At 40.6% G+C, this 144,179-nt stretch overlaps 2 long non-coding RNA genes across 7 annotated transcripts; both read right to left on the reverse strand.

Annotated features, from left to right (window-relative positions):
* Window positions 1-33,806: 33,806 nt before the first annotated feature.
* On the reverse strand, window positions 33,807-95,811 carry LOC140650225 (uncharacterized). Of its 6 annotated transcripts, XR_012041894.1 has the most exons (6): window positions 95,378-95,811; window positions 95,135-95,275; window positions 37,528-37,775; window positions 36,422-36,720; window positions 35,401-35,478; window positions 33,807-34,901 (listed from the first exon to the last, which is right to left on the reverse strand). It is a non-coding gene; the product is annotated as an uncharacterized lncRNA (long non-coding RNA). The 6 variants fall into 6 exon arrangements; XR_012041895.1 differs by lacking the exons at window positions 33,807-34,901; window positions 35,401-35,478; window positions 36,422-36,720; window positions 37,528-37,775 and adding exons at window positions 77,256-77,584; window positions 81,162-81,216; window positions 86,435-86,550; XR_012041892.1 differs by lacking the exons at window positions 33,807-34,901; window positions 35,401-35,478 and having other exon boundaries at window positions 35,682-36,720.
* A 5,480-nt stretch (window positions 95,812-101,291) lies between these two features.
* Window positions 101,292-110,436, reverse strand: LOC140650226 (uncharacterized). Its single transcript, XR_012041898.1, has 4 exons — window positions 110,312-110,436; window positions 107,070-107,226; window positions 102,450-102,517; window positions 101,292-101,430 (listed from the first exon to the last, which is right to left on the reverse strand). It is a non-coding gene; the product is annotated as an uncharacterized lncRNA (long non-coding RNA).
* Between the last annotated feature and the right edge of the window lie 33,743 nt (window positions 110,437-144,179).

Genomic DNA, 144,179 nt, shown 5'->3' on the forward strand with positions numbered 1-144,179 from the left:
AGGTGGAAGGGATGGCAGCCCTCAGTTTGCAGAGGGAGAAGTGAGATGCATCACCATGCCTGGAAGTATTGAAAAGACATGTAGACATGGCACTTAGGGACATGGTTTAGTGGTGGACTTGGCAGTGTTAGGTCAACAATTAGACTGTAGGGTCTTTTCCAACCTAAACGATCCTGTGATGGAGGGAAGGAGGGAGGGAGCAACTTAGCGGCATTTCCCCAGGAGTGCACCCTGCAGCCAGCAAGGTGCCCAGCAGCTCAGGCCCTGCCCCGGGGCCAGGCAGGCAGCCAGGCACTGGTGGGGGACAGATTTGAAGCCAGGTTAAATTATTCTGCAAGGCGATGAAGCAGTACTCTGCCTGCCTGCAACGGGAGGGACTGGCCGTCCCACACCGGTGGGGAAACGCAAAGCAACCCCAATAGGTGTTAATGGTTTCAGCCGAGGGGATGCTTAATGGGAGCTACTTAGCTTTGCTGCCAATAAACAAAGATAGCTCTGCTCTGGTGTGACTTTGTGTACTTGTTAATTGGAGGCTTAATGGTGTCCTTAAGGCAGAAGCCTTGTCTTTGGGCTTTTCTGGGGGGAGGAATATCCGTAGGGAATCTAGGGAGGTTTGTTGTTTGAGTGTTTTTAATCTGAACAAACAGTTGCTTTGTTGTTAGGCGAGTCCCAGAGGGAATATCGAGACAGCAAGGGAGGATGGATCAGAGCCAGCCACTGAGGAAAGTAACGTACCTCACGCCTAAGGAGTGGGCAGTTCACCGGCAGAAAGGTTCCCGAAGCTGTACTTTTAATCCAGCCCACAGCCTCAGCGTAAGTGCTGAAAGGTAAGCAGGTGTTCAGACCCGTTTGAGGTCATCAGTTTTTCCATAGTCAGAATTGCCTTATGCCTTGCACAGAGTAGGGACTAACATTCTCTAGTCGCCTGTGCTAGCAGAGGCGAGGGTCCTAGGTCTGGTACCGTCTAGTAACTGCCATGCCAACTATACCTATTCAGAAGCAAAAGAGCTAAAGGCAAGACCATCAATATTTTAAAACATCTAACATGAATAATGTTGCTTCCACATCAAGAAGTCCCATTTCCAGAAACTACTGCTAACTGTTGGTTTGAATTGGAGAATTCGTTTGACTGACATTAGGCTGCTCAGGACAAGCAGGTGCCTGCCATTATTATTCATATCCAGGCTTATGAGATATGAAATACATAAATGTGAATAATTCTGTGCAAACCCCTTAGAAATAAAACACATGTATTAGCCAACAGCATGTTTTAATAATTGGAGGACAGCAGCCAAGGCATAGCATAGTGGTATTCAGAATGTATCACAACCTCTTTTTCTTTCCCTTTTTCCTAACTCTCTCTTCCTCTCTCATTTCTGTTGCTGTTATCTTGCCTTTCAGGAGGGAAGGGAAGCGTTTCTAAGCCTCTAATCTTTGGTGCCTGAGGAAAGCTCATCTCCAGCTTCCGAACTGTGCTTCACCTTCCCCAGGTGGGAATGAGGATTCCTATGAAAGGCAGCAAAATCAGATCAGAGGGAGCACACGACAGGCCCATTCTGCAGGTTTGTGCGACTCCTCTTTCAGAGGCTTCTCAGAACCAGGCCAGAAAAAAAGCCAAAGGATTAAAAAAACATTGAATCAGTCTTAAAAATTCAGGACATTGGCCTAAAAAAAAAATCAGTGTCTCTAAAAAACAAACCAAAGCAACAACCCCTTCTAATTCTTTCATTTGCCTTCTGGTTTCTGAACAATTTGTATTCACATAGCATATTTAAGCTTTGCTCCTTAAGGACTAGATGCACTGAAAAATAATAAGAAGAAACAAAAACAACCCTAAGAGGGATTCTTATGTAATTACACATGTCCAGGAACTAAAAAACAGGACAAAATATGGGTTCCCTAATAAAATCCTAAGCTGGCAGTAACCAGCTCACCCTTCGTTTGGTCACCTTTCAGTGTGGTTTTTGTTTATGTGATAAGCAGAGCCTTCTCCTGGCATTGGCATTAAAATCCATATTCTCCGATATAACATTCAATGATATCTCAAAATATATATGCCTTCTTCCATACATCTAATAGTGTTTCATAGAGTGTCTTTCAGATCAGCAAAATAGTCTCAAACTTGGTTATTTTCAGTCTGCTAACTGCATCCTTCACAGGGGGGTAGTTACAATTCAGACCATCTCTTCTTCTCTCAGTGGGTTTAGCCCAAGATCCAGTTGTCCCCTACACATTCAGCTTTTCACCTGTTTCCCCTACCTGCCCCACACCACCTGCATTGCCCAGAGTCCCTGCCAGCAGCACTTGTTCATCAGCCAGCTCCTTCATCCCACAGGCATGGTCCTGCACCCGCTATGTCCAAGAGCTAGGATTTGACTCACAGACCTGGATCGCAACCCTGCCAAATCCTTGGGAATTTTGCTGTAGATGTCAGGGGGTATTGGACTGTAAATAGCATGTAATTGTGTGAAAAAAGAAGAACATCAGCATCATTTACTTTTTATGTGGACTAATGGACAGCATATTGGCACGTCAACGGGAGAAAGCAGAGTTCTTTCCCTTCTGTTGCAAAGTCAGAAGAAAATCGTATCATCTCTGCATGCCTGTCTATGCCCTTCCAGGTTTTTTATTTATCATCTTGTATTGCAAGCTTCCTTAGGGTACAGGCTACCTCACTATCTGCCTTTACTAGGTTAGCACACTGGGAAATCATTTGGGGTCAGACTTCTGCACACTGCTCCATAATGCAATACAAGTAACCAGAATTAAAAAACTCAACTACAAACACCTCTTTTCCTCAGATTCCTGGTTGGGAGAAGCTCAGCGATAAGGAGACCTGCACTGTGAACTGCAGAAAGTTCAAACAGCAAGAGCCTGATGCAAAGCCTTATTTACTGCAGTTCTAATCTACTTCTAATCCACCTTGCTCTAAACACCACTGCACAGCATAACACAGAGCCTTCAGATAACAAACAGTTACAAAACCACATTGATTTCTGAGCAACATAAGCTGCCAAAAACGCATTCAGCCTCTGTGGAAAAGACCTTCACCTCTGGATAGAGCCCATCGGTGCACACCCTGTTAGCAATTGCCAGCTCTTAGAAAATTACTTTCATCTGGCTGCAGAAAACGCATATGTAAAAGCGAGCCTGGCAGCCCTTCTCAGAGCTTTATTCACTGCAGCTTAAATGAGATAACCATCCATCATTCCATGGTGCACACCAGTCCTGGATCTTGATTACACACAGCATCTGCCATGCATGAGAGGGGCTTTGGGTAGCCTAGCCCTGTCACTATCTTTTTACTAACTTTCAGGCAAATACTCGTACTTGGCATTTCCTTCCTCTGTCCTATGGGTAGAGATGGGGAGGGGTTTCCAGTCTCCCTTACTATTCTCATTGGTACCTAAGAGGTTTTATTATTTCTTTTTTTCTTATAGGATGGTGCACAGTGAACGGCTCCTCAAAGTGTTCAGTTGTTGCTTACCTAGGTATTATTCTCACTCATTAACACAAACCTCAAAGGCTGAAATTTGGTTCTTATCAGCACACAGAAGTAAATATAATGAAAGTAGAGTAGTAGGAAAAAAAGAAGAAACTTTTGTTACAGCATTACTGTCATGAATAGTTGCTTAACAGTATATGCCCTTCATGCATGCAGCATCTAGGTAGCCCCTTGAAGAGATGCCCACAGTGGCTGCCCTACCACCTGCCTCTTGTTCCCGAGACGCCTCCGGCTCTCTGCATGTGGTATGCGTTACTGCTCTGCATCTCGGTGCCAGTTCTAACTGGACATGGGTTTTCCTTAACCAAACAATTCGGCAGCTGTCTCTGATGCTTCCCTCAGGCTCTGCTCAGCACCACCGGTGACAAAGAGCACTCAGGGACAGAGCTGCAGCGCTGGCCCAACAAACCTCAAGCCGTTAGCTGTCTCTTGCTCACAGAGGCTGGTGTCTTTTAGGTAGTGTCAGACCTCGTTTGTTGAAGCTGGGGGGCTCAGACAAGCCCCCAAAAATATAACTTTTCTGATAGGTAAGTAATGACAGCAAGGAGAACTAGGTTCAGTAGATCCAAGTTTCTTCTTGACAAAGTCAGTAATCTGCCCTTTACCAAGCAGCTTAAAACACACTTTCATGCCATGAACAGGCAGAACTTCACACTTGCTAAAACATCAGACTTCAAACTTATGTATAATGTTATCAGTGCAATACCACCTTTGCTCAATGAAGCAACGTTTTTACATAAGTCAAAGCAATAAATGCTCAACTACTGTTTGTCATTTATTAATTTCCTAATTCACTTGGAAAGGAGTGGTAAGATCAAATAACACAGGGTAAACGTTCAGGATAGCTGCAAGAAGTCTGAGTTCTGAAAAACTGTTCACACCAGTGTCACGAGTATTGCAGGAGAAATTATTGAAATTTGTCCAAGTTGCTTAAAACAGAACAGGCTCAATAAACACACAAAAAAATTATCTTGCAGCCATCAGGGTTTATGCTCTTCCTCACTGTCCTGATGCAGATGGAGAAAACTTACTAGCCCATGATGGTCACCAGAAGATGTTTCATTCTCCTGAACATCTATCTTACCAGTATGAGTAGCTATGAAGGGTGCCCTGGTACCCTTTGGCTTCCCCTTGGAACACTACATCAAGGGATCGTGCATGTTCCTGTATCCCAAATTTACAGAGAGCCACCCTGAAAGAATGGGAAGTCTTTTCCATTCATCTTAATGTAGTTTGTAGGTTACCGATAAATACAGATGAACAACTTATAATACAACCAAATACAGATATTTCTGCTTCAACACTTGTAGAAGCAGATGAACAGATGTGAAAAAAATACTATGCGTGACTAAGGAGTATTTAGATTTATATATAGGTTTCTCTTGCCCCGCCTTTCCAAGTTGGAAAATTAACAGACATTTCACATTTTGCTGTCTAGGGAGTTAGTTTTTGAGCAACCCTTTGTTCCTAGGAAAGTAATCCATCTTAAATAACCCTATATTCATGAATGACTATCCTTCATAATATTTTTTCTAGCCCTGGAAAATATTAACATTTGTGCGTTCTTCCACACCATCCCATCCAAAGATTTCTTCACCTGTGCTCTGTCAGGAAAGAGTTTTGACCTTCCATTCACTAATTCATTGGCTGCTATGTTCATTTGCTATAACTAAGTGCAATTTTCACCTGTCCAGAGAATAAACGGATTCTAGTAATAAGTATTTGACTAAGCCATTTGGCAGATGAGTCCATGGAGGAACTGCTTGTGGTGGGTAATGGTCTAATCCTGGAATGAGGTTTCTCTTCATGTTATGGACTTTACACCCCCTGCCATTTTATACCTTCTTAATCATACTTTAATCTCATAATCAGACACAATGATAACTAATCCCTCTGGAGTGATAACAGGTTTACAGCTCACTCTGAATGATATCATAGTGGAAAGGAACTAGGGACTAATCTTCAACATCCCATCTTGCATTAACAGGGAGAAGGGCACATGTGCACATAGAGTCATTTCCAGTCTTTGTTCCCATTGCTGTCACTGAGTAGTAACATCAATCTCTAAAGAGAGAAGGTAGTAATCACTGAAGGTACATGAGAATTAAGCCCAGCATGAACTGGGGCTTAAGGGTTCAGATCCAATTTAAAACTAATGCAGGTGTTCAAGGCACAGCTATAGGTGGAGATCACATGGAATGGTATCAGTCCGCTCTAATATTAGCATGCAGGATGAGCCAGGCTGTTGCTTGACAATTTACAGCTTATGTGTTACACAAGCCTAATCCTGCACTGTGGGCCAACATGGAAAGGGTCATGGAAAGGTAGGGTAACACCCTACCTTTAGGGTGTTACCATAGTCAATGGATTAGGGAACAAAAAAAAAAAATGAACTTTCCTGGCAATGCTCAGACCCTTTAAAAAAAACAAAAACAAAAACAGCTTCCCAGATTTCCCTTTGATCATAATTTTGTTTGCTTTATATGTTTTTGAAGGCTCTCTGATGTGACAAACTCCTATTCTGCTGCTTGCATCCAGATACAGTTTTGTGATGAAAAGCTTTGTTCTCCTCCAATATTGGAAGATTTGTGATTGTTAGTCTACTTTGTTATTCAACTCTGCATGAAGTTATCAGACCTTATTCTTTACTGGCTTCCACTGATGTACATCAGGAATCTTTCCAAAGATATGACACACTAATATCGAAGTAAGTGAAAGGAGGTCCAGACCTTGCATGCTTCCTAGAAGCTACTTCAAGATGAGGGGACTTTGTTCTTTATTTTGTTGTGATTGTCTTTCTGCAATGAATCTAAAAAAAGCTTAAGTTTTCTAGGCAATTTTAGCTGGCACGCAGCCACTACTCTACAGGGAGCTGGGGAGTGGGTAGGCAAGGTATTGTGTCACTGCTGCAGATAAAACAGTAAGATCATACTTTATATTGTTAGCTCTAAGATTTGACCAGTTTTAACGTACCAGTGATTCAAAATGTCTTACATACTGGCATTGCTCACAGTAATGCTAACTCATTCCTGTCGAAGCATACAAAGCAGATGACTGGAAGTGATTAAAGTCTTCATCTGCCCTCCAGCCCCAGTGGTGTCATTCAGGCAAGAGGTTCTGAGCCCTTTCAAGCCCACCACACATTCCCCAAATTGGAGATTTTTGAGGAATAAACTCATTTTTAGCACAAAGCCACTGGATGCCAAGAACTGCCATTGTGCAAATGACATGCTCCAAGACGCGTTTTACTATTCAGATCTCAAATCCCCCATTTCCTGTTGACTCTCATTGCTTAAGCTAATATCATTCAGCCTACTCTTTCAACTGGGTAGAAGGGCTTAGTCAAACCCCACTGCAGTCAGAGGAACACAGTGCACATGTGTAACAGAGTAGAAATTGTTGGCTCGGAGCATATTCATTTGTTGTGTGTAACTCAGTAATAAAAAACAAATGCAGAGACTTCATTTTATATATAATAAAAATACTGCAATATTTTATGTGTCTCATTTTAGCAGCCTGTTTTTAAATAACAACCTTATTTTTTTTCCAATTGCAAATCTCTGAACAGAGGAGCAAAACATTAAAGTATTTTTAGTTTATGGGCTAAGCGTCCAGCCCAGCAGTTTGCTAGTAATATATGTATGCTGATAATAACCACAACTAGCAGGGGATGCAATGCAGCCTCAGTTATTTCTTTCTGCTCTGCAAGAACATACTCCTCCTGTTAAAAATGTAGATGTCAGCCAGGATTGCTAACTGCATCGGTTCACACTTCCCTGAAGAGAAGCAAAACAGTAGATTGTTCTTTGAAATACCACAAAGCCTTTCTGAACACCACAGCTCAACTGCTCAGGGAACTGAGGGAACAGCACTGAAATTAATTTTTCTTCTTAAGATAGTTGTTTTTAATCAATAAGCAGGGTACTGTTGGAAACTTGTCATTTTGAAATAGGTACACTTCTCTGAGCACGTAAGGTTGTTGGTCTTTCTCCAGGGAATGCCAGTGACACCGAGGGACCTCCTGAGCTTAAACAGATCATTGAATAGAGTTTAAAGATATCTAAGTGGAAATCACTTTGCACATAAACACATCCCTCCTTTCCCGAACATTTGCTTTTATCTCCTGAGAGTACACCAGTCTCTGCAGAGCATGGTGTGGGTCCGACCCACAGCCAGCTGATGGGGACAGGAGTCACTCCCGGACTGCTCCAGGCAGAGGCCACACGTGGGGCTCCTCGAGGCGCGGGCAGGAACACCCAGCACCACAGGTGGTCAGGTAAAAGGTTCTGTTTTGCTTTAGGTAAGATACTAAGGGTGCTGCGCAATGAATCCACCATGAGCGAAGTACCACTAGAGATCTCAGAGCTGCCAAAAAATGCAGAAAATTCTGTGTTAATTACGATGTGTCAGAGCAGCATTGTTATACTATCAAACCAAATTTGCAGTTTCCACAGACTCTCCAACTCATCTTGTTATCATTCTGGTAAAATCTGTAGTGAAAGACAATAGCTTTCCTGGAAGCAGATGGGCTTAACACCTTCAAAAATGGATCTGTCAGCAGGGCCAGACACCAGCTCTCCCTAGTTTACTCCCAAATCACATAACCAGTGTTGACACAACAATACTTTTTTTCCCCCTCCAGTTGCTGTATTTCGATTAGGATGTGTTTTAGGATTCCATGACCATTGGAAAGAAATAACCACCATCCTCAAAAACATGTACCACAATCCCTACAGAGGCTGAACTGGGAGGACTGGAACCAAGTGGCCCTTTTTGTTTTCCCCAGCCAGAGGGTTTGGAGTGCGCAGGATGTATTATTTCCCTCCAGTCCTCAGAGGTGAAGACAAATTAGCCTTTGCTTCTGACAAATTGGCTTCTTGTTTTCAATAACAAAGTCTCCTAATTGAAAAAGTAAACCCCAATTTGAAAATCCCTTGTGTTTTCACACTTTGCTTTTATCTTATTTGTGCTTCTTCACTTCATCATCTTTGAAAGGCATTTATGGGAAATGAGACAGCCCCAATGTCTCCCATTAAAATAATGATAATCATCACTGATAGGCATGATTTTACAGGTGGGGACAGACAAATGTATTCAGAATCAGACAGAAAACAGTTTTTACCACCAGCCTGACTCTTTCCCCTAGCATGTACTTTCAGTAGCAATTAAGTTGTCCTGTTTGTACAGAGCGGACTGTCCTGGAATAAAATACTGGTCAAAGTGGGAAAACATTGCTGAATCTCTCACCAGGAAAGTACTGTGCTACTGTTATTTTCCCCCACTTAAGTGTCAAAACCAGCGGAGCCACATGCTACACAGTGGAGCGTAGCTGGAAAGCCCTGCTGGGCTCAGCAGTCCCAGGGCTCGCTCTGCCTTTTCCTTCTCCTCCCAGTACGATGCCAGCAAGCCAGCTCCCAACTTCTGATTGTTGCTTCAAGAAAAGGGTCTGAGAGGGCTCTGCTGAAGCTCGCTTTGTCAATAAATGTCCGAGAAGTGCTCCGGGATCCATGGCTTAAGCGACTATCTGGAAGATGGTACAAACCAACTCACTCCTCTTCCAAAAGAGAGGAGCAAGAGAAGGGTGCGCTCTCCCCAGTGATTTGCTTGGCATGGGGAGATAGGGTGCTCCTCCGGAGAGGAGCAATGTCACATCTTCCCTTCCCATTTTCTTTGGGCCCTGGAAAGCGCTCACTGACAAGGTGGTTGTGCTGCCCTGAGAAACACTGAACAAAGGAGCCAATTAGCCCCAATTCACGGTTAAGCTTGAAGCCAACCCACAGCAGCACTTCTCAGAGCAAATTTCCTCGCTGGTGGCTTTATTTTGTTACCATTTTTACTGCCATCTAATTGAAGCCACTGATGGCTAATTGCTTCATTTATCATCAAGTTTACAGGCCACACACTGCAAAACTAATTAGAGACCAGACATTGTGTTTCAGCCTCCCTTTGAAATATTGCTGGCATTTACATGTAATTCCAATTCATTATGTTTCAAAGAAGCTGACAGAGTGGGAATGAGAAGATTATTTCTAAAAAACAGCACTGAGATTAGGCAGGCCCAGATTGCGCTGTAACACAGCTATTTTAAGCTTATTGGGAAAGGGGGTGGAGGAGAATTAGCAGTTCCCCCCCCAGTTTCTGACACTACCAAGCACAAACCCAAAACCCACATAATGAATCTTGTATAAATGCTAGCAGTGAGCTCTGCTCTGCATGCACAGTTCCCAACCGTACCGATTTTCACAGGGAAGTGGTGAATTTTGCACTTGAGGTGAGAAATACTGCCCTAAGGATTTAAATCTGACAAGTGCCAAGGTCTTGTGAAGGTTCCTCTGTTTGGCGTGGAAAGAGGGGAAGGCAGACCTCGGCATTCGCCACGCATTGATTTGACAATAAATCACCTGAAGCCTGCAGACATTTGGCAGACCTGCAAAGAATTGTTATTTTAACTGAAATCTGATAGATTTTCTACTTCTAAGGCATTTTCAGATAAATGCCTCCGATTTGGAGCCAGCTTCGCTCTTGCCTTGCACAGATTTCCCCACTAACTTCACTGGGGCTACTCTTTGGACTGAGGTACACAGGACCTGGCTTTGAGCAAGAATAAAGCTTATTCTCTTTCCTGCTTGTTGTTTGGTATTCTCCTGTTGCAACTATTCCTCTTCCTTCCCCTTTTTAGGTCCCCTACATCCTGATGGGCTCATTTTTCCCTAAATAAACTTAAAGCACAGAAGCAAAATGCATTTGTTGCCTGGGAAACATGCAATTCAGTATACAAGATGGCCATCCTAAGAGAGCCATAGACCTCCAAGGAAGTTTTTATATCAATAATTGTAACCAACCAGAAGTACCAGGTTAGTATAACATTCCCTGCTACTTGCTTGTTACTTTTCAAAATGTTTGATGAGTTTCTCATTATAGCCCATGATTTATTTTGGTTTTACGTAGAGTCTCAGTCTTCATTTCAGAAGTGTTTTACTATAATAGTGAGAGAATTTGACAGAGTTCAGAAGGGAGTAGAAATCGCTGGCTGAGGATTACTGGTAAACTCCTTGTTGTATCATCACTCCGTCTCATTAGCTCCCCTTTTTCACTTTGATCCAGTGACTGTTTTCTGTAACACACTGCTCCTTTGAAACAGTCCTATCTCCTCAGGCCTTCTAAATGCCACTAAATATATTGCAATAGCATGTAATATCCTGCTTCTGGCACCAATAGTACACTATTGACAACAAACCCTCTCTCTCCCAGGAAAATATTCACACCACTGTTTTCCTTTAAGAAGTACTTGGAGGGGTGTCCCCCTTGGGGACACTTGACTGGGTGTGCTCCAAGAAACACTCCGTCACCTCAGACTATGGGGTTATTTTCCAGTTAAGTTATGATGGTTCCTAAAGATCCCAGCAATGATCATTTTGCTTCTTGTCAGATAAGGAACTATTATTAGCAGGGCAATAATACTATCTGTCTTCTCAGATATGTATCTAGGGCCATGCATTAAGTTCAGTCATGCATCAGCCTACTGTAACACAAACTCTGGGAGTATCTTATGCGACACATCATGGAAGTAAACTGTGTATCAATACATCATTACATTTATCAAGGATTTCTTCCAGCTGGTTCACAGTGCTTGCTAATGAAAGCAGAGCCAGAAAGGGACTACATCCACCACTAAGAGTCAACCACAACCTCTCAGACAACAGCACCAAAAAAAATAAATGCAGAGAGCCTTGTGCTTGTAGTAGAGAATCTTGCAATAATCAAAGTAAGAAGTCAGGGTGATTGTACCAAGAACCTAGTCCCAAAATAACGGTTACAATGGGTTTAAAAGTTGATCTTGGTCTGCGATTAAAGGATGATATGTAAGGACTCATCCTGGTTGAATGGGGAGTTTTCTGAACTGGGAACAGGAGATCCTCAAATGGTTTACAGGGCTGCCTCCAGCTTTCTTTATCAGTGAGCATCCTTCGCTCTGTCTTTTCTTCAAGTAAGAGCCAACTCTAATCCTTTCTGGATATTTTTTTGTGTGTATTACTGTTGTTGCTATAAGGTCTCAAGAGAGTATCTATCTCAGCTGAAAGCAAGGCTGAGGTGGCATCTACATATAGATTCCAGCACAGCCAAAAAAAAAAATCTTAACTGCTCTGTAGCCCTCACAGATATGCTGTTATCGTGCAGGCAATAACAGCAGCTTTAAAAACAGCATTAGGCATCACCTTGTGGTAGAAAGGCAGTTTTCCCAAACTACCTTGATTTTTGGGACAGTTTCCCAAACTACCTTTTCACCAAGGTTTACAAGCAAGTTTTAAAAGAAAAAAACTGATGGGGTTTATCAACAAAGCAGAGGCCTAACCTTCCCCACTTCCTCCAGCCTGAACCATTTTACTGCTTTAACATTCTTCTCCAGCATCCAAGCTGCATGCCATAATTTGATCGCTCCAGTGACAATAAGAAAAGCAGTCTATGTTGCTGCATAAGAAAAATAAACCAGCAATTAACAAGTTCCTATACGTTTCCTGTTTACATAATACAGCTCTTTTGCAGGGCAAAAGCCTGGAAGAAACTTACAGGCCTGGAAGAGATTTGCAATAAAGGCTATTCAAAATACCCACCGATGCAACTAGACCTGTTATTTCCTCCATGAAGAGTGTAAAAGGATGGATTTAAATGTGGATTTAAATGCTGTCAGGACTGGCTAGAGGTGGCAGCAGGCAGAGCTTTCTATAGGTGACACCTGTGGGAAAGCTGTCCTGCACCACTAGTAGTGAGTAGGAATATTTCCCATCACAAACACTTTATTTAAAAAAGACTATGTGCAAAGTGCATACACTTCAAATGCATTAAAAATGACCTTTTTTTAAAAGAGGATAATAGTGAAGGGAGGTGTTGATTGGCTGCTGCTTATTTTAAGGGGTTTCAAGATAACATACTCCTCTATTGGTCTTGTCACATCTCCAAGATAAAAAGTTGTACTTGATCTTCAGTGAACACTACTACACACATTGCCATTTGGCTTCTATGCTTGAGTACCTAGTCAAACAAACTGAACTGTGCTTGCTGTTATGCAGGACGTTATGTTCTAAGGCCTTCAGTGATAGCCATTATGATTTACAGGTCTCAGGCTTTTTCCCTGTTATTTTTGAAGTCTTAGGCAAACTGCTAGCCACTTGAAAGACTCTTTGTATTGGGTGCTTTCCCCCCTCACCCCAGTCATGTCTTTGACATTTTTAGTTTTCTCTCTGCGCAGAATTTTAAATTGAGAAAGTGAGCTTTCATTTCAAGAGAAGGCATGAACCGCAAGAAGAGCTTAGACAGCTCCCTTCCTCTTTAGGCAGGGCCATAGGAACAGACCATATAGGAGCAGACCATAGTCCAACTGTCTCTGACCATAGGCAGCACCAGCAAGGCACTGGTGTAATAGCTAACTCACTGCATGAAGAGTCAGCTCTAGTCCCATTCCTGCCATTACTTTGCTGGATAACCTTTCCATCACACTGTACCATGATTTCACATTTATTAGGAGCTTAGCATCGCCTGTCTTTTTTGTAACACACTTCAAGAGGAAAAGTCCTGTAGAAAATTCAGGTACGATCGTTTTGCTACAATTGCATTAGCAGAAGATTAAGAATCCTACTGCTGGAAATGTAGTTAGTGCTAATATTCCTGGCTTGTCTTGTTTTGATTCCAGATAGTTCCAGTCATGAACAAAGTTTGACATCATTCCATAAAATTTAACTACATAGCAGAATAGCTGCTATGTTGTTTTGTGTTTTCCATTTTTATTCCTAAACTATTAGCTCAAGAACCAGAAAGTCATAAAACCACCCAAAATTCAAAAGAGCTACAATATTTCATTCTGATCCTCACTTGAAGATCAACTGAGCCATGCAAAAAGGTTTGGAATAGTCAACCTATTTTTAGAAGTTGAAAACCAAACTGCTGGGGTAAAATTCAATGCGTACATGTCATGCAGGAGAACGGCGCAAGTTCTGGTCAAAAAGACAGAAGCCCATGCTTGAAAACGTGCTTTAAAACTTCCCTGAACTTGGCCTAATTGAGAGACATTTAATCTAAACTGACAGGCTGTTCCCCACTGATTTCAGTGGGAGTTGGGTCAGAGGCCCCATGTACCGCAGGCTCCAGCTCCCGGTACAGCTACAGGGTCCCACAGAGTTAGGGTTGGCCTCGGGTGTGTCTGCTCCAGAACCATAACTTCATGCATCCACGTTAAATTCCCCTTTTCATCCATTTAATCTTTAAGCTTCAGTTTTTCATTAAATTCTTAAGCTTTAGTTTTCAGATACATACTCATGGACTGCCAGATCTAGACAAAGAAGCTGCAAGCCTGAGGACAGTTACTATGTTCAGCATCCAAACTTTTCCAAAGAGATAACTTCATGTGGTTACACAATAGTAAGTCCAGTGACTTCAGCATTGTTATTTATCTTTCCAAAGATCTTTTATTCCGCTAGTTGTTTGTTATATTTAATATACATTAAGCCAGCAGTTTCTCCTCTTGCAGTTTGCTTGGGACTGTTATTAACAAAGGTTTAACATATACAAAATTATTCCTCAGATGTCCACGCCAAGTTTGCAGACTGTGCATTAAGAAGTTTAAGTAAACCACTGGCAAGAAAAGGCTGGATAAATTAAAAATGTGAAAAATATTAGCTTCCTATATTTGAGTTCCAAAAAAGGTGGAACAGATTTCATTCACATTTCCCAGGACGCTACTGAAGAGAATGGTTTCAAATCAAAATGATTGCTTAATCTTAGCTGTAGAGTTATGACATGAAAAAGCTATAATCATCAAATTAAAGCGGTAAAATTTAGGAAAAGTGTGGGTTGAACCGTCCTAGGATATATGGTCAGTCCTATGATGTGAAGTGGGATATGGAAAAGGAATAACGTAATAAAAACATACATTTTTAGTATCTTTCATCCACAAGAATTTCAAAATGCTTCCCAGACTAAACATGAAAGTCCAGATTCTGATTTCCTCTCCCCTGGTGTAAATCCAAAGTGATTTGACTGAAGTTATTAGAGTCGACTCTTCATTTACAAAATTGAAATTGAGATCAGAGGTTTGGCCCTATTGTAGGCGTACAGTAATGGGTTTCATTTGTGCACTGGTCTCATTCAAACAGCTATAATTTGAAGCAAATTTGTTTTCCAGCATTGGGAGAACTAGAACTGATAAATCTGGCACTCAAATATATACAGCAAGAAAGAAGAAAAAGCAGTAATGCAGCTTTTTAACATTCATCCAGAGATGTAAAACAGGCAAGTATCCCTGTGAGTATAAAATATTATTGCTTTAATTCAGATCAGTAAAAAGCCTCTCCAAGAAAACACTGAAGTAAAAGAATGGGAGGAGGCAGAAAGAAGGAATATATTAAAGCACATGAATTTAAACTACAAAGATGCTCTCTGTCCAGTGCACTCAAGAACTCTTTTTTTGACAAGAAAATAAGCTTTGTGGTGCAGCACCCCTCACTCCCAGCCACACCCAGATCCTTTCTGAAATGTATGAAGATCTAGTTCTTAGCTCTACAGTCACTGCCTCTAATTTTATTGTGCTGTGAGAATTAGAAGAGGTCCTTCATGACTATCAACATTTTCCAAGTTGGCTTGGGAAGGCATTGCAGCCGATCTGCAAACTTTTTTTTTTAAAAGCCTAAGCCCTATCCTAAAGTTTTGCTTTCTGGACCTGATTTGACACCTGCTGAAGTTCACTACAGTTTCTCTGGTAATTCCAGTGAGGCTTAGACTGGGGTCTTCTATGACCATAGAGCTGAAGTAGATTTTTTTTTTAGGCTTCTTCATAAGAAGAAAGCTGCTAGACCATTTTTACACACCCTGCAAAAATGCTCTCTCAACCTTTTTTCCAGGGCAAAGACCAAGGGTCAAAGATCTTGCACAGAGAGGAACATCTCTACTTTTGTCTGCTTCTGCACAAAATTGTACCCTTCCTAACCCAACTGTGTGTCAGCAAATAACTTAAAGCTTCCCAGGAGAGTATTTATCTGATCTCAGGTCAGTAAGAGTGGCTTTAGAACTTAAACTGCTGGTATGTAAAGAGCAACAAACCCTGCAGTTTATTTGAGCAGTAGGGTCAGAAAGCAAGCATGAACTTAGAGGAAGAAGTTATAAAAAGTTCCCTTTGAATGATGAACATTAAACTATCTGCTGTTATTTAAATAAACAGGGTTTGCACACAACAATGATCAAGATTGAAAAAGTCCTCTTGTATTTCTGGGCTTCTGATTTCAGACAACCAAGGGTCACCACCAACTCAAGTCACCATCTAGTAAGTGAGTTTGCCAGTTCTTGACCTTCTGCAATCCTTTTTTTTTTAAAAAAAAAAGACGTGGTACTGCCAATTAATGATGCTACCAGTCCAAAGTTCAGTAGCCTAAGATTTAAATCAGTTACGGGCAAAAAGGGGACAGTGGTAACTGACACAAGTCCTTTAGGAGTTTTTCACATCTGACAAAAATCCTCATCTAATTAATATCCAGGGAGCAATTCTCTGGCTGCATTAGTATACAACTAAGCCCTGAAACAAAGACTCTGAATTTAAGAAAAAATAGTGTGATTTATATACAGCCTGTCATGGGGACTGCTAAAATTGAATAAAATTAGTCCTTCATGATGATTTTGTAATGACTAACGTTAAGTAAGATACAGTTTCTTTATACTGACTTAGGGAGGCCCCTTATAGCCTGTCTGTTAAATACATGCTTGCCAACTAAAAACACAGAGAAATACAGAGGAATGAGATTTTTAAGCAAGCCTTTCTCTGTCTGGCCCTGTGTTCTTTCCCATCCAGACCAAATACAGTCCAAGGGTGTATTCTATTTGAAGAAATAAAATTCTTTGTCTGTTCAGCAATAGCCTTACCTCATCACTCAGCATGGCAATGTTTGCTCAAGCAGGGACCAGTGCCTGAGCATCTCTACTCCTCCAAGGAAAGGAGAGGAGACTGATTTTAGCCTCTACCACTCTCTCACCAGGATTTCACCCACCTTGACTCTGCTGCTAGTCTCTACCAGCCCCCAGGACAGGAGGAGCATGCAGCAGCAGAAGAGAAGGAGCAGGAGGCGGCATGGCCGGGCTGTGGCTCTGCTAACCAGCCACAACCCTCTGGCTGCTGCTGGCTCACAGCTTGGCTCCCAGTCCTTCAACCCTGAATGAGGCTAAAAGCAAGTGCTTTCTTGAGCAAGGTACTCTGCAAAAGCAGCCTTTCATTCCTGAGCAAAAAAAACCCCCCACCTGCTGCCACTTGCTGTGTGCAGAAACCCAGGACTTCCCATACGCTCTCCATAAAAATACAGGATTGCAACAAGGAGGAATGTTTGAATTATACAGTTTGGGGTTTTTTTTTTTCTTCTTTTAATGAAATTATTCTGACAAGGCCTAAATATTTCTCAAATCAAAAAGAGATAACACTAGAGACAGGTAGGTTCTGATTTGTAAGGTAAAGCATCTGGAGTTCCCACTGACTTCAATTAGAGCTTCAATTACCCACTCCTCCCTCAAGCCAGAACCTCCCCTTGATGCAGAGCTGGGAACTGCTCTGAGCAGTTTGGAGAATTTTCAGAAGGTATAAAAAAAGTCACTGCTCTCCTGTTCATTTCTGCAACAAATATAACAAGCTGGATTTTTAGTTACAACCATTTTTAAACAGAGCAAAGACCCGAGTGCAAATGGAAGTGTTACAGTCTGGCAGAATGGGATCTGGATAGAGCCATCGCCTGTCCTGCACCTAAAAAGTGCATGCTTTCAGCACATACAAAGGGAAACACGCACCCTGTGCATTTGTTTCCTTCCCTGGCTCAGGTCATCATCACGAGTAACAAAAGTGAACAACAGATTCTAGCACCTCCCTAATGGTCTCCACCTGTCTTTGCTGCACGCAATACAGAAAGGAAAATATTCCCCAGCATCCCCATGGGTAACAGTGTCAAAAAATATCGATGCACTCTCATCATTAAAATCCTTCTATGTATTTCTAGAGTACCTGGGCTATTTGTACAAAATGAACAAAAATTTAGTTGTTATGCCCACTGCCTTTAACTGGGTGTGGGAACAATCTATGGATAAAAGATGTGTTTGGTGCAAGCCCTTATCACCTTGAAGCAGGATCTTAACTTAAAGATGGAAAATCTATTGCAGGTGAATTCAAGAGTGATTTATAAATCCATTTTAAGGGGAATAATTTCTTCACCCTACTCCTCAGCACTGTCCCCCCAAAAAGCATTCTGAAACTCAGACATGTGCATTAGCCCAGTTGAGACTTGTTCTTCAGAAGATCTCTTCTACCAGATTGCATATTCACATTCATTTCAGCACAACTACTTAATTAAAGTACCAGGCAGCACAGCTGCCACTGCTAAGTCCTAAATAAAAACACAGTAAAATTGCTTTTTGGATTATTAGCAGATAATCCAAACCTTCCAGAGGACATCAGTTACTCCTTCTGATACTGCCAACATCAGCTTTCCTCTGCATTTCCCCCGAGTTTCTGTAAAAAAACCCAGATGGGTCTGACCCACCTTTCAGAGCTACTCACCCCTGGATGCAGGAACCTAGTCCAAGTCTTGAGGAGAAGAGAAGCATGGAAAAGGGTAGAGGGCATGTGGGGATCTATATAGCTTGTAAAAGCCTAATGAAAGTTAATTAATTAATTAATTAAGCACTCAGGACTTGAAGGGCTGCCTCTGAAATGACCCAGAGAACTCCGGTCCTTGAACAATCTGGAGCTTTGTCCCCACCTGCAATCAGTTGGTGTTTATTATTATTTTCTCCTTCTAATGTCTGTGGTTTCTCAGCACTGTAACCCAAATAAGATTTTCAACACAGGTTGTTTGCAGATTACTGTGGAAACGAGGGGCTGTGTAGTCTTTTGACCAGAGCAGAGAATCTGGAGTACCCTTTTTTGCATTTATAGCCCCATACTGGGAGGTCTTCAGGGAAATCAGTGAAGCTGCCTGTGTCTAATTTACCCTTCATAACACTACTATCTGCCTGTGGCAAGTCCTACTTCGTATTTGAAAAGCGTTTGAGACAGCCAAATACAGGAAGTACTAGAACTACAAAAATAACTTAGTCAATAGTGTATCAAACCAAACGCTGAGTACTCTTTGGCATAAGAACCAGGAATATATTTTCCATGATACACTAAAGACCTGAAGCTGAAATCTAGTGCATCAAGTCAGGAAAATGGTCTTAAAGTGGGATGTTAGCTATACCAAGCAGATGTTTTTACAACTGGCTGTACGGAAAAGCTGAGATGTACCCTATCAGTATGGAGATTTGCATTGTCCATTTATCAATACATTCCCTTACTCATGCTACAGTCTCATTCACGTGGGAATTTCCATTGCTTTTACAGTGCATGGGTCATATCGATTTCCTTGACAAAGTAGGTTTTTGGTGTCTGGTGAGTTGATCTTCAGGAACCAAACACAGTTTTTGTGAGGAGAGAGAAAGGAAGATATTTCTATGGGAGGTTATTACAGAACTGGTGAGGTTAACACCACCTATATGCCAGTTTTGCACCTCTCAGCCAGGGTTTGGTGTATTTACTCCAGCAGCCGTGGAGTGCTTACTCCAGCACCGCAGACCGCAACTGCCCAGCGAACGGGAGGAGGCGGCGCAGAAATCCAGCAGCAGGACTGTGGAAGCATCGCTTGCTCATGGCTGTTTCTGGAAGACATCCCGGTGAGGTTTTCTCGTTCAGCGCTGTTCTAGCTCCGAAGGGACCGCAATGCTTCTTATGCGCACGCAAATATTGCACGTTTTCCCACATGCCAAATGGTGTTGGATTTGCCCAGAGCAACGGCTAAGGAGGCCTAAATATTTGGCCAGAGCTTTGCCACGGTCTTTCCTCTCATGCCAGACTTGCTATTAACGTTTTCTTCATTTTGGAAATGACTCAGCGAAAGGAGGGAAGAGTGCCACTCCGTACCTCAGGCTCACAAGTAATTAAAACATTTTGTGTGTCATTGGCAAAGGACCCGTCAATGTTTTCTTCTTCAACATAAATCCCGCCCTGTGAAAGCCTACTGCTCCCCCTCGCCTTCCCTGTCCTCTGTTTTTCTCCCGACAAAACCAGTGACATGACAGTTCTTAAATAAATCAGCCCCCGGTCGTGCTTTATGATGTCATGGTGAGCGCAGGCCTGACCCTTAGTAATCAGCATCTCGGCACACCGGGAAGCTTCCTGCTTTAACCGCTCTCGCAGCCAAGCAAACTTGCCTACACTGCAGAAATGATGTGAATTACCTCACCTCTGTGTATCGTAATAACCCTTACCACACATTATGCCAAATGTTCAGCACTGAGCTGCAAGGAGCCAAAATGCAGGCAAAAACCCAATAATGTCTAAACCAGAGTTCAAGTGAAGCTGGGTCCATGCCAGGCTGCGGAGATCGTTCTTCACGTCGGCCTCAGATCTGACTCGTGTGCATATGAACTAACGAAAGGGGCAGGGAATAAAACAGCATTTGAGTTATTCTCACAGAGCAGGTACTTAATAATATCCACATTTCCAGCATTTGAACGTTATACTTTTATTAAGCAAAAAACCACTCCCACCAAATATCCCTCAGTTGCAGTAAAGGCTGTGAGCATGATTTTATTTCAGCCTGTGAACAAAGCCATATGGATTTCATCTGAGGGATTTGGGGGTTTTGATTCTTATAAAAGTCATGATGTCAAACAAAACTTCAGATCAGTCCCAAAACATATGCAGTGTGACAGCCGACAATGGAAACTACACAATGACATTCTTCGGCCCAGCAACATCTTCAGGCTCAGCAAGGAATCGAGCACAAATGTGGATGGGCTTCAGCTTTCCAAATCCAAACGAAAGGCGGCATCTGACACTTGAGTTATGCCATCCCACAGCTGGGGATGCATTTCGACAAACACGTTTCTCATGGCCACGAGCCATTCTCAAACTTCTTAGAAGATTCACTATTCTGAAGAAACCGCAGTCCCATGCCCCTCGCCACGCAGCCGTTCCTACTTTTGAATATCCCTCCATTCATCTCCTCAACTGTAACCTGCAATATGCACTTTATAATGCCCATGGGTTTTGCGCGGTGCACAGCCCAAAGCACAGCAATGTTAGCGGGGATGTTCCTCGGAGGGCTTGGGCTCGAAATCAGTGAGCATCTCTACCGCTTTCCAGTTACTTCCTTGACTTTAATCCAGAAGGAAAAGAGGCCTACCCCAAAAATACATGGCAGATTCTCCAAAAAACAGGTCTCAAGGGTCTAAGAGAAATGTCTCTTAAGCTGTGGCTACAGCCGGTGGGAGGGTAACTGGTAAAGCAAAATACAACATCAAAAGCACTTTTAAATGTAGCAAAATAACTACCTATTTTTGCATCTTGTGAGAAGTTGCTTAGAAACACAGCAACACATTTAGGGTTATTTTGCATTCAAAACAAAATTCAGGATATGAAACAAGATCTAGGTTTATTGGCTATGTGCTTTCCTATTCAGCCCAGCCAAAAAGACAAAAAAAGGCCTGTTTCCTTTTAATGCCAAAAAAATTACTAAAACATTTATAACAGCTGGTCATACTACTGAACAAACCACTCAGTTAATCAGCTAACTACCGTATGTTTGAAAGAGACAACGCAAGTTTCCATTCCTAATAAAGTGCAAAATATTGATTAGTTCCGGGACAACACATGAATAAATTACTTGTGTTCATAATTAGGCTTTGCAGTGTCCAGAACTTCTACGTACTTTTCACACATCATTTATCAATATTCTTTCTTTCATTTCTCTTTGCTTTTACCCTAGGATTTTTAGAATGGTGGCCAAAATAAACAGAATATTTCCTTATAGTTCCCTCTCTCACTTCCTGCTTATGAAAGAATTTTCACTCATGGCCTCTTGCACTTCTTGGAATCAAATTTCTTCCAGAAATCTGCAGCACTGTTTTCCCCAGCAGCTAGAATGCAGCATTTTAATTATGAGTATTATTACAATCTCCCTTTCACTCCCCCAGCCCACATTCCTCCTTCTCTGTCCTAATGGCTGGTCCCTCCCAAACCAGCTGTTAGAGGCAAACCTACAAATTTACCGCTTGCTTCCTTAGTATAATGCCCTCTCAACACTGCTTTATGAGTGCTGGTCTCTCAAAAAATAGAAGAAAAAAAACGAAAAGCCTCTGAAATTTGTGACATACCTCTTCCGTGTGGTCTATTTTTAGGCACACTTTATAGGTTGTGAAAGGCTTAATCTATGCCCATACACCGGAGCACCACAGCTTGCGGCAGTGGCTTCCCCCAACCCAGCTAACAAATACGAGGGCTCAGGGATCTCTGCGCTCACTGCGGGCTTAGCCGGGCTGCAGCATCCCACGCTGCAGCCACCAGCGAAGGCCATGTGGGCGACACAATGCGCATGGGTCCTCTAGACACAGATTATGTCCCTGATGCCTACAGTAAACAGGCAATTCTATAACTGATTTCCAGATCTGCTTATAGGAGTTGAAAGAGATTTCATGGTCAAGTGCGAGTTTCCCAAACGATGAAAAAGTTCAAAGGACTGGGGAGGGGGAATTCCTTACGAGGACAACGGAGCTCTGCTTCCAGAGGCATTGCAAACTAAGCTGCTGAAACCATCTGAGAACTGTCTGCAGATTGAACTTCTTGCCAAGGAAGGACTCAGATAACACTGTCTATATGAGAAAACATTCCAGGCAATATCCCATCACATTTTAAGTTAAAACCATAGATTCTATTTTTTGATACTGCTGACAACAGATGTATTTTAGCTAACAGAACCGTCCAGGATGGAACTGAAGGAGACCACAGGCATAATGTTTACTTTAATTTCTAGTAATGCATAGGAACAAATCTCTCTCTTGTGATTATTTGATTGCCTGGACTTTCTTTCCATAGTATGAGCATGCGTGTGAGCTGATATGTATATGCACATATACATATAAAAATAAATATATATATGCCTTTGGAGCAGACCATTCCAAAACAAATCTGAGGATGACGGTAACACAGTACTCACTCTCAGCTGCACTCCATGAAAGGCTCGTAAGAGTTGAATACAGGATTTTTTTCATCTGACACTTTGCAAGTAAAACACGTAAATTCAATTCCTTAGGAAGACTCTACAGAGCTGGAACTAACAAGGTGAATGCATTCAGTCATGCAAAGGTTTTTCTTAACCTGCTGCTTCTTTTTTAGCGTTATTTTCCTATTCATCATATTCTTCACAAGAATCTCACAGTCCCCATAACTTAAAAGCTTGAGGTTAGATAGAGGAAGGGTGATAAAAATATTGGGTGCCTTGCACAGGAAAGTTACATGAAACTTGCACCAAATATGAAAAAATAAAGTGATTTCTGATAGTGCAGAGATTAATATAGGTATATGCTTCTCAGAATAATGTCTTGACCAAACCTCTTCAGCATCCTTTACTTCAGCAGTTAGAATGTGCCATTTCATGTGCATTTTAACAGAAACATTTTCACAAACTAATAATCCTAGCACCTAGTATTATTTTTAGAGTATTACAGTACTGCATTAGTGTAACAGACAGGACAGAGCCAGAAGAAAGCAAAGTACGTATATTTAATACTGTTTGAATTCAGGTGTTTGAATTTTCCAGTGTCTAAACACTGTAAAAAAAAAAAAAAAAGAGTTAAAATGTCCTTTAGCTTTGAAGGAATTCTAGTTGCATTTCATCTTCTGCGTGCTCACAAAGAAAATTATTTTCTGTAGAGATCTGTAGAACATGTATCTTGGCCCAGTAGCAGAAGTTGGCTTAATAAATAAATTGAATTGAATGCATAGGAAGCAGAGAAGCAGAGATACTTTATAAACACATAAATCATCCAGCCAAACAAGAAAAATGGAGTTATGATCCATCACAAACCTTAGATAAGCAAATTCAGAGTAGCAAGTACAAACTGTGTATGTGCTGTTCCCAGATCAAATATGTTTGCAAACCTCACAAACTCGAGAATTACAAATGTCAAAAGTAGGATTATAAAGAAACTGTTCAAGAGCCAAGAAAAAGCGCTCATTGAATAAACAGTTCGCAGTGATTATTATGACCAGCTTTAGCCCAAGACATCCTTTAGGATGGTGATTGTCCTTTCAAGAGAGAGCAAGGTTGCTAGAAGATTTTGTCAGATTGCCTGATATTGTTGAACACTTTTAAGCATAAACACTTTTTAAGCTTTTAAACACATGAACACATTTTAAGCATAAAATCCCTTCTTGGACTTTGGGAAAAAAAAAAGAAAAAATGTCAAGTTAAATACAGCTTGGGAATAATTGCTCCAAAGCTTCACTTACTTATGTTGCTCACTTAAAGAAGGGCTTGTATACCTGATAGCTTATCCTTTTTCCCATCTACACACGAGCCATTTCAAGGGTTACCAGTCCTGTGTGCTCAGCCCATCACAGAGCTACAACAGGCTACTACTGCTTTAAGGGCAGTGATGGCGAGAAAGAAGCTCAGCATTTTAAAAGTCTAGAAAGGTTTTCTGTGAGCAACTGTCCTTCAAGGTTTCAGTTTGAGTCACTTTGTTTCATGATGAAACAACTTCAGCCCAGAGAGCCAAAACACTATCCAGCCTGGACAAGTAAATCCAGGTCACCTAAGAAAATCTTGAAGCAATCTTGAACAAAGACCATATATCTCTAAGTAAAATTGAAGAACAAATAGGAATTATGAAGATGAGATTAATATCTCTGACGGTGAAAAGTAATGAAATTGGCCATACCTGACTGCTACATGATCAAACCCAGCCCTTGTGTTCTACCTGTACAACTGACCGATGGCTGAGTCTTAAAAAGAAGGCAACCCACTCCTCCTCGCACCGGCTGCACTAGGAGAGGCACCCACTGATAGCAAGGGTGACGTGCGTCACTTCCCTTTTGATTTGCTGATGCAGAGAAATCCATTTTCGGATTCTGAAACTAATTTTCATATGAAATAAAGGAAAACCTGTATTGGAGATTTCATAGCTGTGTGATGCAAATCACAAACCCCTAGCTTGATTGGATTAGATTTTATTTTCTCCTGGAGTAATTTCTCCAACACTGTTTTAGCAAGGCTGATAAAATCAGTAGCTACTTCTTCACCATATGTAGATACATTGCTGAATTAAGGAAGACAATTTGTTTTTTAAAGGTGGTGGCACTAGATATTCTCATTATCTTCCATAATTTTACACGACCATAAATTCCCATCCCTCGTCTTTTCATTTTGTTGCTTTTCACCAGTATTACAGTCATCTATTGTACACTGCTTTCTCTTCCTAGTGGTTGATCTTGCAAATGCTTTCTCATACAAGGAATTCCATCACTGACTTCAATGGGAGTCCTCTTATAAATAAGGTTTTTTAGTATTGGGCCCTAAGCTGTACATTTTTTGAAGCAGGAAATCCTCTTTATCTGCTTTGTAGAAGATGATATATAATAGCCCCAAGGGAGACAACTCACAAGAAGTAGATGGCTTAACAAAACTTGCATCTGGCATACACATACAATTAGGTTTCTTTAGACTCCATGGTTTTTTCCAGTTTTTCCAGGGAAGGGAGGAGGAATGAAGCTTCAGGGGTGGGAAAGTTATAAATGACATTCCATGAAAAATACTTCTTAAAGTAGATTTTTTTTCCCTCTGGATTTCTTTCCCTCATCAGTAAGTGGCTGGTTTTTAGACATATTTCTTTAACACTATGACCATACTGAAGCATTCCTTTTTTTTTTTTTTAATGGTATAACATAAATAGCCTCAACGTAGAAAGCCTGAGGACAGGCTCTACAAATGATTTCTTGACCTCCTCCTGCATCCCCAGACAGCATGAAAGATGTCTTCCGAGTGCGCCTGCCATGCCACCAGCACTGCCACCCCACACGAGCCAAAAGCCCAAGGTCTCTTTGCAACTGCCAACACCGAAAATGTACAAACACGTGGTTAACGATCTTAGCAGAGACTCGATTCTGGGGCCTCGTGTGTCAACTGTTTTCACATTTACCATCTTCTTTGCAATGACAAGGTTATAAACTTAAGGGGGGAGGTTGTTATTTTTTTAATGAAAGCTTCTTTTTTTTTTTTTTTTGAGTAGCCAAACTCGGGCTCTTGGGAGAGACAGTAAGGCTCAGGTCATTGCACATCTCTAAATTACACAGAGGTGGGCTAACATAGTGCAGTTGGGGTCCTTACTGTGCTGCAGTGCTTCACCGTGCTGGGGTACCCGTCACAGCTCTGCCATGTGCCCCAGAAAAAGAGGGAAGGAATGAGAGGCAGCCACGCGAGCCCTCTCCCGGTGCTCTTGTGGTGTGTGCAGCATAGCCAAACCCGGAACTGCTCCGCCGATGGGGTAATTTGTCCTGTTTTATTCAATTAAGCTTATTTGCATATCTGAGGTTAATCTTTTTTCCTGTTATTCTAGCAGCAAATGCACACCAAGAGACACGCTGATACACTGAGTGGAAAATCATATGTTTGTGTATGCCCATCACTGAAGTCAATCACAATAAAAGATATGACAAATTATGTGATTCGTTCTCCAAATTGAATCCTGTGATGTTTATGCAGAGCATGAGGATACTTATGCCTTTAATGCAACAAGCCTGCTTTCTATTTACATAGATGAGTGAAACATTGCCCTGGTATTACACAGAGTAAAGTGTGCAAATTCTAAACCCTTCCATAGTCCCTGGATATAAAAGTGCATTCATATGTTTGTGTTTAACATGAACAAATTTATGATCTGATGTGGATTCCTCTGAGTACAGATGTATTCCAACTATTTGCTGAGTCCTAATTTTGAAGGAACAAATGTGAGTGCTTTGGGGGGGAAAAAGAGTTATTTTCTACTTATTTTAAGGGTTTTCAGTGCAGTGCAGGCTCTTTTTTTTATGAGGGGGTGGGTTGGGCCTTGTCTGTGACAGTTTAAAGGATACAGGTAGTGATATTACACTGTGATACCGTTTAAAGGATACAGGTAGTGATATTAGAACTAGCATATTAGTAGAAAGTCAAGACTGGGAAAGTAAATCAAATGCCTCCAGATCTATTTGTTCATTTTTGTAACTGCAGATAGTCCAGGTTTTATGAGCACTGCAAATAGAAACATACACTGAAAGGTCATCTTTTGCTGTTGACACTGCCAACAGTTGCGTAAAGTAATCTGCATAAATCCACAGCATTACCCTCAAAATCACTTCAGACAAAAATGGCATGTTTTGTGATTAGGGCTTCTGTAGGAAGGCAGCGAGGGAGAAACAAAAAGTGATGGCAGCTCTTGCATGTAGCCATGCATCTGTCTGGTGAAGAGTTTCCCATACCTTGAGGAATCCCTCTGGATATTAATTCAGCTCTTGTTCTCAGTTGCATATAGATGCCCACTGCCCAAAGAAGTTGTGAACCCAGCAGGGATTATGCCTCGCTGTGCTCGCGGTCCCTTTACCCAGGTTGTTTCCCTTGATGTTGCGTACAGGGAGACAAGGGGCACCCCGGCTTTCCCAGTGCCTAGTTAAGTCAATCCTAAAGCCTTTCTGTGCTGATAGTGTGACTTAGAGGGCTCACTGCAGATCCCAGCGCATACATTTCAGAATGCCGGCTGTGGTTCAGGTTAGAGATAACTACATTAGAATAGGATATATTTTAGGCTCAGGATCAAAGTTTACATTTGAGGCCAAATCAAGGGAAAAGTCTGATGTTTCAGTAATCATGAGAAAGGTCCTAATCATACTGATATGCTCTCAGTTTCCACAGTGCTGGTAATCTCACAGATCAATCTGATTTTCCTGAAACTTTTGCCATCTTGAAAAGTGGGAAATGGAGAAGGGCAGCTATTTGTGTAGTTTTAAATCTGCTCTGGAACAAGACCCATTGGAGCACAATTGAAAAAAAAATCTAAATCCAAACACTTCTTTAAATATAATGGGGATTGCATTCCTGGTTTTTATTTTGTCCTATTTCTCACGCATACAAATACATATTTTTCAATAATCAGTCATCTGCATCAAACTTACATGTCCCAGTGTTGTTTCCTTTGATGTAGTTGGCCAAATTCCGACTGATTTCAGTTGGAGGAGGGTCAGAACTAATGTGCATTACCAAAAACATGCAAGCCCGTATTCTGGCTGGCAGTTATTTAAAGAGCTATAGAGCTTTTAACAATTCAAAGCATATAACCTGTCTTTGATATGACTTTCTTTACCTGCATGTCAGAAAGAAAATGTACTACTTATCGCAGGTCTTCCTGAAATATCCTTTTGATGTCAATATTCTGTCTGCTGTTTAACAGTTGTGTCCTTTCCTTGGGAGACCTTCTTCTGTGTGCAAGCCAGCACCTTCTTCCTAAAGTCTCCTCTTGGAAGCAAACACCTCAAGTCAACTAACTGAAGCAGACCTAATTGAATTTTTTGCTGTCCCTGATTATTGTCCTTACTGAAATCAGAAGATAAGCTAGTTTCAGAGAGCCAGATTATGAGCAGTAATTGTGGATTTTGTGATCTAGGAAAGGAAGGTCAAATGCTGCTTTCAACAAAGTCAAGGTGGTTTTTTTTGCAGGTGGAGCAATAGAGGGCTAAGATCATTTGATGAAGCCATGAGTGCCCTTGCCACCAGGCCTTTGAAGCTCAGAAAAGGAGGAGTCCAGCACTGCTACTGAGGGACAGCACTATAGCAGCAGGTGTGTGAACCAGATTCAGTTCAACCAAACACATCGTGCAGCAAACAGTCCTAAAGACGTGCATTTCTTTGTTTGCCAGAGGTAGAAGCCCAGAACAGCTGCAAACCACTGACCCTCTTGGTCAATTAAAAATGAAACTGCCGGACATTGCTTTAATGGTGACCAAGAGGAAGGGCCACTAGGACGTTGCTGTGGCAGTGAAAGGTGGCTGAGAGTCTGGTAACTGCCCTGTAGAGAATGTAAAATTAACTAACAGTTAAAATCAAGGTGAATGCAGGCTAGGAAAGTCCAGAAAAGCAGCTACCTGGAGGCAATGGTGAGTTTTGCTAGGGGTTTTTAGGCTGTGTGCCTAATTCCCATGGAAAGTAATGAGAGAGTAGCCAGAGTATAGGTGTGCATTTATTTTTTACAAAGAAAAGAGTTTGATCCCTGTTTAAAGGCCAAACTCACATCATCTGGAAGACAAGGCTCTTATTTTTAGAGGTAACATACTTTATGTTTCTGGCAGCAGATCCAAGGTAAGAATTTTTCAATCTCCTTTGTGTTTCAGCTTTTTAACTTCAATTCACTTTGCTACTCTCAGAACACAGCATTTATACGTACCACAAAATCTCAAATTACCTACAGCTTTGATACATATGTTACCAGATAAATCACCGCAAATACATATATATATTTGTGTACTACTCTTCCCTAAGGAAATAAGCCCGTGCAATCATACACTTTATCACCTTCTAACTTTTGAAATCTTTCCCAAATGTCAGCCACATTTGACGAAGGATTACATGTCACAGAGATAACTAAGTTCCTAGAAATACAGTGATAATCAGTAGCTGGGTCAGTTCAATAGCCCAAACAGGAGGGCAGGCCAAGTGTTGCAATTAAACCCTCTGTGTAGCAGTAGGCATCTGGCCAAAGAGCATGCGTGAACTAACTGGACAGTCGGGGTACAAGTAGCTCCTAATAGTTGTGACATGTATCTTCCTCACTAAGTGTCAGGAGCTTTTACAGTGCAAGAAATTCAATGGACAGAAGGATATAAATCTGAAGGCAACCATGCCTCACTTGATCTGCTGCTTACAGAGCAACTTGCTCAGGAAGTGTTAACTGCTTCTCGCTGGAGCTTGGTAGTGCATGGGAGAATTGACTTTAATTATGCATATTCCTTTGTCACAGTTCTGTCTGTGCCATATCACATGCCATAGAAAGCAATTTGATACATGCAAGAAAGAAGTATAGTGTTCTACCAAATTTGCATTCCGTTTCATAAATGACAGACCTTTTCTTTGAACAGTAAGCCATTTAATGCCTGGTTTGAAGGAAGAACAAAACTCTAAGGTATCATGTTCTCCATAAAATACCCTGTCCGTAGGTGCATTTTTTTAAAAACTGAATTCAGAAAATAATTAAAACAGATAATCACCTTCCCTGATCCTTCAGGTTTATGTCAAAGGTCAACAGTGTGAACCTGTAATGGGTTTGACCCTAATTAATTAGCCAAGGTAGAGCACTTATGTACCAGCATAAATTATATACATACTTAAAGAAGACCAATAGCAAATCCTCATGAAGTCACCTTATCTTTGATTTCCCATGGAAAGACACCTAAACGCCCCTTTCCGGTTAACACAACAAAATGATAGTTCTAGACCTTGTCCTGAAATTTACAGCAGCAATATTTATTAACCAGGTAACTTTTCCGAACTGTTACTGAAAGATGAAATAGAAAAAATCTTTTCATTCGTGACTTTTTTTAAGATGTAAGAAGGTGGATTTAAGAACCTGTCTACATTTTATTGCACTGCAAACTATACAGCCATGACAAGCAGCACAGAGGGATTATTACTGGGTCCTCAAGTTTCCCTAAAGAACTGGAAAAAGTAATTGCAACAAAATTGGTGTATTTGTCCACAGAATAATATTATATGAGCTTTTCAGTGAGAATGTGGAAAAGAAAAGGAGCATTTCTAAGGTCAGGCATAACATTAAGGAAGCAAGACATTCTGTTGGGAAACGTGTGGAAAGCTTCATCTTAACTTCACCTGGAGCCAGTTTTGGCTAAAGGAAAATTTATAAGGCACCATTAAAATTCCCCTTTTCAAGCTTCCAGCATGTTGTCTTCCTCGAAAAATAAGTTTTCCAAAGTATGATATATACATGTAGTAATGAATAAACCTAATTATACTAATAACTGTTTAACTGATCTTCCACAACACACATTTGTATAGATTATAGAGTTTTCCCCAAGAATTTGCAGACATGAATCTTTCCTCAAGTTATCCTTGAGAAGTTCTTTGTAACAGAAATCATTAGCCTGTATTCAGCCCACAGCCCTTGACCTTCAAGGTGCTGTCCATCTTTCCAGCCTACATTATGGTCACATAGTGGGTTGCGCAAGCAGAAGACATTTCCTGGTTATTTCAGCTGGATTCTGGTGTTTCAACTGTTAGGCAATCAGTTAAAAGCAATGCTTTGTACATTTGTAGAGAGAAATGCAAATCATTTTGCACAGTGAAATTCAGAACAGAGTGAGAAAGTGCAAATATCATTAGCCCTATGTTTTCCTGTATCGGGACTTCAGTTTTTAACACAAAGAAAGTAAACTCATTTTCAAACTCTCTGCAGAATAATGCAAAACTCATTGTAGTTAGCATTTCTCCTTTCAGTGACTCTGCTGGGCTTGGACCTGCCTTTTTTCTTTGTTGTGATTATAAAACAGAATGTCTGTCTTTCTTACTTTCAGTTTCTTGAAGAGTTAAAGGAAGCTGATTTATGGTGCATAAATAGCCTAATATTATTGTAACATGTATTTGGTTGCTCATGAGCGTTCTGTAGCTGTGTAGATTATACAGTGTAATAAGTGAAAGAAGAACAGTGTATCCTATTTTGAAAGGGAGTGTTTGTAGTTTTTGTTGGACAAAACCAACTTTCACATATCTCGTAGAGGGGAATATGCTAAATCTACCTGATCCAGTGCATTATGCAAATACAGTAAACCTTTGAAGATTTCAGGCAATTCACCCAGTTTTTCCTAACCTTCCTTTATGAGGATACAGCATCCTTGGACTCTGAAACCACTTCTACAAGGCACAGTGTATTAAACTTTTTAAAGATTATTTGTGGAAAAATGGTTTCTTTGTCATTCAAGATGTGTTTTTAGGCCTATAATTTCCTTCAAGTGAGCACAATTCCGCTAACAGCAGTATATTATTTTGACAGTAAGTCAGTTGGCATAAGACTTCATTGTGTATGCCTTTTGTTTATATAATCCTTCCTAACAGTAACAAGGTGTTTACTGTTCAGCAAACACATTTTATTTTAACTGCCAACAGTAAAACTGTCTGATAAAGTTTGATTTAGCTAAAGAAAGCAAGTTCTCATTTAGCCCAAATAAATCCATGGTGCTATAGACAGCTGTTTGGAGTACATAATCCCCCAAGCTCTTATAGCGAGGCAACTCTTGCTATTGAATGAGCGAGAGAGAGCAGGCTCAGCTGTTCAGGATGTGCTCCATTACAACTGTAATCTATAGCATCGTACTGCCATATTGTGAAAGCATTACTCACATTCAGTGGCAGTGAAGCAAATACTCCTCTGACAGATGCTCTGCAGACTGACAGCTGACACCCTAAGCTGAGCTCTATAGATTTTTCACTAAACACGTCCTGCAGCCGGGATCGATGTGGCCTGGCTGTCTGGTTCTCCCCGCTCTCCTGCAAAGAGATCAACATCTAATACCGTTTCTGCGAGATTCTCAGGGAGTTAACTGTCTCCAAGTGGAAAAAGTTCAGATTTCAGAGAAACAATGAACACAGACACTTCTCAAAATAAGAGCATTTTGCTGCTTGAGAGAAAGAAGAATTAGTAAGCCTAAAGGCATTTTTCTTCCATTTTATGGCTGACTTTATCCTGGAGAAATTTGCCAAAGAAATGTGATTTTTAAGGCTGATATTATAAAAACCTTTGAGAGCAGCAGGGGAGAAATAACTGATCTGTCACATGGAGTCCAAAAAAGTTGTTTGTAGCAAATGCAAAGCAAAAAAGACTCCAATGTTTGCTTCCTGCCAAAATCAGAATATGCAGCGAGAGTACGTATACAGGCCGAGGTCAGGATGTGCATAGTAAGCCAATGCTGCACTTCCATTTTAAAGAAAAAGCTGTAGAACAAGTCATTTTACTGTAACGACTATAGCAATCTTCTAACCTTAACCTCAAAGCACCAGTAAAGTAGTTTACCTCCTTCTTTCCCCCTTTTTTCTTTTATAGGACTACTTCATTAACACTGCTCCTGCTCGTACTGAAGTCACTAGCAGAACTCCTGTAATTTCACTGAGAACAGAAGCTGGCCCATAAAGCGGTTGTGGTTTGGAAAATGCTTTCAGGAATGATAATTAGTTCAAAGCTGAAAAGCAGTCACCTACCTACAGTGAACATAAGGAACAAGCACAGAAAAGAACACAAGCTGGTTTTGAAGTGTATCAAGGGATGTTTAAGTATAATTTCTGTACTGGAATTTAGGGACAATTGGGTTGGGTTTTGTTCTCTGTTATTATTTGTGCCATCTTCAAACAGTCTAGATGCCAAGATTATAATCTTACATTAGATCTGGAAGTTCCTGGAAGGGCAACTAGCTCTGCTTCTGATTTTCATCCCTCCACAGTGCATGTTACATGAAAAGATAAACAGATGTGTATGCCTTCTTACAGAAGGATTACCAGAGTAGGGTTAATTGCAAAGAACTGAAATTCCTCCTTCTGACTGAGCAGCTTCATGTTTTGAAAGCACATCTTGTGGCCACTTTTTGACTTTCAGTGTGTTGATTCACTCCTTGTTTGGTTGGACTTTGACTTTAAACTCACATTGCATTAGAGTTTTGTAAATGTATATGTAAAAGGTAAATGATTATGTGATTATGTGATAACTGAATGAAGGCTACTCATTAAAGACACTGAGAATGGAATAACTGGCAACGGTGTTGCAAGAGAGGGAGGCAAATAGGCAAGTGTGTTTATAATTTGAGTGGGAAACTAAGTAAAGTCACTGAAAATATTTAGGATCATCTGTTAAATTTATTTTCTCTCTGGTTTCCACAAACCACTGTTCTGTTCTAACTCTTGAGCGCACCATGATGTGCAGGAGAGCAGACTCTCTGTGTCTTTGCCTAGTCACACCAGAAATTCCAGTTATCCCTATAATACCAGTCCTGATAACAATGAAAATGCCATTAAAAAACACTCACCCTCAGCAATATTTGCTAAAAAATGTAAAATGGTTTTCTTCACTTACAGCAGCTTTGCTGATGTAATTGAATTTGTATTGAACATCTAGCACATATAGCACAGTGTAACCTACCTGTTTGGACACTTGTGCCAGAACTGGGCCAGCAAAGTCCTCGGTGCATGTCAGCTTAACTGATGCCACGCTTGAATACATGGTGCATCTAATTTATAAACAAGGAAGATCTTGTACAGGAACACACTGCTGTTACATAAGTGTATGCCATTATTTAATCAATAAAACCATACATTAAACACTGCACACTCAGAAGAGGAAGGATTTAAAGATAATTACCAAATCATTGCACTCATCAAAAAATCAATAAACATTAACACAACATAGTCAATGGATTAGAGACATCTTTGTCAGAAAGGCATGCCTTTGTTTCACATAAACTAATATAGCTCTAGTTAGGGAAAACCATTAAATTGCACTGCTTTGTACAAGAAGCTATCCAAATCTCATCAGTGTAGATAGCTGAAAGCAAAAGATGGTGCAACGCCAAAGAAAAACCTGCCAAAGAGCAAATTTGGCCTTCAAGGGCATATAAGATGCAGATGGCCCATAATCAGATTGCCCAAGCCATGTATCTCATCACAAAATCATTCCACCAGTTCAGACCAGGTTCCTTATTTTATCCAGTCCTTTTAGAATCAGAATAAGCAGTTTTTATAGGGTCCTGTTTCCCCTTTAAAGCCCGTAGTCACTGTTACTGGAGAGCAATTACATATTTGATAGTTAGCATCACCTCCAGTGGTGATTCTCCTGCCGACACTGATGCTAGCACACAAACAAAAAATTCTGGCCGCAAGTGGTTTAATGGCTGCACTTAGGCTGATAACACAGCCTGCTCCAAGTAGAGAAGATGGAACTGTTTAAAGTAAACCTAGTGAGTCTCTAAAATAATTTATGCCTTGAGAAACACTGTGCCCATGAGTCTGTCTAGATACAGGCCCATGTAGGCTGCCTTCTAGGCACAAACACATATGAGGAAAAGTCCAGGGTAAAGTTTTTTCCAGTTCCACAGTAACCTGTAATATGTAACACAGTAACAGTAATATGTTCCAATTTTTAAAGCAGCTTCTAGAGAAGAATTTCAAGGTCTTTCCCAGTGACGATGTCATTTTACAAAGGGTGAAACGAGGATGTTAAGTAACTAACTGCTTAGAGTCAGCTTTGTCCATCCCTTGACCTTAACACAACTGCAGCAAGGGTTCAGGTTGATTTTGGGAAGAAGGCTCTGTGCTCATATCTGCCAGGGCTCCACCAGCATGCAGGCATCTCAGGGGCTTAGTGCCAAGGCCACCACTGGCTCCTGGACTGCAGCCCCCAGGGCTCCCTGCTGAAGGAGAGCAGCAGACCGTGTACGGCACGCTGACCATCAGGGGTTGCTGTATGGTCCTGGAGTGCTCCACTTTGCCTGGAAAAGCAAGCACAGAGCAGCACAGAGGAGCAAGGAACTCATACTCTGTGCTGAGACTCAACATCTTCCTTCCAGGAAGCACTGGAGAGACAGAGACACAAATTGTCAACAGATTGCCAGTCCATATTCTCCCCTGACCCCTCCAACAGAGCAGAGAGTTTGATGGAGGATGTCCCAGCATACTGCCTCTTTTTTCCCCAGTGTAGCAGGAAGCCAGCAAGAGAACTGGGAAAGGGAGAAACGGCCAGCAGCAGCAGCAGTGACACGGGGACCCAGTATCAACACACTGGTTATGAAACAAAGCACTTTAGGATGCACATATGCACCAATCAACCCAAACACAAATGAACTTCTCAACAATGTTGTTCCTGAGGCTTGCAGCCACTGAGAGCCACAAATAAGCCAGTAAAAGTCATCAGCTTCCTACTGGACACAAGGACTTAAATGTTAATGGGGCTATTGCTCTAAGCATCCTGAATACTCGGGTCAGACTGACCTTGGCCAGGCACGACGTTGTATGTTCCTGTCTTTCTGCAGATCTTGCAGAAAACATTCACACATGGATGCAGCATGTCTGCAGCAAAAACAAGAAAACCCTCAGCTCGCTAATGTTTTCAAGCATACAAAAGAAGTAAGGCTAAAATGGAACCTTATGTCTGAAAGGCTGGCACCAGCCTTTAGGAAAACTTAGATACTACTTCAATTCTACTTTGGGGGCTGAAAAAGACTTCGACTGATGTTGTGTAGTAGGGTGATTTTTATTCTGCTGTAGTGAAATACACAATCATTAGTACCTGAGAATAGAAAAGTATATTTCTGAATACCTCATTTGAGGATTATTTTTCTCATAGACTTTGGTAATTACCAAGAAAGAGGGACTCCCCTCATGCTTTGAAATTTCTTAGAAGAATCTTTATAGCCTTCTTTATAACCACATACCTCTACCATTATATTACAGCAAATTTCATTGAAAGCTGTTAAGAAGAAGTTACATAGACTAAATACAGCCTACCGAAATAGTGGGGAAAAAAATAACAGGAAAGATAGCATACATGACTATAAAATAATTTAACTTTTAGAGAGGAATCTGGGCATATCTGCTTTATGTGTGCACTGCAAACACTATATTAACTGTGGCAGTAGAAGTACATCAAACAAGAACCAGATACATCACAGAATTCTTTACTGTTCAGATTTTATATTAAATCTTGCAATGGGCTTTATATTATTGTTGTTTCAAAATCTCAGTGAGTTTTCTGGTCCTTGTCTTCAAGATTGTGCACATGTGATTAACAGCAGTACATATTCAGGGAACATGGAAATACGACTCAGTTTTGCAGTACTTTCAGGTCCGGCCTTCAGCTTCCAGCTCCAGATAATATAACTTTAATACATACTCATTATCATTATTAGATGCAGCATCTATTGATTCTTTGAAAAAGGTTAGAAGTGGAAGAGACCTGCCACGCCAAACACCGAGACAAGGTTGAGATGGACAATATTTCACAATGAAGTACCTTTAAACAATTTGACATCGTGGGGTGGTTTCTTCAGTTCCTTCAGGAAATGATTTCGTCACCCAGAAGAGCAAAGCACAGGGAAATTTTCACCTGGCACTTCACATAGGTTTTCATTGTCCAAATTGTGCTGTTTCATCTGTATGGAGTTGCCAGCCAATAGCCCCTCTTTCATGCACGTTAGGACTGCAGCAGGGAAGATTGGTAAAATGACAGCCAAGCGCGTTCTGCTTATTCTGTTGCTAGTGCTTCAGCTGTGTAGCTTCCAGTGTGAACTTAACATGTACTCTCTTGGGGACCTGTAGTTGGTACAAGAAAATAAATGTTATTGCACATCAAAAGCTACTGTACTTGTATTTTATATCTCTTGCATATACATGCAGATGTGGAGTCATAAACCCAATTAGACCAAAGAGGGCATATGCACATCCTTAGAGAGAGAAAGCTCAGTCCTGACAGTGTTATACGTTTTGGCTACAACTGTGTATGTTTATACAGGCTTGTGCATGTGTGTTCTGTCATCATATGGTATCACTGCATTCAGGACAGCTGAAGCTATAAGCTTATCCTTTCTGCATATTTATGTGACAGAAATGTGGAAGCTCTCCTCTGATTAAAGAGAAGTTTCACAATACTCTTCATTTCTCTCCCACCCAGAGAGAAATGTTTTCTGCATGTCACGATCAGGACTTCAACATTTACAACTGGATCATCTCTCCCTCTTTCTAGACTGGGATTTCTGAGCCCCTATTTGGAGCACAGTGCATGCACCCAGTTCTCCTGTATGTGGCCAGAAAGGATGAGCTTACAATCTTTCCTGAGCTTGTATGCACTCCCCTCAGAAGTCCTGTGTACCTGAGAACAGAAAGTCTTTGCAGTTTTCTAGGGCCTTTTTTACCCCTTTTTCCAGAAGCTGTTGGTCTAAACCTGCTCTTCGCTTACACTCTGCACTGGAACAATAGCAGGGAGAACAGAATCTGCTCTTGTGTCTTGTTTTGTATAATGCTAACATTTGCATTGAAAAGATAAATGCTCAGGCACACAAGCCTACTTGTAGATTCTCCTACAAGTAGAAGAAAAAACCTAAAACTTTCAGATGAAATCACCTCAGAAACCGCGGGAAGTCTTGTCGCTGCTCCCCCTGGGACCACCTCTCCGTCTGTTGTACCTGGTGCAAAGTGCCCCTCTTCGCATTGGCACAACATAGGAGAGCTCAGTATGCCTTTTTTTCTCTCTCTCTCTTTTTTTTTTTTTTTTTAAAGTAATGAGAACAGCACCAAAATGGAACTGGGCCAAATTCTCTGCAGTTGAAGAAAGAGGTCAACTGTGTAGACTTCAGGGTACAGCTTTGCATCTGTAATGGTAAAAAATGTGGCTGAATGTTTTCCTGATCTCATTTTTTAAACGTGTTTATTTGATTTTATTTTCCCAGCAAATTTATGCAAGTATGATTTATATGTAATAATCCCCATATTTTTTTAATTACCTTGCCATAAAACCTGAATAACTCCCCCTACTTTGATCTCCGACACATTCTGGAGAATACTGCAGCAGGCATGCCTAAATCAGTTAAGCCATGCACAGAGCTGTTCCTGGAGGGAAGCTTTCCCACATCAGAAGATTGTGTAATAAAACTTAACACAGCTCATTAATTTTCTCTCTTAACCAATGCATCTGACAAGAAGTGACTTTGAAAACCTAAAGGAATGACACAACTCTTATGCTTTGCGTGAAACATCTGTTTCCAGCTCCTTTGCTATTAAATTGACATCTTTTTATTTGAAAAGTTCCTTTTATTTCCCAACTTCCTGCAATTGGTAATGTATATATCCCAAAGAGCTTAAATTCACAGCTTTTAAAACTTGATTAACTAAATGCTGGGTTATTCCTGTCCCAGAGGAAAAATGCCTCTCTCACACAGACAGATTAAGTGGTACAACTACACTTTTTAATCAATTATTAAGAATTTGTTTATTCAAGCAATGTCAGACTTCATAAAGCATCAAAACAGACTTCATATCCCCAAATAATGTAAACACCAGTGTGATTGCACATGAAAAATATTAGCATTCTCAGATCTGGAAAATCGATAGAATGCGAGCACGTCGTACTCGCTCTCGTCCGTGAAGCCCACAGACAATATCATGTTTCCAACTGTGAAAGCTAGTCACAAAAGCAGAAGTCTTGCATGAGGAGTTAAGGTGATTTTCAGCAGAAGCAAAACACCTTCATTACCATGATTTTTCCTTTAAACTCGCATCACTTATCCCCATATTCATATTATATTGCTCCCTTTGATTTGCAGTTCCTGGTATATTGAGGAAGAGAAGACAAAAAAGCCCTGGCAAGCTTTTTCCAGACCATCTCGTGTTACGTGCAGACAGCAAGCAGGGCTAAATTCTGGAAGCTGATTCGATTCTACTCGGAAGAACAAGATGAATGTATTTAATTGCATGTTGAGTTTGTATAGAAGTTAAGTATTGTTTTGGTAACTCTGGTAAACCAGCTACACCCTACCAACTAATGCAATTTTAAGACCTTTGAACTTGTTCATACATCCCTGCACCTTCAAAAAAACTTTAATCTTCAGTGTAGTTTAGCATTAAGGGAGACATCTCCAGGTGTGAGAGATTAGAACTCACAAGTAGGGCCACAAAACGGATAAGGCTTCATTTAAAAAAAAATAATATTTGTGTAATTTTCTTATGCACAGAGTTAGCAAGGAGCATGGAGAATTTAAGAAATTAAAGATTCTCAGCAAGTGTTTATTAACATAACCTAGCAAAACAGGTTGTTCCGATTTTGTTTGTTAAGAAGTTAGTCAAATGTATTCTGTGAATCTTTTTCTTGTGAAGGAAGGCTTAGTAGCGGGAAACTGTAATAAAATGGGATTCTCGATCTTTAATTGTAGACAATTTGGGGAAAACCAGGTTCATTTTTTATATTAGTGCTTCCTTTTAGTATCTTGATTGCTTTGAAAAGATGCATTTTTTCAAAATGATCCAAAGATTGTCAGCAAAGACCCAGTCCTGGAAGTCATTGACTCTTCAGAAATTATTTTAAAGAAAGAAGATTAATTGGGCAGCACCCTGAAATCACACCTGCCTCAGTGGAACTATTTAAGTATATAAAGTCCACGCAGGAGCCTTTGCTGGACGGGGATCTAAAACAGAAGTAACTGGGGAATAGCTTGATTATCAAGAGGGAGCTTTCCCTCCTTTTTCCTAGGCTATGTCATCGGCTTTGCATGGCGTGCGAATCTGAGCCCAACGCTCAGCTGCTGACTGTGAGCCTGGAGGTTGCTCGCTTTCTCGGTCCAGTTTTAGGGGAAGAATGTGAAGTTTTGCCAGATCTATTCTTAACCCCTGTCAGTCCCAAGTGTGGGTCATTTTCTTACACACACCATGTAGATGAACTGTACTCGAAGGAGTGTGTTAGCACATCTTTTAAACTACCTTTACACTGTGTTATAAGTGGTGCCCACTATCAAACAAAGCATGAAGCATTGTACCAGACTAGCAATTAATGCTTTTGTTTTACAGCCCCAGTTAAATAAAATGCTCAACAGAAAGACAAAAAGAAGGGGAGGAAAAATATGTCCCTTCTAACATTGCCAAGCTATGCAGTAAGTGGGAAAATAAGGCAGTATGTCTCCAAGATGAACATAGTTTGTGTAATTTATAGGATCGGGGAACAGAGCAAACAGAGTGAGCCAGAGATTTTTGACACGTGTGGGGAGGAATGCACTCCTTAACCCATGCAGTTTGTTTATTTTGGGGAACAAGAAGATGGCTGAAAGGTACATTATAACATGAATCAACCCTAATATTTGCATTTTGGTACCAGCTTAGTCCATCACTGGCACTTTTTAAAGCATGGCTTAAACAGACATGCAGGAATATACTTGCATCTGGCAGGGAGTGGACCACCTGCTTCCTCCCAGCCCTCTTTGCTGTGGTTCTGATATTTGTCTCACCAGAGCTCAGTGCATTTTCATTTCCATTTATTCTCCCATAACAGCCTTGCTAATCCCACATGTTTCATACCAAAATCTCAACAGGGTGGGACTCGGAGATGACTCACCGGAGGACCTGTTGAAGAGCAGGTCTGGGCTGCCCTGCAGCCAAATCCCAGGGTGGCCAGGTCGTATCAGCATTAGCAGCTGTAACAGCTAGCTGCCCTACTTGCTGTGTCCCACAGAAGGGCTTCAGATTGCCCAGAAGTCTCCATGCTAGCCAAACACACGACAGAGACCCGCTTTGGGAGTCCCATCTTCACTGCTTGAACACTTCAAGCATGTTACAGATCGGCCACCCTTGCCCCATGAAGTAAGTGATTGACATCGCCGTATTATCAGTGCAGAAAGAAATAACTTACCCATGTTCACACAGGAAGACTATGGCCAAACTGGTAATAAGATCCAGATTTGCTGCCTCCCACTCTGCTGTACCACAGAAACGTGACATATTTCCACAAGCTGTGCCTTAGAAGGCAGGGGAAAGAGACAGGGAAAAGTCATAAAGGAAAAAAATCACCGAGTAGTGTATGGCAATACAAATATCTCTTCTGAGGCAGTGGTTTAGTGTTTGCAAGTATTAGGGAAAATAAAGGAACTGTCCAAACTTTCCAGGAACAATTTCCCTTTAGGGGGTCTGAGGAAAGAGGTTCATAAGGCAAAGAATGAAAGCTTTCATCTGGGTTATTTTTCCTACTGTATACAAAAGAAGATAGAAATTGCAATTCAGAGAACTAGTGGAGGGGAGAAGGAAGTACAGACAAGCAGAATCATGTTTAATAAAAGGGTTTATAGTCATTCCTAGCAGGATCCTATCCAGCTGGCACATCATGTTCCTATCACAAGCTGCACTCAGTGAATTAGAGGGTGTGTTATTGCTCCAGCAATATCACCTGCAGACCTATTTAACCTCACTGTAGGGACAGCATTCTTTTCCTACTACATCGAGGCTACCAGAAAGCATTGTGCCATGATTAAACTTAGTTTCACATATCCAGCTGCTACCTAAGCTTCCATCCTGAACTGGGCCCAGCCTGGTCTTTCATAACACAAGAAAGCAGAATTATCAAAATAAATACTGGTTGACATCAGTGATGCTGAGGACAGTAAAGAGGAGAGAAGTGTTGAAACTGGCACCACGCAGAAAGCCAGCCTAAAATTTATGTACCACCTTTTTTCCCCCCACTAATATACCGCAAGTAACTCACTGTAGTGTGTAGAACTGGGTATGAGCCTTGTGCAGAGGGCTAAGAGAAAAGAAAGTGCTGCCCCAGTCTCTTTCATACCGCGTCTTCACATTTCTCTCACCATTAACCATTTTCTTTCTCTCACATTTCATCATTTTTCTCCTCCACTAGAGCAGAAATTCAAAATTCAATAGTGTTTCTATTAGTGTATTTTTAAACCCCCACAGTAGAAAACTTCCAGCATTATTCATAAAGCCTTACTTTATTGAGCCTTTGGATTTCATTTTTATCTGAGATACAAAAAACCAGCACAGTCAAAGATTCGGACACAAAGAAACTATGGATGATAAAATGCACAAATTACATGACTTATGAAAAACCACATTTCTATACAATGTGACTATACAGAATGAGTTCAATTGACAGTTCAGGAATTATGATACAAGGCAGGCATATGCAAATTATGAGTCACTCCTCACTGGATGTCAGGAAGCATAATTAGTTCCAGCACAAAGTTGTCCAACAGGTCTGAGCTTATTGGAGAAATAACTTTATTAGAGGGCATCATGCATGACTTAGGCAAGTAACTGCGTTTACAAATGAAGCGAGACTGGCTTTGAGATCCACACGAAGGGAAAGGTTTGAAAAATTGCCAATAATATGTCCAGATGATGCCAAGTTATTCCTGAATCTATATATCTGCCAAATCAGTTGCATATACTGCATATCAGCTCGGTGATACAGGAAGAGAGGCAGTAAAGCTGTGCCTAAGTTGTGGGTGCCATTGGAATTTTGCAGCTGTGCTTGAGCTGTAATTGGAAACAGCACTGCCATGAACCACCTAGCCCTGGAAATGAAAAGGGAGACGATCTCTGAGGTCGTCTGTGCCATCCCCTTACAGTTCTGGGTTGTTTTCCTATGAGGGCCTTTGAACCTTCTGGTGTGATGTGGAGCTTCCCAGCATGTGGCGCTGCCTCTTTTGCAGGAGCGGAGTCACCTCTCCGTAGCCCGTGCGGGGCCTTCCACGTTGACTTTGAAAGGCACCATGGAGGTGCGAGGTCCCTTAGGCTCAGGGTCTGAGGATGCACAGCACTGAAATATCAAATTCCAGTTTATGATCAGGTAGACAAAACTAACTGCATTCTACTGTGTCATAAATGGTTTATTTCCTACATGTTTAAGCAAATGCAAAGTTAACTTCTCTTGATATCATAGAACTGTTACAACTGTGAGTTCCTATCTAGGCTCACATTACAAGTACAACATGACCAACAACTATTAATAAACATCTTAAGCTGCTCCAAACAAACAGCTCTTGATTCTTTTATAGGACTAAATGATATAAATTAACAGGAAGATGCAAGAAGCAATGCTCATTAAATGTTTTTAATGTGTTTGCTTTGCACTGAAGCACAGCAGCTTGTAAAACTGTTTTTGCAATTTTTGTGGTAACACAAGCCAGGAAGCATTTTAGTGCAGCTAATTCTCTTAGATTGGTTAGAAAAGCACCATCATTTGAACTTTTCTACTGACCCTTTCTGTTAAGGAAAGTAGTAGTATATCTATGTCCTTGTTGAATATGAATGGAGTAAAGAAAAAGAATTGATATTGATATAGCTATTAAAATATCCATGGTCAGCTAAATTTTGTTTTCCATCTGGTGTTTTCATTTGCACCTATGAAAAGTGAACACACAAAAAATGCTACCATTTTGATTAGGTGTTTTTTCACAGCCACAAAGTGCAGAAGTGTAGGACTCTGCTAGGCAACGAGGAGCTAAGCTAACTCTACAGACATTAGAGCTATCATTTCTCCTTGGAAATGTTGTCACACTTAAGTTCTCTTCCACGCTGATTCTGAAATATTTGGCAAATCACATAACCATCTCCGCACTTGGTTTCCCCATTTATAAACTAGGGATAATATTTTCCAGCTTCAAATGTCACAAAACGATATTTTCTGGAAGGAAGTCTATCGTTTGTTTTAGCTTTCAAACCTCTACTCAATGAAACAAACTCTACAGCTTATTAGAGGCATTAGTATAATTACCCCCTTCTGGCAGGAAGTCTGTGCATTTGCTTACAAGCACAGAACATTCCCACCAGCATAACAGTTAAACTGGGTTTAGTTTAGATGGGGCATCTCTTTTTTTTTGGGGGGTAATCTCTTTTTTTTTTTGGTATATTATAGAAGATTCACCTTAGTAGCAACAAAATCATAGAAAAGCTGTTTTGAATTCACTCATCCTTTTCTACTGGCATTTACACCCATACTTCCAGCTGCAGGTATAGCTGAGTGTGAAGACTTGGGAAAGCCAAAGATGGATGGGATTTGAGGAAGTAATGAAGCCAGCAAAGGGAAAACAAGCTAAAGAAAGAAGTGACCAGGACTAGCAACCACAGAGGACAAAATACTAAATTATAAAAATGATATTTAAATAGAACTAAAGTTCAGCATCCTGAAATCTGACAGGAGCAGAAGACTTTGCTTTTACTGTCTTGTTCAGCAATGTCACTAGACCTCCTTGCCAGATATAGTCCATTCATGAAACAATATCCTTTGCCCACAGAGACCTGCAGTTCAGGTTGGGTTAAAACCCCCAAGGCATTTCGTGCCAAATCCTGTTTCCTCAGTCTTCTAAGGTCCATGGCTGGAAAGCTCCCTTACTCCAAGCAGACAAAAAATCTTTCCCCGTGAAGAACAAATGTGAAGAAGTTTCTACAGAATATAAATTTTAATAGATGTACAATAGTAGGAGCTACTGTGAATGCTAAAAAAAAATATCTCTCTTTCAAACATGATCAGAGCTGACACCAATGGGCCTTATGTCTACTAGGTTGTGGCAGAGCTACTAGGATGACAGATAAGGCTGTTGTGGGACTTCTTATGACATTTTTGGAAGCAGAAACTCTGGTCCATCCAAGAAGGGGTTTAACTTGTTCCTTCTTCCAACTGTATTTTGCCAAGCAGGCCCTGCAGTTCTGGCCCTTGCACCCAAACTTTCCCTGTTGGGACACAGGAAAATCCCACCCCACCCAAGATCTTTCCATAGCTGTGTCCTGAGGCATCCCACACACAGACTCCCATTTGTCATCCTCATGTCCTCTCTCATCTTACTGTCACTAGGCAGCAACTTTCTGCTCTTGGTTTTCAGAGCTGCCAAAGCTTTCCTCCTCAGTTTTCTTCCCTCTATTTTAGGGTCTGCTAGGAAACATGAGACATTTCGTACCCAGGATGATGTTAACAATTGCAGACATTGCTTTGCTTCATCATTTTAACAGAAAACAGTGACAGCAGTAAATATGGTGTGACAGCTGTAATGATGAGAATTACCGTCCTGAAAGAGAGCTCTGTAAGGTTTATAAAGCTCACAATTTTTTACAGAAAAACTATTTTGTTCTCTGGGGCATCTTAGGATCACAAGGTAAATTACAACAAGTACTAAAAGAGCATGAGACAAGGTTTGCTGCATCTCTGAGCTTGAGCTCTCTAGCCGACTTTCACTTAAAAGGGATGTTCAGAAACTGGGAACAGTTTACAAAAGGGTTAGAGGAACGGGTGGCTGGCTGGAAAACCTGTCTTTTCCTGAATGACCGTAGAGATTCAAACTTATCCAAGGTAATTTGAATGCTTGACTTGATCATAGTTTATATGCTCATCCATGCCAAAAATATTTCCCATCTTATAAATCATCAGGTCTACTTTAAGCTTGTAGACAGGAATAGGAAAAAGTCCAATGGCTAGAGCAGACAAAATCAGACTAAAAATAATGTGCATTTTTACTAGGGAGGTAAATTAGCACTAAAATAGTCTACTTGAGGACATAATATATTCCCTGTCACTTGAAGACTTAATAGCAAAACCAAATGTCTTTCTAAAAAACTAAGTTTTAGTTGAATTCAGGTCTATAAGTTGATTTGAGAATGGCTGGCAGAAATGGCTAAGAGGTCATCATTAGGATCTGCCCTCTCTCTTGAAATCCAGGAATCTACACAAGAGCTGCAGTCCTGTGGGGATATTTTCACACCTTTAATAGCACTCATCTGCTCATGCAAGCCCTGCCAAATTTAAACTGTCTGGATATAGAAGAAAGCAAACATCATGGATCTCTGCAAGCATCCAAACGCAATGGCAAATGACTTGACCTCATTCACCACAGAATTATAACATGAATAAAGGCAACACAGTTCTGATCTGTTAGTGACCAGCAGCCCACTGAGTGACATCCACCAGTGGTAAAGGTCACACCCGGCATGAGATTTCTACCAAAACCGCCTGCTGAGTGCAGAGGCTCTGTGCACGATGGTTAGGAGCGTGGTGCTGCACAAGAGCAGGGTGACTCCGTATTTCCCACCGGATTACTGAGCTCAGATCACCCACCTGGCACCAGCACCTACTCTCCTGGCCCAAGCATTGCAGACCTGCACCACATAAGCCTAGCAGGGCTGCGCTGATGACAGCTACTCACTGTGGTCTGTGGAGCAAAACTGGCTCATTTTGAAGTAGCTGCTCTTGCCCAGAGAAGCACAACAGTCCAACAGACCCAGCATTAGACCAGCAGTGTTTTGACAGGGAATGCCTCTCAAAAACACAATCCTTGGTTCATTAATATGGATCTGTGCCTTGAGAAAGTCCTGTGGAACATACCTCCTATTGTGTACAGGCTACTTTAGTTTCAGCTTATTTTGAGATTAAAAAAGGAACCATTGACTCTGGGTTGACCCTTTGCAACAAAACAATGCAAAATTTTACTACAAATTGTTGTTACTTGCCAAAAATCAGTAGAGAAGTTCCTTGCTACACAAGATGAAAAAAATGGTACCTCCCCATAATTTCTAACTGCAGACTCCTGTCCTTGCAAGCCCACAAGCCTGTCAATAACTTCATACCTTGTTCAGTTTGATCAGAGGGTTAAAATGTGGACATGTGGGGGATTTTGTCTGGTAAAGCAGACTTTGCTTATCAACATTTTCTGCTTCTATCTTTAGACCTCTTAAGACTAATCAGCAAAAGAAGGTAGGAACCCAGTACAAGACCCAGGTTAGAGTCCAGTAAGACCCAGGATTGTTCAATTCCCCATTTAAAAAAAAAATGCCCAGAATATCTCCCACTGATCACCCATGAATCACAGCATTCTAAAATCTGTTTCTGAAAATGCCTGCTTAGTAAGAAACCCAAAAGCCACACTATTGCTTCACGATGTATGCTTTGCTCATTTATTTTGTACAGTTTACTTCTCATGCATAACACTGCCTAAGGAAATGCACGTTACACTTTGTAAAATATAAATAATTATCTGAGAAGTCACTACTGCACTCTGCTCTAAAGCCTTTAAGAAATTGAAAAGACTGGTATATTTGGGGTCAAATAATATGTTATCACACAAAATTCCCAAATATCTCATGTGCAGGTATTTCACTTGATTTTGGTCCAAATAAAATTGATGGACACTCTGCTGTGTCAAGATTATGACTACTTGATGAATGATTGTTCCAGTGGGTGACTTTATCCCAGAAAGGTGTACTTTTCTTTCTCTCTACCTCAGCAAAATGAATTGGCTGAACTTTTCTGGGCACTTTGTAGTGACATTCTAGAGGTCCTTTGTTGTGACTTTTATAACTAGTCATTTTAACACTGGACTGACACTTAAATGCATGTCCACCTACACTGTATATAAATCAAATAAATAGTATATAATTTGCTTCAGAAACATTGCTGTCTTGAAGATAATAGAATATGATTAGAATTTATCCCCTTTTGGTTCTTTTCCCATTGAAGACTTACAGTTTCACCTGGTAACTCTAACCTGCAAGAACTTTAAAATATTGTGGGTTTTCCGAGTAGGACAGGGCTAAAATGACACTGTTGAGTAAATCAGCCAAAACGTTATTAACTCATGTGCATAGTTCAATCTTTGGAGATTTTTAGGATCATCCAAGACAGGCAACATCCAGGACATTGTTGATTTTAGACCATGATTTGAATATATGAAAATATATTAAATATTTCAGCTGTACAAATCTCTAGAGTAATTAAAATAGAAAAGTTCTGAAACTGCACTATTAAAAATTTAACTAGTCAATAAATCTAAGGATGTGGGGGACTGTCAAAAGACTTTTATTGCTCTTTCTTGCTTTTAACTTAAGGATGATTACAAATATAGATATTTCATTAAAATTTTGGTTAGATCTGAAACCAAAACAACACTGGAGTTCTTGATCTGTAGCTGACTGTTCATTTTTCTCCAAGACATTGCTTAGGAAAAAAGCCTCTTCTTTATTGAAGTTTCATGTTTTACAAGCAAATCTGAGTGTTTTTTAAACTATATTTACAATTTCCTAGCTCTATACACTGTCCTAATGGGAAAATAAACTCTTGATATTATAGTGAGTCAGAGTCTGCTACTTGTTTAATATCTCATTTTAGACTTTCCATAACTAGATAGAAAAGTCAGAAGAAAAATGCAACTTTCATTAAACAAATTGCAAAATAGTCATCCCTGAGAACCCACTGGGGTACGTTTGTAATCAAATAACTTAACTCTCCACATTACTAATGCGTATTTCTGGCTTTCTTACTTTTCTCAAAAGGAAACTGCTCACTACTAAAATATAGCTTTTAATTTGTGGAAGGTAAAAATTTAGTACTTAATAAGCATACTTACCAAAGACTTTTAAAAAATTAATAGAAACCAAATAAATCTTGGCTATTAAAAAAAAAAAAATCTGACACACAGGTTGAGTTATACCAGCCAGCACAAGTACACAGTAAGATTCCAGATGTGCTATTTTCCTGTACACTGACAGCTATCAAACCCACCCCTGCAATAAAAAAGTCCTGAAATGGGTTTTTAATCAGGTCTAGATTTCCATTAGCCCATGAGGACTGATGTATGTGTGTTGTGGTTTTTATTCTTTACAGCACATGCCATTGCTCTTAATATGTGGGGAACACATATTAAGTCTAAACTTTTTTTCAGTAACCTCCTGAAATGGATTTTTTCATATCTAAATTGAAGCCAAATAAAGGTTATTAACAGCTGTATTTTTACAAAGTATTTGAAGGAGGGGTTAAACTCAGGATTGTTCAATTAACATTTCCCAAACATCTCGTAAGACGAGCATGTTTGATGGATGGACAATGTAAAAAAAGGCTCTGAAGCACGAAAAAATGTCAAGGGAATTCAAATAACATGACAAGTTTCAGTACAAATAAAATAAAACCTAATCTTTCCCTTTGAAAAACATTCAGAGGCTGGCTTCGCATTAATTCACATCTTCCTGGAAACTGTTAGATAGCTATCAATTTCTTCTTGTAAACATTGGTACAAGATGTTCTGATTGTTTCCAGGAAAATCCTATTAGTTACAGTTGTATAGAATCAATTTCACATAAAATCATACAGCACAGCTACAGAGAAAAAGAAATCTGTAGGCATCTAGTGTAATGAACAAACCACTGTGGTTTATATCCATTGCAAAACTTTAGCAGAACAATTGGCACCAGTAAAAATATTGCAAATTAAAGATATTAGAAGAAGCTGTTTAGGAAAAAACATTTAACCACAGTTAAAATGCTAACAGAAAAATTTAAATTATTACTATTGTTTGTGTTCTAAAAGGATGTAATTGACCTCAATCACGTAAATAAAATAATCATGCAGACCAATATTCAGAGTCATTAAAAAGCTGATATATTCCTTTACTTTGACTAGATGTCGAGAATTTGACATTTTATACCTTTGCAGTGCAAAGATCATTTGCAATTACTGCCAAAATAATAGCCCACTGTATGAAAAAATGGTCAGTAATGTGAAGTTTATAAACCAGTCTGCCTGCCTTCTTCCCCAGTCTAAATGTAAATACCTAATCCTCCAAAAAGCAAAAACAAAATGTAAAAGAAAAAGCTTACTCAAAATTTCAGTATAAAAGCACTGTATGACTCAATAGCAAAGTTGAAACTGCCCCCAGCAATTTCAATACAGGCTTTATTTTTGGCGTGGCTACAGAGAGATGTGTCTGTTCAGTAACTGTAAAGAGCAGGGTTTCTGTTTTGCCACATTAAATGAGTTATGCTTTTTTTTTCTCCTTTGTCTTTATGGCTGATGCTGGACTGAAGTAACACCGTAGTTTCATCTCCCTTTTCTCATCTATGTCAGTGCTTTGTTTTCACTGCAAGGACCAGCAACCACAGCTAGCAGACCCAGGTACTAAACCAGATTCAAAGTTAAAATAGGGAAATCCCAGTCCTGTTGACATCATTGAGTTTTCCAAGCCTGCCGTTTTCCCTCTTGCCAAAGGCCATGAATATGCTGTGATACTGCACACGCTGCCCTACTTTGCCCATCACATGGCCTGTCCGCACAGCTGGAGAAAAGCTGCTGTGACCAGGTAAATTCAGAGTACCGGACTGGAAGGGCAGAGCATGAGCGGCTCATCCTCCTCCTTTGCCCAGGTGCTGCATACCTGGCACTGTCTCGTGCTATCAAATTTAAGCAGAACTCCAGTTGAGATTAATAAGGTGGTCTGCTTAAAAAGCAAAGCAGGTAGATCCTCACTTTGTGGAAATTATCCTTGGGCTTCCACAGAGCGATGACAATTCACACTAGTTGATAAGCCACCTGAGGAGGACCTTCTTGCTCCTCTTTCTACTTCCAGGCCTGCTGATGGCAAAAGCCCAAGTTCCGTCAGCATCAGAGCCACGATTCTCATACATCATCTCAACTCTGAGAGAGGAAGCTTTACAAGAAACAAAAGACTCAACAGCACCGGCTCAGCTCCATGGCCAGCAGCCCCATCTGGGGTGGCAGATGCCTTTGCCACCACTGATCTGAGCAACCAAAAGCTGTCAGTGCCTGCCTGGTGTCAGTGCCTGGGTCATCACTGCTCAGCACTTCATGCTGAGCCAAGCAAAAGCACAGGACCAGCTACACTGGCCTTGCCTTTGTATGTGGGAGGGTTTGCACCCTGGACATAACGCCTGGAGCCCCACCACGTTGCTAGGATGCTACAGTGAGCCCTCTCCAAGCTCGGAGGAGGCAGGAGTCAATCTCTCATCTCCCTCATGGTCCCACTTGCCACAATCTGGCCAAATTTCTCATCAGAGTACACAGCAGCACTCATATTCATAACATGAGATGGGATTCCTTCAAGTTTTTGTCCACAGCAATGTTGTTGCTTTAGTTTTAGTCAGATGCACAACTGAGTGTTTCTATTAGGCGATGGAATACCATAGAAATACTTATGACATCCATGCTAATACCCAATGAGTTAATGATGATTTACATTTATTAGAGAAAAGAATATCAAAAGGATTATTAATGGTGCTACCACAGAGCTTTGAAAATGGTTGACAGCACAAGCTCAGAAACTGAGGAAGTAGATTTGGAGTATGCAGAGCAGAATAGGTTTTGCTTTTGGTAAATAGCAGCCTGTACAAATACTAAATCAAATAGCCACTTCATTAATCTTTTTGTGATTTTTTTTTTTTTAATTTTAAGGTTTTTCTAATAAAAGTCATATAAGCTAACCTTGAAATACTGGCATTAAAATCCATCAGTTAATCTGTGTGTAGTTCTTACAGAGACTGAGACAACTCCTTTCCATTTTTCTAACATTCCTAGCTATTTCTTTTTGTTTCCTTTGCTTGCAAAACTAAACTGATTATTGTCTTACTTGATTCTGGAGTTTAAATAAGCTAGAACTAACAAAATATTGTTATTTGAACTTGAATTGGAGCTAGACTAAAATTTATAGCATTATCTGAAGGATTATTTTGCTTTGGACAGTAAATTTTTTTAAACAAACAAAAACACAGAGAAATGTGAAAATATCAAACCATTGAAATACAGGCAAGCTGAAGTTCTCCTGGGCATTTTGTAGTGCTTGGCAAATATATGTTAACAGTAAAGATGACTTACAACAAGCATGAACTTCATATGACTCTTCCTTAAGCCTAACATACTATATTGAAAAAAAAAAAATTTCCTTACTAAAGTTAAAGCTCCTCTCTCGTGTCCATCAGAAGATGAGTGACAAGAACCTTGTATAGTTGGCGCAAACTTTCTTGTGGAGCTGAACAACCAGCCTGTTCACAACAACCTCTCCTGGAGCACACATGGATGACTGCAGAAGCCTGCATCCTTCACAGACCTGCATTTTCAATGTTCTTACCTGGTGGGAAGGCTGGTTTTAGACTGTGCCATCTGCAGTGGAAATGGCAGAGAGCTGCCTATTTAGAGTGCTCACAAAAGCTGCATCTCTGGATGTTAGGGCTTCATTACAAACCACAGAATCACAGAATAGATATAGTGGAGGAGCTGTACGGATGTGACCTAGCACATACTAGGTCTATGCTAGGTCACATAGACTCCCAACCCTCCCATGGCCACCAAAAGGAGGCTGGAGAGCCTTATGCTCACATTTTTTTCACAAGAGAACATTAAAAGGGACGCTGGCCTGAGCTTTGCTGCACACTTACTGGACAAGCTGTCTGTGGAGAGAAGAGAAGCATCTCCAGAAACAATGACTCAGCCCATGGGAGATCGGAATCACCACCCCAAGGATGCTCTCTTTCTCTCTCTTCACTGACAATGTGGGAAGGGGAGGATGAGCATAGCTCTCACCTAGGCATCACAGGCAGGTGCATAAAATGACTGTTGCCTCAAATATCCTAAAAGCCAAGGACCTAATGAAACAAACAGACTTGCTCCTGAGAGTGTAACGTGGCCACACCAGCCTCATACTTCAGAGCCCACTGAACTGGATGCTAACTGAGCAAATACAACAGATTGAATAGCCTATGCCACAAGCAAAAACAGGCACAGAGGCATCATTGAGATCAGTACCAGCATGCATTTTTTGGAAGATCAAGAGTCAAAGGATATACACTAAAACCTGAAAAAAAAAAAAAGACCTGTGGCATTTAGTCCCCAACAGTCAGCTGCACTCACACTACCTTTAGAGCAGGACAGAGTAAATCTGTTTAAGCTACCACCTCCTCAGGCATCTCATGATAAACCCCTCTCTAGCTGCTTTGCTTGCCTTCAGCCAGTTGTCTTTTGGTCAATGTAGTAATGGGATGACAAGGCCCTGCCCCTTTGGACTACAGAGTACCTCTCATCAGGTACATGGCTCTTCTGTAAGGTCAGCTCCTTTTCTTCCACATTTACATTTTGAATCTGAACAAACTAATATGTTGCCAGGTAAAAAAGTATAAATAAACAAACACCAAAAATCCCCCAAACCCAACCAAATTACACAAAAAACTCATGCTTTTCCACACTGACACCCAGCAGTACAGACCGAGACCATCAGCTTTTCTCTCCAACAAAGGAGGACTGTGAAGCTACCAGAGGAGAGCTGCTACTTGGAAAGCATTTGCATTTGTAGGATACAGCACCTGAAGTAAATCAAGGAGCACTGTCTCAGCCATCCATTGTGATGGATGTATCTTTCTGAAAATCTTCTCTAGTACTTTGGTATCAAATTTAGTTTCTGACACTCACCTGATTTTTATGCTTTGTTTACAGAAAAGTAGCTGTACTGTTAGTGTGCTGTGCCTGGGAGAGGAAGGGATGCGTGTGTGCACCTGCTTTTATGTTTTGCAAAGAGCTTTGAGATGGAGCTGATTGTGAAGGCACTGTACAAATTGACACACTGTGGTTAAGTCAGAGCAAAAGGAAAACAGGCTGCCTAGATACTGAACTTTCAATTTAAACCACAAAGGTAGACAGCAAGCACTAATTCAAGAACAGGTGGCTTTTTGCTCATAATATTTTATGGCTTTCATTGCTTTACAGTGGAATGAGCTAACCCACAGCTCCCCTCTTGACCTACCCAACATCCTCAAGTTTAGTGAAAAACAGGTGTTTGGTGTCTTGGCTTTCCCTGAGCACTCCCACAATCCAGGGACTCTTCAGCAGTCTAAAAACCTCTTGCTTTCACTTGAAAATGGAAGGCAAATATCGGAGCATGTATCAAGTAACAGGTACACACTCAGCAACTAAAAACTTTACCCACAAAAGTAATACTCGTCTTTTATATGCTGCATAGGTAAAAATGCAATAAAAGGACATTGGTTCAGAAAGTCAGAAAAATCTCATGGAAATGCCTTTAAAATTGGACAGTTGTGATGAGCCTGGGGCTATCAGCAATCATGTACTCAGTAAAAGTGCTGAGTTTCCCCTCTCCTGGTACCAAGCCTCAGCTAAAACCTTACATGAAACCAAACCAAACGTGAAAACTCTGATGCTAATTTGGATGGAAATGTTGCATCTGGCAAGTCCTTGCATTTTGTCTCCCTCAGACGTTGCCTTCTATTGATATAATTAGTATTTATACTCCTTCTTCTAGGAACTTTCTAAGTCTTGCTACAAGACAAAGCCAAACAATAAGAAAAACCCAATTATAATGAAAGGAGTAGTACCTCTAATGCTAAAGCGTTTAAGAAAAATAAAAAAGGGCGGGGGGAAGCAGTAATTTGATACAAAATCCTAACAAGCAGGTCATATCACAGAGCAAGAGTCATACGGAGCGACACTCTTCTTAGTTGCCAGAGTTTCTGTTTTCATGCATGGTGAAAATGTGTGCGGAGAGCACTCGCTTTATACGATTACCTGTTAAACCAATATGAAAAATCTTTTCTGAAAAGTATTTTTTACTTTTCAGAAAAGTAAAAAATGTAATTTTTTTACTTTTCAGAAAAGTCAGTTGTTTGTTATTTAAATAAATGAATAAATAAATAAATAAATCCAAAGATAGATTAATAGACCGCTAGCTAGAGAACTTGTGAAAACTATATACTGCTCACCAAGGCAATTCTGACACTTATGATGCATATTCCATATGGATAAAGTTATACCAATTCAAATTGGTACTTAACAGGAACTAAATAGGAGCTATTCATCTGAAGTGCCTATGGCTTCCACATATGATAAACATGATTGCAGAAAGAGATGCCTACTATTATATGAAACTGGTATTTTGTTTAAAGCATTTTCTTGGACTTAGTGCATTCAGTTCAAAAACAACGTGTGACCTGAGAAAAGGGAAAAACATCTGCCTTCTTGTGTTACATCAGTCCATGGGGGTCTGTAATTTACTTTTTTTTCCAACCTTAAACATTCAAGAATAATGGAAGGGCAAGCCAAGTAATATTAAAAAAACCTCAAACAAAATAAAAGCTGAAAAATGTATATACATAAAACAGATCTGTGAAGCTGAAGTGAAATATTTCAGATTAACTGGCTAGTTGATTAATGAAGCCAGAAGGAAAAAGTCCAGATCAAGTTTAACATTATGCGCATGTGTGCATGCAGGCGTGCGTGTGTGTATATTTCACGGAGTTCAAGTCACTGATATTTATACATTCTGATTTCTCTTGCCCTCATCAGTAGCCTACATCTTGCTTTTAGAATTAATTTATAATTGATTTCTTTTTCTCACAGGAAGGTTCAGAGTGTATGTTTCAGTATTTGATTGGGGCAGGGGGGTAGTTCCAACTGTTTTGCCATGGCATTTAAGTGACAGTTACATGTCATACAGGCAAATGCCTAGGAAAAAAACCCACTGTATTAATTGAAATTCAGTCTGAAAACATTAAAGATCATCAGAATAGCTACAATAACAGTCTCACTAAAGATCAAATATGAGGAATAAGCATAAAGTTGTTGGTTTCAGAAATAACGAGGCTATAACATGCTAGCAGACTAAGGGAACCCACTCCGTAAAATCAAGTCACATAATAAAAACTGACACTTCCATCACCATGCCATAGATAAATGTGTGCACGTATATGTCTGCATTTAGACATTGGTATACATGGGACTGTAAGTTGGGAAACAATGTGAATGACTACACTATGGCGTTTGGGTTTGAAAGGCTATTTTTGGCAGTGTGCATGCATGTATGGCAAGAAATAAGTGAATGGACCAATTTGTGAGAGCCAGAGAAGGAAAACACACAGGGAAATCCATGTCTCAGACTGAGATTCAGAAGAGCTCATGGAATGAGTGGTGCAGGTGTCTCAAAGCTTCTCATGTGCACCAACAGGTTCCCCAGGGAACCTGCAATGGTGAATAAAGACTCGAAATCTTTTTACATTATTTTTTAATATTTTTAGTGTAGACATGCCAAAAGACCTTTGGTTCAAACAATACACAAATGCTTGTGACAAGAGGCAGGAAGAGGAAAAAAGTCTGGAAGGAAAAAAAGAGGGAGAGTACAGGAAAAGAGGTAATTTTTTAAATTTACTAGTAAAAAGTAGGTGCTAGAAAGTCTCATCTTCGCCTTTGGATTAAATATTCATTTTAGGGTCCCTGAAACAACATACGATAGAAGGAGTGGACACACTTTACAGATGAACTCCTGGGGAACCTTCTGAATATAAACCACAGGGCAGAATAGAGATGTCTGTGTGAGTTGTCAGCAAGTATGTAAACAAGGAGTCACGGAAGCTATGCGTGGCTCAGCAAGGTATATCTGACTTTTATGATACATATTCCACAAAAATGAGCTATGGAAAGTCAGATGAACAGTGAGCGTTAAGAAGGGCTTGAAATAATCATGCCAAAATATATGGAGAGGAAAACAGAAATGTGAGGAAACCTGCAATTCCAAAAAGGAGCTGAGAATAAGGATTGCTATCTTGCCTTATCAGATTCAAACGTAAAGGCTTTCTAGATGTTTCTGCAACAGATAATAAACCCACTCTTCTACTTAGAAGCTTTATGAGGCAGAGGAGTACAATGTTAACAGCTTCATTTTCTGGTACCAACCTAATAAAAATGCCTGGCTTTAAAATATGTCCATCTTAAAGTCACAAATCAAGCAGTATCGTATATTTCCTACAAATATTTGTAATTATTATGAAGTAGTACAGGAGCCTTAAGAATGCAAAACAAAAAGAGCTCCTGAAGTAAAGCCTATTGACATTACCTCATACTTCATGGCTACATGCACAACGGTACAATATGCAGCATAACTTCTTGCATGTGTCTAAACTCAAAAGGCCTGATGCGCATAGAGAATAAATAAGGCCAGAAAACTGATGTCTGAGAAAACAAACTGCTAGGTTAAAAGGCTTTCACAGTGCTTTCAAATCAGTCTACCTGGAGACATTTTTCTGTCGTTAAGGGTATATTCAAAAAAAGCTTTTCTGGAGCTGCTGTAGCTGAAGCAAGCACTGCCTACGCACTATTCTTTTCTTTAATGACGTCCTGATCGTTATACAATCTTGACTAATTTCTGCAATTAGAGAGGCTCATTTTCGGAGACTGAGATGCTAACTTTCTTGAATTAGATTTTATGGTTCGGGGCTTTTAATTTGAGATTTAAAAACCATCATAGCTCACAAAACCAAATAAACTGCAGCTAATGAAATTCACAGAAGTGGAGTGCTCACAGAACATTTCTCACTAGCTTTCCTGGATGATTTATTGACAGCTGGTTGTAAAAACAATTTTATTAAAGGTCATAATGTTTGGTTAGGGAAAAAAAAAGTTTAATTTATGGTGTAATTAGCCTTCCTGCAATAGGCATGATGCCAGACCCATCACTTACGAACTTTGGCTTTGAAATAAGCACTTGGTGGTTTTAATTATATCTTTGAGAACGTGTTCAAAGGCAAGACCCCAGTGATGTGGTGTTACTTTCTCTCTATAGCCACTTTAAGGCCATTATAATGGCCACAGTAATAGATTTACTTGTACTGATTGATATGTAGCGATCGTATGGCAGTACCTGAGGAGCACGGTCGGGATATGTACACAGCAGCAGGAGCCGTGCTCCCTGGAGGAAGCCATTTGGGATCTGCTCTGTGTCCAAGCCTGCTCCGAGGAGCCGGGATAGTTTGAGAAGTGCAAGAATGACCAGGCTTTCTAAGTAGCTATAGTTTTTTAAAATATCCTTGAAATGTTATCTCTGCCCTGCCTGTTCTGTGGCAGAAAGCCAGGCAGGAGCCTCGGGTCCCCTACCTGTAGGGGGGTACTGTTGCTCCTCTGGAAAGCAAGGCCTAGCATCAAGATATGACCCACATGCTTTCTTATGTTTGTCCATTTTATTCTTCAGTTCCCAGCTTTATTTTGCCGTTAATTCTTTCTGATTCACAAAATTAAATTTGTGGGGGAAAAAAAGTTATATGGGATTAAGGCAGAGAGCTTGTTGTAGGCCTCCAGTAAACCTGGGCCTTTCCCAGGTGGGGCTAAACTGCCCGGCAAGAGCAGGGCCGGGGATGCTGACTGAGCGCTTACACACAAGGTGTCACTCAGCAATTATCAGCCTGGCCGCCAATTTTTATTTCCACTCCTTTTCACCTTGTTTTGCCCTTACTGTCACGAGCTTTCTAAGGTCATACGTTGTCACGGTAGACAGCTGCAGAGCCCACGAGAGACTGCCAAATCCCTCTTAATTTAGGGAGAGTTCCTGATGTGAACTTCAGACAGATTTAACACCTGTATGTAGAGCCAAAGTCAGGAGAGTCAGCACCGGCTTTTCTTTCACCAAAATCTGGAAGAGGCACTACAAATGTCCCTACAGAGAAACCATCTTGGGAGAGGAGTGCCTGTGAGGATCATTCCAGCGACAGACGTTAGGAGAGCACTGTGAGGCCCAAATCCTGAAGTGCTAAGTTAATCTTTCCATCCTCCAAGTTGTTCCACACGCAGCATACCCTTCACAGCGTATGTTGTCAAGAAATGTTTTAATGAAATGCAAGACATGAAAACCTGCCTAACACTGTAGAAAAATTACAAATCTAACACCTACAAATCTGAGAGCCGTATTTGTTTTTTACCAAGAAGCACTGCGCCAGGTATCACTGCACATCAGCCATTCTGCCCGTCTTTGCTGCTCATAGCCCTTTCAAAAATTGATCAACACATCCAGCCACATCTCTGTCAATTTTAAGTGAGGCAAAACAGAAAGAGAGCTTGAAAAGAAAACAGTTTTGCTGCAGAAACTCTCCCAAGAGGGACTTCAATTATCTCCCAGTGGGAGTCTCAAACTGGGCAAGAAAGGAGTCATGTTAAGCCAGAAAAATCAGAAATGTTAAGATAAACCCAGCATTAATTCCACTTCTTGACTAAAACACTGTTGAAAAGAAAAAAGGCTCACAGCTGTGGGGCACCTGAAATCTAACACAGAGCTGTCTGATCCAATTAACATTTTTCTCATTTGTGACTACATTTGAATTCTCTACGCAAAACATCTCAGAAAGCTTTAACCATCAAATCAACATAAACACTGAAGTATTGCCTAAAATTAGCTAGTGGTGAATACGCACCCATGCAGCTTGAAGGGAGAGTTGCATTGTGTGTGAAGATCCTGTCGCAGGGCTAGAGGCATTTGGCAGTACGAATCAGCAGTGTTCAAGATTTTGTTTTCAAGAAGCCACAATCACGCTGCCAGGTCCTGCCAAACCTGATTCTGGAAGTTTTGGTGGCACTGCCTAGCACTTCCTTGGAGCAAATGCCTCAAGGAGGCCTTAATGTTGGGCGTTAATGAGCGAGATGACTCTCCCAAAAGCTCTGCGGTTACCATTAAGCACGTAAAACTGTGTCTAGACACAGCTGAAGCCAAAGCAAAAGGTAAACACATCCCTTTCTCTCTTTGAAAAGGCTTCCTTGTGTTTTTCCCAGCTCACTGAAGAACCATCATTCTCTTTCTGTTGCTCTATTTTCTAAGACACGTCATCACTTACAAGACATGAGCAGGGCCAGGAAATGTGCAATGGTTCAAGAAAAGTAGTTTCTCCCAGCACCATAGAAAACGTGAGGCTCAGGTTGGGGAAAAGCAGTGAAACAGACAGTTGAGTAACTGCTCATTAAAACTCTACTCTGCCCTTTCTTAGAAAGTCTGTGATCACCAATTAATTCTTTTTATTTTGCTTTTACTAAAATAATGTAATATAGGTTTACAGACTCTCATGAGAACATGAGACAGCCCTTGTAATTTAATCTGAGAAAGACACATACTTCATCAAAAGAGCAGTTGGTTTCAATGATCTACTAAGAGTCCCAAAGGGTTCTTTTTCTAATTTTTGAATACAATTATTAAATATTATCTGGCAGCATTGTGCTTTTTCTGGCTCAGCTTCTTCAAAACAAATGCTTTATAATTAATTTTGTTTCAGTCCAGTTGAATGATCTAGAGTTAATTCCAATATAATTAAATCCTTTCTTTGGAATCCTTCTTGCGCCAAGTCTCCCCCTCTTCCTCCTCAGCCTTCAACTTTCCCCACCACCACCCTCCACACACGGGTCGGTGTAATTTTGTGAGGGCTCAGACTGTTCTTCTCCTACTGATATAAAAGAGATTCCTCAACCTCTTACAGGTTAAAGCCCATAGTGAGCTTAACTCTTTCTTCTATATTGCATCGGTTTCTGTTTTTCAAAGCTAATAGACATGTGAAACGTAGCCTGAAAGATTTATTACAAAATTAAATCAAATGAAATAAACATATACAGCAAATGAAATAAACATATACAGTATACTAAATTTAATTAGGAATCAGCTAATCAAGAAAATGTTATTAATTAAGATATTGCCTAAGGAGCCAAGGGATATCCAGAAGTCATAAATTACACAGACTGCTCCCTAAATCAAATAACACCTCATGTCTGAGATTTCCAAATAAACAGCCACCAGTTCCGGTAAATGCTATGAAAAGTAAATGTCTGTGTTACAGTCTAACTGCCATTCACAGTACTGCAAGCAGCAATCTCAGCAGTTTCACCACAGAGTTTGGTGCAAAGACATCTGCAAGACTGGTACCTCAGGGGCCCATGCTAGACCACGGTATTCAATGTGAAGAAAGTTAAGTCCTTCACTGTGTATTGTTTAATTACTGAGTGCTAAAGCTGCATGCTGAGCACCAGTTGGTGTTTGGTTTTGCATAATGTATTAACATTGCATATTTGTATAATGTATTAACATTAATACCACCAGACTGCACATTTCAGATAAGGCCTATTGCAATTAGAACAGGTAGCGTTAAACGCTCATTAAAGCCCAAAATACAATGCTGAAAGAGGTGGCAACGAAGCCAAAATTTGCAGATTTTTTCCTGTATCAAAATATGTTGCAAATAAACTTCATTTCTACACAAAGAATACCGTTTTCTATCACATATTCATGCTGATTCTGTCACCTTCCCTGTATCTACAGAGCTGGAGAAAACAAGCCCAAAAGTGCACTCGCTATATGAAAACAGGATAGCTATTTTTAACTGCAAACTCTAACACACTAATAAATGTTATACTTGTTCCCAGCTTTAAAGAGTGACTTACAGCGACAAATTTATTGCTAATTGCACAAACAGTTTATTATGCAGGACCATAAGAAATCTTGGGGTCTAAAAGATGTGTACTAAGAAATTATTTAATCTGGCAAATACTGATGAATCAAGCCCTTATTTATCCAGAATTTGTTAAACTCAGAGCTTTATGCCCTGCAGTAATTCTGTAGGTGATTACAAAAACAAATGGGCTTTAGGGCAAAACGTTAGAATTTGGCTAGCTAAAATTAGGCAAGTTAGTGTATACTCAGATTTCCAAGTAGGTTGACGAATTTTTAGATTCGGTGAGTACTTCCAGCTCCCAGCACAGAGACCAACCGCTTTTGACTTCAGTACCCAACCTGTTCACCCTCTGCATTGACATGTTGCCATATTTTCTGACCTACTTGCCCTACCTGGCCTTTCCAACTCAGCCAGCCTTACCTTGTTTGACGCAGCAGAAATAAGCCCTGTTTCTTCCTCCTCTCCTTCATTTCAAAGCTCATTGCTCAACCAGAGACAAAGTTTTCTAGCTTGGCTGTTCCTAGCTAACTCCTTTTTTCCATTTGTGCAAATGTCTGAACTGCATCCAAGCTATTCTGCAGATGCCTGCCTCCCTCCCTGCCTGCTTCCCTACTAACAGCTTCTCAGCATAATTGCCCTTCCGCCAAAGGCCATCTGCACGCGAGCCACTGTTTGCCCTCACCGAATGCTCTCCAGCACATCTGGAGGCTGCCCCTGCCTACACGAGGCTGAGAGCCCGTGTGTGACAGATGAAGGGATGCCCCAGGTCTAACTGTGAGGAATCTAAATAGAACTTCAAAGTCACCCCCAATGCCCAAAGTACTGTGACAACAGATGCTGAGCCCAATTTTAGATTTGACTTGTAAGTGTCAGTTAATTCCCACAGCATAGGTAAGTTTTTTAAGACATAGACTTCATTCCACATCAACAGGCAAGAAGTTTTCAAAGAACAGCTATTTTCAGATCCAGATCTGGGGTGGATTTGTATGTGACCCCGAAGCACAATATCCCGTTTCCCCAGAGCCAAGCATGAAGCCACACCACTGCCGCAGGCTAACACATCTCTTTTAGCTTGGCACCAGTTTTAAACAGTCAACATTTCTAAATTCAGTGTAATCCCATTTCCTGAAAGAGTTTTGCAACTGAAAAGGGGAATTTGTTAGAATTCAGATCCCAGTTTGTGACTGATTGAGAAAATAACTAACAGGTGCCCCATATCCAAGCTCCACTCTCTGCAAGTCTGTTTCTCTTATAAGAAATAGGTGTTTCTACCTAAAGTCCCATCACGGCAATATTCTACCACTGATTTAAGAAAAGGAAAGAAACAATTGTTAAAACAATATTTCAAACGATGAACTGCGGACAGCTGTCTCCCACACTTACCAGGCTGAGTTACAATATTGTTCCCTTTTAAAACAAGCCTTCATTTCAGTGAACCACAGTGAGCCAATTAGCATATAAATCCGCTTTCTACAAAACAGAGAACAAATCTGCAGTTGCCATTGGAAAGGCAATACTGAATATAAATAAGAAAATATCCATAAGGCACACTCTTCCCTAGATACATTCGTGTAACTCCTATTAGTGGTAAAGACTACAAACCCTATTTTCTTAAACTATTTGATCTCAGGAGATCTCAGAAGCAGCCTGGAACATACTTAATGAGCACTTGTACAGGTGGCCTTCAAAGACAAGGTCCATTGGTGCTTATGAATCAGTGGCTGCATGTTTCCTTGTCACTAAGCATGTAAGTGTCAGTCAAATCTATGCCTTAAACTATGAAGCTGAAGTGTTATAAAAATCAATGACATAATCAAACACTTTGAGGAAACCTTTCTTCCTTTACAAAATGGGGACAAATAATGTAAAAATATTTTACTTTAACATCTTGATTTCATCACCATTTAAAATGGGAAATTTCAGTAGAGTTGAACACATTTTAATACCACTGTTAACATTTTTTTTTCTAAATAAAATTCTGAGACTGACGCTTCATTTCAGCTCAGGATGAAGTAAATTTTGACATTTCAGCTACCATTCCTGTTCAAAATTATATCTTTCAACTAGCTCTATCCATTCCTTCTGCTGGATTTAATATTCACTTTGTTTACCAGTAGCAGTTACTCTTAGCTTCAATTCCATGAGCAAAGACAACTTCCGATTACAGTATGTTTACTAAAAGTACCATATTTTGTCTGATTAATTTTTCTTCCCTCTCAAAATATGCTGTGCATCTTTTGTAAATAATCCTTGAATATCTCAGGTCAAATGGTACTACGGCAACAGAGAGTATTATTACTCATGTTTATCAATGGCATGTACATTAAGGAAACGGTCAAACTCACTGTGTTTTACAGTGAACACCTGTGTAGGATTCCATTATCTTACCTTGTATAATGCTGGGTTATGCTCTTTTCTGCAGCCTGTGGCAGTCATCAGCCCTGACCTTGCACGGATCAGAGGGGACCTTCTCCAAAGCCCACTGAAGTCAGCAGGGATATCATTTCGAGAGGCTCAGGCTCTCCTCCTGCCTTGTATTTGTAAATGAGGTTTTTATTATTTGTCTTCCCTCACAGGGGTTAAAGTAACTGACATTTGTTGAGCACATCAAAGTTTACAGTGAAGTATTAATATTTACAGAGCATGTTTTCTTCTTGGTTTGTAGTTGTCATTTTTGGAATTCCTTTTGTTTTTCTGTTTGGCTCTCGTTCTTTGGAAGGACCATCTGCGTAGTCCAAAACTTCCAGTAGAACAAGAGAGAAAACTCACCTTTTTCCTTATCAGTTATTTGTGCTCAATGTCTTTAAGAAACATCTAGAGTATATTTAGATTTGCCAACTGTGAGAAGTAGAAATGAAGCTTCAAGCCAGGTTTTATCCCTTACGAATTTCGTCTGTGTGAAAGCCGCATTAACAACAGTTCCTTCCTGAATGTCTGCTTGCCAGATGGAAATTTATCTTTAAAATCTGTACAGTAGTGTGATATTACTGACATGTTATTTCTGTGCAGTGTGTCTGTGCATTGGTGTTCTCTCGGAAAGGAATAATCAATCCATTTTAAACTCAAAATATAATTGCCCATTAATATCCCCTGATACTGTGAGAACTTTTAATCATGCCTAAACATAAAATAGCTCATACAGAAGTTTGTTTTTTCTTAGTTAATAAAGCAAATAAGCCATTAGGCTGATGCAGTTCACTTACAGAGACTATTGTATTTACACATTTGATTGAAGACACTATTTTAAATTACGCATTTAAAAGAATTTATTCAACTATTTCATTTTAATTAAATCTTACTATATTAAGACTTGCGTAGATTACTTGGTCATCACAAAAATACTTCCAAATATGCAGTATTTCAAAACAAGTAAAAGTTTCAGGAAGAACATATTTTATTTTTCACTTTCACCAAAAGACCTAGTACAATTAATCACAGGTTCCCTGTCAGATTAATCTCTTTCTGACTTACCTTTTCTGGTACCCAGGACTTAATGAGCTCACAAGAACTTTATCCTTTTGTTATCAGTGCACTAACATGAGAGTACCTGCCAGGGTTATTTCTCCCCTGGAATACTCACATCACAAAAACCAGCTCAGTCTCCTTATTCTGCTGACTAAGCCCAGGTAAGAACAAATTTCCTTCTGTTCTGGCTTTGCCACAAGAAAACTGCCATGAGAAACCTGTCCCATCAAGTGGTGCGCTAACAGCGGAGCCAAAAATATTAAAGATTGCCATTAATCTCACTGAATGAACATTATGCAGAACTACAAAATTCACCTCCTGACAAAAGCAGGAGAGAGCCACTAGCCCTCACATTAAGCCCAGCTATTTCTTCATTTGGCCCAGACAGATATTTATAGAATCATAGAGTCATAGAATTGTTTAGGTTGGAAAAGACCTTTAAGATGGTCAAGTCCAACCATTAACCTAGCACTGCCAAGTCCACCCTACACCATGTCCCTAAGCACCACATCTACATGTCTTTTAAGTACCTCCAGGGACGATGACTCAACCACTCCTGTGGGCAGCCTGTTCCAATGCTTGACAACCCTTTTGGTGAAAAATTTTTTCCTAATATCCGACCTAAACCTCCCCTCGTGCAACTTGAGGCCATTTCCTCTTGTCCTATCCCTTGTTACTTGGGAGAAGAGACCGACCCCCACCTCTCTACAACCTCCTTTCAGGTAGTTGTAGAGAGCAAGAAGGTCTCCCCTCAGCCTCCTCTTCTCCAGGCTAAACAACCCCAGTTCCCTCAGCCGCTCCTCCATAAGACTTGTGCTCTAGACCCTTCACCAGCTTCGTTGCCCTTCTCTGGACATGCTCCAGCACTTCCATGTCTTCCTTGTAGTGAGGGGCCCAAAACTGAACACAGTATTCGAGGTGCGGCCTCACCAGTGCTGAGTACAGGGGGACAATCACCTCCCTAGTCCTGCTGGCCACACTATTTCTGATACAAGCCAGGATGCTATTGGCCTTCTTGGCCACCTGGGCACACTGCTGGCTCATATTCAGCCAGCTATTGACCAACACTCCCAGGTCCTTTTCTGCTGGGCAGCTTTCCAGCCACTCTTCCCCAAGCCTGTAGCGTTGCATGGGGTTGTTGTGACCCAAGTGCAGGACCCGGCACTTAGCCTTGTTGAACCTCATACAACTGGCCTCGGCCCATCGATCCAGCCTGTCCAGATCCCTCTGTAGAGCCTTCCTCCCCTCAAGCAGATCAACACTCCTGCACAACTTGGTGTCGTCTGCAAACTTACTGAGGGTGCACTCAATCCCCTCATCCAGATCATTGATAAAGATATTAAACAAGACTGGCCCCAATATTGAGCCCAGGGGAACACCACTTGTGACTGGCCACCAACTGGATTTAACTCCATTCACCACCACTCTTTGGGCCCGGCCATCCAGCATGCTTTTTTACTCAGCAAAGCATATGCCCGTCCAAGCCATGAGCAGCCAGTTTCTCCAGGAGAATGCTGTGGGAAACGGTGTCAAAGGCTTTACTGAAGTCTAGGTAGACAACATCCACAGCCTTTCCCTCATCCACTAAGTGGGTCACCTTGTTGTAGAAGGAGATCAGGTTAGCCAAACAGGACCTGCCTTTCATAAACCCATGCTGACTGGGCCTGATCACCTGCTTGTCCTGTACGTGCCGCGTGATGGCACTCAAGATGATCTGCTCCATAACCTTCCCCGGCACCGAGGTTAGACAGACCCCAGCCTGTAGTTGTCTGGATCCTCCTTCCAGCCCTTCTTGTAGATAGGCGTCACGTTTGCTAACCTCCAGTCAACTGGGACCTCCCTGGTTAGCCAGGACTGCTCATAAAGGATTGAAAGCGGCTTGGTGAGCAGTTCCACCAGCTCCCTCAGTAGCCTCGGGTGGATCCCATCCGGCCTCATAGACTTGTGTGTGTCTAAGTGGTGTAGCAGGTCGCTAACCATTTCCCCTTGGATTATGGGGGCTTCATTCTGCTCCCTGTCCCTGTCTTCCAGCTCAGGGGGCTGGGTACCCAGAGAACAACTGGTCTTACTATTAAAGACTGAGGGAAAGACGGCATTAAGTACCTCAGCCTTTTCCTCATCCTTGGTCACTATGTTTCCCCCCCCCGCGTCCAATAAAGGATGGAGATTCTCCTTAGCCCTCCTTTTGTTACTAACGTATTTATAGAAACCTTTAGTACTCACGTGACGTGATGCCACCTGGCACTAAAGGAGTGGCTTCAAAGGAACCACCTATTACTCATCAAAAGCAGTAGAGACTCAAATATCATCAGCCCTGTAGTTAAACTCTGGCAAAAGCTTGAAACAGTTTAACTAATAAGATAATAAACAATATGAGGTAGCAACAGGGGTTTTGAGAGAGAAAATGTTGTGATTTCCTCTTAGTTGGGTCTCACTGCTGACATAAATCTTCTCTGATGTGCAACCTGAGTTTGTCTGTGTTCAAATAGTACCAAAGTTTCCCCTGGCCTAAAACCTGTCTAATAATCTTCTGTGGTGGTTCAAATTTCTAGCTTAACTAACAAAGAGAGTTTTATTTCATAGCTTCATCTCTGAACCCTGAAGTCTTTACATATATCTTCAGCTGGGGTGAGAAGGAGTAAAAGGAACAGTATTAACAACTATAAATATTTCCCCAGGAAAGAAGAGGAAAGAAAGAAAGGAAAACAGCATTGATTGGAGTAGCTAAAATGCTGATTTCTGACTGTTTATTGTCCCAGTTGTGTCGAAAGTAAGTTTTGCCATGTTCATGCACAGGAACCATCCCAAACTAAGAGGTGGATAAAAAACCCTGTGCTGACTCTACACCTCTTGCTTTTATACTTCTGGGTATATCAGAACAGAGTCTCTGCTACTTATCTACCGCACAGAGGACAGAGAACAGGACCTCAGCACAGAAGAAAAAAAAAACAGAATTGAGAATATGCAAACGTTTCTAAAATCAAGCTGAGAGAATGACAAAATAAACTATGAACGCTAGCGCCTTTGAGGAGTGATTTATGTCTGTGCCGTGACTTCAACATAAAAACTATCTACACAGCTTAAGGGCTAACTATCTACTCTTAGATATCTCGGGAGATCTGCTGTCTCTCTTCCCAGCATAGCTCTTCCCTAATTCAATAAAGCCGTGCTGTCTGGCTGCCCTCTATCAGGATGTGTTGCTGAATATTTTTCCATCCCTCCCCTCTTCTCTGCAAACTAAGCTGTTCCATGGGGTGAAGTGTAGGAAAGCACATGGGCTGAGTCACATTTGAGATGTGTCACTGCAGCAAAAGGAGACGTAAAAGGGGAAATAACATTCTGCAAAGTTCGAGATCAATCCCAAACTTTCCCCAAACAATTTTCCTCTGGCATCATTCTGCACTAGGAAAAATACCATAATCAAGAGAAAGAAGGCTTTCTTGTGAAAGTTAAAAGGGAGAGACTTGTAATAGAAAACAGGTTAGAAATTGAACTACAGAATCATTACTGTACTTCCATAATGCACAAACCACAGCATTCAAGTTTTATCAAAATGTGCATGAGTTTCCCATCATATCCATCAGTAGGCGAGCCTTATGAAAAGCATTTCCCATGTACTTATCAACGCTGCTCTTCTTATTATGCCAATCACAGGCTCTTTGTTTAAAGGGCACAGTAAGCATCTTCCCGATGTTTTATTTTTACTCTTCTAGTGCCCTCCAGATTAATGAGAACTGAGACCCTGCTCCTGCCGCTGTCAGACCTCTCCTTCGTTTTTTGCTGACAGCCAAACCTGCCCTTCCTCCTTTCTATTTGATGTAGAATTTATATCAGCCACATGGGAAAAGGAGGAGCAGCTTCAACCACTGGCTTTAATCTCCATGTGAAAGGCAAGGCAACGACGGGGCAACAAGGAGCATTGAAGTCTTCAGTGTAAATGTTGTTGCTCATTACAAGCTCCCTCTCCAGGGATAAAAAAAAAATCTTCAAAGGGGAATTGCACCAGTCTCACACACGCCAGCATTCCCTCTCACACACACGCGCCTTTCACATCTCATACATGTGGTTTCCACGCAGGAAACAATTACTGTAATTAATAGACCCAAATAACCCCACTGTTCATTTAAAAATGCACTTTAAATTGACAGAGGCATGCAAAAAGTGGCTGGGTGCTTGGGTCTCATTACTCGTGTGGACTAAAAACCGGGTTGTGTATATAGACTGTCAGCTCTATATTTTTCCAGACCTATCACATCAAATTCAACGCCAGCATAAAACAAAATATGCTCAAGATCTGAACGTTCTCCAGGAGGCACTCGGACGCCATTGTTTGTTCCTGCGACACCTAGGAGCTATTTTGTCTAGGCTGAAATAAATGTGACTGACACTGGGAAGAGGGTCTTTTGTGCATCAAGAGGTGGTGCTTAATATTTGCTAGGGACTATAACATATCTCCTACAGAAGATTAGGTTAAGGATTCTCATTTGCCCAGTTGGGAACATTTACATTTGCTTAAAATTATTGTTACTCAAAAAAAAAGCAGCATCATACGCTATAATTTTTACTGTGTTTACATTCTGCCATCTCAGACCTGAGAACATGATTTCCTCTAATTACCTTCAGTAAGAAACATACTATGATCACGTCAGGGAACTGATAACTAATATTTCTATTAGTTAAAATTGCTTTTTTCCTCCCGCTACTTGACTGCAGAGGCTGCTGTATCCCTCACACTTGCAAGATTCATGGCAAACCCCTGTAGGTCTGTTTGCATGTGACTGTGAGATCAGGAGTCTGTAAAGCAGTTGTCTACACATTTGAGAATTTCCTTAGGATGGGACGGTAGCCTTCTGCTGCACTCCACATCCAGGAAAGCAGCAGCAGGAGGGAATAGGTTTATGGAGCAATAACATATGAGCACAGAGCTGCAGCTGTGGAAGCAGTAGGGTTGCCACTGTGAGCAAAGGCTTCGCAGGGCCACCAGTGCTGAGCAGCATCCTCTTCCTACGGACCCTGGCCAACCCTCAGCTCCTCCATGCCCAGGAAAGACAAAGGAAGCAAAATTTGTCTCTGTAGCCATGAGGCTAAATGCCCTCACCCTTGCAGAGAGAGCTCATCGTAGAGGGTCTGGTTTGTGGCGAACCTGAGATACGGTGACGCTTGCGTAGATGGAATAAAACAGCAATCTATTTTTTTCACCTCTTGTTTCTTTTCTTTAATGGTGCTGAGAAAACCCAGGCCATTTCAGCCGGTACAACAGCTTGATGTGTTGTTCAGTTCACATATCTCACATGAATCATCCATTTAATTTTGAACTCTTACTTTAGCTTTTCAAAATAAAGAGTTTGGGGTGGTTTTTTTTTTAAGGCCCCTGGGAAGAATATGTTAGATTTGACTTCTGGTATTTGTCTTTCATATGTTTCAGTGAAATTAGTTAGATCTGGAAAATGTTGCCCTTTACCTGGTAATTCAGGAAACCAAAGAAACTAATACATTTATCAAACGAACAGAAATGGCCCTCTGGATTTCAACAAAGTTTCCTTTTGTTGTATATACTAAATTCCAGTTAATCAATTTTCTACACATCATAATGCTTTAGAACAAAGGGTGAAATGACAATGAAACTTGATTATTATAGCTCTTTGCCTGCAGAAGAGAGAAAAGAAAGTAACATTTTATAGTGTCAATGTACACAGAAATAAATCCAGGAGCTCTTTTTGACAAGAAAGGCCACAGCAGTTCAATTCAGACAGTTCAAGGCTTTTACATCATTCTAGGAGCCATGATCAAGCAACACATTAAAAAAATGTACAATGAAAAAAGAGAACATATGAAGGTGAAAAATTATGTTTTAATTTGCATTGGAGTGAAACGACCTCGTAATAGAGGTTGACAAAAGAATTAAAAACGTGCCTAATAATGCACATATACTCCAGCAGGCATTCCTAAATCTGCCTGTCGTTTATGAGTAGAGAAATGCTTTTTCTCTCTCATTCTCACTTGTAATTTGGACACACATAGTGATATCTGCAGGCAAAACAGCTCACATGTATCTGTCAAAACAGCAGATGGGGAACTAAAAGCCCTGGATATACTCACTCATTAGGGGATCCTTTCAATCTGCCTCTTTGCTGTGGTTGCTGGGTTTCTTCGAGGAGTTTGGGTGTGCTCTCTGGAAGCTAAACACTGTTGCTTTCTGTGGGAGCATGCACTATGTATCCTGGTATAAGAGAACAGCAGCAGCATTGCCAACTCAGTATTTTACTACAAGGCTTAAGTGTTTGGTGTTTTTTTACATCTTCAGCTTCTGGAAGCAAGAGCAGGTTTTTGGTTTTGTCTTTATTGCTTTACAGGAATGTAAATTTTATGCCCTGTGGTAATGAGGAAAACTTGAATATATGACCCAAACACACCTGAAGGCATCAGAAGCAAAACAAATAAAAGGGATTAATTATACAATATCTAACTTCCCAAGAAAACAGTGCTAAACGCATGCTCTCATACAATCTTACTGAATCACTTCTTAACAGCTTTATGGCCCTCTGACCAATTTCACCTATATTTGAAATAAAGCAAGGTTCAACCACAGCTTCATGCAATTATATCAGAGAGCGCCACAGGGTTGCTAAGCCCTGTTGCTCATGGAAGTGCATGTTTTCAAGTCTCATAACTCTGTGTATGTGAAATCTCACAGTGGCGCATGATTTGGCAGTATTTCTGGAACATCAAGTCTCCGAAGATTACAGAGTCACTACCACGGGGGATGAGAAAGGTGGGCAAATGCACATACCAGCAGGGCGTGATGGCCCTGTACCTGGGGAAACACTTGTGTGATGGATTCCACTGCACTGAACACGTTGGAGGGTTGGAAAAGGAGATGAACAGGTTCCTCCAGATTTCCCTGTGTTCCCCCTGGGAAACACAGCATTCTCCCCCACATCAAGTAATCCAGACAGCATGAGCCTCAAAAGTAAAGTTCATCGACCACCACAGCATGCTTGTCCAAAGGTCTGCAAGCACAGCCGAGCTTCATGCTCACTTAGCAGCAGTATAAAACACATACAGGGTATGTACCCGTACAAGCCCAGGCTTCCTGCAGCTCTGTGAGTTTAGCAGGGGGAAACTCAGGCCCCTCCACAGGTGCACAAGCCACTACCATAAGCCACTGCTGGAGGAATATGTAGGAACTGAACCCATGAATTTTCCTCTCCTTCTACAGAATATTCCCACATCACAGTTGAAGTAACAGCTGTGAACAGTTTACAGAATTCAAACGAAGGAAAACGTATTTACTTTGATTTTTGTTTCTGAGCTGTTGATATTTCAATGATAAAGCTGCCATATATAAGTATGTGTAGACATGAACAACCGCAATGCCTCTGCAGACTCATCTATTGGAAAGGAACTGTATCATTTCACTCCTCATAGAAACTTGGATGCAAGTTTCATTTTACTACTAACTCCTGGCAAAGAGCTATATCTTCTTATTTTAGTTCATTGACTTTCCTATGTGATGCAGCACTACCCACACAACTGTTTTCCTTCCAAGGGGAGGTAGGTCCTCAGGAACGTGCCAAGCTCACAGGACAAATCCAGCAGCTCTACAGACTAAAAACCTGTGTGTATTTTTACTTTTGGTTCCTGTGTTTTTCAAGGGACATTGCTGAGAAAATGTATAGGAATTTTCAGGAGGACATCTTCATATACCACAACATACTCATAAATATCTTCGAAAGGAACATTTTCTGCCTTGCTGGGTGAAATACACCTTCTTACCCTCTCCCTTCCTTTTGCACAAAACAGGGGAAAGGGGACACCCTAAACTCCCAATATGACAGAAAGAGTCATATTTCACTAGATCCTTGTAAAACCTTTGGAACACTAAAGGCACTGGAAAAGTGACATGCATTTCCTTTGACCCTACCCTTGGGAGGTCATTCAGCTTAGCATCTGAAAGGACGTACTGCAGTTAGAAAATTCAGTATAAAACTATGGAATGTTCATGAAGGAATAGATGAACATCAGCTCATCTTCAGACATTACTGTTAGCACACTACCAGATCTCTCCTCTCTGGTCTGGAACCACATTCTGGCCTGAAAATAAATTTGCTGAGCAGCCAGGCATAACCTGTCCTAGGCCACTGACCTCCAAAACGAGCTTCAGTACTTCTCCAAAAGGAGAATTTAAAAACAAAACAAAACAAAACAAAACAAAACCAAAAACCCCCACACACACCTCAGAAAAACTCAGACTAGGAGAGAAAGAGGTTGCAGGGGAAGGTCTCCTGCTATGAGTTTAGTATCTGGATAAAAAGTCAGGCTGTTAAGCAACAAGACTCAAGGAAATGAGTTAAGTTCAGAAAAAGGAGACACAAAAGACTTAAGACAAAAAGCTGAACAGCATAGATAATGCTCACTCTACCAAGATAAACAGTTCCAGTGTCTGTATACCGCTGGCTTTTTCAAATGAGTGTCGGGTATGAAAGGAAACAGGAGGCAGAGAATGGGAAGAGAAAGGACACTGGCTCCGAGCACTAAGGAAACACATACACGGGAGAAGAGAGTTGAGCATGAGGGATGAATCTTGCTCCATTTACTCAGGCAACACTATTATTAACATCCCAAACACTTGTCTGAGGAGCAAACTTCTGACCACTTGCATGTCCTCAGAAAGGGTGTCTCACCTCGGCTTGAACAGTTCCTCTGCGCAATGGGGTGGTGTAGGGATGTAAAAGAAGGCAGGGTTCAGGAGAAACGGCCGCCACAAGCAGATGCTCAGAAACCCCATCATAAAATCTGCCTATATGGAGGACTCTATCAGACAGTGGGATCCATTCCCCTGATACGCACTCTGCTTATACCCTGCCCATTATTGAGTCCTGTTCATTTACTTCCCAGGTAAACACTTCCAGTGATGTTTTTCACAGATCTATTCCTAAAGAACTGGCACAACTTCATACAGTAATAAACAAGCACTTCAGTAGCAGTTATATGTTCAATTTGCAATGAAACTAATGAATATGGGCCTATGACAAGACATCAATCTCACCAGCATTGCAGCTCTGACATAAAACAGCAAAAAGCAGTTTCAGCAGCAGGTTGAATTCTTAACAATCAAGAGCTATGGAACAGTACTCCTTATTCAGAAATATGAGCAATGCTTTTTCTCTAAAATATGGGACTGATAACATGAGCTACAGCAGCTAAGAGCAACAGATTTCTTAGAGGATGTATATGTCTGCAGAGTCAAAGAGAGGAAGGAAGAGGTCACAGTACTCAAGCATATGTCAGATCTTCTGATCCACAAGTCAAAGTCTCTTCAGCAGAATGGTGGCATCACAAGAAGAGCTTCTTTTAGGTGTTTCTCCCCGCAGGGCAATGTGGAAGAGTTTATGGAAGCACAAGGGAAGTCATAGACCAGCCATACAATTAGCCACTGTATGGAAAACTATTTACCCACATACTGTAAATATCTGAGACTACTTCTAGCATTCTACGTCATTATGTGGAGGACACCTAATTGTTCCACAAAACTGTGAAAAGATTTCCAACCTAAATTCAGCTGCAGTCAATCTTGTACCTGGAACTGCTATTAAGATAGGCCTTTTGCAGAGCTTCCATCATGGAAAACCTTAACAGCATAGACACAGACAAAAAGCTTTGCCACTCCATTTTCTGCCAGGCTGAAACAAAGCTGCAAGTACTATCTGATTAAGCCTTATAAAAATATGCAAAATCTACACAATGGAGGTTTTGTGCATAAATGAAGTAAAGGGAATGGGTGTTCTTTGGGACCCCTCGAACTTGATGTTTTCTGCTTGAATGGCAGAAAACATGAGTTCTGATAATCAGCCATTTTCTTCTGGGAATTAAGGATATTCAGTATTCAGCAGAATGGAATTGCTGCCACAATTTTTACTATTTAGGAATAGGTTATTAGCTTCTTTAGCATTCTCTAGTTCCACTAAAGACAGCAGAATTAACCAATTTTGTCTGCTCCTACACCTACAACATTCTCTCAGAACCTCTTTTATGCAGAACTGAAGGTCTGGCACTTTAATATGTGGGTATCCCATGTACAATAATGCCGCAGTCCGTATTTCCCACACTCAAATGATGTTATCCTTGAGCTCTCTGGAGCAGGCTGAGATTTTTATCTTATAATTAATATCAGACAGTCTTGTCAACAGAGGCAGGATGTCAGAGAGGCTAGTGATCAACCTGGCCAGAAAGTCTGTAAATCTTTCCATGGCATTCCTGTGAAACTTCCACCCGCACAAAACTGCAGAGGCAGGAAGAGTCTACGGGGTAACTGCAGTAAAAATGAAATCATACTCATTCTTCCATCCAGCATTGCAGAGACATATCATGCTAATTCTTACACATCAGTGCTCAGTTATAATCATTTTGTTTGGCTTGGCAAAATAGCTGGAAAAACAACAGAGAACTATCACTGGGGGAAAGGGAGGACTTAGATCATGTTCCCATGTCATTTTTTCATGATTTCCATTAAAAGTATAAGTCCTGCTAATAAATCGTTAAGACCTATAAAAACTATGCTAAGAAAAATCTACAAGATGGAGAAAGAGAACATAAAACCCTTCCAGCTAAGATGGAACTTACATGTATAAAAACATTAATGTTGCCATTTCTTTGCACTTCTGACCTTTTGCCGCTGAAGTAGTCATGATACTTCCCTATTCTGAAATATATATACATATAAATGCATATATATAAAGGTATACATATAAAGAGAGAGAGAGAGATGTAAAGAATACTCTTGGATTGGATATTAGGAAAAATTTCTTCACCAAAAGGGTTATCAAGCATTGGAACAGGCTGCGCAGGTTAAATACCACCATCCCTGAAGGTATTTAAAAGACGTGTAGATGTGGCACTTAGGGACGTGGTTTAGTGGTGGACTTGGCAGTGTCAGGTTTATGGTTGGACTCAATGATCTTAAAGATCTTTTCCAACCTAAATGATTCTATGATTCGAATGAAAAAGTATTTTGGTACTGGGTGCGAGAGGTCTGAGGAGCATATTATAGGTCTTAAACTGGACAAATAGCAGTGCAATAACATATCCAAATGGTGCTTTTATATATGAGAGGTCCAAGGACTCATATTTCAAAGAAAATGGAAGTTGTCTTTCAGCAAAAATCCCAGGCAGCACCTATTGCTTCATGGGGTTGTGAATCATAGGTGATGCGAAAGCCAATGTTACATGAGAAAATTTCAGTAATATTTATTTTTATCATACTTATCTCAATCCAAATGTGTTATTCTTTGTACTTGGCACAGGAATGTGTGTGGAAGGAGACTGTCCGAGAAAAAAAATCTTGACATTTTCACTGACAAGGCGCACAAAGCATAGAAGGCCCCAGAGAGGTAAAGCAACTGCCTGGGTGCGCAGCAGAACTGCAAGTTCCTTCACGAGGAGTCCAGTGTTCTCTGCATTGAATCATTCAGCTGTCTACGGAAACCAGCCCCTCTGTGGGTAAACTTTGTTAGCATTTCCATCCATCACTGCAGTGTTCTTTGATCAGGACAATGATAAAAGTCTTGGGGGATGGGAGAAAATGTTAAATTTTTTGTAACAATCCTACTAGCCCTAACTCATGTATTCTAGCATGAATAAGGTCTGCATGGTTGGGCCCAAAGCTCTCTTAATTCATGTATACTAACGTTCCCGGTTCCTTAAACTCTTGTTTAAAATGCAATCCAGACTGGCTACCTGACTATTTTACCAACGCTAGTCACAGTTTGAAAAGGTTAACAATCACTGAAAATTAGCATAGCATCAAGAATCAAGTTGTTTAGAGAATCAACTATATCTACATTCTGCTAACAGTAAACACTAATTAACAGTATCTGCTAGCACTAACATAAATCAAAACTGTCTCTTTTCCTCTCCTGGGCACTGCACTGGAAAATATCAGAACAGCAAAAATACTTGGAAAGTTTCTTACTTTTTTAAATTTTATTAATGATAAAATATTGGATGTCAACGTGCAATGCTTTGTGCATTGCATCAGACAGCTCAAACAGTAATTGTGATGAATGAGAGTGGAAGGGCTAAGGTTACAGGCATTTAAGAAGGCTCTGTGGATTGAAAATATTAGGATTGATTAAAGGTCAAATACTTTATGGATTTATCAGTGTTGTATACATTTTCTCATGACACAGAATCACTTACACTACCTACAAAATGAAATAGAAAAGAGCTGCAAATCAGATAATTTTTAAGACTTTAACCCACATACAGGCTTAGCCATTGAGTGTAATTAATGGCACTGAAATGTTTTGATTAGTCAAGCAATAAACTAGCCAACCCCCCACACCCCACCCTCCAATAATTCCTCTAGCTTCACGCAGGTTCATAGGTAACAGTCTCAATTAATGTTTAGTATTTACAAACATACCATCTGGCAAAAGATACTTTTTATAATGTTGTTTAAAATCTGTATTTATTTAAACCAACCAACTTTAGTCAAGAGAGAAACTTTAACTTGATGGTTCACCCCTGCTCTGTCTTCTTTGTTTTCTGGGAAAACAGAGTTTGAGATGGATATCTATATATTATCTTTGATGCAAAGATTTTTCTAGGATCCAGACAAGCAAACGGCTGCCTCCATTTGTTTCACAGTGGATTCGAACTGGCCTTCCTGAAGTCTGTATGTCGATTAGAACAGAGCAGAAGCAGCTCAAAGTGCAGGGATCTGTGGGAAAGGACCTCGGATTTGGAGCTTTTCTTTAAGAAGTTGTGCAAGGCAACTCCTGGTCTCACTAACATCAGGACTGAAGCTTTAGCTCAAACTCCACAACACATCTAAGTATAATACTTACTTTAAGCAAGTGAATCAGGTCGACTTCAGTGGCCCCATTCTTCTGTTTCAGAGCCTGATCGAGTTGCCCTGCAGCCTTTTTCATTGCCTTCGGTGAGCTCTGCGCAATGCAGGTCTATGTCAGTGGCACATCTAGGGGCTTTTTGGTGTCCTCCCAGCGCAGCACTGCAGTGCTACCTACATGTTCAAGTCCTGGCCTGGGATTTGCAATATGCTATCTTTTGAACTTTACTGAAAAAAATTGAAGTAGAAACTTGATAGGAATCTCACCATAGTCTTGCACCTGCTTTTTAGGATAGTCTTTGCTGTGTATATGTCTTATACATTTGCGCAGTTGACAAACACCTGGAGAGACTGAGCAAAGAGAGAGAAAGGAGAGAATTTTCTAAGCCAAAGCTTATCTTTATGTAGGTTATGATTTCCTTCTGTTCTGAAAGGTGCTCATAAAGCTCATCTCTTCCCACCCTACTGACAGTCACATTCACCAAAGAAACCCTTCCCAGTTACCTGAATTTCCCAAAAGATGGCATAAATTGCTGTGTAACTTATCACCTAAGGCTCAGACTGGATAAATAGTCATCAGCTTAATCAAGGGATCCCAGAATAAAGGCCCCTGTGGGACAGGTTACTGGCAGTTACATTGTGTTGTTTCAATAACTAACGGAGCAAATCTTCTTCTCAGTTACCCTGAGGAGTGTGAAATCCAACCCCAAAGGCTTTGCACACAGCAGCATTGAAAGGGCTGTTTGAAGGGGGTGCCTGTCTCTTCACTAGATTGACAGCAGTGAAGAAGAGGCCAAGTGTGTTGCGGACATCCACAGACACCTCTATAAGGGAAGAAAGATATCTTTGCATTTGAACAACTTCAGCATTTTCCCATTCTGTCTCCTGCAAAGAAGCCACTGGTCTTACTGGTTTCCTGAGAGTGTGGACATGCACCTTCCAGTCCACAGCTTTTGGATGCTTGCGTGAGAAACAAGGGTTAAGGCAATAGAACAAAGGCAACCAAGTTTAAATTTTGGCCTCTAGTACGTGCAAATTTGTTGATAATTATGATTCTATTAAATTTGATAGCAACCTCTAGTGGGTGGACATATGAAAACTCAGACGTGTTTCCTCAGCAAGGAAGCTTTAAAGAATAACACCCATTTGGTAGTATAACATTTGATTAAAGTAGGCTCAAATATTCTAACTGTAAAGGTTAAGCACAGACATGTGTGTCACACATGATGCAGCGGGTAAATGATGTAATGTCGATAGACCCGTAACAACAAAAAACATTCCAACACTGCATTTTGGCAGAAAGTTCGATACCATATAAAATACAATTAAATGGCTATAACTTGCACGGCGTGAGAATCAGTGTCCTGTAAAAATAATACAATATTTATTAGAAACTTTCCAAAATATTTAATTGCATTTCAAACAACGACTCTACTTTTAAAATTGCAATTTCTTAAGCAGCTTTGTACTGTACAAGCCCCCTTTTGTAGTTTTATTTTGGCAGGGTAATGTTATAAGCTGCAGGCTGTTTCAAGTGCAATCATTTATCACATCCCTGGCATAAAAAAACCTGCTTTTGCAGCGAAGGAGGTGTAGCATGACTTTGCTTTTCTCTAAAAATGAAATTTAGTTTATGTCACAGGATCCCTGCACCACTGAGTCTCATACAGTGGTCCAGACATTTACAGGTTCATGGGTACCAAGGAAGCTGCAAATTTTTAAGAAAAAAAATAATTATGTGGAGGTATCTAGAAAGTGTGGTAATAAGCAACATAGTTTCACCAAAGACAGATCATCCAGACAAACCTTGTAGCTTCGTTTAGAAAGTAAACCAGTCTCCCAGACAAAGGAAGATCTCATCTGCGTATGCTTCTGTAAACATTCAATACAGGGTCAGAGTGTAAATTATTAGGAAAACTGGGGAAAAAAACCCCAGGATTAACAGGGAACTGGCTAAGAGGAGTTAGCAACTGAGAAGTATTATTGGCTCCATGGGAGGCTACTCATGGAGTTGTTCACAGTTCAGACGGAGCATGTTTGATGTTTTCAACAGTGTCCTTAGCATAAAAACGTGAAACTGTGTGGACAAAATTTGCTGATGACCGTGGTACTGGCAGTACAGAAGTGTCAGAATGGCATGTCAAAAGGCCTTGAGGTCACCCAGTTAACAGAAAGGACGTTAAATTGAATTGTACGAGATGTGACATAATGTATGGAAGGAGAAATGACAAGAACTTCTGATGTAAGCAGTGCATTCAGCTGCCAGAAATAGGTCCTCTTCGGTTGTTTCTATGGACCTATGCCTTCAAACCAATCACATAATGCTATTGAGCTGTCACTGTGATGTAACCATTAAAAAAGCTAAACGGGATGGGCCCAAGGCTTATCCACAAGGTATTTTCTACAGTGAAATGGAAATGCATGGGCATTGCACAAGCTATTGCTGTGATATCTTATTTCAAAACATACTGTTCTTGTCAACAGTACTTAAAGAGCTTGCCAAAGGAGCAGTGGACAAATATCTGGTGGGCATGGCCTGGGAGGAAGAGTGTGTGGCATCCTATGAAATTGCCTCTCGGAAGGTGACAATTAAACGGCTCAACTTCAGGGAGAGATCAGGACTGGTCTGTCTGCTCAGTGCAATGCAGGACAGAGATGAAACTCCTTGCACTGAATAAGGCGGCCTGGTCACTACGCGCAACCTGTCTATGGAAACACCAAGATCCTCAGCTGAAAAACGAAGTCTGCCCGAGTCCTTCTCAGCTGCAAGGCTGTTTCTATTACCAAACCAAACTCATTTAAAACTGAGCTGAGGTAAATAGCTTTGAAGTAATTACCCGTACAGTAATTAATATCTTATTAGACTTCAGTAACCCAAAGAGCAGGTGGATTTTAGCTATCAGTACACTAGAGAGCCAACTTACAAATTTTAACCAAACTTAACCCAAAATGCATGGGGACAGCCCCATAGCAGTTGGGGACAGCATGGGAGAGCCCCTTGACAGTGTGAGTCCATGTCTGGAAATTACAATATTCTTTCTCATGCTCTTTCTCTAAGCAACAAGCAAACCCAAGCTCAGTTTGGTTTTGTGTGAAGCCAAGTTTGAAAATTGCTCTTAATTGCTTTACGTGCATAGCACAGTTAAATGACAAGGAAGACATCCTACTTCACAGTTCACGTGCCAGTTTTACGTATGCTCATAGACATACCAGACTCATATTTAAAGCTCTGTGATAATGTGAGAAAGAAACAGTGACAAAGCCATCTGTGAATGGAAAGGTTTGGGGGTCTGTTGGCTCCTTGCTTTCAGATGAAACCTACAAAACATTCTCATCCCCAGGCATCTACGAATGGTGATACCGAAACCCGTAAAATGGGCATAGTGAGAAATCCACAGTATATGTCCAACACTAGAAAGGAGATATTAGCTAGCACAGAAAAACAAGGAGTTTTATTGTCCTGCTCATATGATATGGAGCATGCTTAATTCATTTATTTATTTTTTTCTAATAGTCTTATCCTTTTATGTTATCACAGCGCTTCAGAAAATCTCAAGGTCTAGGGGGAAGTTTAATGTTTGCTGTTCTGGGATCATTTGAAGCCATGCATTCAAAGAGGACAAAATCACTTTTAAGTCTGCCTGTAGGAAATCTATCTTGGCAACCAGACAACTAGAATTAGTTATTAAAGGCATGTCAAATGAATAAAGACACCTCTGTAAGGAAAACCGCAAAAGCATTTACTTTTTCTAATATGAATAGCGGGCTAATACCAAATCAGCTTTCATTTTCCACTCTCCCTTCACCTCCTAGACCAGAGGTCAGATCCAATAAAGACTAACGCAACTGAAAATCATTTCGTTTTTTTGCATCTATTACATAGCAGATGTATATTAAATAGCACTGCCTGGAAATGAAGCAAACTCACATAATCTGCTGTGGCAATCTCCTCGTGGAACTGGTTCACTGCAAGGCAAAGAAGTCTGTGGTATTATTAAAAGTCAGGAGGCACACCAAAAAGTGGGGGGGTCTCCCCTTCCTGAAAAAAAGACATAGAGCTTTCTCATTCCGTAATGAAAATTAAGACACTGAGACAACTATGTTCAGGATCAGAGTCTACACTTCTTCCTTACATTGGGCAACCCCCTTGGAATCACTTGGTCAACCAGTAAAGACAAAATAAGCATTTCCATGGTAGCCAGAGTCTGGAGGAGTGGGAACAACTCCTGGTTTTACCAAAGATTTCCTATGTGATACCTTCTAAACTCCTTAGATCAAGAGAAGAGACTTGGGGATTTTCATCTTTACCGTGCCTACATCAGAAAGCAGGACCTCTGTGCTGTGTGACTGTTGCATCTGTCCCCACAACTTTACTTGAAAATGTACAATTTATGTACATACACGCTGCTTTAAATCTTCCTTATCAGGATATGGTCAGATTTGACCAAGGTCCAAAGCAAGCGTAAGCTTCTTCTAGACTTTTTTGTTAACTTATGGATAACATCTAATAAGAAAGGAGCCAGAAAACCCATGAGTGGGCAAACGACTCTCCCAGTCTGGTATTTGTTGAAAGAAGCAACTACCGATTGTGGTTTTATCTTGATACAGTTAGTCAGGAATATTTATTTGGACTAAAGTAGCCATAAAAAACAGCTTTAGCTGTAGCTATAAAAAAATAGGTAATTTTTTTTGACATCAGGTAGCATATACAGTTACTAAATTTGTCAGAACTGAGCACTATCAAAGGCCTTCTTTTTAAGAAAAATATACTACTTATACACAAAGTAATTCACCTGCTTAATCAGACACAGGAAAAAAATAAACAAAAACATGGGAAAAGGAAATCTGCTGGATGGAAGAATACTTGTACCACTTATAGAAGTTGCAGGTTAGCTATCAAACACTTGTTTAGAAGACTTTGGAAAAGGAAAAGTTCCAAGTCTTACAAAAAATAAGCACCTTTCAGTTCATGCGATTCAGTAAAACATAGCCCAAAGGAGCTTCTAGCCTGTGGCCTACAAATCAGATAGAAGTTCTCCATACTTGCTAAGTATTAGCTTCTTCTTCTTCACTTCCCAGAGGAGAATTTCTCAACCTTCTTCACTTACTCCTTGCCGAGTCCTAAAGTGCGCTGTCATATACGCTACCATACCACTTGCACTGTCTCAGGAAGAAAACTCTTCATTCATACAACATACCAAGTTAAACACTGGAAAGAGACATCCCTGATTTCTCATAGCATGTGTTGACTTTTCTTCACGTTACACTCACAGCTTAGCTCCGAGGAATTTCTCTGTCACTCAGTCTAGATACAGCTAACAGAATGAATCCAGCTGAAACGCCTATTGAAATTAACTCTTTGGAGCCAGACAAAACCAGAGAGGGCATTCTCTTAGGCCTGCCTCACACCTACCCGTAAACAGCAAGAAAACATCATAAAGTCATCCAGTTTGACTTCCATGCTCTCTAATACAGGCATACCACAGGGCATAGAATTAAACCAGTTGCTCCAGTATTGAAACCATCACATTCTGATTTACCAACAGGTATTCCATATGTCTCCAGTGCCAACTTGAGAAGGTCAAGAAATGGAGAAGCCCCCACTTATTTGGTACTTTGTTAACTCTGATGAACATTTTTGCAGCAATAATCATCAGTCCTGAAGAGGCAGACTGATAACTGCCCAGCCTGTGCCTTCACCTCTGGTTTTGGGTGAAATACCAGAAACACCTCTGGTATTTCCTGGTTATTGATCACGTTACCTTGATGCAAGACCTGAGCTCTAGAGGCTTAACCTCAGTTGTTGTGCACATTCTGGAAAGGCACAAAGTCCCATTTCTGAATCTTAGTGCTTTGATAATATGGTATTCACTGTAGAAAGGATTCAGTACTTATTGCAGCTCCCAGGTTGTCAGCAAGGACGGGATATATTTATGTCCTCTTGGAAGTATATGGAGATACAATTCTGTAGTAATCACCATAGCATATCAAGATAGTAGCCCACTGCTCTTACATAGTCCATCTTTGACTTGGATTTGGGGGAAAATAGCCCAGTACTTCAGCAGGAAATTGTATATTTAGGCTCAAGATGAGTTCCTTCCTAAAATTCCATAGAGGCTGTTTTGTGTCCTGAAATATGAAGACTTAAACCTTCTCTATTGTAAATTTGAATATACTTTTATTCATATGAATCTTCAACATTTTGAAAATCTAGCTCATAAAGCTTTTTACCAGTTTGGACACCTTTGTAGCACACAAATTTCAGATGAGCCATGGGTATGTAAATAACTATTACGTCCTTGGTGACGTTTTTCATGGGCATCATTGCATATTTACTTGCAAAACACAGAGCTGGCCCTGGATATTTCTGAAACACCTTATTATAACAATGAAGATGTTTTTTGCTTTGAAAGTACACAAAAACAAAGTCTGCTGCATGCTGGCAGCCCACAGTGCTATTTTGCTATTTTGACTTCAAAGCAGTCACCTTTCAAAGATTGGTTAGTTGTGCTCACGGGGAGAAAGCTACTTATACTAAGGAAAGAGATACCCCATTTAAGGAAGCCTGAAGTATGTTTATCGAGGGGGAAAATATAATCTAACTTCTCTTGTGAAAATTAGTGAAAGCAGTGCTCTGCTCCGTAACACTGCTCTTTATACAGTGATCTCTTCATGAAATGGCAGTAGTACAAGGCTTCAAAGGAGCAGCTGCAAAAGTATTTTGTTAACACGCTGCTAATCAGACACTTATTTTTTCTGTCAAACTTGATTCACAGCCAATCAGATATATCACATGAAATCAGGCAAGGGAAGAGGGCTCCTATCATTCCCTCCTTCTACTTTCCATAGGGCACAGCCCAAGGAATGGCACTCTCTCATTTCAACAGATTACACCAAACTCGCATGTTATTACAACTCCACCACTGAGCATATGCTTAATTTCCTGTGCATCCGCAACATACGAGGGTCTAACAAGGCTGAGCAATACAGCCTGCAGTATTTTCTCACATACCAAGACAATAAGGAACCACGTAAGTTGTCCAACAGATGTCTGCTGTTAAGATATGTTTTTAATCACAGAAGGACAAATCTAATAAACTGAGAATTTTTATTATGCGTTTCAAGTTGTTGTCTCTGGTGCCTACAATGGCATTGCGTATCTGCTGGGTTTTTACCCCACAGCAGTAAATTAGACAAGAGATAAAAGGAGTAGATCCAGAAGTCACTGCTATTCCCCTCATTAGTATTTAGTGGGTTTAGAAACAGAACAAACTAAAATTCATGTGAAAGAGCATGTATACGTCATATTGGATTAATAAAATTAATTTCCTAGCCTTCTGAATCTCCCTTATTTTCATTGATATGCCTCTCTCTAACAAGTTTAAACATTTTTTTTTTATTACAAGCTGACCTGCTGAAAATGAATCCATGCTTGAATTTTAGACTACTCTGGTTCTAGTTTGTTTGTCAAAATAAAAGTAAATAATACTAGAAGGAAGAATTGTAATTTGTTAGTAGCATTGAAGCAATTTGTTCATAGCATTGTTGACTGAACATGACCCCTCAGAGAAGGCAGTACATGAAGAACTAAAACTTGGCTTTTAGTCATAAATATAAAACTGTATTCTACATCACAATCTGCCAGAGACATGAGTAGGTGAGTACAAAAGTGTATTATTAGGGAAAGAAATTGCAGCATCATGCATCATCAGAGCAATAAAAGACTAGGTAGGTACAAAAGTGTATCATTTGGGAAAGAAATTGTAGCATTATGCATCATCAGAGCAATAAAAGAATGTGTACTCAGTTTTTACTCTATAAGTAAAAGGGAGGGGTTTTTTACCCAGGTTTAATAAAGTGGTCTCTGTACTTTTAGAACTGAAGAATGATTTCTATTATTCTCATCTCAGCTTTCTTCTCATTTTCACTTAAAACATGAACATTTTCTATACAAAAAATACCTGAGTTTTTGTAAACATATACATGGTCATATTTCATACCCACCACCTCTTGCCACCACCACTGGAAAAGACAATCTCTGCTAATCTGTAAGCTGGAAAAGAAGCTGGTAATGGTAACATCAAGCCAGCACTGACACTGATGTGATACCATTTTATATGCAGAGTGTTTTTCTCACATTTTTTAATCACAAATTGTAACTGCAAGAGGGTGTGACTGTTACAAAAGAGATTATTTCTGTTAAAATGTATTTTTAAGTGTTTGAGGCTCTGCACAATCCCCAAGCAAAAGACCAAAAGCAAACAGTAGAGATAAGTGCCACTGACCACAGAAGGCCCATAGAAGCGAAATATCTGCAGATCTGAAAAACTAGTTATAAACAGCCTTGCCTTTGGGTCACACATACTATATTTCAGGAACCGTGATTCCAGTACAGTTTAGCGCACACATTTAACAAAAGTTGGGTCATGCAAACAGTATATATAAAGAAATCATTATACTTTCATCATTTGTAAGTTAGCACTGTAACCAGAATGATGGATTTGTGTACCCATTGCCCTTGTATGGCTGAAAGGAATTCTACCTACTGCTGCTTTATTTTCAGAGTGGTAATTCATTATTGAAATATAAAAGAGCCCTTAATGGTACTAGAGCATCATAAGAATTAAATTTTCCAACGCATGGGTACTCCTAGTCTGGTGAGTTTTTCACAAATGCGCCACAAAGTGACGGGAATTTCCATTAAACAGATTCCATGACGCTACTGGGACTTTCACAAATTTCAAACTTTTCACAGACTACCACAATACTGTGGAATCCTGACAAAAGGCTATGATTTCCAGTGCATGCTATAGTCTCCTTTATATTTTTGTATTTGTGAGGCTTATTCCTAACTGAATATTTCACTTCAGCCCTGGACCGACCAAACAGTTCTACATTTTCATTAAAAAAAAAATCATAAAGCACAGTTACTTTGCATTTCAATTCAGTACTTCCCTGGTAGCGCACCAACACTGGCACTCCTTGATGCTGCAGGGAGAGTGGAGGAAAGATGACTGCTTCAATTCAAACCATGTGAAAGTCTATAGCTGCACTGGTGCCTCTTGTTCTGTTCAACAGCCTGATTTCAGAAGACTGTTTGAAGAAGTAATGCAATCCATTTGCTCAGTTTCTAAATAACGAGAACTGACAGCCCTGCGCCGCAATTGCTGTACATAACACTAGTGCTGAAGCTTTACTCACAGCAACGTATTGTGGGGGAGGTGGCAGTGAACCTTATTTTTAAGTAGTTCGACGCTCTTGAATTCATTGTTTTTCTTTCTTTGTATGTGTTCTTTCCTCGGGAAAATGTTAGTAGCCTGCCAAAACAACAACAGAACATGAACATTATGAGGGCAGACCAACACCGCTGGCAAAGCCGCAACAGCCATGTGTGATATCTGAGACCCACCAGAGCTGTTTTAGCAGGTGATCCAGAGGGGTGACAGCCATGCTTCAGCACCTAGATTACAACACATTGCCTGTTTACATGCTTATATTTTTCTTTCCCATGTTCAGCTTCTCGCACTGTAACACCAAGGGAGCAGATTTAAATTTGAGCAGGAACATTAAACAGAGTTAAAAGAAGGTAAGGACCTGCACCTTAAGATACGTACAGGCACACTGCCCATCTGTTGGGCAGACCCTGAGTTTTTTTGCAAGACCAGCCAGGCACACGCTAGGAGTTAGGGCGAATATACCGGCCACCAGCTAAGAGCAGACCTGGTACCAGTGCACAGCAGTGTAAGAGCAGACCAAAGAGACCCAGGGAAGCTTTTGTGTACAGCTCCTCTTGCTAGCCAGGAAAAACTACAAAAGAAAAAGATTTGTCTCCCTTTCCAGTGGTGACAGAATTTGGTGAACCTCTCTGGCGGTTGCTCCTTAGTATTGTGTATTTGCTCCTGTTACAGGATTTTATTGTGAAAAGATATATTTCCTAACTTGGCAATGTGCTACTTTACAGCCTATACTCACCCAAAGAAGCTTTTTTTAAAGCAGTACTATTATATGAGAAATCACAAATATTGCTATGAAATAATTCTGGGAAAGAATAGTGAATTAATTCTAATGAGAAACTAAAAGTGCTTGAGAGAATTATGTAGTATCATATTCTATCTTTGACATTTGCCATCTATAATAGATTGTACTGCATCTGTCATTTCATTAGACACTGCAAAATACAAAACTGGGACTGTCCTGTCATTTACAATTTGGTTTTCCTGTTCTACTGAACTGCAATATTTCTACCATCTCTATATATTGCTTTAAGATTATGCAAAGTCATATTTATCTGGAAATACTTTTTGTCATCCAAATAATTTAGATAAACTGCAATAACACCAGCAACCCCTAAAAGTTTCTGGAGGACAGTGTCACATGTTGAATACTTCTCACTGTTCAAGAAACGATGCCACTTGTCTGGTTCAATAAGACATTCCTTATCACCCTACAACCCAGGCTTATGGGTTGCCATCTGCCCACCACAACAGTTCATCTGGCACATCACCCTTTACTAGTCACACAAACTAATTGAGTGCTTGGTGGCTGCTCTCCGTTACCATCTTTCCCCTCACCCTGCATGTGACAACGTGCCTCAAGTTTACTGTGGATGTGCCAGACAGCTCTGTTGCCCATGCAGTGAAGTGGTCCTTTGTGATTGAAAGGCAGGTCTGCAAATGGCTGCAGATTGCGGAGTGGAGGTTAGGCACCAGCAACACATCCTACAGATATAGGTACTCCACTTCCAGAATTCATGCAAAAGCAGCTTTGTGCAAACCCATAGGCAAACTGATTTTCCCTCACAAATCCTGTTCCCTTTGAAATTATTGTTTTGATAGGATCAAGGATCTCGTCGATGTGTATAAATACCTGAAGGGAGGATGCAAAGAAGATAGAGCCAAGCTCTTTTCAGTGGTGCCCAGTGACAGGACCAGAGGCCATAGGCTCAAACTGAAACACAGGAGCTTCCCTCCGAACAGCAGCAGTCACTTTTTTACCGTGAGGGTGACTGAGCACTGGCACAGGTTGCCCAGACAGGTTGTGGACTCTCCCTCTCTGGAGATACTCAAAAGCTGTCTGGACATGGTCTTGGGCAACTGGCTCTAGGTGCCCCAGCTTGAGCAGGGGAGTTGGACCAGATGACCTTCAGAGGTCCCTTCCAACCTCAACCATGCTGTGAATCTGTGACCAGAATTTGAAGGAAACTTCCCTCAAACTCCTGTGTAAAGTCCATTCTCAAATCCACCCGAAACACATATAAACTCTGCAAAGAATATGTGTACAATCTGTCAAGAAGACAGTTCTCAGTTTGATGCCCATCTGCCCAGTGATTGCCTAGCTAAACCAAGAGTGAGACAAACTGACTTACTACCTCCCAAAAGTTCTGCTTTTACGAGAGCAAAAGGAAAGGTAGAAACAATTCCCTACTCAAGTCCCTGAAGGTTAGTTCAAGCGCCCAATTCACTAATGATGTTGCAGATAGACATAAATTATCTCTCTCTACTCTCAAATGAATGGAGAGACACAGAGGTTATTCACATTGAGGCTTTGCCTTCATCATGGAGCAAAGGTTTGTGTTTTACCATGGAGCACACACATCAGGTCAGTGAGGTTTTGCTGCTAGAAAAAGCACAAGGAGGAGGCACTATATGGGGCTTACCTAGCTGGCAATAAAAGTTACAATTATGTTGGCTCCATTGGGATTCAATGCAGATAACTAAGATGCAGTGGCTAATAATTATTTGTAGGATATGTATTTTAAATGGTGAGGGGCAAATTTATATGCTGATGCAGCATATAGCATCTAGCTGATGGCTAGATAACAAGATGGTAAAGGCTGCTGTGAAGATAAGCTGAGAATGAACCTTTTGCCAAGCCCTGGCTGTGACATCCCTATAAATTAGTATCATCACCTTTGAGACTTGGTTGGCCTTCTACGACTTTCTGAGCAGGAGGACATCTAGCTACTTCTTCTCCTGTGTCATGTGCTATATGGGAAACAAGTCTGGAATTACTTATACTCACTGGCTCCCCATCAGTCATTCCAATGTTGAAAGACCCAGGTATGCTCTGGTTACTGACACTTTCTGCAAGAAGTCTCACCTTAGCTAGTTATACTAATAAAGTTATTGGTTTCAAAACAGCTGTTTTGAACAATTTAGAGCCAGAATTTGGAAAATAGATTAAATACTATGAATCTCAATCCTACTGTAACTCAGACTAGGGGAACCTCATTACCTCCAGAGTTACTACTAATTGACACTAGCATAAGAGGAGAGACTAGTTTGTATCTTTGGTTTGAAAATGTCTTGCTCATTGGGAAACATCAGAAAGCCGATCTGAAAGACAGAACAATTTTTAAAAATCCAGACTAGTCCCTTGAAAAGATCTGCACACATTTGTCACACTACCACTTCGATGGAGCAATTCAGACATTGCAACGGTAATGTTTTTTGACCTTTTAATCAATTCCATTTTGCAAGTACTCCGTCTGAGAACCACAAAGGGCATTTACGGGACCCATTCTCTGGAGTCAATGGAAACTTTCTGTCAAATAACCATCTGCAGAGACAGATAAAACACATAATGACAGGATATGTTTGTGGAGAATCTGAATGCATTGAAAAAATAAATCTGGACCTGAAAGCAGACGAGTTAGAACAAAGGAACCCAAGAAAGATGTAAGGCAGCAATTAGGGCTAGAAAATTAAAAATACTGAGGAATTTAATCAAACAGGACAGTCTAATCAATGAAAAGCATGCCACATGCTCTCTGGGTAATTGCATCCCTCCCCCTTTTTTTTTTTGTGGTGCTAGTAACAGCCCATATTTAAGATAATTGCACTCCTATAAAACTCAGAAGTCTAGGACTACCATCATTTTCATATTTGTCACATGGGACTTCACGCTCATTCCCCTCAAGTCAACAGCAGCTGTCAGTGATTCAGTGGAAGCAGGAAGGGCAGTGGTGATGGACAAGTAAGTGACAAGTGGACTTCCAGCACAAACAGCTCCATGATCTTTTCTTTTATTGCCTTTCCCTAGAAGAAAGAATTAGCCCGTCTGATGACAGACAACCTGAGTACTTCTCCATGGTGGTGTGTACTCAGACACTATGCAAGTAGGTCTGTGCACCGCTCCCCATCTCAATCTGGTGTAACTATGTCACTCAAAAGTGGTGACTAGACAAGAATTAAGTGTAAATCTTAAAGCCAAGTTGGACAGAAACATGCAAACAAATCCACTCATTCAACAACCACATCAATGATTGTTATTTGCCAGTTCTGTATCTCTAGTGCTTTTATACAGAGAGATGGGTGAAATCCTTTAGAGATGCTTCTGATCTTACATCTGAACCAGTATTTAAAGGTGTGATTTTAAATCAAATTATTTAGCACAATCTAACTAAAACTTAAATGAAAAATAAAAAACTTTATTTGTGTATATACCTACAGTTCCCAGCACTACAACATTTAGGGGAAGACACATCTATGGTTGGTAAACACATCTTACACACTTACCTGTTTTCTCATGTGCCAATAAATTCTGCTAGTTCAAGCACTTCTATAGTGACACAACCGCACCGCACGAGGAGGAGCTAGAGCAGTACAAGAGCGGTATTTTGTGCAGCCTTTAGGATTTTAGGTCCAGTATTTAGAAAGAGTTGTGATTGTTATAAACCCCTGCCACACACATACTCCTGAGTACATTGGGCTAGCCTTCCTGTAAAACAACATCAAAATCTCCATGCCTTTGATCAAACACTCCAACAGACAATCAAGTGCTAATAACAGGGATACTGCTTGGACTTACCATATTTTCCTCGCTAGCAGGCTAATGCCATTTTCCTGATGGGAGATTACAGAGATTTAATTAAAGCTACCATGTTTTAATAATGGACTCATTTAACAGAAAAGCTGCTTTGGAAAAGGACAGTTAGTCTAAATGCCAGTCTGTGTCTGGGACCTTCATAAAGTTCTTTTGTACTAATACTTGTAGCCAAAACGACAATCTAGCCTTTGTTAATAATGTCCCTGCAACAGAAGAGTGGCAGTGAAACTGTAGAAGTTAACTCTTTCATTCTATATTTTGTTATTGATTCCCAATTCAATGCTTCTTTTCTCAGCTATAGTAAAATAACCTTCAGTGAACTCTAAACTGCCTCCACAGAAAGCAGTCTGGACCTGACCGTTGCTTAGCCAAGATTTGAGTAAGCTTCCAAACTGTTTGCAGGACTAATCAAAATAGGCTAGAGAGGGAAAATTGCTATTGGCTATCTTAATTTTAAGCAATACCTCTCTCAAAAACAGTATTATGTCCTGTCATCAATATACTGATAGGTAATCAGAAATTAGTTTGTATAAAAGACTTTTATTCTTGAATAATAAAAGACACTATCATTGGGATACAAATACGCTGAAAGTTAGAATGCTTCAAGAATTTACATCTAGAACTACCTGGAGATTGACATGTATACAAAATAGACTCCAACATCTAGAAACTCTGGACAAACCTTCTATCTCCTACAGGCTTTCTAAAGCCTGCTTGCCCTAGAACAAAGAACATTGTGCAACGCCACTAACTGACATCCAAAAGCAGTTTCAATCTCAGCTTCCTCTCAACCATCAATTGTTTTTACTTCATTGTATCTTCATTTATTAATTTCTCTTCATCTTCTCTTTTCGTTGGTCTCCATTTGTCTTTGGTTTTCCCACCACAAATGGAGAAAATGCATTTTATTTTAAATTCAGTTTTTAAAAGAAAGTTGCTTCTCTCTGCTGTTCATTCTGTTCCATTGTGCAGTTCACATCCTGGTAGTCTGACAATATACTTATTCCCATACACTTCCCTCATCTGGGATTGTGTTTCCACCAAGTCTCCCAAAAGCGCTGTAATATTTACTAGCATACATTTTGGCACACATGAAATGTGTGATTGTATTTATATTCCTGCCTTTTGCATATATACATCTATACAGACCTTGAAAATATTGCAAGTGTTTTTCCTAAGCTTTTTAACAATTTGACCCTATTGGTGTTGCCTGCTTTAAATCCCAGTATGACTCTTTTTCATCCACATCGTTATAAAAACAACACAGAAACCTTAAAACAACCAGATGCAAAACCTCACCAACCAAAAGAATCCTCTACTTAGTTGAAAGAAAAGGCTTGAAAAAAAAAATATATATTCTGAATTACATCTTAACTAACTTTTATTACTGTCCCTATCAGCCGTAAGATAATTTGCTTTGAAAAGAAGCATGGTGATTTAGTCTCTGTGGTATTTATAGGTATTAATACTATTAACAATTCTTTTTGAGAAACTTTTTTTTAAAAAAAACCACATAGTCTTAAGCATGGTCATATTATATGTAGGATTTATGTGAGGAATGCACTAAGAGCAAAATGTGACATTATAATGTCAAGTGTTTAAAAAAAAAAGGCAATTTTAAATTAAAGCTGAAGTTCCATTCTGATGTCTATCTGTTCAGAGTCGTTCTTCCTTAGGTTTCAGAATAGCTGCTTTTCACAGATAGGCAGGTTTAATATCCAGAAACACCTAGAAGAATTGTATGTAAATAGAATCACTATAAATAGAAGCCAATCTGAGTGGATGTTATAAAGGAAATTTTAAAAAGCATGTATTTCATGGCAGCTTTTAAAGCTCCCCCAATCCAAAGAAATTTAGAGACTTGATTCCAAGACACAATAGAAGAAAGACTGCTTTAATGGATAAGCTTAAAGTCAGGCCCTTAACTCATCTCACAGGTTGCTGAACCCTTCTCAGGACTCTGGAGGAGCAGCCAGCCTTCTCACTGGAATAGCAAACACCTGGAGTGGGTCATTGGTTAGGTAAGTCTTTTTAAAATGTGGTCAGAACATAAAATAAAAATCCTGACACATCCTTTTAAAAAACAGTGCTGCCAGTATATAGCCAGTGCTGCCAAATTGTATAATAGATATACATAGAATAGCAGAATAAACCCATTTGGAAAGCGCAGCAAAATGGTATTAAATTGTGCAAAGCAATTAGAACTGAACTTTTGCATTCTCTTCAGATTACTGAACTATGTATGGCTATTCAATTTTTTTCAATTACAACATTGTGCAGAGCTATGTATTTCAAAGTGCTTCTCTAGGAACTAATATATAGTTCAACCAGGGTGGTATCCACAGTGTCACTACCAAGGGCAAATGGATAAAGTTACCAGAGGGAATTATTCTTTTGTGGCAGGTTGATTTAGACTTTTTAAATGACAGCAGCTGAACAATCAACTCTTATTTGTTTCTGTTACTAATAGGGAGGTGTTAGGCAGGTCAGCCTTGTAATACAGATTTTCTGTGAGAAGAAACTGCCAGTCTTGATAACAAAATTACAGCATTGATAATAGTAAATAGAAAGACCGAGCAGCCCCTGGAGGTGTTTGAATCCATCACTGGAAATAATCTATCTGCTCTGTTTGGGGACATTGCTTTAGTCAGCAAAAACATATTTTTTTTACAGTTAATCAACTCTAATGTCACTTTTAAATAAAGACCGAGGTTTGAGAACAGAAACAGGGGCTTTGAAAAACTAAGGGTTGTGTAGCAAATGTATGTGGCATTAAAAATTAGTCCTAATAGCAAGAGATTTGAGGGAAATAACATGTCTCAATTTACATATTTAAAGAGTAACCATAATGTTGTATACAGAGCATGCAATGTAATGCCCTGCCCCTGGGACAGCAAATATCAACAGGCAAAAATAAAATAAAATTAAACTCTCAGTAGGATAATCACAAACAGATCATCAAGATAGCAGTCGCCAGTTCATCAGCAGCTTGGAGTGAAACAGTCACCTTAACTCTAATTGAACTTACCGTAACCTGAAAAGTCACAGTCTCGAAGACTGAGGTTGCTCCGCAGGGGAGTTGAGCCCAGCGCGTGCTGCACACCCTGCGTTGCGGGAGGGAGGCAAGCTGCTCGGCTGTGGTTTGACACGCCGGATTGCTTCCCGCATGGACTGGGCTGCAACTCCCACCGAACACACAGGGGAGGGGGATTCAGGTGATGTTTCTGTGTGGGAGCACTGCGATGCCAGCAGAAGTTCATCAGGTGAAGCCAAGCTCACAGGAAGGCCTGAAAGACCCAGCTCAGCTCTCAGAGTAAGGCTGGATCTCAGAAACCCCCACCCCATGCTAATGAGTTAAACCCAGTTACTCCATTTCTGCAGCCAGTAGAGCCCAAATTTGTCACCGTGACACCACAGTTTGGCTACTTGGTCTATGAGCTCTGAGCAATGCCCCTACCAGGCTTTTTATGAACCCCACCTCCATAGCAAAGGAAGTCTTCTAGAGACAAACCCATTGCTCAGACCACTTCATACCCTGCTGGGAGCGTCCCTGTTACCTGAAAGATGAGTTCAAAGGATTTAGTACATTAAGTCCCCTGTCTTTCCAGTGAGCATGCCCTCTTGATGTGGTTTTGGTCTAGTAAAAGACGCTTTTTCTCCAAATACGATTGCAAATTTTATCCTCATCAACTTTTTTACCCATATATGCTGGGAAACCTTTAGTTGTAAAGCTTGTGTTTCCATTTCATCTGTTATTGACTACAGCCTTTGCTGAAACCCCAGTATGTTATTCCCATCATCACACTGTCTACATCTAAACTAAAAGCATTCCAAGTCCTCTAAAATTGCCCCGCAGATAAACATAACCGAGTTAAACACAGAGCGGTATTTCTCAATCCATATTTTGCTTTGTGTAGAAGATTTGTATCTACTTCAGACTCAGAGGAGGCTCCTACATCACATTTTATGCAGCTACATAGTTTGGCTGAATAGAAGCTCTTGCCTCTGTATTCAGGTTTTGCGTCAGTTATACCCCCAGCCAACAGCTAACAAATTGTTTCCAGATTAATTTACCTGCTGTGCTGGTGTTCAGTGCTCCCCCGAGGAATTCCTCTTGTTTAGTGGCACTTTTATCACTCCCCCTTCCACATGCTGTGCACTCTCCATGAACATTTCCAAGCTTTCTCTGGGTGATGGTACCTCCTCCAGTTCCTACTGCCCCATCCCACCATCTCCAGCTCTCTCCCCCATCCCACCAGGGGGGAGTGAGCGAGCGGCTGCGTGGTGCTTAGTTGCTGGCTGGGGCTAAACCACGACAACCTCCTTCCAAATGCCAGGCATCATCGGGGCTCAAGATTGCCACAAAACAAATGACAGGCTTTGGGCTTCACCTGCCTTGTGATTTGCTGCCTTTTCTTTGTAAGATTTTACACTCACCAAAATATCCATACACGCATCTTTTTTTGTCCAGAAATGTCATGTTGAAGCCTGCCCAGCAAATTCTGAATGCTTCCCTAAGACCTCTCTCAGCTTTTTCTCCTCGGTATCAATGTGGATGCCATTTGCAATAGCTCAGGGCAAAGAAGATTTTGTTAGAGGTCTGCTTCATTCCAGAGAGGAGTTTCTAACTGATCACAAACCAAGTTTACCCATTACACAATAGTGTCCTTTGTGTAACAAAGGACACTATTTGCCACAACCAGACCAGCGGCTAACACGTTCACAGGGAGCACGCTTCGTGCATCAGTCCTTCCCAGCCACAACTAGCAGATGTTCTAACCACCGCGGTGACTAACAGGGTGAGGTCCTTTCCCTTTCTTGCCTTTTGAGTGAGGATAAACATGCCCTGGTCTCACAAGAATAAACCCTACAAGTGAGACATCCTAGTGTTGCGTAATCCTGTCCAGGATTAGTCAGAACCTGGGGAGAGGGAATTATGAAGACTTTTAGTGAAGGAGTGGTGCTTTCCATAGATGTACTTTTGGACTGTGTACACACAATCTATTCAGTCCTATCCCTTTCTTTTTTATTGTTTCAAACAATTTTTTAAATTTTTTAAACAAAATCTCAGTTTGGGGCTTGAAAATACACTGACATTTCAGTGAATCACTTGGGACTCCTAGGCCTTGCCCAGCACTTGCAGGATTACATCAGGCTGGAGATTGAAGGAGTATATTGGGTTAAAGAAGGATATTGTGAAAAACAGTTGTGCTTAAATCGCTGAAAACAGAGAACTACAGGAAACCTGTAGTACTCACATCCATTTTAAGAGCCTGGCCTTACTAGATAGACTTCATTCAGAGGGGCTTTGGAGGTGTGATGGAGAAAGCCAGGCTCAGTTATAAAAAACTGCACAGCAGCAGAGGCTGGATAGGCATGGCCCAGCACGGTGATTCACCATTACCTGTCTGCTGAGCTGTGAAGCGGGAGTGGCATCATTTCTATTTAGTGGTTGTAAATAAACTGGCAAAGGCAAAAGAAAATCAAAGCCAAGGGTGAAAGGGTGGGATAAAAATAATATATAAATAGTGAGAAAGATTGAATACCAGAGATTTTATTGCTTGCTAATGGATTTAACAAACTCAAATATGTGACAGACTAGAGCATCCCTGTTGCTTAAGTGTAAAACCATATACTTTCCAAAAGCTAGGGAAAGCCACTATAGATACATAGCACTATTGTAGTCTTTCCTTGTAAAGCAATTAAATTGCACCATGAAGAAATGTTAACCCTGGAAAAACTAAATTTATACAGAGAACTGGGTGTCAATCTGGGGGTTGAATTTACTGCAGTCTCCTAAAGGGAAGATCTTTGAAACCAAACCCAAACTTTATTTAAGCATTTCTGTCTTGTTAAAGTACTTTACAAGGTGTAACCATATCCAACTGAAGTTCACACACAAATGATGTCATTTGCAGCAACACTTCAAGAAAAAACAAGAAATTGTTTAAGAGGCGTTTTATGATAAGCTGCGTATCAGAAATGCAGATGATAATAATACACTGTAATTCCTGTATGCTTTTCCAAAATCCTCCAGTGTCAGTAAAACACTGAACAAGGTGTGACAGCACAGAGAAGACACCACAAGGCAGGGTCAGGAGTAACTTTTCGGTGCGTTAACTGCTCTCATAACAACTGCCCACGTACTCAGTGTTGTGCATAGCTATGACAGATTTGCCCTTGAGCAGAAATGTAGGGTGGGACCATGTGATGGGACAGTTAGAGGAGAAGAGCTGACAGGCTGTGTGCTGTCACCCTCGGCCAGGCATGCTCACCCTGTGACACATGGTGACCACGGCTACCTTCTGCCATCTATCTGGAGCCACCAGCCTGAGTCACAGGGCAGATCCCTGCAGGAGGGTTGGCCTGTGCTACCTCCGTCCACCACACATGGTGGTAACCTGGGAAACGAACCCAGGGCATCTCCATCCCAGCTAGCCGCATCTTATCTTGTTCCTGTAGTTTTGCTGCGTGGCTGAATTGTTTGGAGGTTTCTGCTTTCAGGTTCCGGTGCTGGGGGAGTCAACTGCTGGAGACTGATGCAGTGTCTGGTTTATAGGCACTGCTAGACAAGTGGCTGCTTTACTGGCTGAAAATACCACAGAAATGAGAAATGTAATTGCACATGAGTTCTAATTAGAAAATCAAGGTATAAAATATTCTCCTGTTAGTCTGGGTGCCAGCAGTTCTGTTTTTCTTTTGATCTGAAGCAGATTTGCAAATCCCAGGAACAATGCAGAGTCATTGTTTGTTCAGATCCTGGTATTGTTCTTCCACTCTGCTCAGCCCGATCATAATCCCATAGACAATGTCCATTCCTCAAATTGGACCACACTTGGTTGCTTGCTCTAATAGGCTTCTACCTGTCTTTTCATAATTTATTTGCCCTCTCTCAAGTTCCCGCCACTGTAACCATTAAATACTCTCATTTCATACTCTGTTGTTCCTCTGACTTTTTAATCTTAAAATAATTTTTCTTTACACCTCATGTTTCTTGAAGAAATGATAGCATATGTTTCATTTAAGGCTGTAGTTTCTGGCCCATGGAGTAATGCTGCTAGTTCACCAGTTTTATAAATTTCTTTTTTGACGCCAGTGCAACGCTTTTCAAAGCCAGTGGTGTTGATTTCTTTGTAGCTCTCTACATATAGCATCTTCTTTTATCTGATAAATGTCTACCCTCTCAATGGAAGCTCCAGCAAAATCACCTTCCTACATATCATTTTTTTCTTACAATTGAACTGGTGCTTCATTTCAGCAGTTTGCCCATTGCTTTTCTCCCAGGATGAAGCCACTTTGTGGCACCTAACGTTTAGTGTAAGTCTAGACCAACTACACCAAATCTCTAATGCATCTGAAGAGCATTATCAAGAGTAACTTGAACACCCATGATGTAATGCCAGCCGCATGACCGAGAAACTCAGCCCTTGATCAGACAAATGCCATGCCTTCCAATACAGTAGTCACCATGAACACATGGTGAATTTTGAAGACATTTGGACGACTAAAATTTCACTCTAAATGATAGAGAATGCTTCCCTCCATAATAAGAACCTTACTTGTTTTGTCAACAAGTCACTCATTGCCCCTACAGTGTTTTTTCCTTTGGAAGAGAGTAAAAGTTACAATGAGAAAGGAGCTGGGATATGTGGACATGACATCAGCAGTCTGACATGGTCAGTAATCAATAGAAACAAAATATCCAAGATGAGAAAATAACAATTATCTCATTTTGATGTTTCATTGTTTTATTCTGCCATCATCTTCCTCCCTTGAGGAGCAGAGCTTGCATTCTCAGAACTTTACATAGAACTATTGTGTTGCCTGTAAATGTGACTTTTTGGAGCTGCTTCAGGTAGGAGAGATTAACGTACAGACACCTTAATGCTGTTCCTTACCATCCCAGATCATAAGATCATCTGATAAGATTGGATTCACCGTTCCTTTTCTTATTTTTCAAATTATACTAGCCCACAGTTTTCCAAAAAAAGATTGACAACATGACATTTGTCTGATGTAGTGTGATCTTTTTAAGTTCTGCAATATGAACACATTCATTGCAGTGAGATCTATTGCTGCAGGGTCTCTTTCAGCATCCCCCCAATAAAGGACTGCTCAAATTACCAGGAGAAAAGTGTAGCAGGCCAGGCCAAGCCAAGCCTTCGAAGCATGGGGAAACATAGCTGTCTGTCTTCCAAGAAATTCCCTGTCTGCAAAGGAAAAGGATCACTGATGCTTCCCAAGAGGGAAGCCTTGCTCCTGCTGCAGTTCCAAGAGTGTGTGAGGGAAAGAATGAGAAGGGGGGCAGGAGAAGCACACAGGATCCATATGCTATAATGTGCTTCAGGCTCCAAATAGCCATAATCTGTCCCTTGATTCCAGTCTCTCAATTCATATCTGTAACTTCCATAAGCAAAAATCTTGAAATATTTTCAGTAAGCTCTTTTGCACATTTGGCTATTAAAATCAGTGACAAAAACATCCAAGTTGCACCAGACGCTTCCTCAACATGCAGTGGACGTTTCTGAAAGGGAGCATCAACTTGCTGTACATTGATTTATAGAATTATTTTCATTAACACTGTGTTTCCACAATGCTGAATACATTTTCTGGCTAGTCTAAATTAAACAGACTTCAAAAATTATGTTGTTACATGCACTGTGCAGAAGAAAGTAACACATTTCTATCTTCTCTGATTCACTACAACAAAACCAAAACCAAACTAGTTAAATACTTTAATAAATGCAACAAGGCATTTAATTCTAAGTAATTCAAAATTTCTACAGTAAAAGGCCTTGCAAATCATCATGTAAGATACTTCAGACCAACATCTACTCAATTATTAGCAACTTGGCTATGGCAAAGGATTATTTGTATACACATGATACAACTAGCTCACAGCCAAATGCCAGCTGAAGAGGGTTTTCTTGATTTGCCTGGCAGGGTTGGGTTTTCTTTTTGTAATGGTAGCTTTCTTTTTATTAATAAAACAGAACTTTCCTGGCAATTCATACTCCTATAATTTATAAGACCGGTAGTCTTAAATGGCTATCTAGGGGTTTAAATAAAAGGTAAATTATCTCTGTGCCACTGAAACAACACAAATTTGTGGTCTGTGCTACAGCTTTATTGATTGGAAACAGTCCCAAAGCTAGAAGAACATGAATTACATTTAATTTTGCTAACTAGAGTTAATAGTCAAGATGTGCTCAAAATAATTAGCTAGATTTAAAATCATTTAGGGCAACAAATTCCAAGCTGTTTGATCCTAGGTTAAACATTAGTCTATGATGTCACACAAGCCAAACCAACCACAATTGTGAAATATTTCACTGTTCTGATTTTTTTTTCTTACCACGACACATTGGCTTCTTTGGAAACTGCAGCACCGAGCGTGATGTTATGTTTCTCAGACTGAGGAAGCGATCTGATTGACTGATGATCATTTTAATGTGGGGTTTTAATCTAGTTAAACCTCAGGGCTCAGCCAGAGCAGATGTTCAGTGTGTTTCTGAACGGACAGCCCTATCTCCTTTCAGCGAAAACATATGCACTTTTATTCCACTCCCAGAATCTCCAAATACAGTATTTTAGGACACACCAACCCAGGTTGCAGCTAGGACATGGCTGCACTCCTAGCAGCAATTAGATACAGTTTTCCTCATCTGGGCTTTCAAAAATCCCAACGCAGGCATTTTGTTATAAACAAACATCTGGTCGTGTCTCAGTAACAAAGAAAGATAAAGTGTTTTTGACAGAACTTTGCCCTCTGGTCAAACTTCGCTTTTCACTAGTGTCTTTCATTTATTCCTTTTTGAAGACTATTTGCACAGCCTCTAACAGGATGTCAATAAGCAGATTCACTGACATGGAGAAAAGTGATCCAATACTCTGAGTATAGTTTTTAGAACAAAGAAGGAAAATTGGGAGCCTGTAACAAACAAAAAATACATAATCAAGTACAACAGATCAAAGCTGATACGATGTAGTGACAAGGGTTTTCTGGCTGCTTTCACTGAGGTTTAAACGTGATTATTTTATCTCGTACCAGACCAAGGAAAGCCATGAACATTATCACAGTGCAGCCAAACTGCCATCCCTCCACACTCTCATCCATGTTCTCTTACCATGAGCATCAGAGGTTTCTTTCCTTGTTAATCCCGGCAAAACAAGTTGGCATTTTGAAGTTCAGAAATAAATCCCATCTTTGCACATTAAACGTTACACATACCTTTTTGTCAGCTGGACTGGTATCTGAGAGGTCTCTGGTGAAGATGGGAGGGGAACCACAGGAGACCCATGACCAGGAGTGCTGCCCTGCCCAGGAAAGTGTTCTTCCACATCTCAGTCCTCACCTTGCACTCTCTTGCCTGAAACAAGAAATGTAAGGTAACCATAATACTGTGATTTGCTAAAGAGTATTCACTGATACAACAACACGGTACATGCTGACATTTTTCTGACACTCCTTCTTTAATATGTAGGCTAGATAGAAGCAACATAAGCAGGGTATCCTTGAAAAGACAGGTGATGTCAAGCATATACCAGTTTCTTCAACAGTGTGAAACAGCAGATGTCAATAGCTGAATCCAATTGGATATTAATTAAGGATGCTATCCTTAAATAGCCCCTGAAAAGCACCTTACAATCCCCATTCTTTCAGACATTAAGAGGAACTGAGGGAATTCATCAATTTGCACCTTCCAGAAGACACCACCAATAATTTCACAGAAGAAAGACCAAAGTAGGAGTTTTATTTTAAGTGAAATTATTGGAGGTTGCAAAGGACTAGGAGGAGTTCTTGGGATACAGAACGTGTTGGGAGGCAGTACTGATACTGTGCTATAGTCTCCTTAAGACATTCTGTATGCAGAGTGGGAGGAGGAGAAGTCCATTTGATGTTAAGTTATTCTTTTTCTTTCAGAGCCTTCATCGCATACCAGCAACTATCCTCTTGGCTCTTGGAAGTGTTTGGAAAAAAAAGAAAGAGAGATGAGGTTAAAGGCACAGAAATTCTGGAGCAATCTGTAGACAGAGCGCAGCTGGAGAAATTGGGGATTGTGTTTTATTCAGTCTACAAGCTTAAAAAAAAAAATACTTTTAAGCACGCGCAAATTTTTCTGCTGAAATTGCCTCACTGGCTGCTTTCTTAACAGCTATCTACAGATGCAGCCAGAAAAAGCAGTCTTTTTAATGCAAATCCATACTCTTCATATCCCCTGTGTTTGAGCTGCACCACCGCATTTTGTTTTCTCTTTAAGAAACAAAGCAAACACTCTGCAGCAGCAGACAGGCTAATGGTAGTAATCAAACCAATCTGTGATACGTAATTCTTGGAAGGTAAATATATTCCTCTTAAAAGAAAAAATGAATTATTTTCTTTGCATACCTTTCTCCCAAGAGAAGGGATAACAAAATTCTTGCATTGGCATGATGCTGAGATCTCTCTCCTGGGCTCTGTAAACAATACATTATAAGACGTTATCCACATGTACTGCAAATACAACCTGTTTTTATGACTAAGCTACTACCAGAACATTAATGATAAGCCAGTTTCTTCCATGTATTCCTGACATTTCTCTTTAGAAAAATCAAATTTCACTAACAATGAAAACTGATATTTTAACCAGAGGTGATTTAGCCCTTGGGGCTCAGTGAACAACATCCAACTATCTGTAATATGACACTGCTCTGAGGGCTGACAGCTCATACTTGAGCTCCAAGTGACTGAAAATAAAACAGCCTCCAAAGCTCCCCTGCCATAAACAGGAAGAAAGAAAAACCCCACCTATCTACATAGACTGAGGTCCAGTATCTCCCAATAGAGTAATGTTCAGTCAGGATTTGGAGGTTTAGCTAGTCCTGCACAGATGTCCGCTCACACAGCTAATTAACATTAAAGCTCATACAGTAGCAAAGCAATTTAATTCCACGTCTTGAAGTTATTATTCTCACTGAGCTAGGCCCAGAGACCATGGATGTTAACTCCACTACAGGGATGGTTGCTTTCTGCCCAGTTGTGACATTTGTCTTTTGTATATAGTACAGCACAGCATATAGCATATAGACAGCTGACCAGGCTCCAAACAAGCTAACACATGGGGAAGAAAAGGAGCTTAGCAACAGCAACATGGAGCCCTGCATATGCTATATACAACCTCGTGCTCTGCCAAAGACCTAGCTGAGCACTATGGTGTAGGAGGTCTGGCTGTGGTACATCAGGTAGTGCATTTAAAGCCAGTTCTGGTATATCCGGTTTGCTGCAGTGTGCAACATCCTGTATCACCTTACAGCCCTCTGACGTTACACTGATGGACACCAGCTGAGAGCCTCAAGTCTTGCTTCCAAAGAAGGCAAAAGGAATCCTGCATGCATTTGACTTCAACTCATATTTTTTGCATTTTTCAAGCTGTAACTAGAGGTAGATGTGCTCCCTGAGAGATGAGAAGCTTTTCTCTGTAACCCCTTTTATACCTTTAGGTACCAAGACAGGAACACACCTTCCATCAACATGTACAGTACAGCTGACAGAGAGTGTTATTTTCTGTCTGGAAACACAGAGGCTATCACATTAGTTAGCTAAAGTTGTAAAGCTCAGAAATTGCAGCCAGACATCAATATGCCCTACAGAGGGTCTCAGGTGTGCAGTAACCCCCCTGCACCATTACTGATGCACGTAAATGCATTAATCCGTGGAGCTGATCCACTCCTCAAATATCAACACTGCAATACAACTGCTCTCATAAACTGTTGCAAACTGAATTAAAATGCGGCTATTTCAGGATGCTGTCCCAAAGAGAGGAATATATTTTTGGAAGGAAAACATACTGTTTCCAAAAGTCTTTTACCCACATAAACAGGCTTGTAGCCTTGAAATTCTCCCTTTAGTTTCCTTGCTCTAGTCAGCTTTTCAGCATCTGATCATAAAGCAAGTATCGATAAACTTCAGAGCATCCCTGGAATTCTTTTCCCACATTTCCTTGGTTTATGATCACCTTTCCTAACAGGCACCAGAAATTAACTTGCTTTTCTATTAAATAGCTCATCAAACTGCAGTACGCCCAGCAGGTACTCCCAGACCTACATCTACCTCAGCTGTTGATGTTCATCACTGGTATCTTGTCCAAACAGGTCGCTTTTGCCCTAACCAGGAAGCCCTACTGAAAGCCCTACAGGACAAAAAGTCTTCATACTTTCTAGTTTCATTGTAGTGCCACTGTGGACAGAAGATACCCAAAGGAGTAAATGCCACCAGGTGAATGGGGGTGAATAGTCACTATATCTTGTTCTTCCAAGGGCTTCTTTTCCTTCAAGGGAAGGCCTCTTAAAGCATTCTAGTCGTGTCAGACTTGCCATCTGCTTGAATAAACTAGCCGTTAAAATAATTTGTCAATCCATCTACATCAGCAACATTTATTTCATTAATTGGAAGAATTAGCTCTTTGTAGCAAGTCAAAGACTGTGTAGCCAAAATATACTGTACTTTCTCCCAAGTGACCCAGAGACCCTTGGATGAACTCTTGGGGTGCCATTAAAATGAATAGTTATATAGAAAAAATAGCATTTTAATGTTTATTTAACGTAGCTACCTTTCCAAAAAAAGGAACTTTCAACATTTTTAAACATCTGGTTGCCTTATTTTTTAGTTTGTTTCTCCAGTGGTATGAGCAGAACGTCTTCAATTTAGAAAAGACAAGTCTGTATTCTTAGCCGCATGGATGCTCTCAGGTTACAAGCAGTGTGTAGGAGGAGGAGATATATAAATACCTTTTGAAATTATTTTAGGACTGACATATTAAATTTTAGAGGGCCAAGTTCTACTGTCTGTTATGCTACTGAGATCAATGAAGCTAGTCTGGAGCTATAGTTGTATACACAATACTAGTCACACCAGATACTGCTATATTTTCAGCATTAAAATATTGTATAAGGTAAAGCAAGATGAATTACAGCAGCTTAATAAAAGAATTAATTTACTCTTTTAAATGGCTAAGATTTTTACACGGGCACTATTGTAATCCAGAAGAAGGTGTGTTACCACAAACCTCTCAAACATACACGCACACATATATACATACTTCTTTATACAAATATGTATATATTAATAAATAAAATTATAAACCCAGACATACTGGTATATATTGTGTGTTATACATGTAGGTTGTACACTGTGTACTTGAGAGTCTTAAAGATCTATAGTATCAATAGACCCTCAGAGCATCCCCAGAATTTTTTTCCCATATTTCCTTGGTTTATGATCCCCTTTCCTAATAGGCACCAGAAATTAACCTGCTTCTCTAATAAATAGCTCATCAGTCCTATCTATGAGAATAACCACCTCTCCAATCCTACACAATATTTTCCCACCTGCTCATACAATACTGTAGTCATGCTCCTAAAAGCAGCCTAAAAGCTCATGTTAACTTACGTGACTACCATGAACTTTAAAACTCTCAGGATCACTGATTTCTAACATGCAGAAATCTTACATGCAGGGCCTTCTTCCTCTTAAATACAGACCTTTGTGCCTGCATTTGTCTGTGAAAAAATGCCTGTTCTTCCAAATATACCCCATCAAACAGTCCCCCCAGTTAGCAAAAAGGTCTTACCAGAACAAAGTGTGATTGCATCAGGATATTTTTCTAACAATAACTTCATATTTATTTCCAAATAACTGGAAGAAAAGAGTCAATTGAATAGTACTGGGCTAGCAGTCAGCCTGGCTGACTTCCTGAATAAAAAACTCCTTTCTACCCTTGTGATTATGATAATCTTTTTATAGATACTTTTTACTAAATATTTTTAATCCTTGCAATACATAGTGAGTGATTTGATCTCCTACTAATTTTCTTAAACTAATTTGTTAAGTGAGCAGCTTGTCATCACATTCAACTTTACCGACAATATTTGAAGCTTAATTTAGTTGTTTGGCAAGAGCAGATTTAAATAAAACTATCTTCATTGGCAACAATTGCTTTATAACCTTTAGCTAACTGTATGTCCTAAGATTATTTTAATGATCTTTGTTAAGAATCAGTGTCAGATTAGCCAGCCTACAGTTACACAGATTATTCTGTTTATTCTCCTTAAACCTAGCCTCCCATAAGCTTTTATTTTTTATTCCTTGGAATTTCTTTGATGTTTCAGAGCTAGCTGAATTCCAGTAAAATAATTAAAATGGAATAACAGCTCCATCTCTCAGAATCCAAGACCTAGATTTGTTAGTATTTCTAATTTTATGGAGGTTTTCTGTAAATTTGCACAAAATTTCTCCAGGAGTCCATTCTTGCCAGATACTATGATATTTCATAGTCACTACTACAAGAGGTGTAGAACCACCTGCTTTCTGATTCAGGTCTAATAGCTCAGTTACCATTTTTAGAAAAGAATTAAAACTCTCAAATTATCTTCAAGGCCTTAAACATCTCACATTACTATTGAGAGTTAAAAATCAGGTAAATCGTTTTTGTACTCTGTTGTGAAAATGAATAGTATCTTTGGTGTAGTTACTTAGAATGCTGTGATAAGTAACTGATATCCTTCATGGCAACTCAGCATACAATGCAATAAATGACTTTATGGCTGGTTAAATTGTAAGGCAAGGCTGGGGTGTTCAATAACCACAAAAAGCTGTTTATTGCACATACAGTCCATTGCCACTGACACTATATTTTCATAGGAGAAAGCATTAAAAAACTTTTTTTTTAAGAAGGAAAATGAAAAAAAAAATCAATACAATTCAGGTTTGGAAGTATTTTGCACCATCTTTCCTAGCTCTCCTATATTCGGGTTTTCAAAATGCAGCATTTCTTTCTGAAATCATAATGTGCACACATAAAAATTGAATCCACTCCCCTACACATGGAACAATTTGGGGGACCTTGAAATTCATGCAGGCAGTCAGTGTCAGCCTATGCCACACTATCTATGTTCATGCATCAAGTAGCGTTTTCCAAAATGTATGCTCTTTCTAGTAAGACAAGCAGTGTTCTCAAGGAAAAAGACTCACTAAGCCACCACCAGCTGGAGCCGGGAGGGAAGCTCTTCTCCTCTCTGGGTTGAGCAGGCTGGGACAGAGACCATTTGCTATGTCGAAGGTTTTTGGTAGCTGAAGCAACCATCTGCAGGTTGGCACAGCAGACGTAGGAGTAGGATGATGACTTCATCTGTGCAAAGAAAAATGGCATTTTACTGTTAATTGGACCATAGGGCAATACAGCCTTGAGGTGTACTAACTGCCTTATGGATAAGGATTTTGTGAAGATGTTTAGGAGTTTGTGCTGTTCTGATACCATTGCCTAGGACAAGCTGTGACCCTAGCTGTGTCATTAAGTGGGAAGAAAAAAGTGAATTTATGTTTTACTAACAGAACAAGACAACCCAAAACTATTGTGGGATATATAACCATATATAACTTCAAATTAATATATAAAGCGGGTAAAGTAAGCTATAAAAATGACATGTTTAAAAAATTATTCTTTGAAATTTTTCCTCAATATGACTAACATCTGTCGGTCATTTTGTCCACCAGCCCAAGGAGGTTCAGAATATGAAAGAGGTAATGAACTGTGAGCAAGGCTTTGCCTTGCAAGAGTGTTTCTTTGGGGTTTTTTGTCATAATTCTAGTGGCTTCTGACCAGTCACAAAATAAAAATCGTTAATTGGGCCCTTTTTGTTCTCAGTCTAATCTTGCAACCAGCAGAATCCATGTCCTCCAGCCCATCCTCATCCACGAGCAGCGGAGTAAATGCTGCTGTGAGGACAACCCTCTTAAAGTAGTTATCTATTTAGGGCCTGTTACAATCTCTCATCTGGAGTAACAAAACCCAGGTGCTCCACATAGCAGCTGCTTGTCACCCTTCCTGATAGCTTGGCAGGTCTGAAAGTGAAGAGAGATCTGAAAACTTGTGCAGACATAATACATTTCATTCCCAAGAAAATGAAACCATGCTTGGAGTTTCCCTAAGTGATGGTTGTAACGGGAGACATGGCACTGTCAGCACCTGTGTGGGAGCACCATTTGATGGAAACTAGGAACCTTTCTGTAATGCAGACTCAATCCCCAAAGGCCAAATGTGATCAGCCTCCTAAGAATAAAACGTTTCTTCCTCAAATCACTGCTTTTTATGGGTGCTCTATCACCTCTAGGCTGTACTAAAAGACTGAGATAATAGTGCTCAGCTGTGCCAACTAATCCTACCGTTCACACAGATGACTTGGTAGAGCAGATGAACAATCTGAAGAAAAACTGGTCTTTTATAGAAATATTCCTCTGTTGAAGACATAAGATGCTCACAGTTTTCTTCTAACATTTTAACCCACCACAGTGTCAGGGCTACTCCTTTATGTACACAGGGAACCTCCATGCATTAGAAGCCCAAAGCAAGTTATCAAGGTCTTTCCTACCCCTCCTACCTTTGCCTCCACCGCACATTTCAGAGCTGTCGACACAGCTCCTTGTGTGGTCTTGAAACTGATGCTGTTTAACAGCTGCCAAAAGAGAGGGGAAAATCTGCTTTTTTATTTATATAAATCTGGCTAAGAGTTTTTATTTATTTAGAATGGAGTTTAAACTGTGCTTGACTCTAAATAAATAAAACACGTTATTTTCCCTCCCTACTGGTTGCCACCAAGCCGTGTGAATTTCAAAGACCACACAGACAGCAGTGGCTGTGTGGTAGGATGGGGACCGATGCGAAGGGAGGCAGCACACCAGAGGCTGGGGTTTGCAAAGCTTGCAGGTGAAGGAAGCATTATGAAAGGCATGCTTTAAGAGTACGGGTAGGTGTAACTCTGAAAAAGACATCCGTTCCTTGGATATTGTGCTGATGCTGATCCTTCTCCTTCCCTGCCTACCAGTGCATTTCTCCTCCACAGGACTGAGCCTTACTCACGTCACTCCTGTCCGTCACAGTGACAGCTCTCTTGAGTAACGGCAGCCCTGTGAGAGCGCAATGGTGGGGGGACAGGCAGGAAGAATGGCAGGACAACAGATTTCAGGCTTCAGTTAAGTGGAGAGGAAAGGAAGAAAATACCTTTAAGATTTATTCCAGGCTGGCCATTACCAAGGACAAATCGGCTTCAGTCAGATCCTTGAAAAAATAAGTCATACGGGAAAAATCCCACAGAGGTGAACATGCTGGGACAAGGGAATGGACTCTTTTTCCTCTCCAGTCAGTCACAGTCAACACTTCTGTAACACGTATGTCTTCTTTTTAGCCTTTACGTCACAAATTCAATGGACCAAATACAACTCATCTCTGGAGTAGTCCCTGGGATGAATTTAGGTCTAGCTTTAATGGAAGTAGTATCAGATGAAAAGCAAATGAAAATTGTGCAAAAAAATCCTTCATACCCTGCTTCGCAGGTGAGTCTCATCTCAGTGATCAGCAAAGACACTGACTCCTAGAGTCCCACACCTGAATGTCCCTTATTTCTTCACATGGTCAGTAAATGATAACTTCAGACAAGTTGACAAGTTCAGATAAGTTCCGTTCAGATCTTTTGGAAACACCAGGTTCCTGAGATACCTATCTGCCAAAGGAGGCACCTGCTAAAGCTCGCAGTGTTTGGAGGGAGGGAGAAAAGCAAAAGGGAAAAGCACTAACTCCTCCTCCTTTTGGCATCTAGCTAAAACCAAATCTATTTGCTGCTCCCACACTATCTGCTTACGATGAATACCATATAAAGCCATGCATTTATGGAAAGCTCCCATTTTAGTCTTTCAGACAAATAAAGAATAGATCCATCCAACACTCTGCTTGTCCCTGAACTGCTGCACCATTGATTTGCATTCTTATTTCTCCTCTCCTTCCAACACTTCCCCTTTTGAAAACCAATACAGAGGAAATCACAAAATCCATCTTCTTGGCAGGCATCTTATTGTCATTGACCAAGGACTCCACCATGCCAAGTTTTGCTCCTCACTTTGTTTTTGTGGTTTACCAGTTGTTAACTGGAGGAAGAGCTGTTTGCAGACAAAGTTATTTTTCTGGTGGAGTGTGATCTGCATTTGATCTAAAGGGCTTAATCTTGATCTCATCAATACAGCTGAGGGACCAGCATTTGCCTCCAAAGTTATAGCTATATTCACCAATACTGTCCTGAAAAGCCTGCTCTTAGAACATGAAGATACAATAGACTATTTCTCAGGGAGCGTCTATAGAGCCTGCTCACAAAGGGCTGAATATGCCAGTCTATGCTAAAATGCAGCGGGCGATAGTTCTATGAGGCAGACCTTTCCATACTCACGATTAAAGTAGGCTATTTTACAAGTTTCAACACAATCCTCAGCAGCAGCATCTGCTGACCTGGTGTGAATGTGAACTTGCAAATGTCTTATTCCTGGGATGAACATCAAACGCCAGCAGAAGGACTGGGGCACAATTAGCAGCAGCTACTAAAATTTTCTCTCCTTTTTATTGGGGAAGGAAGAGATATCAGTGAACTCTTACATGTGAAGGAGAGAAAAAAGCTTAATACAAAGACTGGCAAGGCAGAAACAAGGTCAAAGGAGAGTAGGAAACTTACTGGGAGGTCAAGCCAACTGAAAAGCCTACATTTTTCTCCAAATAAGGCAGACATTTAGAGTCCATAGCTTGTGAGGCACTTGGCCAAAGTCAAAGTGAGACATACAAAACGCTACCACAAGACAGACAGACAGAAAGAAAGAAAAACATCCATATCTCAGCAGAGCAGCACAGTTGGCTGAGAATATAGCGTTGAAGGAAAGGTCAGCAGACAGACCTTATTCAGTGATGATTGCTGAATATGAAGAGACATAAGCAAGGGGCAGCTAAAGAAGCAGAAATTATTAAAGCAGCAGCAAACCCTCCCCAGCTAGGAAGGTTGCTGGACAAAGCACATATCTCCCTGTGCTCCCATGGATACCAAAAACCAGAAGAAATTCTGAGAGGGGAAGAGACCAGTAACCCTATCTGGATTCACAACCTCTTTCCAAATTCAGCTTGTTCAGATAATGATGCAGCACAAACAGATTCCTGCAAAGAGAAACTTGGCATTTCAGGACTGTCTTCTACTGACAGGCATGGAGCATACATTGCTGCGTGCTGACTGCAGGCGGACTATCAGAATCCCACAAGGATTTGGGATCCCCTCAGTTAACACACTTGGCACATTTCCACCAAATCTGTTCAACATGAAAGCTTCTTATCCTTTTACCCCCTTATTTTCCTCCTTCTCCCCTCTAACATTCTAGGTGTAACATTTATTGTAAAGCTACCTCTACCCAGTAGTACTCCTTTGCCCCCATCTCTCACATCTTGCACCTCAGGTGAAAGTATTAGCATAAACACAGCCAAAGGTAAGGACAAACCATGAACAACAGGTGCTCAGACCAGCTGCAGAGAACAAAGGTAACCCAGAGTTCCCTGTTAACCCTAGTCTGCAAGACTTTTGCCTGCCATATCACCGGTCTTTGCAGAGTAAAGACTATGAATTCTTACTGCCAAGGACAAGGATGTGGATACCACCAAACTCGAAACACAAGTCAGGAACTTCCCATCTCCTCTCCTCTGTGTCTTCTTATTGGATATTACAGTAATACCTTTCCAAACTACTCAGACATATTTCCAAAGAAATGTTCAATATACTGTATTCTAATGGACTGGGTTGAGGGTGTGTGTTTTGACTTTCCTCTTTTTTCCTTTTTTTTTAAATCTTTATTCTGATTTCTGGGTGGCAAAAGAGAGAAGACTTAAATTTAAAATGCTTTAGAGATCCTATGACAAACCTATTTATATTTGTGTGTGGTCCTGCAGTTTTGTCAGTTGTCTGACATTTTAATTTCCTGTTTCCCTATTATGGTGGGATTCTGATTTCCTCTCACTCTTTCTCCATTACAAAAACCTGACAGGCATCTCCATTTCTACCATCTGTTTCCTATTCACTTTTATAAATATTGAAACAAATAATTAATTTGGCAAACAGGCATGATGTAGCCTGGCTCATCTTCTGTCAATATATAACTCCTACCATCCCTTTCCAATCTTTCAACCCCTTACAGATATTAGCTCCTTTGCACCACACTATTCATGGTCCAACTCATCAATGAAACTGGTCCAGCTTTAAATGGTTTAATGTTTTTACATTAGAAACAGCCATTCAGGGTATTCTGGGTCCTCATGAAATGCTGTGTCAACACAGTCCAGTGGCAAACTACTCTGAGAAACTGTCTTTCTGTATTTACACAATATAAAATATGAAAGACCTATCCATGAACAGTGTGATAAAACAGCCATGCTGAGCAATATATACTCTGTCCTCAGAGACTAAATACACCTGGTCCTCCGCGAGCAGGGATATGACGTTACTGGGAGTAGAAAGATTGGGTCTGCCTTTAAAGCAATCCCAAACTGTTCAAACGGGTATCACCCAATGCCTGTCTATTCCTGTTTCATATGCCATTGCAGCTCTCGGAGTATTGGGAATCTCAACCCATGAGATTCCTCCTGAACGTCCAGTTGCCATTGCCACAGGGCAGAGACTATTCTTTTCTTCTGTGGTTGGCTATGGCTTGTGTCAGAGCTGCTCAGTGTCTCCATACATCAAATACAAAACCCTAACATAGTACCTGGGAGTATTGCTATTGCTGCAGGAGCATACATGTCTGGAATGTCAAGGACCAATTTAATAGATTTTAATTGTTCTTTACCGCTGCTGAAATGCTAAATTGTGCCTCTCAATGTACCAAATAAGCTTTGCTGTGAAAGACCATGCTAACCTACCACCCATGCTAGCCAGAGATGTTACATGATGTTAGAAATCTCCTGTGTTGCAGAGTGCCAAAATCCCTTCTGTGTTATTCACTTATTCCTCACACACCAATAAATACTAATGATTGTCAAAACTAAGGCAGACCTCAATGTCTTGTAGCCATTTCAGCCTTCAGCCAGGACTGAGTACAATTTTATTCCTTTGTTTGTCTGCCCTTCACCGTAAAACTCCTTGGGAATACACCATCCTTTTAGCATCAACCCTGTAAGGCCACAGGGGCAAGCCAGCCAGGGGCCCGGCACTGAGCTGGCACAGCCAGACTTTGCCTGTCACCCACAGGGCCGAGACCTCCATATCTAAACTTGAGGAGAAACCACACCAGCCCCAGGAGAGCTCAGCACGCATGTGGACCCCCTCAGGATAGTGGCAGGGAGCAGGGTGCACTGAAAGAGGACAAAGAGGCATCTCGGGCCCTGGCTGTATTTTCGCCACTCAGTCCAGCTGGATTGGGACTGGACCTCGCTCCCCCGGACCAGGGTTGTGCTGCCCTGTCCCCAGGTGCCAGCCAGCAGTGTGCCCTTTCTCTCCTTCTGCAAACAGCCATACGGACGTGCCAGACTACACTGGGCTCTCACCCTTATCTTGCTGACCATCGCAGAGCTCACCAAACCTCGCCCAGACCATCTTTCCTCTCCTCAGACTTGTGATCATGACTCTGAATTAATCTTCTGGATGTTTTCCCAGATGAACATGACTGTAACTTTTCCTTGGGGCTTAAAAAAGACTTTTCAACCCATTTTTCGATAGCACCACATGCTGCTCTTGAGATGTCTCCGAGGTAGATATATAGTGAGGTTACACATTCCTAGTCCTCACCGGGAACGGGATTGCAAAAGAACATTCCAATTATTTTGGGTTACGGAAAAAGTAATCAAATATTTCACTCACCACTAAAATGTCATCGTTTTATGCATTACACAAAGAATTCTCTCATTATGTTAGATAGGCCTGGAGAGACTCCAGTCTCTGTGGGTTGCACACATTCCCCTGTTCTGTTCAGAAATTAAAAGCCTTAGTCTGTTTTTTAAGAAAGCCCAGTCACTTGGTGCCCTGCTACTGACCCAAAACTTGATGTCAATACACCTGATTTCTCTTACAAACTGACTTGGCCTTTTCTGAATTCGTTCCTCACACAGCTGTGTGCACAGCGTTCTTCCCCACATGCTTCAATAAAAATAACCATTGCACATGAAGAAAAAAGAAAGCCCAGAACAATAACGACATCAGCAACCACTTGAGAAAAATTAATGAGTGCTGCCAAACAGCACAGCCATTCACTGACACTGAATAAACAAGACAGCCAGTCTATAAGACCATTAGTACCCCAGTTTTTAATTTAACTAGCCTACTTTTTTAAATTTTGGCACAATGCTGCAAAAATACAACAGCATCATACAAACATTGCACCATCAGCAAGAAGGCTCAGAGTTTGAGCAAGAGAGTGTGTTAGCAACACAGACCTTATGAACACAAGCAAGGAATTCTCACTGCAGGGGAGAGGCGAAGTGCATCCTTACCTCTTACTCTCTTCCATATCACCATAATGCCTAGAAGCTCAGAGAGCCAAAGACACCAGTGACTGGGCACTGTACAAACACATAAAAGGACAGTCCTAAACCTATATTCTACAGCTCTAAGACTGCAACACCTGCATGAGAAATTCAGTGGCATGGTAGAGATAAAGGTTGAGTAAGAAATGTCTGTATTGAAAAATACATTGGTTTTCAGTCTTTGTTGCTTTAATCTGAACTCCTACATCACTGGATTTTACGTATAAAATGCATCTCCTGATAATTTGCTGCAAAGTTTCTCCTTTTCCACAGGATCTTCATAAAATAGCTTTCTGCAAAATCAGAGAAGTAGAAGAGAAAATCTATTTAAGGAACAAGTATAACACATGTTCCAGAGTATCTGAAGAACCAAGGTAAAGAAATGACACTGACTGCATCTTAGTAAAAAATGTCATAGATTCTTTTGAAATGTCATAGATTCTTTTGAAATGTCATAGATATCTTTTGAAAAGAAATACGTATTGGGACAACACACATTAGGGAGGCACTAAAGGTCCCTGTTCAGGATAGCTAAGTGTAAGTAGTAGCTTTTAGTGCAGGCATTGGTCATTTGTCCTAGTGAACCTCTGATGATAATAGAAAGTATCAGATATTGTATCTGATCCTACAGACTCCACTCATTGCCCATTGCTCATTGCCCACATAAATCCCATTGCCCTGGCAGGTCACACTCCTGTGCATGACTCACAGAAGAAAAGGTGTATAACCGAGAGCAGTTATTGAGCCCCTCTAGAGTTGCCTTTGGTTGGGAGAAGAGGAGGGAAGAAATTGTGAACTATTCACGATTTTCAGATTATCCCTAATCCCTTAATTCTGTCATTCTGAGGATAGAGACTTTTGCTTAATGGCAGTGCCAGAAATAACAAGCTAGAATTGCATGTTTATGAAACAGGGTCTTAGTTACTTATTAGGATCAACTGGGCTTGAATTAATGTTGGCTCACATTCAAGAGCACTGGGTGGACTGAATAAGTATCACAGTTTTAAAACTCGTTAATGGTTGTTTGTTGTATATATTTAACATACTAGAAATATTCAAGCACGCTAGACCATAGTTTTCTTATAAACATACAGACATAGAAAACTATGGCTAATATAGCACTACATTCTTTGGATTTGTAGCATTACTTACACTGGTGATTGATGGATTAGGATAATCCTGAATTTAACAGGACACCTTTTGCTCCCAAATTTAAAGTTGGACTGGGGTGGGTATACACATCACACTGTTATCATCTGTGGTTTTATCTCAGAAGGAAGGTGACTATTTTACAGGTGATAAGCCAAAACAGGGCAGACGTAGAGTTTATGTAGAAGTGAGGGTGTAAGTGGAAGAGAATCCAGGCCAGGTAAAAAGGGCAGCTGACACTGCAGATAGCATGGGACTTTGAAAAACTTACTGCTGAAGGCCACTGAATATGTGAAAATTAGTCCACATTTTGAACCAATAAAAATTGCACACAAGATACTCGCTCCAGATGACTTATAAATGATCTGAAGCATGGGGAGGACAACCAGTCACACGGTTTTAATGCACATTGCACAGGACTTCTTACAATACTAGATTTTTTTTTTCTTTTTTACTGTGGAAAGGCCCTTAATGCTTAAGTTTGCCTGACAGCACAGCTGTATTTCTGAAGATTTAACTATGCGAGGGATATTCACATAGAGGGTAACGTATCAGGAATCGTTAAGCACAAGCAATAAAGGAAGTGTGATCACACTAGCTTTCTGTTTCAAATCAGGAGCAAGCATTTGAAGAAAATGTCCTAATCATCCCACTTACCATGCTTTGGTTTGCACTTCAAACAGCCTTAGGGCTCACAAACTGGATTATGAAACTAAATTGGAAGATCCACTCCAGCAGCACACCTACTACACTCCAACCAGCTACGGGTATGCAGCCTACAGGAGCAGATTAGAAATAGTTCAAGGTAGAGCAACTGAAACATGCTTCATGTGAACATCAGCTCCTCAGCACCAATCGCTCTGTTCACACAAGCAGAATATGGGAGCAGAAGGAGAGGAAGCAAAGTGGGACCTGTCAAGCAACTCCTCTACTCTAAGGCCAGTCCTGAAATCCTGACACTTGAACCAAGCACATCCTGAGCTGATTTCATCCCTGTTGAAGGACAGTATGTTGCCAAAGCAGAAAAAAAAAAATCACTTTCAAATTAAGGCCCCAAGGCAAAAACTTTCATCTGAAAATAAAACTGAAACAAACTCACAGGTTTGACTGAAAACAATGGCCATAACAATAACATGTAGCAATAATAATAAAATTAACATTACAGGATCTGATTTTTCATCAAAACATTGGAAACTTTGACTAAAATGATTAATCTTGCTCAAGCACAAAGTTTTTCTAATTTAAAAAAAAATTTTTTTGAGAAAAAGAAATCCCTATCTGTCATGCACAACCACAAAGTAATGGTGAGTCAGGCCAGATTCACCTCAAGCTGAGATGCATATACAATTAACATGATCCATACAGGCCACAGCCCTGTCATACATAATCTTGACTATTTTTTACCAGAAGGAAAGGATATTCTGCCTATTCAAAGCCCTATGGCCAGAAGCTTCAGGGAAAGAAACGTCATCCTCCTCCCCTTCTGGTAAGAAGGGAAACATGCTACCAAAGACAGTTTCATTGGCAAAGGCTTTCAGCCAGCATCTCTGGAAGGAACATTACTGTAAGCAGACATCATTTGGGCTGTGGGGGAGAACTCTCCTCCTCTCACAGCCCTATAGTGGAGGACTCTGTAGCAACTGAGAAGTTTCCCATGACAGATGCAGCAGAGCTGAGAAGAAGCCACTGAAACTCCCAAGTCAAGTCTAGTAAAGCCTCATCACATTTTGATGACCCCAGGGAGGAAAAAGTGAGAGTTGAGGTTGGCACAGGGTCATGTAGATTACTGCCACCAACCAACCCCAAATGCCAGAGGGTTTTGAGGATGAGTGAGGTACAGCAGTGGAGCATGACTGTGGCTTGGCGGGTGGGAAGGAGGTCTGATCCCAGGCAGTCTTACAGCCGCACTCTTTCCCCTGGCTGTGTACGTACCACGTTGCTGTGCTCTGCGAGGTACTCACTATGTGTGTTACATCTGCCTGATGGGGACTTTCCATCACACCTATCTAATGAGGACCAACTACCCACAAGTGATCCCAAAGCTGTTGTACAGGTAGCACCCACAAAGGTTAGCTCTGCACAGCGCAAAGCAGACCACTTTATTGCTTTACCAAGAAGTCAGAGACATTTGATGGCTCATGTAACACAATGCCTTTATAAACTAGTTCTTGTATAGGTCAAAACTCCACTTAGGTGAAAAACCATTGAAGATTTTAAAAAGTAATCTGTGATTTTGGGGTCCTGCGTTGAATCACCCAGCAGGCCTGAGATTGAGAGCTCAGTATTTTTGGAAAACAACGCCTGCTTGAGGTATCTCAAGGTTTCAGGCATGCTACTTAATGCACTGGTTGTTCACAAAAGCACACAGAGAAAAGGAGGAAAAAAACCTAGTTTTAAATATCAGATAGATTTACTCCTATACTGTGGGAAACACTGACAGGCAATGAAAATCAGAAGTCATGCTATGGTACCTTCCCAAACACGAGTGACAGTATTATGATTTGAAGGCTGTGCTGTCCCATTTTTCAGCTCAAATAATTTTTTTGCTTCAGCAGATTAACAGTGTCTTCTGAAGAAAACAAGTAAAAATTTTTGGTTCTCCCCACTATTCCTCTGCCTGCTTCAGAACTATCACCTGAAGAGAGCAGCTGCAGAATGAAGGTTTTGAGAAGGCTGGGGAAAATTGGAGAAGCATACGTCAAATTATAAATATGAAAGAACATAGTAGCTTTTAAACTAAGGCATGTTTAGCAGAGCAAGGCAAATAAAGGTTGCTGAATAATCTGAAAAAGGTAAATTAGGTTGTTTTACGCTGCCAAAGAAAATAAAACCAGCATCATTCAAGTTTCTCATCAATTAAAAGACATCATGACAACAAAACCTAAGTGCCTGCAGAAGATTGCATGAAACACAAACACGCACACTAAAAAAAGGCAAACATCACCTTCTTGAAAATCATTTAGAGACCCAAGGCTTTTTGGAATCAGAGTGGATGAGAGATCCACTCCACAACATCTGAGTAAAGCAGCAGATTTCTTGTGGTTAAAGGGTTTCAGAAAGGATTTGTCAGACCTAGCATCATTTTGCAATCCCACATAACATTGATTTCTTCATAAGCTCATCTTGATTCCCTCATGGTTCTGGCAGCAATAAATCACAGCAGTTTAAAAGAAGGTCATGTACACATTTTCATATTTCATACACAATCCTGTTGCACAAAACAAATGATCTGGAGGTACTTTTTTCGAGGGTTGTAAAGTCTTCGGTTCAATTTGGATTGACTTTAATACGTCTCCATGGAATACTCTCATCCATTTCTCCTTCAGAAGGACTCTGTACACTCATTTGTTCCCTAACTACTTTCAGGAAGGCCTAAAACTCATCCAAAATTTAACAGACCACAAAGCTTTCTCTTACAGGCAAGAACAATACAGGAGATCATGCAGTCCACCTCACACCTAGCTCCTAAGTGGGATCTCTAACCCTCATTTAGGCACCTCAGTTCCCTGTATAGTTTGTGAGGAGGTACAAGCACCTCAGAGTGAGACAAAACACAGACACACCTAGCACCCACACCTCGCTGGGAACCTCCAACCTCCCATATTGCTCCTCAGGAGCCTCCATCCAGCTGCTTCAGCATGCTACCACCGAGCAAATCCAGCCCTGAGCCACCTCCTCAGGGCATACCTGTGCTCTTTCCCTCAGCCCGCTCAACAGGGCTGCTCTGGTACTTATTATTTATTTTATAAGCTCAGCACAACTCAGAGCACAGGGGAACGTGGTACACAGGGACCTGCATAATCTCAAAGTGATCAGGTTCCGCTTCGCAGGGCTGATGTTGGACTAGAATTAATTCAGCTGGATCAGACTTGCCTCTATGCTAAGTCAGTCTGAAGCTTTTGCTCCCTTCGTGCCCTAGGGAATCTCTGTTATTCTGGTTTTCCCATCAGCCATGGTACATCAGCGCTTCGTTACGGAGAGCTGTGTGTGGTACTGTGTGCATGGTTATGTCTGATATTATGAGGCTACTACACGAGATCATTTCAGGACAGAACCTAAACCTGTCCTGAGCATATCCATCCCTGACATCTTTTCATTCTTTTTTGAGTTTAGTTTTAATTTTGCATCTCCAGGTTTTAGAATTACTAATCAGAGGATATTACCCTGCATCTTTGCCATTTACCTATAATTTTGCACAATCTCTTCCTAGTTTTGTGTGGAAATATGATTGCATGTACTGATCTTATGTATAAGTATCAACTTCTACCTAATATAAAGTACAAACCAAATTGCTGCATATCAGGAGCTGTATTATCATAGAAACACATCTGCTTACATTTTTGTTACATTTTTAGACCTACATTAAAATCAAACTCAGGACAATATAGAAAATGAGCACCAGTACCTAGAATACGTCTTATTTTAAAACAGAGGTATGGATTTCACACTTTATGTGCCCTTTTTTATGCCAGACCAAAACACTTTACACGCTACTAACTTGAGCTGCAACTTTATTGTGGTTAAAATCCTGACCCTTCCTCCCAGCAAAACTGTCATGGTCCATGCTATAAACTCCAGAGCCAGCAACAGATATCGATTAGCAAGAGATTAGGGGCCAAGGGGGTTGCTCCAGACCCTATTTTCATGCTCCAGAGAAAAACTATTGTATTATTTCTGCTACTGCTGCCTGCCGACCCCTTGCTTCACACATGGTCGAGAACCCTCCCTGCTCCCACTCTCTCACGCCTCCAGCCAGGCAGCAACTTGTAATAAAAAGCTGATGCCAAAAATTAGAATCATAACTGTATATTGAAACACTTCTGAAGTGCTTACATCCCCAACACCATATGGACCCAGCAAAGGGAGAGAGAGGGGAGGAGAGAGAGACGAGAGCTTCTAGCTGAGAAGCACGTGGATTCATGCTAGCAGCAGCACAGCGAGCTGCTGGAACTGATTTACCACTAAAGCTGTTAACCAATAACTGACTTCTTCCAATTATTGGTTTCACAAACAATAATCAGGTTAAAATTAGTAAACTGAATATAAAACTTTTCTTAAAGGAAAGGGAGTGCTGTCCTGTGGGGGTAGGGGAAGAGGGAAGGCTCAGGAAGGGAAGACGTGAAAAAGCGTCCTGGAGGTAGGAAATGTGTTTTGTATCGGGGCAGAGCTGCAGGACATCGTACAGCACACTTTCAGCTCCCTCTCTCACCTCAGGGACTGCCAAATGCCACTGTGGTGACAGCGGGGATGAGCTGGGAGCCAGAGCAGAGAGTATGAGGCCTGGGGTTGTGTGTGCATAAGAGAGGGAGAGAAAGAGACAGAGAGATGGAGAGTTAATGGCCGAGATTAGTGTCTCAAATATATAATCCAGTTTTGTATGACTTTTCCTACTCTGTTCTCAGTTCGCAATTACAGACCAAAATTAACAACCTAGTCTACCATCTGCACATTTACTTTCTTAGATTTAACCATTGCACTGCAAACATTTACCACACAGCCAAGTCTGTTTTAAGAAATAAGGCATCATTGAGAGTTGACAGATCACAAAACAGAGGCACAAAGGTAAGAGACAGCATTTTCAAAAGTGGGGGGGTCCTGATTCTAGCGTGACCATCTTGTTTATCACAAACCAGAGACTTTTTTTTAAAGCTTTGGTTTCGGTGACTGTAGCCAAATACAAGAGAGAAAACTGGAGCCTGAACACAAATGTCTGGCTCCTATCCTTTTCTTAGACCACCATGCTGGATTACCACCACTGCTAACAGCACTTCCACTGAGAATTGGCAGCTGGGCCCCTTGACAAAATATGGAGATACGTTGATGGGCTTTGAGTTGAAAACACTGAAGCATTCACTCCATTTAATAAAGAAAAGTATCTAAATCTTTTAAGTCGAAAGTTCTACTGGGAAATAAGCAATAGGCATTGCTGTGTTCCAAATGTCAGGACTTCCATCCTTCTATAAATTGCAGGCAGAGCTCAAACACGAGGAGGGAAATTCCCAGCACAATCCTGCATGCCACGTGGACCAGAGTTCTGGAAAAGGACAATACTGAGCAATGGCATTATCTATATAGTTTTCCAGCCTTTCCACATGCCCAAAGAGAAAACAAAGCCCACCCCAGGACAGGAAGTGATTTTACTTAGCATAGTGGAAATTAAGGTACAAATTATGTGAAATACTTGTACAGGAAGAATTCAGCTTCCTACACACTTGGCAGTATCACTGACCAGGAAACAATAATACTAGCTGTTCAGAGATTGCACCACCCATTCTAATAACTTTGTGCAGAATGAGATGTTTCTTCCAGTCTGCAAAATCCTGCGTAATTTTGAAGCATATTAGAGGTGAAGGAAGTGAGGACCACTGGCTATAAAACACAAAGGTCAAGATAAAACCCCTGCCCCAGGAAGTCCCTACACTGCAGATTACCAGCTGTTTCGACAGTTTAACAATGAAAGCATCACTCTAATACTGCTCTGGTTTTACACTCCTCTCAGTACATCCACTACAGAGCACTGCACCCTGGGCTAGAAATGAGGGTGTTGGCATTTTTCTCAGCAGTTCTTGAATTTTTGCCCCATATATTTTTGCTTTTAGGTATATCTTCTTCCTCTTTCTGCAAGTAAAAAACTTTCAGTCAGTAAACAACAAGAATTTCACAGACATTATTTTAAAAAGCACATAGGAAATTAGGCTCTAAACTCCATATTTAAGTAATGAATAATTCCTAATCAGAGCAAGTTCTCATAAGATTTCCTGATGTGCCAAAAGACAAGATAGGAAGTACCAGGACAGCCAGGCTGACCTAAACTGATCTCAGACAACAGACTTTTGCATAAGGCTTCTTGCCCACAGTGTCACCACTTCCTGCTCTTCTTTGTTCCACAAGATAGGATACTTCATTAGATTTGCAACCTCGAGCTCATTCCCATGGCAACTCATGGCACAACAAAGCATAAGACATTAATCATCATTCTCAGACTTCATCAGGAGAGAAGAAATCGAGCTGTGAGCTGACAGAATTGCATGACTCACAAATAAATAAGTGCAACAAGGGAAAGCAAAAGTGTGATAGCATGCTACAGTGCCCTAGGGATAAGGGGGATCCAAACCACACTGCATAGATCCCCATCTGGGGATTACGCCCCATCTGGATCTTAGCTCCCCCACTGTTCGGCAATATTAAGAGTCAGTGCTTCAACCTGCGGCATTCAGACTCAGAAAGGGATGAATCTGGGCTCCACAAAGATCTTGTATAGTCACATTCCCTGGTCTGTTCCTGCTCAGGGCAGAATCAGACCTCAGCCACAATGAGGTCCAGGGTCAACTGACCCAGAGTTCAACTGACCCAATTATTTCTCCTAATTGCACCTCTAGTGGAAATGTTTCCTTATCTGAAGCCCCAGCTGAAAGATCCTCTTTTGAGGGCGTGTGAGAGACACTGTTTATTCTTATGCTTCACTCCTTTGAATGTTTTAGTTTCCACTGATAATCCCATTTTATTGCCTGGCTTTTCTCTCTCTCTGAGATAAAGCTACATCAGTGCTAGAATCTTACTGCTGATGGTGACCTGCTTTCAGTGGGACTTCTCTGTAAAGCATTTTCAGAATAAAAGATATTGCAAGACTCACATCAAAGTATTTTTTGCAAGTATTCACTTTTGTAAACTTGCATCCAATACTCTGGCTTCAAAGAAAGTCATAACCGTTCTTTGGATGGCAAAATAAGTATTATCAATACTAGGACAAATGCAGAGGAACGATGCACATTTAGAGAAACTAAAAAGGTTTCAGACAGTAAACATTTGAATCGATTTTATACCTACATCTCAAGCTGAAGCTAAGAGTTTGATCTGTGGGAAAGACCCCAAAGCAATCTTTGATCATAAAAAGTTCACTGTGCTGTATCCTTCAAGTAAGTATCATTCCCCTGGTTCAGGTCTTCTTGGACCTTGTGTATAGAAGCTAATCTTCTTTGATTTGCTATGTAAACACAGTTGCACATACCAGGTTAAGTATATCTAGGAGGCATTCCTGCATCCTGCTGGCATGGACATTTCTCCTAAGCCATTACCTCTAGAGGATTTGTTCATTAATATCTTTCTCCTGTGCAGCGCTCCATTGCATTGGTTTAATTAGAAGAAAAAACCCCAAACTTTTCCAATAGGATGTTCCTAGAAGCTGAATGAGTTTAGAGAGTGTTTTTATTCAAGCATACTCTCCAGGAGGCGGTATTTTAGAAAGACGGAGGGCAATGTGAAGTAAGGTGTGCAATTTAAGTATGTCAGACTGGAAGTCTCCCTTCACAAGGAGTGATGAAAATCATTCCTTAAGCTACAGCTTTCATGGCTTCATATCTGTGAACTTCATGCCTGCATGGATCCACACACAGAAGAAAGCAGAAAGCTAGCCAAATTTCAAAAATCTGGAAATCCCACAAAATTACTGAATCCCACATAGTTCCTGTTCAAAAGTATAAACTAACTGCAATTTGTTTGAGAGTCCTGTCAAAAATCTGTGAACAAGCCCAGTCTGAACTTTGCAACAGACATTTCATGTGAATGAAGGACCTAACAGCAGGCCTTAAAGTTTTGAAGAGGTCTCAACATGCAGCCACTCCCACAGAGAGAAGCTGAGAGCAGCATACCTCTGCTGAACGCTGAGCTCTGCGGAAAACCCAGGAGCCAAACAGAGTGCTGATGGTTTCCAAATTCCTTTGAAAATAAAACAAGGTCTTCCAAATTTCGCCTGCAGTGGCAGGCAGCTCCAAAGGCATAAATGATTGCTGCTGTGGTAACACAGTCATGGTGATTTCATAAACATTAGAAGTATGGCTTGGGAAGGCATTTGGGAAGTAAGCTTTAGATTTATCCCTTGTAACTCCAGGCACCATCAGAAAGCAAGCCCGATCTTACAGCGTGGTCACTAGCCCTCTCTCCACAGACTGGAGGAAGCACTGAAGGCTCCTAACGGTGGTAGTCACATAGGTGCCCGAAGGCAGGTGACAGGACTAGAGGGCACCATGTTTCCAAACCTCAGCAATGAAGCACACTGCCTCTTCAGACTTGCTACCAAACTGCTAATCTGCAGGTTCACCAAAGGAAAGTTAGTTATGCATTTTTCTAGCAATTAATTTTCTTGCATCTGGAATGATACAGGAATACAGGCCCTATGTTTTCACCACAGCTGTTTGTTAATGTGTGTAAGAGCACTGTCATCCCTGACACAGTCTCAAAAGGACAGAAGACATGAGAGCTAGGCCAGAGTAGCACTTCTGGGTGTGTTCAAGCTGCAGAACCCTCAGGGATCATATCATGGCTTCCTTACATGTAATAACAAGTGTACAAATTTGACCCAGTGATAATTGTGGTGGATGATGGGCTATGTGTGGATAGTTTGACAAAGTAGATGGAAATCTTGGCTCCATTCCTCACTCTGCTGTGGATTTCTTACATTAACTACTAGTAAAATCTTGCAGCAAGAAAAATCAGCTAGTGCCTTGCCTTTGACATCAGGAAGGCTATGCTGTTATCTTCGGTACTATAGAAAATTCATTTCTATAGAATAATGAACTGCTCCCCTGTTTCCCAGAGGTCTCCGTAGATAAACATCAAGAACTCAGATGCTGTGATGATAAGGTCAGACAAGAAAAAAGTTACTATATTCACTTCTAAAAACTTGATGGAATGAACACTACATATTCATGTGTGTGTATTCATATTCATTCATGTATTCATTTATTTAATAAGCTTTCTTTTATTTTTATTGCTTTGCTTACTATAGCTCAGTAATTTTGTTTCTAGTGGTTTTTTGTAAGTTATCTTTGTCTGACATGAAAGATGTCATTAAAGACAATGTCAGGTTGGAAACAGTCATCTGTTTTCTAGCTAAATCCTCCTACAAAGACAGCAACTAGCAACTAGGATGTATAGCAGCTGAAACTGTAATGGTGCGTACAATGTTTAATTGTGCATATGTGATATGCACAAGCTATTTAGTTTTTTCTTTGTTTAATGCAGCACATAGAAATTCTCAGGAGGCTGCGGAGGGTCATATCCATGGCTGAATGAGAAAAGAACATTAAAATTATCATTATAGGCCTTCCTCCCTTTGACTTAGCTGGGTGAACCCTAGAAGATTTAGAGTTCAGGTTCAGTTCAGATAAACATCCAAAAGTTCACAGGTTTACCCAAACTATCTGAATCTCTAGAGCCCCAAAATGAGCTGGAAATCTCCAGAACTGCCTTTCTTGAGGGATTTCCTGCACTTCCACTTTTGGACAAAAATAAGAAGGGGAAAAAAAAAAAAGAAAAAAACACTTAACATGAATTAAATATGGCAGAACCGCAGCACAACTCATTTAAGTTACACTCTAAAAGTCAGAGTCTACTCACATAGATTTCTTATCAATTGTTTTGGTGATTTTTTTTTTAATATCAGCTTAAATGTCTGAATCAGAGCATATTTACTTTTTCACCTGACTTCTCTCAGTCTATCCTACTCATTTTTACCATCAGATTTTTGTGAGTAGAACCCAGAGCAGGTGGTAAAAGGATGCTCTGTTCTACACATTTACAGTACATCTACACAGCACATTTAGGTCTTGCAGAGAATATCTCTCCACCTAAAATATTTATTAAAGCAGAGGCTAAGAGGTAAAGAGAAGAGACAGGGAGTATAGTGAAGTAGTTTACAAAGTGCTGACATTCATAACAGATAGCCCTCTCATTGCCATAGGAGCTGCTGGTTTCCCTCTTCGACACTGATATGGAAAAAACATCAGCAGCCGCACTATCAGCAAGAACGCGACCCTCTGATCAGCCGTTGTTCACTTTCCCAGAGCGGATTCCCATCTACCAAATTAACTGTGGCCATTCATTTTCTCTGTTGTAAAAATGTGTTTTCAATCACCTTTGGGACTAAGACAGATGATCCGTATTAAATGAAGAGCATGTTGCCTTGTAGTACTTTCTATCACCCCCCTCCACTTATAAAGCCAGAGAGGAATGCGGGCACCCTTGCCACAAGCACAGTTCTCCTGGCACACTGTGGAGCCCACCTCATCATGAAACACCCTCCAGAAACACTCTCCCCATTCACTCGGTGATGTGTTGTGCCATTTGTACCAGGCCAACAAGAAGTCACTTCCTATGCTACCAAGTGGGGAAAAAATATATTTCATAATCTAGCACTGTCATACTGAGCCAAAGGTCTATGTAGTCCAGTCTAATAACCACTATAAGAAAATGAGTATCTACAGAGTAATTCTTCCTCTGCTGTATCCATCCATCTACCAGCAAGGTACCAGCTTAGAGACTTCCTGAACTGAGAGTTTGCACCTGCACCACCATGTTTAATAGGTACTTACAAACCCATCCTCCTCTAATTTGCCTAATCCTTTTCTAAACCTTCTTATCCTTTTGTCCAGGACAACATCCTGTGGCAATGAGGTCCACGATTTACATCGCACTTCCTCTTGCTTGTTTAAAATCAGCTATCTGAGAATTTAACTAAGTGTTCATAGTTCATGTTTAGTAAGAAACAATTAATAGAGAAATAGCTCTTTATTCACCTTCTTTGTCCTTCTCCATTCACCCTCACTGCTTTTAAAGATAATGATCATCTTTCCCCCACAGTCACTCTCTTCCAGCCTAGGAAGTCCATCAAGCTCTTCGTCACATAGAAGTCATTCCATAGCATCCTCATGATCCATCCCTCCAGTTTTTCTTAAAATTCTTGGGATTTTTAAATTACAATGTTTTCCGAGTTTAACATAGAAGACCAGGTGTGAACACCCTGTGGCATGATGCTCTATACTTTGATTTCTATTCCCTTCCTGCCATCTCCTACCATTCTAGCTGACTCTACCAGTGCTTTGAGGTGACATTGTCAGAGCTAGCCGTAATGACATCTGAGGTGCTTCCCCCCCAGATGGGAATAGCTATTTCCTGCTAGTCATGGCATATATATATATAATTTATGCTAGTTTCTTCACTCTTCATTTACTAAGATTAGAAAATCACCTGAGAAAAGAGATTCAGCCATTCATCATCCTAATAGCATCTGCAAATCCCCAGGGTTGATTTGAGTTTAGATTTTCCTGAATAGTTTTGTGTCATTAGCAAATCTTGTCCTTTTACTGCTTATTTCCATTTTTAGATCAGGAATAATTTTAATAACATGGAACAGATTTTTGTCAGTAACTTCCCCCTCCTGTGATTGCCATTCCTTCTATTACATCATTGCAATGTTCTAGCTAATTGGGGAAGTGTTTTCTACATGATTATCACCCATTTCTTGGAGACTTGCCACATCCATCCTCATAAAAGCATGAAATACCTCTTAACTGACATGGGTTATGAGTTAGTAAAGCAACATGTTTCTCTTTCTTACCTCCTTGCTGGGTCTCTGTCAATGCTATCATACATGTTAGCTCTTTAAGAAAAGACCTGACATAGGAAGCTCAGCTTCCTATATATTTTTTGTTTTTCTTGGTTGGTTTTTTGTTGGTTTTGTTTTTTTTTTTTCAGAATAGTTCAGTGCCAATCCGGGGCTTGCCTCCTATCACCACGGGCTCAAATGCCTGAAATTATCCAATATCTCCAGCAACGCCCTCAGGTTTTTAGCCCTGCCCCTCCTCCTGCACAGCAAGCCCAGAGCCTGCTACAATTTCACACCCTCCAGAAAAACCTACCAGTCCAACCAGCAGCTAAAACTCGTGTTTGCTGCACCTTTCCAGAGAAAGGTGTCTCATGGGGTCTGTTCAGCCACTGATGAAAGGCAGGCTTAAGCATGAAATCCACTGCGGCTCCAGCAGCAGCTCAGTGTCGCTGTCCCCGGTGCATTGATGCTGGGGGAAGAGGAGGGGCACACCACACATGTATAGCCAGGCACACACAGTACATCTTCTTACCAGATGGTGCATCAGACCTGTTGGAGTTTAACTTTTAATTAAACTAAGAACTAAGGTCCACATTCAGTCACAGCATCAGTTTCCTCCAAAACAGATGTCTGCAAGACACCACAAAAATTGTATTCATGTGAGCTCAAACCCAGGCTGCGGGTGGCCACTGTCCAAGCCTCATATACCATCTCCATCAGGACAGGAAGTCTTCTCCAGCAGCAAACTGACAGCCCCTTTGTTCTGGGCCACCATGCCCTGAAAGTCTCCTCTATCCTGCATGGCACACGTGAAACCAACACTCCTGCAACATGTTGCTGTTGCTAACCGGGCATAGAAAACAGCCTGGCAGGAAATGTTCTGTAGGGTTTACCCAAAGCTTCCCAGAGCAGCATACTTCTTGCCAAGGCATCCAGTAACTGTGCAATGCATGCATAGTTACCTTAATTTTTCCCAGCAGCTCAGCACGCTGACCAAGATGCCCTCTGTGCTGAAATCTCAGACGTGCACTGTAGTCCTGGCTAAGAACAAATTGGCAGGTGTCTAAATCAATAAGCCTACTAGACTTTTGGAAAACAACCTATGAAGCCTCCAAAAGCCCCTGGATAACATGTTCAGTAGGCAGATGGAAAGAAAATGAAAAAAGACTCAGGCCAAGTTGCATGACAGCCCTACATCTTTCCTGGAGCCTTGCCTCTAGATCTCCTTCAGTGCTATATGATGATTTTAGAGAAGTGAGGTCCATAAGGCTCCAAAGAAGCAGTAACGATTTAATTTATGTGGGTAAAACCTGAAGCCAGCAGCCTACCTGTAATGTTATTTGTCAAGCAATGGTAACAGACTAGTACAGATTTTTATATCCTGGGCATTGACTCAGTGTCAAATATTTAATGAAAAAAATAAGAAAAATAAAAAGTAGCTGATCCAGGAACTGGCAATGACTGTACTCAGGGATCCAATCCCTCCAGTCCCCTCCCCACACTTTGCCCTAACTTTCCCCTCCCTCTCTGCCTTTCTCACTTGGAAGATGTTATTGTTTAACATGGCACACTCCCAAGCTGCTAGACCAGGACAGTAAAATTATTCACTGACTTTACTGTACTCTTCTACCAGTCACTCATTTTTTAAGCTTTCAGCCTTCCTTCCCTCCACCCCCACCTGCTCCGTTCCCCAATGAAATTCTCTTTTTTCCTTCTCTCCCTCCCTCTTTGCTAGGCAGAATCTGGAAAAAAGAAATCAAGGCCAAACTCAACAAAACTACTGCTGCGTAATAGCAGTCCTTTTTCACACACAGATGGTCAGTCAGAAGAATGAGCGCTTTATAAGACAGACATCATGCTGGTCTTTGCAATCCTGTTCTCCCGGACCTCAGCAGGAGTTTTTCATCACCAAAGTGGATAATAACTCTGTCAGACACCTCATACACACAGGTATTAATAAAAAAAGAAAATACTGTAGTGACTGATTTTACAAGAAACTGGGAATCTTAATGTGATAGTTAAAAATGCACACGATGATTACGCACAACCAATAGCTATGTCAACAGGGGTGTATAGCAGGTTGCTAATAAGCAGGGAATGTGCTTATGTATACATCTATGGTTTCGCACTTTATTGACAACATTTCCGCGGCCAAAGTCCGTGTACCATTGCACAGTCATAAACATGCACACGTTGTGCGCTTGTAAACGCCTAAGTGGCCATAGACTTCTCCATGTTTGCATGTGGAAACCCCATTTGCATGGGCAATAGCAGTTCACAGCATTGCTGTCTGATATACCACAAGGTGCTAGCAGTTACGCATGCCTTTATTTCTGAAATTTGGCTGATCTACAAATAGGCTTAAACATGTTATTTCTTAAAGAAAATTTCTTTTTCCCAAAATTGAGTTTTGATGGCAAAGAAGGTAGATTCCCATCATTATTAATTAGATGCCAAACCCTCAGTTTTTCTTGTGAACGATCCAGAGTGTCAAGATCACATATGAGGACACAGACAGCACCAGCATTTGCTAACGCAGAAACACAGCTCCCTTTGTTTAAAAATGAAAAATATTTTCAGCAGCTCTACATTTTCCTACAACAAAAGAAGCAATGCTACAGAAAATCACTGCAGTAAGTTTGAAGTAGGAGCTCTGTTCTGACAGTCATCTTCCTCTTCCTTCCACAAATAGAAACTCTTAGCACTTTTGTAGCTCAGCATTTTCAGATTCAAATAGAATGAAATTACGTGTGAACTCTCGCACTCTCACTTCATTAGTTATTCCCTTCATTAGTCAAATGAGAAGGGGCAGCATTTAATGCTTCTGCTCATTAAAGAAGTTCTCGCAATAGCATATTTGAGAGCTATTCTGACATTAAAGTTAGAAAGTATTGTACTTTGTACTTGATCTGATTCAATGATGGCATAAAAAGATAAATTATGCCATCTTAGAAGCTTCAAGATGATTCAGATCCCAAAGAGAAATGAATTTGCTGATGTCCTTTTGTTACCAGCAGACCATTGCACACTAAGCACTAAACAGTTACGGTGTATGTGGAATGACAAATCCCTGCTAAGGACATGTGCTTTCCACAGGTTAAGCAGTACCCAGTCTTCAGCCCTCGATCTCCATTCTTCCTTGGACACAGTGGTAAGAGATATCCTCTTTTCCTATTCTGGCTACCCCATTTCTTCTGGTCCTCCCTCCCCCAGCCTCTCTTTCAGAACCACTTCTTTGCACTGCTGAAGTTTCTGAAAAATAAACACCATCAACAGCATCACACTGATGATTTGTACTCTCCCCTGGGTGGAAAATTAATTCAGGATTTTGTTGAGGAGTTGCCAAAGAGCAGCATATTACCTATCATTAAAGAGATGCATGGACAAAGCTTTGGAGTGAGTGAAGATTGCCAAGAACTGGGCTTTGCTGTGCCCACCTCAGTTTGGTGCTGTCAAGCCTTCGGTTTCATTTTCCAAACGTAATGAAACAAATTAAGTCAGCCTTTTCAGCATCATTCTCATCCATCATAAATTAATTTTTAGTGGCATTTTCCCATGGATTCAATCTGACTGACCCAGATTCCATGCTTCTCTTTCACACCAATCATAAAAATTAACAATAAGTGTTCAAAATGAGATCTCACACATATGGAGCACAGAATAAGATTTAGGAAAGGGAGGTTAAAAGTGTTTAGCCACTGGGGGAAAAAAAAGATAGTTTAAACAGCAATTCTCTCAAAACAACAAAGTTATTTAAAACAAATTTATATTATACTGTAGTACAGCACAAATAGATTATGTATGAACTTTGAATGCACAAAAATCATGTATACTCCTGTTTTCAACCAGCCTTTTCAAACTAGTAAACACTATTTTTTAATTAACGACAAGCACTCAGACTTCACCACATCAGCAAAACTCTTATTAAAGGGGGTGAGAGGAAAAAAGAAACTCACCCTAAAAACAGGTTTTTCAGCAACACCTATCTCAGCAACTCATGAAACCTTCTCTGGCACGGATCGTCCTGGCCTCTGTGAAACAGAACATAGGACTGGGCTGGGGATGAGATTAGCAGGCCAGTCCCAACAGTAAGCAAACCAACTTTTTAACTGAGGAACTTAAACAGTGTAGGAGAAAATAAAGATGACAAAGTTTTTCTTGGACAAGAAAATACATGGAGAAAAGGGAAACTATGGGTTTCAATGTATATTCTCACCTTTTCTCTCTGGATACCTTGGTCTGACAAACTGAGTTTCCACTCCTGAGAGCATCAGTTGCAATGATTACCACAGCAGCAATTTTTGATGGCTAAAGGTGGGGAAAGTCTAAAAACAGATAGGATGATGTATCCTCAATCTCCCACATTTATCAAGCCAGCTTTGGAGAATTTTTATAATCCTACATGAGCTCCAGAGCATTTAATAGGGACTTCCGTGTTTTCTTTCAGTATTTCACTTTTTCTGAGTTGGGTTTCAAAATGTTTCCATCTTAGCATGAAAATAACGGAGGGTATAAACCAACCCTGCAATGCTCTGGCAACCTTGTGCAAGTCAGAAATACACGTATGTGAATGATCTGACATGGGCTGAAACCCCAGGCTTGTAAAACCAACCAACAGACTTCAGTGCCCTCAGTGGAGGCAGGATTGATTTCTTGAAATTCAGGATTATTAAGGCTGTATTTTTTAAATAGAACAGAGAATGTATTTCAGCTGGATTTTTAATCCAAGAAAACTCTTCTGATAGTAATGGCATTACTACCTTTCTATTTCCCCCTTCACTCCTTCCCTGCTTAGTTCCCTCTGCCAGCAGCTCCCCACATTGCCCTCCAACACACAATGCTCTTTCTCCAACTCGGCCTCGGACACATAAATTGCTCTGAAAGGCAGGATCCCCATGCTCTCATGAAGCTCCTGCTGAAGTTAACGAGACTTGGCACAAGACCTTCTTATAGAGAATGATTTGCAAGAGCAGCACCTTACTTACTATTGGAGACAACACAAAAATCACTTCTCCACTGACAGTTTTCGTCCTCAGCTCTAATTTCTACCCATCAGGAATATTTTTTTGCTTTACACCTGACTTGACAGTTATTAATACTGTGAATACATACCACCTGACTTTATATGATTTAGAAAGAGGAGAGAGCAAAGATAACAGTTTCATTATAAGTTTTAAGTGCCCATAAATCTTTCTACATCAAACCATTCCTGATCTCCCGAGAGGGACTCTCCAAACACTGAAGCCATGCCTATTTGGCAAGAACTACAGACAGAGATTTCTTTCTTCGCCTCCTTCGTCTCTACAGAGGGCAAAAATCTTGGATAGAAAACTTTGGTCTAGAAGCCTTTTTCTTTTCCTGCGGCAGTTAGAGGCACAGTGATGGTTTTAATAGAGTTCTCTAATGACTCTATTGCTACTTTTTATGACTATTTCTTGGAGTAATAAAATGGCAGAGGCAACAATATTGAATCACTGACTTTTCTGCAGAGAAGAAGGGAGCATACTGAGTCCACAAAGTTATTTCCATTCAAAGCCCAGCGTCCAATGTGTTTCTAGCTCCTGCAAAACACAGAGTAAAAGTCCCTTCTCACCTGTGTGCTCTCCTAGTTAACATCAGGGGGTGAGCTCACGCTGCCCAGCTACTTGGGGGTAATTTCAAAAGTCCCACCTTGACTTCTGTTTTGTGATATTCCAGTGACTGTTCCTCAGAGTGCCTGTGATAGAGCAGATGAATGGTCCCTTGAGCACCTGAGGATCTCTGCTCTCCAGGAAAGTACAGAAGTAATGGGCAGCTCCCCAGCCTGTTTTATCCCATCTGTGCAGAGCACAAGGCAGCTCCCTCCAGAGTCACCTCCAGAGGATGAATCAGATGCCAGGTGGGATAAATTGCCCCATCTCTCTTGGCTGACCTTGAAAAGGGTCAAGGCTCCTAATTTAGGCACTTTAATTGACAAAAATGACAAAAGCAGAACAGGATGGTTCTAGACCCTCACACAAATAGTTTTTCTAACGTCATGGACCTTGCAACATAAAATAAAGTGAATACTTTTTCACCACAAATCTTTACAAAAGTGCAGACTGAGATTGGGAGACCCATACAATGGCTGTAAGGTAAAATACAAGTTCCACTGAAGGAAACTGATGGAGTTTTTACCACGGATTTCAATGGCACTGGAATTTCACTCCTACTGATGCCCAAATGGCTAGGTTTATTAGCATGAGATCCCCCTATCTATTCAGTAGAAAACTTACTAACTTTACAACAGTGTATCTAAAATTGCTATCTAAACCAATCGTGGCTGAATACATGTACCTCATTAACCAAAACCAAATGTGTTTTCCTCTACAGTTCAGTCCTTGCTACAGCTGTAGTTGCTGGGCTGGAGCAAACTCAGTGACATGGTTCTGTGTTATGTTGTACTCTAGCAAGGCATGTCAAAAATGCAAACTGAAGGGTAGAATTATTTCATTTCCAAAATAAATAAGTGCCTTTGGTCAACACTAGCACACAAAAGGCAGGTATTTTAAATTAAGGGACCTGCAGGGCATCGGTTCCTCACAAAGCTTCAGTTAGCTTTCAAATTCTCTCTCTCACAATGTGTACAAATATTCCTAACCAAACTTCACTGAAAAATGGATTCTCAATACTTTTATTTACCTAATAGTTAACACAAGGATAACAACACACATGCAAATTTAAAAGAAAAACATATGTGGAGATTTTTTTGCCCCAAATAAGAATTTGAAACAGATGTGCTCTTTTAACTGTATTTCTTCACCCAATGTTTTTCTCTTCACTGTTTGTATTTTTAATGTATTTTTTCAAAGGTACAGTAGGATATAATCCTAATAAATTATTCCCCCTTTTATCTGACAAGCATGGCTTTCAAATAACATATTCTATCTTCATTTCTTGCTGGCATAACTCATTCATATCAATTGGTGTTTTGCACAAAGGCAGCTGACTGCAGTTCAACTATAAGCAGGGATACTATTTTCATTAGAACTGTATTTAAAAATCAACGTTAAAAAGTTGCAGGATGAAAACATTACAATATTCACCTCTGTTTCTGCCAGTCCTGTATTTTCACATCTTCACTAAACCCATGCTTTTATTGGACACTGCCATCCTACTTCTCTCTTCATGTTTTCAAATAGCAGCACCTAATGTTTAAAGGGATAAATTAGCTGTAGCAGCTTTTCAGTCCCAGAACCAGAAAAAATTGGAAAAGATATTTCATGTCTCCTTTTCTCCTCAAAACTTTATCTGTAACATTTGCAGAAAAGCATCAAAAATCTGGTAAAGCAAAATTCCATGCAGTAAGAGGTATTAATGAAACCTAAGAGCATGCGAAATGTAAGCAGTGTTAATGAATCAGCTCTCTACCAAATGTACCGAATCTGAATGTCTTCTCTAAGACTCAGATTTCAGGGCATGCTAACCTACACTGCTCTCAGCTCAAGTTATTCAACAAGAAAGATCCATATCAGGAAAGAGCAACGTGAATTCCTGGAACAAAACACCTTCAGATTTGCTTTTATAACAAACCGTCTTCAGATTTTTCAGGGACATGTAATCATGTCAAGCTTCATTAGCACTCACCTGGTCATGAGGTGTCGTGGCCCATCGTTACAATACAAAGTGCCACTTCACGAAAGCATTTTGGTTCAGCATAATCCAATTCCAAGTAACACACCCATCTATAAAACTTCATATTCAGATCCTATGAAAACAGATTTATAACAAGCAAAATATATTTAAGGTGTAAAGCCAAGAACTGGTAAGTTAGGAAACATTCCTAAATTTCTACTGGGCCTAAATGGCAGGGTGTGGGTAGCAGGAGGCTGCAGGGGCCCTGCATGAAGGAGGTCCGGGGCTGGTCACCACAAGGTCCTGCTGACTCCGACACCACTGTGAGCACCTCAAAACTACAGCCTGTCAGGGGAACCCGCAGCACCTCTGCTCAGATGTAGTTGAAGAAAGCAGCCGCTGGGGAAGGAGACACATGAGGGAGAGACTGTTTTTTGAGAAAGAAAAGGAAACAAAATGGAGGGGACATGTGGAAGATGTCTTCCTTGGGGACATGGCTGGAGACACACTCTCGGAAGGAGGTGCTCGCTGACAGAGGGGGGACACCCCCACAGGACTGAGGTCGCCCCACACCAGGGCGGGTACACCCCTGAGAGACTGCACTTGTGTGTGCCCCACACCAGGCCAGGGACACCCCTGAGGGACTGCAGCTGTGTGTGCCCCACACCAGGCCAGGGACACCCCTGAGGGACTGTGGGGGCCCATGGGCACCCCATAACCCAAGCAGGGACACCCCTGAGGGAATGCAGCCATGGATGACCCACAGTGGTGCAGAGGAAAACAAGGAGCAGCCGAAAGACATTAGGCCGGTAACCCCAACCTGCTGTCACCTCACTGAGGGGACTGGGAGGCTGTGGTAACACATGTGGTGACGGGGGAGCCCGAGACCGGGAAGGAGGAGGAGAGGAGTCAGACTGAAGCCGAGCCTAGGGAAGGGTGAGGAAAGGTGTTCCCCTAACTGTTCACGTAATTGTCTTTTTTTTCTCAATACTTGAATCAGTAAGTAAAAGTTTATGTTAGCTGACAATAAATTAGGTAACATTCCCCAAGTCAAGGTTATTTTGTCCATGACAAACTTAACATTTAGGAAAATCCTTATCTGTCCCTTTCCAGTGTTTTCATTCAGCCTTTCCAGTGTATTCATTACATGACAGGATCTTCACCTGCATGGCTGTACGGTACCTTCACCACTGAACCCTGCCACATCCACCATTAGCAATTTAACCATGAGTGAAGAGAAAGTGTTTTCATATAACAATGGACTTTTCTTCTTTTTTTACTATGCTTCCTTAAAATCTTCCAGAAATCACAATTGGGAATTGAGTTCTTAGCATTTTCAATGGTACTCCTAGTAACTTCAAAATACGATATCCAAATGCATTTTACCACATGGTATCAAAGAAGAAATTACCTTGATAATAGCTGAGCAAAACTGAAATTTTCAACACCCAGGAAATGTCAATGCTTCATATAATTCAGACTTCATAAGCTAAAACATTTCCGAAAAATATATTTGAATTCTGCTTTCTAAAAAAAGGGGAGAATTTCATCAAATAAGGTAAGATTTTTTAGAGTAGATGTCAAAAGATGTATTTCTGGGCCAAATACTCAAACCTCTGGCTTTGTCAGGTCTCTGATACAAAGCACGTGGCTACAAATACTTTTTTTATCTTTTTAATACTTAACAGTTAAAATATAAATAAAAGAGTGTATTTTTTCCTTTACATTACTCTGAAGAATGCTAGAATATGTTGGTGTATTTTTTGTTCAGGCAAACACATTCTGCTTGATGCAGACACCTGACAAAACTTGAACCTAACAGTTAAAGTCTGGCAAAGCTGAAGTGACTGAAAATAGGGTCTTATTTAACGGAGTCTTACAAGAATAGTTTTATGAAAATGGACAGAACCATCAGGCAAATTCAATAACTGGGGAACTTATTAGGACCATGATTAATTTAGATACCAAAGAGTAAATTAGAATATTTTGGGATCTTTGGCATCCTTGAAGAAGTGCAGTTCTCCGAGGACGCCAAACAAGCAGATAGAAGGGGAAAAAATAGGACCATCTTGCAGACCTGGCACATCTCACTGAAAGTTCACAATAGAAAACCAAGCTGCAATGGCCCTACACCAATCAAAAAAAACTATAAAGACTGAGACTGGGAGATGGTACTATAAAAATTGTAATCAGACTCAGGAACCAGACTGAGTGAATTACATGTTGGCCTTTGAGCAGCAAATCAAAACAATCAGCAGAGAAATCCAAGCAGCAATTGAACATTGACCATTGGAAACTAAGAGCAGCAGCAATTCACCGAGAGTTTTCATTTTTTTAAAGTGAACTCAAGTAAAGCTAGTAAAACTCAGCAATTGCTAACATACCACCATAACTACAGGTTTAATAATGTCCCATAAACTTTAAGAATTTGAAATTCATTGCTGAGGAGCAGCTTATGCATTTGGTTTGCAACACACCCATTTTCACACTCAAAGACATCAGAAAAGTAGATGAAAGTTTATTTTTCTTTTGATAAAGAAGTTAAGCCGATTTTGGCAGCTTGCCATCAATTTGACCCCATCCCCCAACTTCGCCCCTGCCCAAACACTATAAATTAATCTTACACTGGTTGAGGAGGGGAAAAAAAAAAAAAAAAAAAAAAAAAAACCAACCAACTGAAAAACTTCCAACACTCAAGTCCTTTGGCTGAACCTCTCAGGGGCATATCCCATGGTGACAATCTTTAGTCTTGACTATCTCAGCTGACCTCTTCCCCAAAACTATGCTGTAACACAAACTTCTCCCTTAAACTCCAGTTCCATTTTCTCTTGGTCTTGATATTACCATCAACCACAATTGCTCATTCAGACTCTCCAGAAATACCCACTATGACTCTCTTCTTCTGGACTAGCTGCTGGTCTCCACAAAAGCACATTTGCAGAGTAACTTCACTCAGCTGAAGTCACTCCAGGTTTCCACTATGAAACCTAAGAGCAGAGTATGGGCCCTACAAAGTTAGCCCCACAAATTAGCAATTACAATTAAATCCAGGAATTAAGCAGAGAGGAAAAAGTTTTAGTTTATTTTGACTGCAAGGCAAATTAGATGAAGATTTTTATAACTTGTCTGCATAGCAAGGAATATACAAACATTGAACAAATAATACAAGGGGACTCCCACTTTTACGCACACATATAAGTGCAATATACACAGGTTATCCTAGGCCAGATTTTAACTTAATCCTAAGAATACTGACATCCCAATCTTCCTTCTGAAAGTTTAACCATTTTTTTCTGATAGCGATTCTGCAATAATTTCCTACAATGCTAAATCCCCAGCTTCCTCACTTATATAAGCGACCGCCTGAAATTATTTTTTGGGATAGACTGAAAATGGAGGAAAGTTTCAGAGTTTCTAGTAAGTCTGAATTTTGTGAAACAAAAAGCTAGTTGTTACATCACTCTATGAAAAAATATTTATATTGGCTCTGGCTTTAAGGTTACATTTCTCAGTTCATGCAAGTGGCAGGAAACATGCAGAATCTAATCAAGAGATAGTCCACAAGGCTTGTTAAATGAAATGTGAAATAAAGACTTGTTATGAAAATAAAAAGATGCAACTCAGGAAATGAGCTTGGTCATCTCACAACTCTCTGTTGTTCCACAGCCAAACATTGACTAAACATTAGATTATCATTATAAACAATACACAGGAAAAAAACTGCATTCAGGATTTACCCTAAAAGTAAATTTGAAGAGCACCTAAGTGACTTATGAACCTCAGCTTTATTTTCAAATCTGACTTAAAAGACTAATTCAGGTCTTAATGAAAACCAGGGAATGTAAGCTTCCAAGTCACGCACTTCTGAAGCATTTACCTAAAATCTAAAATGCAGTTTTATGCACGAACCACAAAAACCTGCAAGAAAATATATTTACAAAACGTGAACTCACATACAAGAAAAATCTTTTCACATGGAAGAGTCCTTCTTTGAGGAGGAAACTCTTTATTTTTCAATGCAGAAGGTCAGTGTTACTAGAAAATAAATAACATGAAAGAGGCGGAAAAGGACAGAGGAAATTGCTCTGCAGAAGAAAAACAAAGAACAGCAGTCACAAACTTCTCATGAACTCCTGAACTACCACGTTAACCAAGGTAATCTATTGCTATCCTCCATATTTCTGGTCCAGCCTTTCTTTCATTTCTTTGGCCATGTTGCTGTAACTTTCGTACATTTGTAAGGGTGAGCTATGTATCAGCACAGAGATTCCAGTGGGGTTCTCGAACTGGTACACATCAGTCTCAGACCGAGCATTTCTTCAGATTATACAAGTGCAACAGCAGTGTCTTGTATTAAGATTGTTGCCTCTGTTTTTATTTGACAGCATGATTGCATTTACATTTGGGGGAAAGCCTGTACAAAGGGATGGCTTTTGAGTTTGGCTCCCATATGCGGTCTTAGCTCCTAACATGGTGAAATTAATAGCTATTTTTATTTCATCTGGCAAGGAGTTTTGCAGTCAATGTAGGATTGCATCTCCTGTGACCACAGGGTTTCTCAGATTTCCCAACAGTTTAATTGCTCTATGCTACGTGAGGTTGCATTTTCAGAGAGAGAAGGAGCTATCTCATACAGCCAGAGCTCTGCAAGCCAGCCAGCATTCTTGAAACGCAGTCTTTGTTCAGTGACTAGTAAGAAAAGAAAATCAGTAAAGTTCCATTGGATAATGAACCATAACCAAATGAAGAGCTTATGCTTAAAAATGACTATCAGTCTGATAAAACTGAACTAATGAAGCAAAGGAAGTTTAAAGCAAAACCTAAAATTTTCAGCAAAAACTTGACTATGATGGAATGATTTGTTTAAGTATCTTCAGTATCTTCATTGCTGACATTTAAATTCCATAACCCCTTGATTTCTGGAAGGGGAAAAAGGGGAAAGGAGAAAAAAAAAAAAGACATCCAAGTGAGTTGGTTGTCTGGACAATCAATGAAACCTGGACAATCAATGAAAACAAATACTTGGTTTGTTTTTACTTTCCTCTCTTCCTGAATGAATTAATGAAACTGTTGAACTTTGGCCTCTTCTTCAGGCTAGAGCAGCAAGGAGACTGGCTGACTTAATATCCCCCACAGCCCACAGCAATGCTGATGGAAGATTTTAATGTGAGAACACTGTGTGCTCGTTTGGCGTTGCATTCCCTAGAGGCAATATGGTAGAAAGTTAAATATAGGTTAAATTTAGCTAGAATTGGACATTAAGAAACACATACTTGGTGCCTTGATAGTAAAGATCAAGAGAGGTCACTCTATACTTTGTTTCCTTTGTAGGTTTATAATGCCTTTGCCTTTCTCATTCCTTTTTTTCTTTTTATGGCATAATTGTTGCATAGCAGACAACCATTTTGTCTTTCTTAGTGATGCTAGTTAGACAATATAGGAAGTTTCTGTCAGGAAAATAATCAGGATTCGCTGAAGCACTCTTGAAGTCCTTTCAGCATGCCTCATAACTGATTTCAAGTGTCTGATGAAAAGTCAGGCCCTGTAACACAATTTTTCTTTGGCTTCAAAATCAGACGAAGAAAAATTCCTGCCATAGGAAAATCAAGACTTCAGGTCTGAAATGAGAGTTTTCTTGGATTTTCTTTTTGTACGTGAAATGCCACTATTCAGAGGTATCCTCAGCATTGCACCAAGGATAGTGATCTGCAGCCGCTCTTTTGCAGACAATAAAAAGGCTCTCTTTTAAAGTGCGGTGCCAACAACAGTTTCAGGTCATTTCCCAACTGGCTTTTCCTGTCTGATATGCCTTCCAGAGTTTTGGCTCTGTTGACTCTGCAGGTTAAACGAAACAAAAAATCCAAACAGAAGCCACAAAACTCAGCAACTCAGCCTTTTTGATCTACCTAAGTGTTTTTAAGCCTGCTCATCACCATGGGATCCAAGTGCCCTTTTTCACATTTCACTGTTCCCAAAAGGGTCAAGCCATGGTAAGACCATAATGCTTGAGTGGTTGTTGCAAGAAAAGATAGCTTTAGAGAAGAAACAAGCCCTCTTCTCCAGAAATAAACCTGAACAGGACAAATTAAAGGTGGGCTAGGACAGAAAGGAAAGGGCTGGTTTTCTTTGGCAAAAATATTAGTAGAGTCGGCAGCATATGGAAGCAGAGTTGTAAAGAGTTGGAAGAAAATGCTTTCCTCTAACCTTCAAGAGGAAAGAGATCACAGTTCTTTCAAAGGGCTTCCCTTGGGATAATGTGAATATGGACCATCCCATACTTCACGGATTGAATAACCGTCTGAAAGTACAATAATTTGAGATAAACTGAGATTAGTTTCTTGCATTGACATCTGCTTGGAAAATAACATGGAAAATCTAGTGCAAGGGTCATTTGGCTTGCTATGTTAATACTGCCAACATCCAGTACCAAAACAATGAGTAATTTGTAAAGATTTGGCATATTATATCCTGCTTAATAAATTCAAAGGTTTGAACATGACAGCATATTGTAATGTAGTAACATAATATTGTAAATTTGCAGAGCCAGATTCAACCCATAAGCAGACCCAACATTGATTTCAATATACATGCTTACTGCTAGCTGAATGAATAATCTGAAGACTTGGCTGAATACATCCTAACCCCACTATATATGCAATGAAAAAAATTTGTGCTGCTTCTTTCTAGTTATTTTGTGTAGTCATGTAATAAATGTATTTTTTATACATATTTGCATCTATATTTTGGCAATGAGAAAAGTATACATTTAAATGCAAGGCAAGATAATTGGTCTTTGAAGACCTGGCAGGCATGCTTTAGTTAGCATAAGTTAACAGAAGCACAGTCAAGGCATTCATTCAAAAAAGACACAGTAACTTTGGGATGAAGGGAAATTAGTCAAATGAAAGATAAGACCTGCTTGAGTAACCCAATATAGCCAAATAATAATGGAGAGTACAAACTGGTCGAGGGGACAATGGAGAGAGGGACAGGATAACCAAGCATCAACTATGGCACCGGGGAGAGGCAAGTTAGTACTGATTTCTTAGTTCCCTCCAGCAAATTGCTAGACTGATCACCCACTAGAGTGCCTAAAGAACATCTCTCTGTCCATCTTACAGTGTTACTCGGGGAGTCAAAATGAACACCCAGGATAAAAATCCTGATTCTGAGAGTCCCATTGGCAAGATTTTATCATCTATCTTCCCAGAAAGAGGGAAGTTTTCCATTATCAGAGATTAGCCATGGCATTTCCTCTGGGACAGGCTAACCACCACTGTCATCTTCTCCCTCCTGCAGAACACCTGATGAGACTGTGGTCAGAGAAGGAACTCATCTGGAAGGACCGCAGACTGGGCATAACACCAGACAATCCCTACACTTTCACAAGATATAAATGGAGAGGCACAAAAGAAATGGACATAGACTAACAATTCCTGTTCTTGCTCCAAAAATGGGTTAATTTGCTGTGTGAAGAGTGAAAGTTTCCTCTAATAACAGAGTTCCTCTGTCAGTGGCAAACGTGGAACAATTGACCCAATGCTATTTTGCTATCCGAGACCCAAGCATGCCTTTTTGGCCACATAGAGAGAGCTGGTGGAGGCAGAGGGGGAAGCTGGGCAGTGTGGAGAGATGGCTCGCTAATCCTGTCAGGAGAAAAAGTGTTTCATGTCACTCAACAGCATCTCCACAGAGCAGTTACAGGAGAAGCGCTGACAGCCTCTGAAAGGAATCGCATCCAGTCGTCCTCCAGCAGGAAGAGGTTGGCTTTGACACAAAGCTTATAGGGTGGGTGAGATGAAAGTGGGGGGAAGGGACCTCTGGGCTCCATGTAGGATTTCGCCTTCCTCTGCCCCACGAGGAGACGGAAGAGGAATGCATTAGCAGTCCCGACTGCTTTCAGCTAGCCTGTCCTTTCTGACCCCTTCACCAAGCAGTTCTGTATCTCTCTCATTCCCCGCCTTTCAAAATTTAAACTTCCTAACCCTGCTGCCAAAAATAAAGACAGAAATAACATCAGGGTTGAAAGCAATTTCAACATAAGGAAGAGCTGCAGGGACAGACCGGGGATTCTTGCCACATGACACAGAATACATACCATACCACAGCACACACTGATAAGTACATTTTGCAAGCAATTTTACAGACTTGTCCTGCTTTTCTTTAGAAAACGTTTAGTCAGGCTCTTTCAATCACTGGTGCACTTGAACGATTTTCAGCAGTACAAGCAGTAAATAAGTGTAGACAAAGAGGTGAAACATCTACAGAAGGGATTAAGTCACCCAAGACATCAATGGGCTTAAATAAGAATGCACTTAAATCATATAATAAATGTCTGTATTGGCGCAGAGTTACCATCTACAATGTACAAATCAGAAAGTATACAAAATGAATGTAATTCATGTTCTACCTAAAAGCAACAACTCCTTACTGAGTGCATGGGATTCACCATCCCTGCACCACGCCAGAGCACTCTGAGGGACAGGGTATTCAGCTGTGACCAAGGACCTAAATCCTCCTCCCAGAAGACATTTCTAGAGTCATGTTTTTAAAACACATAGGTGTCTAGGGTTACAGATGGGCATCTGGATTTTTACACAAGGTATTCCTAACTGTCTAGGAGGTTTATATAGCATTTTTACTGCAGCAC

The sequence above is a fragment of the Ciconia boyciana genome, chromosome 3 (assembly GCF_034638445.1).
Source record: "Ciconia boyciana chromosome 3, ASM3463844v1, whole genome shotgun sequence".
In the NCBI taxonomy this organism is placed as follows: Eukaryota; Metazoa; Chordata; class Aves; order Ciconiiformes; family Ciconiidae; genus Ciconia; species Ciconia boyciana.